The sequence below is a fragment of the Sciurus vulgaris genome, assembly GCF_902686455.1.
Source record: "Sciurus vulgaris genome assembly, chromosome: 10".
Taxonomy (NCBI): domain Eukaryota; kingdom Metazoa; phylum Chordata; class Mammalia; order Rodentia; family Sciuridae; genus Sciurus; species Sciurus vulgaris.
This window is the reverse complement of record NC_136470.1, coordinates 61,988,074-62,110,563: the sequence shown is the minus strand read 5'-3', so window position 1 is coordinate 62,110,563 and position 122,490 is coordinate 61,988,074. Positions and strand designations below refer to the sequence as shown.

General features: G+C 38.4%; 2 protein-coding genes across 2 annotated transcripts; one reads left to right on the top strand and one right to left on the bottom strand.

Moving 5' to 3' along the window:
- Positions 1-11,436: 11,436 nt before the first annotated feature.
- Positions 11,437-101,535, bottom strand: CD96 (CD96 molecule). Its single transcript, XM_079101442.1, is given in 14 exon segments — positions 11,437-13,600; positions 15,486-15,609; positions 17,746-17,835; positions 18,621-18,686; positions 29,734-29,802; positions 46,535-46,627; positions 52,765-52,953; positions 54,939-55,029; positions 66,795-66,850; positions 70,102-70,306; positions 80,230-80,354; positions 98,559-98,625; positions 98,629-98,915; positions 101,144-101,535. Coding segments are annotated over 14 exon segments (1,632 nt in total). The 5' UTR covers positions 101,205-101,535; the 3' UTR covers positions 11,437-13,491.
- On the top strand, positions 60,568-61,742 carry ZBED2 (zinc finger BED-type containing 2; the record flags this gene model as incomplete). Its single annotated transcript, XM_079101444.1, is given in 5 exon segments — positions 60,568-60,627; positions 60,629-60,669; positions 60,671-60,789; positions 60,792-61,135; positions 61,139-61,742. Coding segments are annotated over 5 exon segments (681 nt in total). The 3' UTR covers positions 61,256-61,742.
- Positions 101,536-122,490: the final 20,955 nt, after the last annotated feature.

The following is a 122,490-nucleotide window of genomic DNA, read 5'->3' as shown; positions in this document are numbered from 1 at the left end:
CACTACTTAGCAACAGATCTGTACAATTATTCCCATTTTACAGATGAGGAAATAAATGATATTGCACATTTGAATTGCCCTGTTGTTTGAACCTTCTTTTAAATTATTTGTCCTACTTCCTCTCCACAGTACCCCGGGCGGGAGGATTGATGGTATGCTTCCCTTAACAGATGAAATAGTCTGGGAGATTCTGGGAGCAGGTCATGCGCTAGTACTATTTGCAAATCTCATTTTGGAATGAGGCCTGTAGCCCAGAGGTCTATAGAGACCCAAATGCTTTCCCCTGCTTTCTGCAGTGTTCCCTATTCCTTCAAACTTATTTATGGTGGGAACTTGAGAGTCTCTACGAATATAAGAACTTTGCATACCTAAAATCACAGGGACATCCTCTTAAACAAGCAAATTAAGAAAAGCATCCTGGCCATGATAGTAGGGCTTGAAGGGCCTTTGTCAGGCAGATTCTCTGTGATTCAGGAGGATCTTGAGGGAAGAGAAAACAATGACCTGAACTCATCCAAAGTTAAGACTGGAGGGATCTGTAGAAAAACTTACGTATTATATAACTATTATATATAAGTATATATTTTTATATAGATACAAAATTCCCAAACAAAAGTTTTTGTAAGCCACATAAGGCAAAGAAAATGTGTTCTTTGACCTCAACTATGAAATGATCATCTCAAAGTCTTTTTTTCCCTTGCCTTTTTCAGTTGTTAATGGAGAAGGAGCATATTAAGAAAGTATAAAACTTTAGAGATGTGAAGGCATTACTGAGTGAAAACTAGAAGTGAAGAGAAGTGGAACTACTTCAGAATGAGTTGGTTTGCACCTCTCTGAAATGAGTAGCTAACCTACTTGATCTGACCAAAAAATAGTTCAAAAGGAGGGCAAAACTCTTTCCTGAGTCAGTCTTGCAAGGAATCTTGCAGATGAAAAGAGCATCTAGTATAATACTTGGCACACTGCAGGTGTTCAAAAAATATTTATCAGAAGGAAGGAGATGCTCTTAAATTATGCTCTGCTGGGCTTTAGGTATTACCTAAAAAGCAGTGTTTTGCAAAATTAAAGGTGCAAATCAATCCCATTTTGCTTAAATTGGCCTGAAATGCACTGGATAGTCTGCATTTCTAACAAGATTCCAGCTGGTTGCTGATGTGGCTGGATCAGACTATATTTGGAGAATGAGCTCACATTTGATAGGGCTATACACAGCGTTTTCTTACTTTTTCAAGGTTTAATTATACACACACACACACACATATAAATCATTTGTAATTAAAAAATAAATTGCATTAAAAATCCAGACTAACAATCTCTAAGAGAATAATTTCTGTCATATTATGTAATGAAAACCAATGTATTGATGGCATTTTACCACTGTACCACAGATGTTTAGGGAAAATATTTTAAAATAAAAATTAATATTTAGAATTTGAATAGTTAATATTTTTGTATACTATACCATAAAAGTTATCAATGAGAGGAAATACAGTCATAAGAGGAATGCAGTTTTAAAGCAATTCAGTGTTAATGAATAATGGCAACCAAACGTACAAATTATTCTAGTTGATGCTAAGAATGGAAGGAAAGTTAAATTATCCTCAGATATATAATCCAACAGAAATGAGAGTCAAACATGAATTTCCGATTGCAATGTGTGACAGAATGGACAGCAGAGGCATATGAAGACACAATGCAGAGGTGTACATTCTGATGGGGGAAGAGCCAAGGGATGTGTTGCTAGAGGAGAATGCATTCAAGTTTGGTCTTGAATTCTGAGAAAAGCTTCTGCTCATGGAAAAATGGATGGCGCACTGTGCTGTGGGAAAGGGATGTGCAGCTGAGAAAACTGAGGCAAAGCTATGACAATGAGTGGCAGATGCAAGGAACAGAAAGCATGCTAGCGTGGCACATGGGATAAGTGGGAAACACACACTTCTACTCTCATTTCCCCTTCACAAGAGCCCTGGGAGTTAGTACTGGTGCTATTCCAGGGCTTACAGGCTACATAACCCTGCCCAAGATCCAACAGCTATTTTGTGGCAGAGCTGTGACTCCAAGTGTCTCCACTGCTGTGCCAAGGACTTGCCAGTGTGTGTTACCTGTTATTACTATGAATCAGGCAGAGCGTGTTTATGACCAAACCTATTGAAGAGTTTGGTCTTTTTTTCCTTTTCTATGAACAAGAGGGAACATTGTAGGCTTTCGAAAAGGGGGGGTAGAATGATTCACATTTTACTTTATGTGGATTGTACTATAGAAAGAGAAATAGTCAAGGAAACAAGAATCTTTCAGGTAAACCACTGAAATCAATTATCTATGAAAGAAAACGTGAGAAAGCATGTGAAGGTCAGGAACTAGCTGAGAACTGAGTGGTCTTGCTTCACTCTGGTGCTTCCCTCTCCTGTCACTTCCAAGGACTTAATGATTCTAAGACCTAAGTGCAGCCTGAAATTAGGTTTCATCATTTGAAACCCTCATCAAACAGTTCATGCATGCACTTTTATTATATATGACCAAAACTGTTACTATGAATGTATCCACAAATTTTGTTTTCTGATTCGTTGCCTCTGTTGATTGATGAACTTTATTGTATTTCTGAAGAGCTGATCACAGCATTTACCAACTCCTTAGAGGCTACATTATTCATTGAAGAGTCTATGTTTGAAAACTGGTTCGTTTTGTTTGAATTCATGTCATAAATGGGTAATGAGGGTCCCAGAGCAAGCGCCTGAACAGCTTACCATTCAGGCAAGTCCGGTTGGCAGGATAAACTGGCCTGGATTCTACTTGATTGAAGGTCCCAAAGGTCCTCAAAGGAAATATATTAAGTTAGTGATGTTGAGGTTGGGGCTGTCTTTGGCCCTAGAGCTAAGACCCTATGCAGTCTTATTTCCTGGTCGTGTTCTAGATGGGACAGGAACAGACCCCAAACAGAATCAGGACCCAGGCACATTTGGGCCAGGGACATTGGCTGGAGCTGAGTGAGGCTTTATGATGCTTCCAATTCCACAGTGATGCCTCATCCACACTATTTTACTCCTGACTGTGGGGTGGGGTGAGAATAAGGGATTGAAACGAGGTTCCAGGTTATGAAAGATGAGATGGAATTTTGACTGGATTTGTTTTGTGGCTTCATCTCATCAGAGTCTATTCTTAGCTATCCCGTTTCCTTCCCTTAGTTCAAACTAAAAAACTGATAGAGTAGAATGAAGAAATAGATCCAGCAGGGGTGGTGCTTGGGGACATGACAGCAGCAGCAATTACCTCCAGGAAGAATGACATCATCGCATCATCAGGGACCTTCAGGAACCTCCAAGGAAAAGGAGGTACTAAGGCACACTGTCTTGTGAACGCCCGAAAACCTGCACACATTCCCATCCAGGTGACAGAGTCAGGGCACTGAGATCCAGTTATTTTGTTGCTCAGGGCTAGAGCCAGAGACCATTGTTTTGTCATTGTTATTGTGACACCTTCCCTGATTTTATCCAGGTGGTGTGTCCCTGATAAACTGGATAAGAGAGCAGTAGCAGCTTAGCAGGAAGTAGTGATGTGATATTACCTCTGCTCACCTGGTGTTTATGGCTCACAACTGGGATTGTATAATTAGATAAGAGTGAATGCAGCAGAATCTGGTCAGAAGACTGTTTCTACCATATTTGAAAGCTCAGTGTCAGGAAGACCCTAAAAACCTCTGTGTTTTAAACGAATTGTACATGAAGTTTTTCTGCTATACTTTAAAGAAAATTTCCTTTAGCAACAACACTGCATTGAACTACTTACAAGTGATGATTATAGAGTTTGTTTTAATGTCCATTTATTCCTTCTCCCACAGCACATTGCTGCAGCCCTTCCCACCCTACCTCCCACCCCTAGAAAGATCATTGAGCGGCAAAGTCCGATTTAAGATGTTATGGAGCCACCTGCTGGTACTAAGGGCAAACTTCAGACACTGAAGCTTTCCCTTCAGTTTCAATTACTCTGAAGATGTCAAAATCACCAGTTCCAGCAACAATGGGGAGCTTATGTAAAGTAGGGATTCCAGGGTTCAAGTGCCAACTCCTGAATCAGATCCTCTGAGCTTGACATCCTTTCCCCTGTCTTTAAAATAAGCTCCCCAGGGGATTATTATGTCCCAAATACTTGAGATCAAGGCTTTGACATGTCAAACAATTTCTCCTTAAAAAAAAAAAAAAAAATTAGAAGTTAAAATAGGTAGAATGACAGAGTAAGGGATTCTTATCCGTGTTGTATATGGATGTATGCCCTTTGAGAAGATTTCAAATTTCTCTTGCCATGATAGTCATGGCCATATCTTAGAAGAGAGTAGATGACTGGAGACAATGCACCCAGGGCCTAACTCTGTCCTTGACTTGATCGGGGGGAAGTTCCACCTGTAGGTCTGAGTATGTCCTTTTAGCGCCAAATGTATTGTAGTGAAGTCAGATCAATTTACTCAACTGAGGTAGAAGAATAAAGGTATCTGACCTAGGTATATAATCCCATGGCTCCATGAGATCCATTTTTGCTCTTAGAGTTTTAGGCCATGGTTTCTCACTTGACTAGACTGGTCTTTGTCTACTATTTTCAGTCTTGGCTGACTCCTTGGGTCTAATTTTTTCTCTGTGGATACCTGCCTGATTCTACCAACCTGAGCCAACTGAAACCTCATCTCGTGATTATTTCAAGCTAAGGCATCTACCAAACCATCCAGATTTAGACCTTGATCCCTCCTTGCCTGACTGTTTGGCCGCAATAACAACATTTAGAAGAAGAATATAGATATATAGTGGATGTGTTGGTCTGTGACATGAATGAGTCAAAAAAACCTCAGCCCACCATACTTGAGTGAGAGTGGTCACCCACTTTTAGCTAATTCTGTTTCACAGGCCTTTGGTTTCTCCTGTTTGATCATTCTCTATCATTTGTTATTCATCCACACAGTACTTGGTTAAGCACTATCTTGTGCAAGAATCACCCTCACTCTGGGGATGCTGAGATAGACAAGGCAGCTCCCCACTTTAAAGAACATTTGAGTCCCAGAGGAGTTCACAGCTTCATTTCCTCAACTGGGAGGGACTTTGCAAGTTTTGATTTAAACATTACACCAAAGCAATAGCAGCAAACTAAAAATTGTTCTCTCAGTAGAACATAGAGTATCTGCAAATTATTTGACCAAATAAATATCAGTCTGTGCCCCAAGATTTGGTGTGATACCTGGGAATGGAAAGTGATCACTGAACCTGCTGCCCCAGTTCCTGTTTGGGGACACTGGGCAGGAATGCTGACCTGCAGCCTGTACCCACTGCCGCTGTAAGGCTCTTGCTGTAAGGCTGCTGTGAACTCTGAACTGTTTCTGTAGTTCCTACTAAGAGGGCAACAGAAAACACGGCCCAAGAGTTTGGGGGAGGACTGAAGTCTCTTTCGGGTGAAGTCTGGGCAGACACAGCTTAGACTCCTTTGATACGAAATGTTTTAATGGTGAGAGGATATGTTTGCCCTGGAGTTCTGCGAAAATCAAAGGACTCTATTCATTTCCTTAAGAAAGAAAAATCGATTGAAGTTTTGGTGGATCCCAGCCAGTACCTAGGGCAGAACAAGATCCAAAAATGAAATAAAAACAGTGAACTTGCATGATGAAACCTCATTTATTTTCTTCTGAACTTTCAGACTAAGCAATGGTAAGGAAAAAAAATAAATAAAAGAGAGAGAGAGAGAGAGAGAGAAAGAAAACTTTCCCCAAAATACAGAACTTTGCATTTTGTCATCATCTGAGGGTTGAAAAAATAGTCTGTTTTCGAACCAAATTCAGCATGTTTTGTTAGTTTCTTGTTTAGTTACATTTTATGTAAAGTTTCTACTTGGAAATAACTTCAGACTTAAAAAAAACAGATATAAAAGTAAAAATAATAAACACACCCACCCACAAACACAAACTGCATACATTTTCTTTACTGAGGATCATCTATCTTAATAATTTACCCTCTTTATTTTATCATTTGGTTCCTTTTCTCTCCATATATTTACACATGCCTGTAGATGTTCATGTAAATATATATTACTCAAGTGCACATGCATACACTGGGCAATCACATGGGATGATTAAGTTATGCATCATGGCCTTTCACCACTAAATATATCAGTGTGTATTTCCTAAGAAATATTTTCTTACAAAATTGTATCATAGTTAGCATTACTTTTGTCTAGTCTTCAGCCTGCATTCCAATTTTGTCAGCTGATATACAATGTCCTTATAGCATTTTCCCTCCTTTTAGTACAGGACCCAGTCTAAAATCAGGGATTGCAATTCATTGTCATGTATGTTAACTTCTTTCAGTCTGAACTATTTTTAGAGCCTTTCTTTGTCTTTTAGACATTGACATTTTAAAAAAATACAGTTCCTTTCTCTCTTTAATAGGATATTTCTTATTTAATGTTTATTCTATGCTAATTCATCACTGGGTTTAGTTTATTCATTCTCTGTCCTAATACTGCATATGTGATATGTTTTGTCCAGAGTACTGCATATGTGTATATGTGGGCATGCATGTGTGTGTGTATATGCACATACATACACACTGGTAAGGACTCAAGAATTCCTAGTTTTTCACAATGTTTTTAAATTCAGTATCATATTTATATTGGTGCTCAAATTATCCTAGAGCTATCCAGTGGGAGTTCCTTCAAGCTTTTCCCTGCATCTTTCTGATATAACCCTGGCATTTGGGGACTATGTTCTTAATTTCTGATATTATAAGATAGTCCAAGATCATTTCTATCTACTTTGCCCTTAAAAAGACATTGTTTCTGAGAAATTCTAGGAAATTTCAGCAGGAAATTATAGTAGACAAGATTCTGGATTACAGCTGTGCTCATTTCTCTGCAGCTGTGCTCATTGCTCCTGGAACATCCTTGCTTCTTGATTCTTTAAAAAGACACATTTGGGAGTAATAGGAATATATGCATGCTTACAATATAGCACACATGCACGTGCATGAACACACACAGAATTGTGATCAAAACTGCCAATGAGGGAAAGATGGACATTGTGGACCTCCAAATGTAAAACCTGGGAAGGACACTGTCATTCATGCATACATGCGTGTACACACACACACACACACACACTGAGAAAGTGATGAGGTTATGTGGATACCTCTAATTGGAATCCATCTCTGCACCCAGGGTTCTTTCTTATCTTCCCTTATTCTGTAATCCCTTATTCCATTCTCAATTTATGACAGGGCTACCTGCTGATAAATCTATCATAAGTAGAAAACATTGCAAGTCAAAATGCACTTACAGCATCTAACCTACCCAACATGCAGTTTAGCAACACAGGCCCCTGTAAAGGGTCCACTGTTTACCCTGCAGAGATCACAGTGCTGACTGAGTGCTTTATCTCAGCATTAGGACCAGCATTGGGAGAGAGTATCCTGCTTCAATCCACTAGTTCTGGAAAAGATGAAAATCCAAAATTTAAGGTATGGTTTCTACTGAATACATATTGCTTTCATGTCATCATAAAGCTGAAAAATCATAAGCTAAACTATCATAAGTAGAGAACCATTCGTATGCAAATTTTTGAAAATTTTTTCTTCTTTCTTACACAAAGAGAATACATAAAGTGTTCTTTGCACTTTGCCTTTTTCTCATAATATCTCCTGGAAATCACTCCTTATCAGTTGATAGAGATTTTGTCCTTGATTGTTGTTACAGTTACCATCTGATCTAGCTTGGACCTTGAATGTCCCCAGAGGCCGTGTATTAAAGGCTTGCTCCTCAGGGTGGTACTATTGGGAGGTGGTGGAACCTTCAAGAGGCAGGGCATAGAGGGGGTGTTTGGGTCATTGGAGAGGTGCCTTGACATGGACTGTGCCCCCCGACCCCCCTTCCTCTTTCTGTCTTTTGTTCTCTGGCCATGGGGTGAGCAGTTTTTCTCACCACAAGCTCCCATCATGATGTGCTGTGCCCCAAGAGTAACGGATCTAAGGACTGAAACCTCCAAACCTGTGAGTCAAAAGAAAACTTTTCCATTTGTAAGTTGCTTATCTTAGATATTCTCTATAGTAGCAAGAAACTGAGTAACACACATGACTCAGTTTTATGTATTTACCATGGTTTATTCAACCAATCTCCTAAGCTTGGACATTTAGATAGTTTAAAATATTTGCAGTTAGAAATCACAATGCCAAGAATAAGTTTGTGCATATATAATTGAATAGTATAGGAAATAGAGCTGTAGGATAAATGCTTAAAGAAGAATTATTAGGTCAAAGCATGGGTTAGTGTGTATTTTTTCTAGATATTGTCAAAAACCTTTCTATAGTAGTCACATCATTTTGAATTGCTATGGTTGGATGTGGAGCATACCCCCAAAGGCTCATGTATTAAAGACTTGGTCCCCAATGCAGTTGTGTTCAGAGGTAGGGCCTTCAGAGGTCATTAGATCATGGGACCTAATCTCGTCTGTGGATTTTTCCATTGAGGAGTTCATAAGTGAATGGAATACTGGGAGGTAGTGGAAAATGTAAGAGGTAGAATCTAGTTAGAGGGAGCAAGTCTTTGAGTATATGCCTTGGGCACTCTCTCTTGTCCCCAGTCCCTTCCTCTCTCTGCTTCCTGAGAGCATTAACCCTCTTTATGTGATGAATTATATGAGGGATTCTATAAGTTGTTTTCTATCATCAAATCCTTCTCGCATGACTGGATAAGCCTTAGGTAAGGTTTTGAATTCGTATTACTATTTCAAATAGGGTTCCTACTATAATGTCCTTACCCTATTGGTAGTTTCCTCTCTGGAGACTTATAAATATATTTGTCATATTCTGTCCCTGAAATAATGCCCTCTTCTTTATTTCTATTTCTTGCGTATAATTTTATTTATGTAATATCATACTTTACTGTATATATTGTTTAAATACCTGACTCATATAGTGAGTGCTTACACTTATTGGTGGCAAGATGGACTTCTTAGATATTTTTGTATTAATTCCTTGAATGTGAAATCTATAAAGCCTCAACTGGACATCCAAAAGAGGTATTTAGCAATATCACTTGTCTTATTTTTAGCCACAAAATTAAAATCAATCTTTATCTAGATTCATTTCTGTCATCAAGATTGTCCTATTAAGTCCATGCAACAGCTTTGTGTATATGAAAAATCCAATGCAACCCAATTTCTGTAAAAATGGAATCATGCTTGCCCCCAACTAGATTAGTGATTCAAAAATGGTTCTACTATAGAATTTTCAAATCTCGGTTCATCTTTATATTCATCATTAATGGATGTTTGTGTTTTAAAGAGAGAGAACACAGTTCCCTTGTCCATTCATTGTTTGCTTTATTTGGAGTTTTTTGTTTGTTTGCACCAATCTGAGGCGCAGGTGGCAAAGATTTTCTCCTATTCTCTAGGTTTTTTCTTCACACTCGACTGTTTCCTTTGCTGTGAAGAACTGTTTAAGTTTGATGCCATCCCATTTATTGATTTTTTATTTTATTTCTTGTGCTTTAAGAGTCTTGTAAATTGGTGCAACTCCTCTGGAAAGCAGTGTGGAGAGTCCTCAAAAAACTAGGAATGGAATCATCATTTGACCCAGTTATTCCACTCCTCAGCATATATCCAAAAGATTTAAAATCAGCATACTACAGTGATGCAGCCACATCAATCTTTATAGCAGCATGATTCACATTAGCCAAACTATGGAACCAACCTAGATGCCCTTCAAAAGATGAATGGATAAAGAAATTGTGTTATACATACACAATGGAATATTACTCAGTCATAAATAAGAATGACTTTAGTCAGTAAATGAATGAATCTGGAGATTATCTGTTAAGTGAGAAAAGCCAATCCCCCAAAACAAAAGATTGAATGTTTCTGCTGATATGTGGAAGCTAAACCACAATAAAGCGGGGAAGGGGAAGAAAAGAAGTTCAGTAGATTAGACTAAGGGGAATGAAAGGAAAGGAGGGGGGATAGGAAAAGGAAAGACAGTAGAATAAATCTAACATACTTTTCCTATGTACACATATAAAAATACCTAAGTGAATTCTATCATTGTGTCCACCACAAGAATGGGGTTCTAATTAGAATAAGATATATTCCATGCTTGTACAATTTTATCAAAATGGATTCTACTGTTATGTATATCTAAGAAGAATCAATAAAGAAAGAGAGAGAAAGAGAGAGAGAGAGCAGAGAAGTGAACTCTTGTACATTGTTCTCAGGTGCACCATCAAATTCCTCTTTAGAATCCATGTAACTATTGCTCCATCCCCTTTCACCCTGCCTTCCCATGTTAAGTCTGAGTGGTATTATACCATAGTCAGTTTTATTTGGTGGTATGCCTTCTTTGGACAGTAGTCGGACATAACTCAGTGCAAATGTGTACAGGCTTTTGGCATTTAGTGAGGCTAGCTGGTTATGGTCCCATCCATGTTCTGTTCTTTGTTTTGATATTGGGTTTGTTGCACTTCCTCTTTATTATCCTCAGTGTCCTTCCCCATAATCACAATCTCACAGACCCGTTGAGTAAGCATGAAGAATTTGAGTGAGAACAGATGAAGAATATAATAGATTGAAGGGTTCAGAGATGCCCTCTGGGGGAAAAAATAGATTCTATTGTTCTTTTTCTTAGGTTCATTCGAACCCAATTAATGTCAAGAACAATCAATTTTGCACTAATGGGGTTAAAGATGAATTCCAAAAGAGTTTCCTGATTCCAACCTTGCCCAAAGTCACATTCTTCTGGATTCTGGTCTTTTCTTCCTGGATGCAGTTGGGACCCTTGTTAGTAATTATAGAATCCAAGAGGAAATACTGTTTGAAGGAGCTGGGAAATAAGCCTCACTGCTTCTACCATCTCACCATGTACTTTCGGCTAGAACAATGGCTCCTTTCTGCCAGTTAATGTATTTTTCTCCCATGGTGGTAGATTTCATTGTCTGTGCTAGATTCCAATCCTTAGCTGGTTGGCATAGCCAAGACTGCTATTGCTAAGAACTCAGTAATAATATGCATTTTGGCTCTCATCTCAGAAAGAACAGATTCTCTGTTGAAACTGGTTCTTTACTGGGGTCTTCTGAGAAACATCATTTTCACTATATCTGTTAAGTTCCTTTAGTGAAACAATTCATATATTCCAAACTCTGCAACTTTTTATCCTAATACTTCTACTTGTATTCATTCTACTTGTTTCCTAATGAAACAATAAAATAAAATCACATTAACATTTTACTCAAATTACTGATGACTAAGTTGTACTAAATAAAAATAACTATACAATGAAGCAATGGCTATATTTATGAAGCAAATGTTTGTTACTTGAGAACAAATGAGGAATTAAGGATAACTTAAGCAGTCAAACATCAGTTTGTTTTTCCATTTATTGAGATGTATTGGTTATCCATTGCTAAGTAACAAATTGCATCCAGACTTGGTCATGTTGAACAAGAAGCATTTATTCTCTCATAGTTTCTACGGGTCAGAATTAAAGGAAAAAAAAAAAAAAAACTCAGCTGAGTGGTTCTTGCTCTCATGAGCTCACAGACAAAAGATCATTGAGATTGTAGTTATCTGAAGACATAAGAGGAGGATCAGCTTCTAAGGTGGCTCACTTCATGGCGGACAGGTCCCTGCTTGTTTGTAGAAGGTTCTAGTTTCTCCACAGATGGACCTCCATAGGGCTGCTTGCATGACATTACAGAATGAGAAAGGGCTTCCTCCAGAACCAGTGATCAAAAGCGAGATCAAGGTGGGAACTACTATACACTTTAGGCTCTAACCTTGGAAGTCAACTCTGGCCTTTTCTGCAGTATCTTATTGGTTACACCAGGGCTAGGCTGGGCAATCACTCTCAAGATTGTGCAAGTGCATGACCTTCAGTGTGAATATCTCCTTCAGTTGTGCACCCTTGATGCCCCACTTGCTTTACTTTAATCCTGGTCCTGCTTTACACAAGTCAGTTATACTCAGTGATTGGGGATTGTACAGAGTATGGATAGCAGGAAGCAATAACCACTGGAGGTCATCTTGGAGGCTGGCCAAGTATCTATTATTCTACTCAGTGAGCAGGGATTCCCCAGGCTCAGCAGTCCTCAACTTTGGCTGAACATGTGAATCATCTAAGAGTGTTGTTGCCTGTGCCCTGCTCTTCAGAGACACTAATTTAGTTAATTAGGAGTGGGACAGCGATGGTATTAAAAATACAAACTCTAAAAAAAAAAAAAAAAAAAAGGTCAACCCTCAAGTTATTTTCTTGTGCAGTCATGGATAAGAATACTGCAAATGACCAAGAAAGATTTCTTTGGGGACGAAAGTCCACCTAGAATTTGCCTATCATTATAACTGTCAACAACATCTGTTCTTCCCTCCTGGGACAAGGAGTGGGGGAGGGTTTAGGAGGACAAGGGGATTGACAATTTATTCACTCACAAACTGTTGCTGAACACAGAGCGCATCAGGCTAATTAGATTTCTTCTCCACCACCTCTACATTCTGCTTGAATTATTTTGTAAAAGATTGGTAGAAGTGGGCTTAATTGATCAGTACTAGTCTGACTTGAGGCCATTATCTATTTCAAGACAGATCAAAATAGGCAGGTTGGATGAACAGGAAAGTCCCCAGATGAAAAAGAGAATAATGGGAATAAAATGAGTTAGACTGGGTCTCAATTGCCTGTTTACTTATGCAACAGTTTGGTAGCAGTTTGATACAAACAGACACACAAATTTTGATACACACACACAAAGGCAAACAGAATGAAACCATTCTTAGCTCATAAAATATTAGCAGCCTACTAAATCTTCTATCTAGCAGTCTACCTGGTTGTTACTCAGTGTCTCTTTGATCCCTCATCCTGATCCATGTGGCAGGAGTCTGGGATAAACATGGTGAGAAGAAGGGAGTGAAAGAAGATTGGAAACCTGAATCTTGAGCAGGCTATTTCATTTTCCTTCAGTGAAAATAAACAATGGTATTTCAGCCTGAAGACTAGCTGCACCTCTTCATCCTTTGGGACACTTGCTAGAACTTTCACATTTTCTTCTTGAAATTTTCTTAGGGAATGCAATAAAAGTTAGAGATCATCATGCTTTTGGCAGACAGTTCAGGATGTTGGAAGACATCCAGAAGAAGAGAATCTGGTATGGTCACCGCTTAAAATCACTGTTGTCCTCTTAATCAGAGTTAATAATGAAAATACTATACTTATATTTTAATGAGAGCAGTCTAATGCATATCCCTTACATAAGCAACAAAATCCCTACAACTTGCACTGTGGGTGAGTGTGGCCTTATCCTTTCACTCTTGTCTAAATTTCAGGCATATGCCCAGAGGGTAAGTTGCTGGGAAAACAGATCATTTGCTTCTGACATCCATTTCAGCAGCAGCGAGGCTTGGCTGGAGGGCGATTATATTAAAGAAGAACATTATCTACCTTTTCAATAGGATCTCAGCTGAGTTTTGCTGTAAGGTGAAGTCTCAAAGGATTAGAGTGTCTCCATTTCGTGACAAGGCAGATCACTTCCAATGGGCTCTTGGATGCATGTGTACTTGATAGGAAGTGGTGGTCGCTTGAAAGGTGGGGGTCTTTCCATGCTAGGAACAAAATATTGTTCTTTCAATGCTAAGAATGTGAGGTGGTATTTTTATTTTTTAATTAGAAGATCAATTGATAAAAAGGAGATATCATCTTAGTTCTCTCAGAATTTTTGTTTTCTTAACCCTGTGCTTGTGAGTTCTACCAGGCACTGAAAAACCATGTTCATACCATTAATTAATATTTATATGGTATTTTATAGTTTGCAAAGCATTTTTATCTTAACATCATTTATTTTGCATTAGGAATTAAGCTTTATTGTCATCACTCTACAGATAAAATGGAGGCTTAACAGTTTTAAGAAATTTGCTCAGTTGAGCTCTTGGAACCAGAACCCATTTTCCTCATAAAACTGCCTCAATAAAATTTTCTCTTACATGAGTTAAACATTATTCTAGGAACAAAATCTTCAAACTTAGGAACTTGAGACTGAAGTTGTCAAATAGCCCTTTTGCTGACCCTACCCGGATCCTGTAGACACACTCCTGTGTACTGCTTGGATCCCTTAGAGGTGGGAAGTAAAGCTCTTCTGAATCCCTGAGTTGGTTGGTGTTAGCTGGTTAATGCCTGAGTCCCTTTTGCTTGAATCAGTGAACATGATTAACCTAGCCTTTGTACAAAGCACTATTTCATACTTCAATTCAACTCTGTCTGAAATGCATTAAGCATACAGGTTAGTGTGGGACTTAGTTGTACAAATGCCCCCACTATATTGATGGCAGGAAAAGGAAATACCTGTGTGAGTATTTTATGTTCATGACTCAAACAACTTTCCAACCCTGGAAAACTATATCTTCTTAATTTTGGGAGAGATAGACAAACAGAGACAGAGAGACAGAGAATGAATTTCTTATCTTTGTACCATACCGGCATTTGAAGAGAACAATTAAAAATCAATTTAGATTTCCAGATTCCCATTTGATCATTTTAATATTAAGATCTCCTAATTCTTACTTTCTGGTTTTTGGATGCTTTAATGGAGACTTAAAATATATCAAAAAGTGGATCCAATGCTAAGAAACTTGTACTTTTGCTTTTTTCAGAGGAATGATTGATTTCTTAAGGTCATATAGTTGCCAAGATGTAGTCCTTAGGTAAGAACCTAGAATTGCTAACCACTGGTGCTGTGTTCTATTCACTGTGAAACAGTCATTGCAAGGACACTCTGAGAAAGTAGAAGAGCATATTGCACAACAGTGAATGTTCTGTCACCTCCATGTAGCAAGCATGTGGAAGATCAGCTGTGTATCAGGGGGTCTCCTATAACATGGACTAACCCAGACTTATCCAAAATAGCAAAGTCAGAAAAGTGGCCTTAACCTTCCATACCACTTCTGAGTAAGTTGTGGAGAAGAATTTTGGAAAATGTTTCAATAAGACAAGGAGGGGAAACCCAAATATCTTTCTTTTCTCCTTAGGGAAAAACGAAAAGGGGCAGTAAAAGCCCACTATGATGAAAAGCAGCTGGAAATCTCTTAAAATTACCTTTCTCACTCAATTTCACACTTGAGCATCTGGGCCCAGCTGGGCCCAGGCGATTCAAAGATGCATGAAAATGAAAAAATAATGAAGATTAATAGAAAAATCAGTTTTAGTTTTGAGGTGAGGTGAGGCTCAGTTTTCATTTCATGCCCACTAACTTGCTCCATCTGATGAGTGTGACAGTCTCACCAGGCCAATGCAGAGAGGGATAACCAGTCCAGAGTGTATGCTTGGTCCCTACCATGTGGTGTTGGCAAAGCTATATCGCCTTTCTGAGCTTCTGGGAGCCTATTTGCTCATTAAGATATGAGCAGAATGCTACATACTAACAACATCTGGGGCTGTGTAAATATTTTTCAATAAAAATTTACCAGTTCCCACATATTTTAGCATTGTACTCACATTTCTTTTTGGTATTGACACCATTTTTTCACTCCAAGACCAAACAATGCCATGCAGAAAAAGAGCAAAGCTGTTACAGTCAGGGGCCAGGACATTCTGCCAGCAGGCTTATTAACTACAATGCCTGAAAAGAGTGTTAAGAGAGATGAACTTTAACGCCAAACTTTGGCATTCAGGAAAAAAAGGGATTACACCAGTTTTCCTACCCAGGGCACGTTTTCCTCTAAGGTCCACAGGGCTGTTCAACTGTGATTACACTCTGATGGCATGCCTGTGCCATGTCATGCAGAGATGATGACTGAATAGTTAACTATGAATCCTGCCAGCAATTTTCTCTGACTACATAAGCATATGTGTGTATCATGAACACATATCACTTTATTACAGATGGGGACATACTTACTATACACTATTCTGTCCCTGATCTCTTTTTCTTAAAAAACATTCTTGGGATCCTTTTTAGAGCAATGCACATTTACCTGATTCTATTATATGATAGGTTAATTCCCCAATATATTTAGTTTAATTGTATTATTTACTCATACTTTTATTAATAAATTTAATCAATTCATTGTTAATGTAGTATGATTTAATAGAATTAACAAATATAATGTGAATTTATTTACAAATTTATACATTATCAATTTATTAATTATTTAGGTGTCTTAATTTCAGATGGTCAAATTATTTTCATGATTTTCTATTTCTAACAATAATAAGGTAAAAGGAATGAAATGTCTTATACATTATAGCTAGATCTTTAGATATTTGAATTACATAGATTATTTGGGCAAAAAGTTATCTAAATTAGTTTCTCTTATTGTTTCAGCTAGGTGGTAAACTTATTGCAGATTAGACAAGATTTTAAATTTCTTATATTACCTTGATTTTATTACTGCTTTTCATACAGAAAAGCCTCAGAATAAAAAACAAAAAACAAAAAACAAAACAACAACAACAACAAACAAACAAAAAAAACCAGTCCAAAGACCTGGACTTAAGATGTCAGTTAGCAAGTCCTTCCTCTGTTTTATATAGTTTGAACTGCAGTCATAGGACATTATCATATTAGCATCTGTTTTCTTGTTGGAAGATTTTTTCCTCTTCATATAACACACATGCAGGGATTCAAAGTCCTCCTGATGCTCAGCTCTGTCAAAGGAGGCACTGCACATTCCCTGGAAGCTCATGTAATCCTATCATGTGTAACAGTGTGGCACACTATATAGGTGGCTAGAGAGCTCAGGGTGCAAATTGCTCAAGTAGCATGACCACGAAAGGACAATCACACAGATGGTCAACTCAGGACTGAGTCCAGTTCTAAGTAAGTCCAGTCATACTTCATTAGGTTCTACATTGGCAATATGGTGAGATAAAACATTTTACCTCCAAAGATTTGAAGAAATGAAAGAACAATGATTTAAATAGATCTTATATTAATGCTTAAAAATTATCTTCTAAATACAGAAATAAGGTATTTCCTCAGGAAAATCTTAGTGGAGAAGCAGAGCTCCAATCTTGCCCCATCTCCAATCTAGGCAGTTCTCTAGGGCACCAATATCTTTAGGAAATTGGTAGGACCTTAGTGTGCAGTTCCATTGCCAGGATGTGTGCAGGATGATGTGCCAAAAGTCTGAAGACTGTATGACTTTCCATATGAAATAATCTGAGGATCTAGTGAAGACTTCACCAGACAAAGGAACTCCACTGAAGAGAAAGAGTTGACTGTACCTATGAATTTATAATCACAACTGGCATTGGGAAGCTTCTATATTTATTTGAATCTTTTGCTTTCTTGTGGCATGTGACATAAAATAAGGGATTGCCCTTTGCATTGGTAAATATTATTAGTTGAATTACAGGAATACTCTTTGTTTAAATAATCTCATTCTTCCTTCATACTATGTTTTCACAGGCCTGAAATGTTTCTTGCTACTTTCACCTGTTTAATTCTTTTTCTTTTTTTTTTTCAGATTTTAATTTAAATATCATATACTTAGAGCATTTCCTGCTCTCCAATGAAAATCAGGTCTTTCTGTTAGACTCTGACATACCTTATCATAGCACTTGTCACAAATAAGTTTAATCACGTGACTATTTATTGACTATGTATCATCTCTAATAGATTATAAGCTTTAGAAGGAAAATGTTATCACTATGTATACCCAAAACCTGGCATGGTGCCCAGCAAGCTACTCAACACATATTTGCTGAGTGAACAAAACATAAAATTAAAAAAAAAATATGTATGGCAACTCACTGGTGATATGGATGTGATTATTGTTAGTAGATCTATTGATTGATGAGGGGGCTTTTGAAAATTCTTTGGTTGGGCTGGTAAAGACATCATCTAGGGATGGAAAGAGAATATATGAGTTGATCTTAAGAGTCACTTCAACCTGATCAAGTGATATAAAATCATAATTGAGTTTCATGTATTATTGGGAAAGATCTCAATTTCAGTGGCCTGACTGTCCCTCAAATATTACATGTAAAGTTTTGAAAGGACCAGTTTACAGCAAGGTTGGGATCCTGGGGTTTGTCTAACAGATACCAAATGAGTAAAATTTCCTACCAGTTTAAAGAAGAAGAAGAAGGAGAAGAAGAAATACAGTCTTCCAAATAATAGAACAATATCTGCTAAAGAATCTCAAAAAAAATTAAATGGTATGGCAAAAGAGCATTAAGTGATATCACAGAAAGATGAAGTTCTATCCCAATTCTAGAAGTGTTACTGATTCAGCTGATGAAAATACTGATTCTCCCCACCCCAATGTGTTTGAGAAGGTCAATAAGGATTCCTTTGCAACATTATATTAAATAAATCTGTCGACTAATCATTCCATTGGCCATAAAATATTTTAAAAAATGAGAAGCATTTTTTATGATTATAACTGGTCAAAAATGTTATTGTGTAGATTTCATTTGGAAATAAGACAGAAAAACATCTAAGACTAGGTCCCTTTTATTTCTTTGAGTGCAAAGAGTTTTGGTTCCATTCATTGTCATTTTCATCACCAAGATGCAATTTTAAATACCCACAATTGGCTTTTTACCAGTCCTTATTTCTTCACCTGTGCTCAGGTAGAGCCAACCACTACATTCCATGCTCCTAAATCTTTCCCATGTACTCACCACGAAGAGTTGAGCCTGCCCCTGAAGGGGATGAACTATATGTTTCACTGGGTATCCATGAAACTGCTAAAGGAAGAAGATATTGGAAGTCAATCTACATATAACTGATTAGTCTATTCTCTCTTCTTAACCATTAGTGGAAAATAATAATTATAAAAAAGTATACTAACGCTACTTAAAGCAATATCATTGGACAGTTCTGCAGCATAGTTAATTAACCCAAAATAAAGTGAGTTGAGGGGCTGTTTGTGACTCAGATGTCTCTAACTGGGAAGGTTTTGATCATAGCCATTTCTCTGATTTGAAGTCTCCAAAATCCAGATGTTGGAATGTGACAGCATTAAGAGGTGGGGACTTTAAGAGATGATTAAGCCAGGAGGATGCCTCTCTTCACAGATGGGATTAAGGCCCTCATAAAAAAAGTCTCATGCAGCATTCGGTCTTGCCCTTCCACCTTCTGCCATGTGAGGACACAGCAAGAACTTCCTCACCAGATGGTGGTGCCTTGATCTTGAACTTCCCAGTCTCCAAAACTTTGAGAAAATACATTGGTCTTCCTTACAAATTAGTCTGTGGCATTCTGTCACAGCCACACAAAAGGACCAAAGAAGTCACTTAAAACAGGCAGAATGCAAGGCAAGCACCAGCAGAAGTTTCTCCAGCTGCAGAGGATATATTCTCAGGTTCTCATGCTCACTCCATAGATGAGACAAAAGGAGATGATGAAAGCCAAGAGTATTATGGTGGCCCTTAGTCAAAAAAAAAAAAAAAAAAAAAAAGTGCCAATAGGACTTTGTAGACCTTGGTAGAAAATGCATGAGGGAAGGAAGTAGTTGGTACTTAAGGTTTGGCTAATATGCTTGCTCAACTCTGCCAACTGAATAGTCAGCAGCAAATGATCAGACCCCTATGGTCATAGGCCCTAATTCTTAGCTGTGGGTTAGTACCTTTGAGGCCCTCAGAGGCAAACTTTCCCTTGAGTGGACAGCAGCAAACTCAGCACACAGGGGTTTTGAAATAGATCTATCGACTCATTTTGTTTATTACTCTATCTCTGGAAAGAAAGATCTACTTCTTGGCACACACCTGGATTGGATAACAGGCCTCTGATATAATGTAAAGTAAAATAACTGTAGTGGTATACTGTTGCAATCAGCAGTAACATACTCATTTATTTAAAACACTAACATATATTATGTCCCCAGTCAAGTGTTTTCTTCTGTGTCAAGAACAAAACAAAAATACAACATTTGAAAAACCTTATCCCACCTCCACTTCTTGGTTTCTCTCTTTATGTCAAACAGTAGCTACAGTTTGACCAAAGTATGTGATCAGGTTCTTTGAAGAGATGCAAGTCAATGTTTTCAGGGATTGCTCACAGGACATCTGCCATAAACTGTGTGTTGAGTCTGAGTAAGTCAGGGACATGTTTCTTTCTTCAGTATCATTCTCTGACCTTGCTCCAAGTGCTCTTGACTATTTTGTTGTTCTAGGTAGAGTTCCAAGATCTATAGATGATGGTGAGCATTTTATAATGTTTATTTTTAATAATTAAGCCATTAGCCAGGAAATTGACTGGCAAAGAGCAAGAAGTAATTCAAAAGCAATTCAAAAGAGCAAGAAGTAATTCAAAAGCAACTAGGCCTGGATTTAAGCAAAATAGTGAAGAGGGCAGTTCATTCTGGATAACCTTACAGTTTTTGACTCAACATTATGTCTCCTTTAACTTACTTTCAGAGCTTGAGGTCTTTATTAAATACCCTTCAAAGTATGTCTGCAAGAAAGGATGTGATTAATTTATGCTAGAGTTAAAAAAAATGAAACCAGTGTTATTCCTTTGAGGGAAATAGGCATTTAAAACAACAAAAAAAGAGTTTCCCCTGCATGTTTATTATCAGTGGACCAATATAGAATATTTTGTAATAATTACTAGCATATGGACACCAATAGGTTTTTCACCAAATACAGAGTCAGCCTTTTCTAGTCAATCTTGATTTTCCCTGTATAAAATAATCCAATGTGGTGCAATTTCTGGAGATGATGATATCATCAGCACAAAGCAACCCAATTATAAAGATAGCAATACTTAAAACTGTGCAAAGTATTTGACCATTTCATAAAACTTCTTTTCAGACTTCTGCAATGTTTCTCAACATAAAAGACTCCTCAATCTAATACACAACATTGAATTACAAAATCCCCTTGGAAAAGTAAAAAGCTAGTTTTTTACTTTTGACTTTAAGAGTTGTTATTTTATATCTGATTAAAAAATACTTAGTGGAGACTGGTAGTGGGATGAGAGAGGTAAAGAAAAAAGAGGTTTCATTTGCTGGATTCAATATGTCTGAAAATATTTAAGTCATGTAAAAGTGAAACTTCAACACCAAAAACATATTATAGTTAACAGTCTTCCAGAAGATGAAGAGATGAGAAGTTCTTGCATCGATTGCTCCCACAGGAGAGAGGTCTTCCTGAAGAATGGTTGTTTATAGATCTTCTGTAAGATAGAGTTGGCTACCTTCAATGATTCATCACTCACTAAAACAATAACTTTCTGAAAACTCATTCACACCCATCATTTAGATGCCTAATTCTCAGAATGTATTAAACATTGGTTACTACATCTGCCATTTGTACATCTCAGCAGAATTATCTTTTAGTTTGACAACTGTCTTTTAGTTGATTGAAATATTCTATGTTCCTTGAGGCACCATCATATTTGGCAACTACATGAGTTAATTACCCTGTAAGTTCTTTGAGCATCCATTTTCCTCCAAATCAACGACTGGATATCACTTTGACATTTGGGTGGTAAACGCCAGCTTGATCCATAACCTTCTCTTGTATATCATCAATAGGACCCAAAAATGTGAACACAGTTACTATGTTGTTAAAACTTCTCAAATAAATTCATGTAGCCTTCCTTGAGTGTAACGTTAGAATCTTCAATTTCTTTATATTCAGCACTCGGTAAAGTTTGTTCACCAAGAATGGTGCTTCTTATCTTTGGGAAGAGTAGTATCAACTTCAACCGTATAGTATTTTTCCTTTAGTTGCAATAACTCTTGACTTCCACTTATAACCAGTTCACAGTTGTTAATAACATTATGACATATTAGTAATCTTTCCCCTTTGTAGGAGAATCTACTTAGAGTCTTATCAAGGCCTATTATTGTCTGAAGTTCAGCGGTTCTTTTGACAAAACTACAGATAATTTCTCTTACCCTCATAGGGTTCTTGATGTGAACTGAACATTTGTGGAGTTCTGGCGTTCTTTTTACATACACAGTGGGCTATCGATGAGACATTTCTTGGCTGTCCAATCTTCCTTAAGGCATTCTTTATCTTATGTTATCGACTTTGTTCCACAACAATGTCAAAGGTGGCAAACAACATCCAGTGGTGCAGGACCTGGGTACAGGTGTTTTGTCCCATCTTCCTCTTCCAGGGGCAAATGCACTGAGACAGCAGCACCCCTGCCATCAGGATGCACATGCTGGTGCTCTGTGGGCCTCTGTGCCCACTCTTGTCATGACCACCCAGTTCACAGGCAAAGCCCTCACACTCTTCCCAACCACAAACAGAAGATGATACTCACAGACTTCAAAGGGTGGGGCTAGACCTCACCAATGGAGAAATCTATGAACACCTCCCCCCACCAATGGTATTTTAACAGAGAATAGAATTTTAAATCAGAGGAATCAATTTTTGAGACTGACATAAGAGGAATTAGGTGAAAGAATTGGAGGGAGAATAATGTCTTGGAGATGAGGAACATAGAATGTGAGTCGAGGCACATGAGATTTTAGAATTTGAGAACAAAAGTTTTGAGTTTAAAGAATTAGTATCATAGCCAGTAGGGAACATAAGAACTATAGGAATTATCATGTAGCCTAAAAATAAAAGCCAGGCCCAGCTTTGCTACAAGTCCTGCCAGTGACTCTCAGTCTCTCAACTTCGGTCTTTCAACCTTCTTCTGCCTATGAAAAACACAAGGAGTGCAATGAAATTATGAGGCTTAGCTACCAAGAGCTGAAAATGAACCAGACAGGGCCAGACACAGAATAAGAAATACATTTGTAAGATTTTTTTAAAAGGGTATATAAATTTTGAGACATAAGGAATGCATGGTCAAAGAACAAAGTTCCCTTTTAAAGTTAGTAAAAGGCACTCTTGAAGTCCAAGTGTGTGTGTGTGTGTGTGTGTGTGTGTGTGTGTTGATGGTGAACTTGACCTTATTGATCTTGGGAATGAGATGAGTTGGAGGGTTGGAGGCTTAAGGGCCCATGGAGGCTCACAATCATTTTTTGTTTGTCTAATTTAGATAATCTGACTGGTTTCATTGTAGTTTTGAGCCCCACTGAACCAGATGAGTGGTTAGGAAAAGAAAAAAAGTAATTAGGATTCAATTTTCTATTCCGTGGTCTGATCACCTGAATGTTGGGAGCATATGTGTTCCAAGACGTCTAACTTTGTACATTTCAGGTATTAAGGTGGTCAGACTGAATATTCTCATTTTATAGGTGGTTAAAGTAAAATATCCATTTTTATTTCAGCTTGTTGAACTTGGAAGTTGAACGAGGATTAGATTCCAGTGTTCTTGAATCACAATGTAGCTCTCTTCAGGTTGATAAACAGGATGACAGCAAAAAATACATTACAATGTATTCTTATAAATGTAGATAAATGCAATGTGCTCAGAACAGCATAGTGACATTCAAATATGTATGAACTCCTCAAAATCCATGCAGGATACAAATATCTCAGAGAACATGTTCACAAACAGCAAAGTCCCTAGAAGCACTAACCGTGGGTTTATTTCACCAAAAATCTATCCATTATCATTCTTTTTTGCCTCTAAACATTTCCTAAATCTATCCAAATAAGCATACTGGGAGGGGAAAAAAATCCCATTACCAATGCCTGTCATGAATCTTGCCAAATGCTTCATCCAATATTGGATGTCACGTTACAGTCCAATCTAACGAGTAGAAGCATGTTTCAAAAACAGTCTGGGAGTGAGAAATCAATTTTAACTTGTTGGATCCTAATGTGTTTTTTGAATTATCATAAATAGAGCAACTTACTGTTTTTCTCTAAGTTTATGGATAAAAAATGGTGACTAGTTAAGAAGTGATGATGTGAGTCCACATCACCAGAGACAAATCCTTTGATGGGCTTTAGAGCTCCTTCCTGAATTTCACCATTTCTAAGGTCATTCTAATGATAAGAATGATAAAAAGATGTCAGGATAAATGAAGTTTCCAAATGGGAAAGGGCAGAAAATGTGAAGGAGCATGGTAATTCATTTCATTATGAAATCTATTAAAAAGACTAAGAATATACTGTAAAAATTATAAAATAAGACTTCGAAGCAATATTTTTTTTTCAGTTTCCTAGTTTCTGGGGCAGAAAGTACCTTAAGTGACCTTATGCTTCATAACGATGTAGAGAATGGCAAAGTTCTCTCTCTTCTTCTAGTACACTTATTATAATAGCAATTTAAAGAAAACAAAATGTTCAGAATTTCCAATTAAACAGATCATTTATTTTCACTGTGCACATGTCTATGTTTTTTTCTTTGTCTTTGCCCATCTATATTCATCCTTTCAATCATTCACCAAATGTCTGTTGAGCAATGATGGAATGCCTGTCATTGTGACAGACAGTAGGATACTGCAGTGAGCAGGAGATAAAAAGATTTAGAACTCTGTTCTTGTGTACCCTACATTCTAGCATAATTGCAATAAAAATCACAGGCATAAAATAAAGGAAGACATCAGACATTGATAAATAATATGCTGATAATTAAAATATGGGATAAATTATGCATGATGGTAGTATAAATTTAACTTGGAGTTCATCTTTTTCCTATAACATCGCCTGATAAACTTTTATATCCCCTCTCCATAATTCTACCATATACTCAACAAGTTTTAATTCATTTATTTATTGATCATTTATAGTTAGTGTGGCAGGCATTATTTTAAGGACTGGGTCTATAGATAAACAAAAAAAGACATGGGAATTTCTTATACTATAATCTCAAAAATAAAGGATGACCAACAACTAGTGTAGGTAAACTTGGATTTTCAGTACATAAACACAACTGAAGTTTATGTTACCACCATGCAGTCTATATGCAAATCTCTCAAGTGACCCTAATGTTTTCATTGTCAACTTGTATCTGATTGGTAAATGATTTGTGATGGGATACATTGGCACCCTGAGCACATTATGACTATTGTTTTGTCAGGCTTTATAATATTTCATCAAGTTAAGATTTCAGTCTATTTGATATTTTCCTATTATTGGTCATGTTTTCCTTTAACATCCTGTCACTGCTATTCATACACACAGATTTGGGTCTATTATAAGTAACACCATAAATGTCTTCTCCCTGTCCCATTCCTTAGATCTCCATCAAAACAAAAATGCTGTCCTGAATGTTGTGTTTATTATTTATTTGTATAGTTTAAAATTTTTATCATATATTATGCCTAATATTATGGTCCTTGGTTATACTTATTTTTACATTTTATTTTTTAAAAAAACAAACTATGTATTGTTACCTGGTATTTATTTTTTTGACTTAACAGACTGTTTTTAAGGCTCACTCATACTGGAAAAAGGAAAAGAAACAGGGAAGGGGGCAGGGATCTCATGAAAATCAAAGGAAGCTCAGTAGGGGACAGGGGGTGGGAAATGGGAAGGGAGCAGGGAAGTGCTGGGGAGTGATATTGGCCATATTATATTGTTACATTGTGTGCATGTAGGAATATGTAACAATGAATCCCATCGTAATTGTAGGTAATGTATCTATAAAAAATGTGGAAAGGGGGGAAATAAAAGATTCACTCATGTCATTGTATATGGCTGTCATTCACTCATTTTTATTGCTCTGTAATATTTTGTTATATGAATATATTATAAACTATCTGTTCTACTATGGCTATTTAGATTATTTACAGTTTTTGATATATTAATAGTGTTTTCTCCCAACATTTGTGTTCATATTGCCTATTTGCATGCACTAATCAGGTAGTGTGGTGTATATTTAGAAATAGAATTGTTGAATTGTAGGTAGGGCATGCTCTTAGTCAGCTTTAAAACAGTGTCACAGTGGTGTAAACCAGTGGCACAGATTTGTACTCCCACCAGCAATAGATGAAAATCACGTTGATAAAACAGTGCTTGGCAATCCAGACTCCATTTTTGCCAATGTAAAATGTTTTCTGTTGTTCTATTTTTTATTTATGTTTCTTAATTTCCAGAGAGGTTGAGCATCTAGGTAGATGTTTCTAGCAACTTGTATTTAATGTTTTGTGATAAAACTTTTTGTTCATTTTCTACTGACTTTTGTCTTTTTATTATTCTTTCTACATTCCAAACATTCTTTCTACATTCTTTATTTAAATTTATTTTTATTGTAAACAAATGGGATACATGTTGTTTCTCTGTTTGTACATGGAGTAAAGGCATACCATTTGTGTAATCATACATCTACATATGGTAATGGTGTTTGATTCATTCTGTTATTTTTTCCTCCCCCCACCCCTATTTTCCCTCTATACAGTCCCTCCTTCCTCCATTCTTGTCCCCCCATTATGTGTCATCATCCGCTTAACAGCGAGATCATTCGTCCTTTCGTTTTTTGAGGTTGGCTTATCTCACTTAGCATGATATTCTCCAATTTCATCCATTTGCCTGCAAATGCCATAATTTTATTCTTCTTTATGGCTGAGTAATATTCCATTGTGTATATATATACCACAGTTTCTTTATCCATTCATCTATTGAAGGACATCTAGGTTGGTTTCACAATCTGGCTATTGTGAATTGAGCAGCTATGAACATTGATGTGGCTGCATCTCTGTAGTATGCTGATTTTAAGTCCTTTGGGTATAGGCCAAGGAGTGGGATAGTTGGGTCAAATGGTGGTTCCATTCCAAGCTTTCTGAGGAATCTCCACACCGCTTTCCAGAGTGGCTGCACTAATTTGCAACCCCACCAGCAATGTATGAGTGTACCTTTTTCCCCACATCCTCTCCAACACCTATTGTTGCTTGTATTCTTGATAACCACCATTCTAATTGGGGCAAGATGGAATCTTAGGGTAGTTTTGATTTGCATTTCTCTTATTACTAGGGATGTTGAACATTTTTTCATATATCTGTTGATTGCTTATAGATCTTCTTCTGTGAAGTGTCTGTTCATTTCCTTAACCCATTTGATGATTGGATTATTTGTATTCTTGGTGTAGAGTTTTTTGAGTTCTTTATATATTCTGGAAATTGTGCTCTATCTGAAGTATGAATGGCAAAGATTTTCTTCCACTCTGTAGGCTTTCTCTTCACATTGCTGTTAGTTAGCTGAGAGAAAGCTGCATGGTATTGGTACCAAAATAGAAAGGTAGATCAATGGTACAGAATAGAGGACATGGACACAAACCCAAATAAATACAATTTTCTCATACTAGACAAAGGTGCCAAAAACATGCAATGGAGAACAGATAGCCTCTTCAACAAATGGTGCTGGGAAAACTGGAAATTCATATGCAGCAGAATGAAACTAAACCCTTATCTCTCACCCTGCACAAAACTCAACTCAAAATGGATTAAGGACCTTGGAATCAGACCAGAGACCCTTCATCTTAAAGAAGAAAAAGTAGGTCCAAATCTTCAACATGTCGGCCTAGGATCAGACTTCCTTAACAGGACTTCCATAGCACAAGAAATAAAAGCAAGAATCAATAACTGGGATAAATTAAAACTGTATTCTTGACATAAAGTTTTGTGGCAAATATTTTCTCCCAGATTAGAGCTTGCTGGGTTTTTTGTTTATTTGTTTTTGCTTTTGTTTTTGTGTTGTACCAGGGATTGAACCCAGGGTTGCTTAACCACTGAGCCACATCCCCAGCCTTTTTAAACATTTTATTTATAGACAGGTTCTTGCTGAGTTGCTTAGGGCCTCTCTGAATTGCTGAGACTGGCTTTGAACTCGGAGATCCTCCTGCCTCAGCCTCCTGAGTGGTTGGGCTTATAGGTGTGTACCACCATGTCCAGCTAGAGCTTGCTTTTTAAACTTTAAGATAACTTTTGATGAAGCTGAGCATAATGGTGCACATTTATAATCTTGGCTACTTGGGAGGCAGAGGCAAAAGGATTGCCAAGTTAGAGGCCAGTTTGAGGCCAGCCTAGGAAACAAATAAGATTGTCTTAAAACCAAATTTTAAAAACAAAGGTCTTGATATGTAGTTCAGAACAGTTGCCAGCATGAGCATATATATATATATATTTTTTTTTTTTTTTTGACAAACCTGGATTTCTCAATGCTATTTTGACTCTGCAGTCTTTTATGAGGTTAGTCCTTTGCATCTCTTCATTAAGTCCTTCTGTACTCTAGAGCCAGGAAGAAGTTGGTCTTTATTTTGTTACATGTTTTAATGTTTTTCTTTGGACATAAATTCAATTCCGTGCAGTTTATTTTTATGTAGTGTGCATTTTAATGCTTTTTAGCATCCTTTGGCTGGACAATCCCCTCTTTTCATAGTTAATTTGCCATGCCGTCTTTGACACAACATCTAAATTCTGTTTAAATGTGAATATTCACCCTTATGAATGCTGCCCTCTTGTTCCTTGTAGCTGGGCACCGAGTTCACAGGTATCTGTTATACTATTAACATATTTTTAATGAGAAATATCTTAAATTATAAAGGGTCCTGCATTGCGAATGATTAAAGTGTGTAATGAATAAAAGATTATGATTAACCCAAATCTATGAGCACAGGGTCCATCAAAGCGATAAAATAAATAACTAATGCTACAAAGAGCAATGTTTACATGCTCCTTTGCTCTCCTTATTTCCTAAGGACAAATTCCCAGCAGTGGAATGACTGAGCCAGGAAGTCTGAAAGACTTTTGAAGGTTTCAGATATACAGCTTAAGTGCTCTCCAAGAGGATGGATGCACGCACCTACTCTCTGTGCAAGTCAGTTGGCATTCTGCACCTGAGGCATCTGGTGTCCTATCTCCAGCCACCTTCCCTTCCACTTCCCCACTATATGATCTTTGTCGTACACCACTAAGAGGCAGTATATTTCCTTCTCAGGCTCTGTCAGTACCTGCTAAATTAGCTCCTGCAGACCTGCTGCTAGTTGGCTGCATTAATAGTACCAATGAAACCGCTTCCAGACCTCGGACTGGGCTCCCTCCTTTCGTTCTTACTGCTGATGTGCACACTTTGGCCAGTTTGCTCTTTCCTCACGAACACTCAGAGCTTGCTCTGTCAGCCTCCCTGGTGTCACTGCACTGCTGGGTCTTCTCCATATCCTTTATTACTATTTGTCTCTCCCTTGCAGAAGGTGGAGCTTAGATCTGCTTTGTTCACTGGTATATTCCCAGAATCTACAATAAAGCTTTAAACATGATAGAGACTTTGTAAATATTTGCAAATATGATTATGAACAAAGCCTGTAGTAGTTGTTTAACACATGTGTCGGATGATTGGAAGAGGTCTACAGGGTTCCAAGGGACTCATGGTTATATATGTTTTTTGGTGTCTATCCCACTGGAGGTTGAGAAGTAGTTAAAGTCTTGGAAAGTTACACTGGAATTTCTGGCTGAAAGACAAAGTTATTTTCAGAAATCAACTTTTTAATAAAGCTACACTCTAACTTTGCTTTGATGTGCTGAATTTTTAATCTATGTGACTTTGGGGAAATCCAAAATTGAAAATGTGCCTCTCTATGCAGAAACACTAGCTGTTATTAAGTAGAAGCTCTGTAGTTTATGTTTAATGCCAACTTGTTACTGATTTGCTTTCTTTTTCTGTTCTCGTCACCGACTCAGATCACTGGGAGTATTGTGACGATGACTTTAATATTGCCTTAAAATCCTTGAGGAATAAAAGATTCAACACAATAGCAAATCATCAACACTTATTTTTAACATTTCAGGAATTGTCACATCAATAGTCACTGCAGAGTAACTCAAAGGGAGCCAAAATATCAACATCAAATGAAAACTACAGGCTTTTGTCCAAACTCAGCATTATAGAAGCTGTTGTGAAACATGTGTTGTCTTGGAGGCACACATAGCCTTGCCGTACTCACTTTGAGGGATGGCATGTGGCGTTGATGCACTCACATCCATGGGGGTCACTGAAGGTGCAGCTGGATATCCTATTTTGAAAACAAAATTCCCAAGTTCTTACAGGTATTTGCATCCACATGTTTATGCCGGTAGATTTAACAGGAGCAGAAAGTATCGGAATTGGAAAGAATCTTAGTAAATACATAGTCTAACTGCTTCATTTTATAAATAATGAAACTGAATGCAAAAGAGTGTGTGCTTGTGGTTATAGGATCACTATTCAACATCATTTCTTTGCTATTAACCCAGTTATCCTAAGCACAAATGTATTATGTTTATACTTCCAAAATATATTGCTTCAGTAGCCACTGTGTGCCAGACTACTCAATATGCTGGGGATCTGGCAATAAAAAATGAAACTATGGTTCCTGTCCTCATGAAACTTTCTTTACAGTGAATTTTCATAATAATACATAATATTTTCACATACTAAATATCGTTTCATATTTACTTCCATTTTTGGTTTTCAAATTCACCTCCATCTTTAAAATCCATCATTTTTTATTGTCTTCTTTCTTGTCTTCCCAGAGAAATGAGAATGGTTCCTATTTACTTTAAAATATCTCTAGAGATGAAGAAGCAAGGTAGATTAAAGAGAAAGAAAAATACCCAACCGCTTGCTATTGAACTCATATTTATGTCTGCTTGAAAGACAAATTTTTAAATGTCTTATATATGTGTATTTCTCTTTTGTTCCAAAACATATTTAAGGTGGTTTACTTAAATATGCTTTATAAACAGACAAAAACAATGACTAAAAAGGAAAGACAACAGAACTATCATTAGAAAAATATGTTGAGTCTGCGGAAACCTGAGTGTGGATAGTATCCAAAATGTGATTCTTTATTTTTTGGAGGAGGGAGGGAGATTATGACCAGGGATTGAGTCCAAGGGTGCTCTACCATTGAGCTACATCCCCTGCCCTTTACATTTTTTATTTTGAGATGGGGTCTTGCTAATTTGCCGAGGGTCTCACTAAGTTGTGGAGTTGGACCTCAAACTTGCAATCCTCCCACTTCAGCCTCCTGAGTTGCTGGGATTAGAGGTATGTGCCACCACCCACCTAGCTAAATTGCAATTCTTGATGTCCTTCCTTTTGGTTGATGTAGTCCCACATTTGGTCTGAACTTTCTAGTAGAAAATGCTAAGAATAAAAGTATATGTTATATAATTGATGGACATCATAAAGTAAGTAAATTTTTCAGAAGAAACTACCATTCTATCTATTGTAATTTTAAAATTTTTCTGTGTCCTTATAAAAATGCTACATAATATGTATAATATTCATAACTATCCCTTTATAGTGTTGCATTCCAGCTTCTCAAGTTCCTCAGTTGGGGGTAAGTACATGCTTTATGAGAACATGGGTAATGAAACCTCTGGAAACAATATGTCTATAGTAAATAAATAAATTTACCTTGCAGTATTTGCATCTACAAGTAGTTCATAACCAGAGATGATCATGATAGTTACTTCTGTGATGCAGCCTGCCAATGAACTTCAAAGAGAAACTTACTGCACCATGGCTTCAGGAAGACAGTCAAACATGAGATGTGTTAGGGACTGCCTCAGGAGATGCTGTGTGGGAATGTAAATGGGCAGGCAACATAAGGATCCGGAAAAAAAAAAAAAAAAATTTAAGGCAAGAAATGCATAACTTCATTTATCCAGCAAATACTTGCTGAATGCAGAATTTTGTACCAGCACTGGGGATAAAGTGAAGAGCAAGAGAAACTTCACCCAACCTCATGGAGTTTATAGTTTAGTGAGAATAAAGGTCAAAGTGGCAGACCACTGGCTGAACGCCAAACCTATTCCTCCTCCTGCTGCAGAGAAACTGTTTCCTAGCCTACCAGGCCCTTAAATATTGCCTTGAACTGAGTCCTAATCAATGGAATGTGATGGGGGTGATGCCTATCATTTCAAGACCTGGCCCATGAAATCTGCAAATGATCGCTTTTGTTTTTGTTTGTTTGTTTGCTTGTTTGGTACCAGGGATTGAACTCAGGGGTACTAGACCATATCCCCAGTCCTATTTTGTGTTTTATTTAGAGGCAGGGTCTCACTGAATTGCTAAGCACCTCACTTTTGCCGAGGTTGACTTTGAACTTGCAATCCTCCCGCCTTAGCATTTCGAGCCACTGGGATTACAGGCATGCACCACCATACCTGGCCAAATGATCCTTCTTGATCTTTCCTTGTGTATTATGCAGATTTTATAAAGGTAACTGAGGAGTTACAAGTTAAGGATCACAGAGCTATCAGCAGCCCGGGTTCTTGAATGATTGTGGAACGGAGCACCTAGCCGCTGCTTGGTCCCTCATTGGCTACTGCCCTAAGGATAAATGAACTCATACTAGGGTAAATGAACAAAGCAAACTGGCACTGTAGTTGGTTTCCCTTTTCTTAACTGATGGTGGAAACAACTGCAGTACAAGGCCATAAGTGCTGTGGTACAGAAATTCATTGCATTGTGGGAATACGGAGAAGGGGAACATAACAGGGATGTGGAGCTCAAGGGAGGGCTTTCTGGAGGAGGTGATGTATCACCCAGGCCTGATGGAAGCTGGAAGTGAGGGAAAGGGAGAGCATCAGCAAGGAGAGGACACAAGAAACAAGATTAACAGTGGGAATAAGAGAGGTGAAAAAATACTGAAGTCACGCAAAATGTTGGAGCTACTCTCTATGAAGTAAAGGATGAGTGAGGATGAGAAGGAGGAAGCAGCTCTACTCCTCATTCTGATACAGGACATGGTATTCAGCTGGTCCTCACAAGATGTAATCTGAGGGTGAGTCAAGGTGGCCTGGACCCCATTGAAGGCCATAGGGATGAAGACAGGCCAGGTTTAAGGGGCATTTAAAATGCAGATTTGCTGGGCGCGGTGGTGTACACCTGTAATCCCAGCAGCTTGTGAGGGTAGGCAGCAGGATCCCAAGTTCAAAACCTGCCTTAGCAACTTAGTGAGGCCTAAGCAACTCAGCAAGACCCTGAACTAAAATTAAATAAAGAATTGCAAAGGGTTGGGATGTGGTTCAGTGGGTAAGTGCCCCTGAGTTTGATCCCTGAAACCAAAATATGAATAAATAAATGAATAAATTAATTAATTAATAAATAATAAATAAAACATAGCCTCAACAGGGCTTTCTGAATGATTGGGTAAAGGAAATAGGGTGAGATAAGTGAAAATGAATCTCAGTTTCCTGGCTTGGATAGCATTTCAGATCATGGTTTCATTAGCTGAAAAAAATAAGCAGAGGAGAGACAGCTTTGGAATTTGCCAGAGGGCACACAGGTGAATTCAGTTTTGGATAGATTGATTTTGAGAGCATATGAAACATTCCATTCTAGCAGAAGTTTGACCATGTGAGCTAGAATCGTAGGAGTTAAAAATGCAAATCCAAATTTGTAAAACATCAGCGTGTAGACCATAACTGATGTAGCTGAGCACTAGGGAGGATGGTCTAGAGAGACATGTCTAGAGAGACATATAAGAGATTGTCAGAAGGAAAGGAGTATGTTTGTAGGGGGAGCCAGAGATGCTGGAAGAAAGCTAGAGATAGGTAGTTTACAGAAGCCAAGGTGACTGAGGGTTTCCAAATGCAGAACAAGCCAGTCCAATTTAACAAATATTTTTCAGTGAACTCTGATGCTAGAAGTTGGGTCTGTGGAGTCAAGTACTGCCAAGAAGAGATTTTCAGATAGCTCTTGGCTGCTAGTAATCATTGTATTAGACCCATCAACCTTCACAGAGCCTAAGAGACAGATATGCAAACCACTTGAACATTTGTGTAAGCAGTGTAGCTTAGTCATTCAAAGCATGGATTCCAACCAGACTCCCTGGTTTGAATCCTGGCTTGTGAGTTGAATGTTAATTAGAAGTATGATTGTGGGAAAGTTATTAACCTTTTTCTCTTCCTCAAATTCCTCACTTGTGAAATAGCACTTTACTAGTAGGGTGATGGTGATGATTAAAAGAATCATACTTATAAAGTACTTAGAAGAGCACCTGGAAGGAGACAAATGTGGAAAGGTGTATCTTAGAAGCAGATCATCTGCAGTTTATCTCAGGTGTAGAACCAGCATTAGGATAGCAGTATATCCTAACAACTAAAATCTCCTGAACTTGTTCATCAATTGTCCATTTCCCTCTGTCTTTCCATGAGAAGGTTGTCTTAAGGTACTGAATGCCTCCTTGCTTAGGCTGTCCCACGTCAACAGCTTCATTTCAAAGGCTGTGCCAGAAAAGGGCTAGTTGCTGGGAGTGAAGAGAGTGACAATTTGCTGAGGCATTAGCTTTAGGATGGGGTAGTAGCTTCTTGCTGGCAGAATCAACTACAGTCCTCCTCTTTCACCTCACTGAGCCCCCAGGAGCAGATTCCTCTTCAGTAATTGTAACTTTTAGGTCACAAGCTTCTACCACTCATCAAAAGCTCTATTGCTAGAATACATAAACAAGACTGCCAACCTAAAGGCTATGTAATGTATTTGTAGATGAAGCCCAGTTTGCCTTGAACTGAGCATTGGAAACACCTTTCTAGTCACTACAGAATTGCTTTTACAGCAAAGAGCAGTGACATTTTTTCATGGTCCACACAGAGTAACCTTCAATGGCCCAGATGCTGAGAGAGGTGGGCATTGCTGTGCTCAGCCACACCCTCTAGAGGAAGGTCTAGGTAGTGTCAGACTTAAGAGCAGCTGTGCTTACGGAAGTCTGACTTGCTATAAACTTAGGAAATACAGAATGAATTTGAATTTTATTTCTCTCATTGAGATGGTTTCATATTTGTTCCTTTCTGCAGCAAGTTCTCTAGTTACTTCTTTTTAAAATTTTGTATTGTTATATATATTTAAAGACATCCTACATCCCTTTTGGGATAAGGTTTAAAAATACACGGAAGACAAAGAAGGACTAGCCATAAATAATCTTCACATAGTATGATGTGCTCTTTCTAACTAATAGACAAATATAGTTCTTTCTTCCTCCCTATAGAAAAATATAGTTCTTTTCTCTTGCTGCGCCCCACCCAGTACTGATCTCCAAAAGTCTTTACTGAGAGCCTTAGTGAATGCAAAGGCCTGGTTTTATCAGTGGTGATGCAATCACAATGGTCATAAGGAAGATAAAGAATGAGGAAACAAACAGTAGAGAGTTTTGCAATTGTTTGTGAACTACACTGCCATTCCTAGAAATCACGGTCTAATATGTGACTATAATTTGAGACTGTATCTCTTACCCACTATCAGTGACATTTTCCTGTTGCCCACACTGGGTGCTGGCATTGGCTAGTGCCATGTGATTTACCTCTGGCAGGAATCACTGGAATCCTGAGGACTTTGGACTGGGAACTTCATTTATTCAAAATGACTCAATGTTCTCTTCTGGCGGTCAGAGAACAATGTGACCTAAATCTTCCCTGAGGTTTACTGTGCAGGGTGGGGTGGGTTCAATAGCTTGATTATTTCGTCTAATGGGTTGTTTGGGCACCATGCTGGGGAGGACCATGTGGAGGCCAAAGCTCAGGCACGCGCACCGCCTGTGTTCCTGTGTCAGTACCAGACTTTGACCTCTGTACCCTGACAGGTAAGGATGTGGAAGTTGTTGAGGGCTGAGAACAAAAGGATCAATGATACCTAATCACTATTCCCAAGGAGCATAGTGTAGTTCAGTCTTATTGGTCTTCTGCTGAATGTTTTCTAAGCCTTGGCCTGAGGATCTGTATCAACTTGCAAAGGTTACTAGGAGTCCCCATTCATCATGTAGAAATTCATTGAGGAAAAACTCTCTGGTTTCCTGATAGATTAAGTCCATTCCCCTTCCTGCCACTTTTCCCATCATGGTCCAAGGTTAAGGTCCCTTCACAATCTGTGACCAGACCTCTACTGATTTACACATGGTCATCTCTTGCTACTCCCTGCCTACATTCATCTATTTGTTCAACCAACACTTGGGAGCCAGTATCTTCCAGGCATTAGGCTTGGCACTGTGGATATTGCTCCCCTGTAGTTTAAGTTCATGGAGGAGATGGACATCAATTAGAGAATCAAGTAAACCAATTCTCACATGAGAACAAGTGAGTCCCTGAGGAATGCAGTGGGAGAATGGGGCCAGGCAAGGGGTGGTGGAAGCACTCAGGAAGAGGACATAGTAAGTGTCAAGGCCCTGCAGTTCTCACACACTGTGGGTTAGTATTAGTACTGTCCGGCACCTGTCCCTTCCAGGGATGGACCTCTACAAGCCCCCAGGAGTGTTTTTTTTTTTTTTTTTTTTCTGTGCATTGAACTGAACTGGTTGTGAGACTGTAGGGTGATACCTGTCACTCTGCCCGTCTTCAACATCTACAGCAATAGGAGAGCAAGAGAGCACCATGGCACACTGGTGACAGCAACTATACTTATTTCTTAGGGTTTTCGGTTTGGTTTAGTTTGTTAAAAAAAAAAAAAAAAAAAAAAAAAAAAAAAATTCATAAAACTGTAGCTATAGAAGACTATCTGACCATGTCTTATTATTAAGTGGAGCATTTTAAAATAATTTTATTTGCATTCCTCTTAGCTAAATTTTTGCAAGTTTCATATTGGTCGTATTCCTCAGCATGCGAATGAGACGGCTTGCTTTGTGTTTGTTCTGATTCAAGGCTGAGTTTGTACTTCACAATAAAGGAAAGCCTCTTCAATATTCAGTAGATTCTACATTATGATATACTATGTGGGCAAAAAATACACCAAACCCAGTGACAGCAAGTTGCTTGCTTTATTTTCTGGTTGTTTATTTCTTCTTCATTGTGAATGTTTATTGTAGTTAAATCTAGCAAGTAACCAGACATACACCATAATGACCCTTGTTTCCTGGAAAGAAGGGGTTTAGAAATAAACACTGCTTCATATAAAATGTCTTGTTTATACGAGTTCAGAAACTGCCATGAGGGTATATGAGGTTTGAAACCTTCTTAGTCTGTTTCTATTTTAACCCTTTGAAACACTTCTCACTAAAATTAAAAACCTTTTCTTCACATTGTCACTAGAGATTCAATTAAGTCAGAAGATAGTACCCCTCATTCTGAGTTGAATGGAGAAGACAGGAGCATGTTCTCCAGGAGCCAGTTCTGGATGGTACCCCACCATGTCTCAAGCAGAGTGGAGCTTCTTGACCCATTTCCCTCCCTCCATCTTCCCAGTAATCAACCACTTAATACTGGACTAGGGAAAGTTAAGGCAACTCCCTCCATCTTCCCAGTAATCAACCACCTAATACTAGACTAGGGAAAGTTAAGGAAATGCTGAAGATCTCATGGCTGACTAACTTCTGGGAAGTTCAGAAATGTTTTCCAAGTAACTTTGATTTTAAGGATGATTTAGTGTGAAACTATTTTGTGCCAAATAAGTGATAGGTGAGCAGTTAGTATAAGGGATAAGTGGAGCATAAAGATGAATGTTTAAAACATTTGCTTTGGTCATTGTCCCCCCCAAGGTTTTGATTTGCTTTGAGATTAATTTTGCTTGCCAGATTCTTCTTTAGATAGTGGCATTCCTTCTCAGACTGGACCCAGTGGGTCTGTGACTCGTGGTTGTGCATTCTGCATTTTCATTATGTGAACTAGATAATATCACTTCCATTTTTTAAAATTAAGAAGCAGAAGTAGAGAGGTGAAATGGCCCCAGGGGGCAGAGTTAGTAGGAGGCAGAGATAGCACTGACTCTAAAGACGATATTCATTCCACTGTGGTAACATTAAAACGCAGAGCCGACCTTGCCACAGCAGGCATGGTCGGAACCACAGCCTAGCCCGCGCAGGCCGTTTTCTTAGTGGGGCTTCCTTCCCTTTTCCCATATCCTTCCTTTGTGAACATCTTCCTCCTTATAACTTAAAGAAATCCTTCATTCAAAATACATTTATTGAGTTATCGATATTTATCAATAACCAAGTGTTATCACTGTTCTAGGTCAGTAGTCAAATCAGAGGAACAACAACGACAATATTGCTCTCATTGGATTTACCTTCTTCTCATGGGAGGAACAAAACAAGTAATTATAAAGTTATTTAACAAGTAAATTATAAAGAATGTTAAAAGATGCTATGGAGAAAATTACAGATAGGTACAGGGAAAGGGAGACTAGGGGGTGGATGCAATTTTAAATGAAATGGCCAAGGAGAGCCTCACTAAGAAGGTGACATTTGAACAAAACTTTTGAGGAAGACTTTTCTAGGTTTAGGGACAAGTGAAAAGACCCCACGATGGGAGCAACCTGGCGTGTTGGAGGAATAACAAGAAGGCTGATTAGGCTGCAGCAAAGTAAGCCCAGGGGAAACCACCGCCACACCATGTCTGCTTCCTTTTTACTAAATTTCTTTTAATTGTGCATTTTAAGGGATAATGCTGAACAGAATTTTCAAATGGAATTCCTTGTACCTTCATTTCAGATGTGTTCTCAAGGGTTAAGAACCACAGAACAGGGCAAGCTCAGCTCCACATTGAAAGCAGAGTTCTAGCCACCTACGTGTGAGGCAGGTTGCAGTGCCTTCTCTCAACTCTGGTCCTCTATCAACCTCAAAGCTGCATAAGGTGTGGAAACAGCCTGGGTGAGGATTTTTTTGGAGAGTGTTATCAGGATCCTTTCCATCTGGCTTCCACCATAGAGGAGAAGAAGAATCTGCTCCCTCACTCATGACCAAGTAGAATGCAATTTCAAAAGAATCAGTAGGAGCACTTGGCCTGTGTGTTTCGGATTTTTGAACAATGGGGAATGGTGCCTGACTCAGAAAGCAGAGGTTATGTTATGTTATGGCAGCTCTGAAGGGCAAAGAGAAGGGACAGGGCCACCCTGGTGAAGAGCAGCACTTCTCCCAAAAGGAGGAAAAGATGTATATTTTCCCAGACACTCTAGGATGCCCTGAAAAGAATCTCCTGCAGGAAGAACACCTACAGGAACAAAGAAACTTCCAAGAGGAACTGCAGGGGGCAGTAGGGAGTTCAGAGTTTGCAGGAAAGAGAAGCAGAAGACTGGAAGAAAGGTGCAGCCTGCTCCAAGAAGAAATAGCCATTACAACAGAGACAGGGATTTCTGAGAAATCTGCCAAAGTGTCCGTGACTGTGAAGATGGCCATTTTCATTCAGTCACCTACTTCTGATTATAGCCAGCCTGTCAAGGGGGTCTTTTCTCACTTCTCTGCTCTTCTCCCCATCCCATCTGGTCCCCACCCCCAAAGTGGCCCTAGTCAGTAACCAAGAGTGGAGGAGAGACTGGAGCCAGGCCAGGGAATCACCAAGATGTCTCCTCTCTCCCCATCTTGCACAGACAGAAAACACACAATCTGGTGCATGCCAGTCTTCTGAAGCTGAGGCACACCCACACTTGGGAGTAGGGAGAGGAGAGACGTTCTGGTCTGAATTAACTTTTGCAAGTTTTAACATTGCATTTGATGAGACTTTTTAATTATTGACATAAGTCTGTTCTTGTGACTGAAATGGACCAGACGACATTTATTATACAAAAATCACCAAAAAAGCCAAGTAATATAGGAGATTTCTTTCAGAGCCCCCCCCCCCCCAATTATTTAATAGCACTCATGAGGACAGGGAATGATGGAGAAAAATAAAATTAGTTTTGCTCTCTAGTCCAGCTTATGTAATCAACCAAATACAAAGATAAAAGTGATTTATAAGTACAATTTAAGTGATCTGACTAGTTAGTCCCTATTATCTAAGGCTTTGTCAGATTACTATGAAAAACCAAATCTGGAAATTTAATGTTTTTCAAATAGTGTCTTTACTTGGCCTTCCAATCTATCACTGCAGCATTGATCAGCATCACATAGCCTCAGACCTCCTATCTTGTCTCCATGATACATGTGGTTCCCTTGCTGCCCAAAGGGCCTTTACAAACAGTGATGGAGTTAACTAGAGAATTGCACTTAGAGATATAGTCCAATAACTACATCGAAGCAGATTCAAATCATCCCCATCAATTGTGGTGGTCAGGATGAGTTGGATGCTAGCCACAGACCAGGGTGAAGGAGACATGTGATATGAGTTCTAATCTCAGCACAAGACCATTCACATGAGAAAAGCTGATTGGACAGGATATATCTGACCAAATAGGTAAGAGGAGCATATATTGCTAGATTACTGGCCTAAAAGGGGTTTTAAGACTCCCATGGATGGAAATGACAGTGAGCAAGATGTGTTACATTTGCAGATACTCAGTAATTATTGAATAAATTGAAAAAGTGATCACCTGATAGCTTCTCCCAGAGGTACCTCACTCCCAATGGGGAAATCTTTGGGTAATTTATTTGACCTCATTTGTAAGGTTGGGATAATAGTTGTGTTTTGGGGAGGCTTAAATGAGACAATATATTTATTAGTTTAGAACAATTCCAGGCATAATGGAGCACTTCAGCAAATATTAATGTTATTGCTTAGCAATGTAACATACTCATGGCAGTGGGTAAGATTTTTAAGAAAATTTCTAAGAAAAAACTAGAAGGCAATTGTATGATAGTATTCTAAAACCCTTTTAATTTTTTGCCATATTTAGGCAAACAACCCTGTTCAGTCTTCTGTGGAAGTATTTTCCATTTCTGTATATGCCCATTCTAGCTCAGACTATCATCAATTTAAGTTGATTTTGATAAGGATCATTTGGCCTTCTTGCTCCCTGCTCTTACACTATTATCATAGACACACCTTCTGTTTTCCTTTTACACTCATACTAAAAAGAGTTATGTCATGTTCAGATCACAGCCCAAATCCATAGGCTACTAAGCTCACCTTCACCTGGCTCCACCTCACCTAGTCCACCTTACAGACCTCTGCCCAAGTACCATGAGCATACCTTCTTCTAGTCTTCTCAGGTCTTACATTCCTTTGATTTTGTTTTTGCTTAAGATGATAATTTGCTGTCTTTATTCCATCAGAATCCATATTTTCTTCCAGACCCCCAATGCAGACTTCCCTGATTACCCTCCCCTGCTGTAACTCTGATGCCCCCATAACCCCAACCCTCATTCTGGGGATCAAGGATACTGTGAGGACCAGATAAGTTACTGAATAAAACAGCTTTAGTATCCAAATCAGTATCATTCATTGGGCTATGTACAGACATAAAAATTGTATACAGAGCCAAAGGATCTGTGACTTTCTGGGCAGAGAAATGGAAAGTCAGGCGAGAGTCACGTGGGATTGTAAGCTGTGTGCAATAAGGGACTTGCCTGTCTTGTTTACTGCTATAATCCAGCATCTCAAGAATCCCTGGTGTGTTGTAGGCACTCATATCTATTTATCAGATGAATAAATGTTTTGAACGATTGCCCACATCATAATTGGCATTTGTGTGTCCTGTGGTCTTAGGTAAGATTACTTGTAGCCAATTCATAGCCAGTATATTGAAAGGCACAAGGCTATCTCCTCTGGGCAAGGAAAGCACTATTGCCCCACCCTGCATTTGCCTGGTATTTTAGATTGCTCCGTGTGGGCTTGTCTCACTCACCACTGAGCTTGTCAGTCTCTTATCTTTTCCTAGAACAGAGCTGAGAATGTGGCTGGGATTCAGCAAACACTAATTAGCTCTGGTTGAATTGAGCTAGGTTTCCCCAGGTAATTCTTACAGTTTGTTATGAGTTATAAAAGTTCTCCTCCTATAGTTAAAGAATATTGCTTCCATGACCTTCTATATTTGTTTTAAAAAAATCCATTCACTGAGTGAAAAAGAATAAGAATTATATGCTTGCAGCCAGACACATAGCTTAGTAATTATGACTGAATTGTATAGTTCATTGCATCTCAGAATTTAAAGTGAATCTGTTGCCTTTTGAAGTTGATTTTCCACAACATGCTCCATCTTGCTTCTTTTCTTAAAAGAACATGCAAAGATGACTCCTACCAGCTTCACAGGCAGCGAGTCATCAAGCCATCATGTGATTTTACATTACCCTCCAGGTTGCCAAGATTAAATATGGATTTTTCAAAAGAATTCAGTGATTATTCCAAGAAGATAAGTTTTATTTAGATATAATCAGCGACTAATTTAACATGTTTTCTTGACATGTAAAAATCAGGCAGACTCGTTCCAAACATAATTTGTTGCTACCGCCTTGACAGAGGTTTAGATTTGATCTTATAAAGTCAAAGACAGCTGATTTAATTACACTTGAACCTGGATGTAGAATAGGTTTCTCATCCTTGACATTACTGACATTTTGGACCAGATAACTGTGTTATGAGGGCTGTCCTGTCCTGTGTTGTATGATGTTTAACAAATCCTTGGCCTTTACACAATAGATGCTGGTAACACTTTGCACTCTCCTCATGAGAACAAAAAATGTCTCTTGACACTGCCAAAATTCCTCTGAGGAGGGGCAAAATTGAAAGCTGCTGATCCTAAACACTGTCAGGTCCATTGGGATGGTATCATACTTTCCAAAAGTCTGACTCTTCAGAAACTTCCCAATTGCCTCATATTAGGGTTATAGTAGATTGGGTAGCATTTTTCCTTGTTTTATTTTTTTAACCAATGTATTTATATTTTGTGCTTCCCTTTCTAATACTGGACCTTTATTAAATTGTAAGCTCCTTAAGGAGAACTGTGCTTATTCTTGCTTTGAATTTCTTCCCAGAAGTAAGAATGGTGTTTTGTCTGCTATAAGTACTGAACATATGCTGACAAAACTCATAGAAAATTCAACAGGACGAAATTCACGTCTGCATTCAGCTGGCAGAATGTAAATGCCAGTCTTTTGTGTTTGTGTTTTATTCACTGCTGTATCTCCAGCACCTAGAAAACTACCTGATATATAGGAAGTGCTCAATAAATATTCAGTGAATGAATCAGATCATGTTATGAATCTGGAGTGTCCTACAATTGTTCATGTGTTGAAGGTTTGACTTCCAATGTAGCAATGTTCCTTGGTGGGGTTTTGGAGAAGTGATTGGATCATGAGGGCTCTCACCTCATCAGTGGATTAATCAACTAAATGGACTACTGGGAGAGAGGAGCATGGTTGGAGGAAATAGGTCATGAAGGCATGCCCTGAAAGGGTATTTCTTGTCCCTGGTCCCCTCTTCTCTCTTTCTTTATCTGCTTCCTGGTGTGATAACTAGAAAGTTTGGTGCTCCTTTTTCAGAATACAGTATTTAGCCTTATATGTAAAATTACTGATGATATAAGAAAGTCAACTAAAACTTTCTAATATGAAAATATGATCACCAGCAAATATGATCACCAGCAGTTAACACCTGAGTGTGATGGATTCACAGTCCCATTGAAAAACTGGGAGGAAAGGGAGAAGGGGCTGGCCTAATAACATAAACTTCGTAAGTGCAAAATGCACTCAACCCCAGAAAAGCCTTTCCACCACAAGAGAACAAAGGGAGGCATGGACCTTTAGTTTAGTTAGGCCTATTTCTTTAACTAATCCAACAAGAAATAGCAAAACCTAGACAACTTTTGGGAAGATTGTGCATCCCATACTCAGCCAATGAAGAACTAGGGAAGGGACCTTATGCTCTAGGGAATGAAATACTGATTGTGTGATGGGCTGACAGATCTGGCTCCATGAGAATGTTATAGGCCAGACTCTAAGGGAAATGACTAAACAGACTTCATTTTGCTGAGACTCCATGTTATGTAGGAAACAAGTTTCTCCTGTGGGAACACCCCGCCTCTGTACCCATCATCAGTTACTTAGTGTGACACGTTTAATAATACAAAATGACAATCCTTATGTAATAAAAAATTACTCTCTTTTGATCCCTATTTCTCTAACCAATGTACCATGTAAACGGTAATTGTGTGGTTGTTCGTAACCATTCTTTAGTTTGCACCTAGGTGACCCACTTCCCCCTCTGTTGATGATCTCATGATGTTAGTTTGTAATTTCAAATCATAGCAACAGACACTTATGATCGATGTGATTTTTGGTATAAGAACCCCTACAACCCTGTGGTCAGGGTTGTTCTCCCAATAGCCATTTTTTTGGGGCATTGTGTGAGTCACCGCCTGACTTAATAAAGACTCTCAAATTTAGACTTCTCAGTGGTGATTGGTCTGTTAAGTTGCGCCCCATAACAATTGTAACTACTCTGGATTGTGCCGGCTCCTCCAGACATCCAATCTTGCAATACTGTCATTAAAAGGTTTTGCTTTTTACTGTACCTTGTGTCCCTGAGCCCATTATTTGGCTTTAGGCAGTGAGTGTGTTTCTCACATTGGCTGCCACGGTCTGAGCTGCTTCCCTTGCTGCACCCTTCTGCTGTGATGCTCTGCCTCACCTCACACCCAAAGCGATGCAGGTGCTAATCATGGATGGAAGTCTCTGAAACTGTGAGCCAAGACAAACTTTTCCTTTTTTCAGTTGTTTATGTCAAGCTTTTTGGTCACAGTAATGAAAAAACACATATTGCTTTCTAAAAATAATGTTTAATGAGTTTCCACCCCATTTCCTAAAGGAGAATATTCAGAATCCTTAACTAAGGTTCAAAGTTCTCTTTATTCTGCATTTTCCAATCTTCATCCTTTCTTCCTTGATACACAATCTCACCTCTTTGACCCAAGCTTATCTACTGCTATTTACACAAATGACCATGAATGTTTTTGCCAATGCACAAGTGCTAGCTTCATTTTCTCTGTTTAAATGTTCTTTCAAGCTCTCCATCAAGTCAAGTAAATACAATACACACTTCAAAGGTCAGTTTACTTCATTTCTTTTAGGAAACATTTTCTGACACAAACCCATAAGGACCTTTCCTAATGCAAAATGTGACACTTCATGCACCTCTGCATGGATGTTTTAATTTTATAAGGTATGCCACCTTTCATTGTACTACAAACAAATACACAAAATAAACATAGTCCCTGTCTTTATGAAGTGTTGGGCTGATGGCAGAGAAAAAAAGTGGTATCTAATGTGATAAGGACTATCTTAGAGTCAGAAGACCTTGGTGAATACTAACTCTGTCGAGTAGGTGTTGAACATATAAGCTCCCAGAGTCTTGGTGTTCATAATTGAAAATTGGTAAAGAATGCTTGCTTTCTCCATTGTTGATAACAGTGAAAATCAAACAGCATTGCATTTAATGTGCAAACATTTCAAATGACACAGAATCACCATTTAATTTGTTCTCAAATTCTTTAATACTCCTTTAAGACAGGGAACCCAAATCTCTCCTGAGTATAGGCTGGGCTTTGTGATTTTCTTGTAATGAACAAAATAAGACAAAAGTCATAGAAAGGGACCATAGCTTTTGACTTAGTCACTGGGTTTCTTGAATTACTTGATCTTAGGGAAGCCAGCTGCCATACTGGATGCAGTCCTAGGGAGAGGCCCCTGTGGTGAACACAACATGCAAAAGCAGTGCTTTAGCACCAGCCAGTTCCTAAGATGACTGATGCCCCAGCAAATAGTTTAATGGCATCTCAGGAAGGAACCTGATTTAGTCTCATTTAGCTGAAGCTACTCCTTGGTTCTTTTTTTTTTTTTTTTCTTTTCTGCTATCGGGGATTAAACCCAAATGTGCTTAACCACTGAACCACACTCTCAGTCCTTTTTTATATATTATTTAGAGACAGGGTCTCGCTGAGTTGCTTAGGGCCTAAGTTGCTGAGGCTGGCTTTGAACATGCACTCCTCCTGCCTCAGCCCCCAAGTCGCTGGCATTACAGGTGTTCACGACCACACCTGACGACTTCTGGGTTCTTGACTTCCCAAAACCATGTGTGACAAGTTTTATAATTTACTAAGTGTTGAGGCAATTTTTCATGAATCAATGGATAACTATACAGGATACTGTAGAGATTTCAGGTATGATTAAATATGATAATATGTGCTGAATGAAGACTCTACTACAAGTTATTACTGAATGATGAGCTGAAAGTGGAAAACAGAAGATTCAAAAATTAAAAAGTAGGAGGAGGAGGGAGAAGAGAAAAAAATTAAAATTATGAAACAGTAAGAACAAGAAAAAAATCATCTATACCTAAAGTGGGCATCCCTCGCCTGCTCCCTACTTCATTTTCTGGGCAGCTTCTCCCTGTGACAGTGACTGCAGGCTATATGCAAGGGCTATTGGCTAAAGGAATTGCTCATTCCTACAGTCTGCTTTTATTTTGTCCCATTTTCAGCTAAAATTGATAGTTTTAATTAAATAAGAAATGAAAGCCATATATCCACTCTATATAGAATTCAACTTTGTGTGTGTGTGTTGGAGAAAGTCACCATGGTTCTTTGTTAAGCACAAGACCTCGGACGTGGGAATTTATGATTTGTTTGCATCAATGCCAACCTCTGGGAGTCACTGCCATTCCTTTGCCATAGCAACACTGACCTAGTGGCCTATACTATTAATGACACCACAGATGGGACAGCTGAATCCATGGTCCTCACCAGTCAGCTTGGGAAATTAATTTGAAAGCAAACAAATTTAAATTTAAAATGGCCACCATTTGTGACCGATTTTTTAAAACTCCCCAAGGAGAACACAGTTGTGGAGAAGGACTGACAATTTATTAACCTATTTAGCAATAAACGCAGAATCTAGATTCTCACTGAATATTTATTGGTCCTGGTTTTTCAAAGACTCCGAGTGAAGGACTTTGGAAGCTGTTAACTCTGAAGTCATGAGAACGTACTTAATATGTTTATCTAAAATACCGTAACTGCAAAGGGCATCAATCATGCATGTTTACTGAATTCTTTTTTCTTTAACTATTTTCTTGATTAACTATTTAATAGCTCATGGAAAGAAAAGCAGCAAATGAAGGTGTTCTTACTGGTAGGAGATTCCCTGCTGGCTGGAGAAGGCTGGGGGCTCAGAGGTGCATCAGTGACACTGGCTGGAGTTGCCGCTGGGACATTCACAGAACCTGAAAGGATCAGACATTCAAAATGAACAAAAATTGGAAAAGTTGCTAAGAATATTTTCCTTTATTTGTTCATTATCTGACGAGTCAATCTGGAGAGCCTGCTATGGGCAAGGTAGTGAGCTGTAACAGTGAATGAGAAAGGCACGGGACTGTCCTTAAAGAGAGCACAGTCTAGGAAAGAGGCGGCCAGCTGTCTGTGGAGTGCCATGACGATGACAGGACAGCATTCCACGAGAACACAGTGCAGGGCACCATCAAGAAGGAGGTCTGGGAAAGCTTCCTAGAGAAAGTGACAGTCAACCCAGACATGGGAAAGCAATATTTCAAAATATTTTAAAAGTAACCCCAGAGTTTGCAAAATTTATTTATTTATTTTCGGATGTGAACAGAAATTTTATTTGCTCATTTCTTGCATTTGAAGTACTCTTCGATGACATCCTTGGCCTGAGATTCTTTCCCATAGTCCTTAACCATTACACAATTGCAACCAACAACTTTCTGGGGTTTGTCCTCTCGGTCAATTTTACAAAGGCCTACCCATTCTCCTAGTTTCTTGTTGTCATCGACCTTAATTAGGTTGATTTGGTGCTCAGCACAAAGGGCTTCCACCAACTTAATTCACATAGGCTCATTACAGTTGGATGTAGGTAGACAAAGATGGGCCTGGTGCACAGTTGCTCTCAAAGTTCAGATGCTTCTGCAACAAACATCAGCTTCATGTTTCATTAATTGAACATAATGCTTGATTTACTAACTGCTACAGATGAAATGAGGTTCAGGATCCTCAAGACAAAGAGATTAGAGTCACATCCTACTGGTTAACCAGGAGCACAAATAATGCTATTTAATTGGATTTAATGTCAGTAAATTTAAGATGTGTGGTATTATTTTGCTCTTTCTAAATTGTGAGTTTTGTCATAATATTTTTGGCTACAACTCTTCCATGTGTATGTTTGTGTGTGTGCAAATACAGGCTAGTATATGTTACTTCACTTATATTTCACCTTCATTTCAATTCCTTCAATTTCCATTATACTTTATATTTTTTCTGTATGCTTTTTCTTTTTTATTATTTTTTTTATTTTTACAGACTGCATTTTGATTCACTGCACACAAATGGGGTACAACTTTTCATTTAAATAATAGCCCTACTAGAGTTATGAAACAATTTGCAAATGCCAGGAGGATCTGTTGACTTCAGTAACATGTAACCTAAAAGTAAATTTTTGAGGCTGGAAGATTTTTATTATTTTTCTAGATAAAATGTCATTGGATATAAAGTCACAGCTGATGAGCTATGCCAATTTTCCTGGTATTTAGTTACATATTATACAATTGATTCCAACCTGTAGCTTGCCTTAAGGGTCAAGCATATATTATTTGTTTTGTGATTTAGGTGCATCTACGTTTTGCTCTCATAGTTCTTAGTGTTTTTATTGCTGTAGGCTCTGCGCAGGGTTCACACTTGGCTCTGGTTGGCTGTTATGAGTAAGTTTTATGCTATTAATCTGAGGAGGCAGGGTTACCTGTAGAGTGCATTAGGTTAACAAAATGAGCACGCTCTTTCTCTATGCCATCCAAAATAAGTCAAAACTCTCTAGCATGCCATTATCATGATTTGACCTCTCTGTACACTCCCAACATTATTTCCTGTCATCAATATTTACCTTTTCTCTCTTAAATCGCACATTGTATCCAAGAGGCAAATATTTCAACCCAATTTCTCTCACACAAGACCCTCTCTTTGACTTCCTTGTCTTTTATTCATGCTGTTTCCTGACATTTTTGTATTTCCAAACTTCCCTGAATGTACCTTCTCAAACTTGGGGAAGCCTGGAATCTCTGTGATATGCTTATTTCTCAGTGTTTATCCTAGCAAAGACCTATTCACTCTATTTCACTGGTGTGCCCCTCAAGAGAAGTAATTGTTTTGTTCCTCACTGTATCTATGGATCCTGGCAAATGGAAGTGACAATACAAAAAAAATCATTCGTAACACTGGAAGAGAAAACACCAGTTTTAACTTGTATCTGACTGTGGTAGATCATATGCATCATCTTCTAAAATGTATCTTAATAAGATGGAACTTGGAGCTGGAAAATAAATACCCCAGTGATTTTCACTAGATTAGTTAGAGCAGAGTTTGGTAAACTGTGGCCCTCAGTCAAATACTGCCACTGACTATATTTGTAAATAAAGTTTTATTGAAACACAGTGATGTTCTTTTGTTTACATATTATCTATGTCTGCTTCTGTGCTATTGTGAAAGAGTTCAGTAGTCATGGTAGAGATCACAAACCTAATATATTCACTATTTGACAGAATGTTGGCAACTTCCTGAATGGAAAATATTGCTAGATTATGTTCAATCCCAGATTTCCACAATGGGAAGCATATATATTTCATTGCTGGAAGATTTCTGTTTTAGGATACTATTCTGCTACATTTGATTAATAAGTTTTTGGAAGCTGAGGGGTTCAGGTTCACAGTATATTAGGAAGCTATTACTATGAGATTTGTATTTTGAGAAGAACTCTTGCCCTGGGACAAAGACAATGCATAGCTTTCAATATGAAACCTGAGGCCAAAAAACTTCTGTTTTCAGATTGGACTGTGAAGTAGAAACTCCGCTTTGGTCAAAACAAAACTCACTGGGTGGAAGAGGAGTACTTACATCCTACTAGGGAAAGTGATTTTCCAAAACTCAGGTGCAGAATTAAGTAGAAACACCTCACCCAGTGTTCAGATCATCATATTCTCTACAGTGTGGTAAGGGGATGAGCTGCTGGCTTAAAGCAACCTCCCCTGTTCCTGAGTGGTCCACTCCAGGGAAGGAGAAGGCTGGGTGGGGCTCTCAAAACCGCTTCATGGTTGGTAGCTGGCATGGGTCTGGCTCATAAGGGCAGATGGACTGATTCTGGGGCAATTTTAGGTGGTCTTATCTAGTAAAATTAGAAATGAACCAAACCCCAGGGCTTGCTTGATCCTTTTTCTCAAAATGTGGTCCGTTAGGCTGGTCAAATGGGCTTCCCTTAGGTTCTTCTTGGAAAAGTAGAATTTCATATCCCATTGCAGACTGACTGAATCAAAACCTGAATTTTAACAAGATCCCTGGTGTTTTATATACATACTGAAATTCTCTGTTGATACTCTCAGGACACCAGGATCAGTCATGGGTATAAGACTGGCTGCACATTGGGGAGTCAGGAAACAAGAGTATCTGGCAACTTCTATCTCATTATTCAGTGTTTCTCTTATCCCATTATAGAGATGCCCCTTTTCACTCCTCTCTATACCCCAAAATACATATGTCCATTTATACACACATACTCTCTCTCTCTCTCTCTCTCTCACACACACACAATTGTCCACTCTCAACTCTCTATTTCAGAGGTCTTGATTTTCAATAATCATAGTTGGAAATCATAATAGGCAAATCTTTATCAAGGTTGACCACAGTCAGGCTTTTGACAACCCCAGGGGGAAATTGTGCTTCACTTTGGGATTAAAACAAAACAAAATCTCTCTCCTATACCTTGTTAAACAAACACCCCCCCTCTAAAACAAACAAATGAACAAACAAACAGAAAAACCTCTTTTTTTTTTTTTTTTTTTTTTTTTTTTTGTGGTACTAGGCATTGAAACCAGGATCTTCTGCATGCTAGGCAAGCACTCTACCATTAAGCCATAATCCCAGTCCTTTTATAGTTTGTTTTATTTTGGGAAACTGAATTCTTCTCGCTAATTGCTGGAACTGGTCTCAAACTTGTGATCCTCCTGTTTCAGCTTCCTAAGTACCTGTGTGCCACTGTAACTGTCCCAATTGTATTAATATGAAAAAAAATAAAATAAAATAGACTACAGTGCTACAAATTTAGATATTCTGACACGTGTCAGGGTAGGATGTCTTTGGAAAGGACTTTTTGTTCTGTTCTGATTGCAGCTGCTGTTGAATCATGGGAATTCTGCAGGCCTTGGTGCACAAATAGCTGCCTGAAGAGCCACTGATCACTTCACCTGGACTCTTCCTCTTTTCTGAGTTCTCTAGAATAAGCACTACTGAGCACTTGAACTTCCTGGGATGCTGGGTGTGTGGGGGGAAGGAGCACCTCAGCTTCCAACATTATGACTCCTCTCTGGAATCAAAAGGAAAAAAAAAAAAAAAAAAAAAAAAACAACTCCTCCCCTTCTCTCTCTAAATCTCTTTCCTCCTCTCTAATAGTCTCAGAATTTCTCTTCAGCTCTGGATGATAGATTTTTCTTCTGTGTTTTCATCTCAGTATCTTGTCAACAAACATAGCAATGACTCTTGCGGAAGTTGACTGCAGAGTTCATAAAGCATCCAAAAGCACTACCAAGGCAGACAGCATGTTTCAAACTAAGTGGTTACAAACATGTCATACACAGGGATACGACACAGTCAAGGCATTGCTCTGCAGAGCCTCAAGTGCATTTTCTAACACGTTCACAATGATTTGTGTCACTGTAGGATCAGAATGGGGGCTATAATTTTGGGGAACTGAATTCTTCAAGATTTATTGTCTTTAATATTTGATCATGGAGGCTGAAGATCCATTTGACAATTGAAAATTAACTCCCTGCTCAGAGTCTAGAATTATACTAGATCAAGGGTTCCCCTATAAAGTCAGAATTATGGTATGTTTTGGGTTAGAAGAATTAGTATTCCTCCTTATTACCTTAAAAGTGTTCATAGCTTTTTTGATTTTGAAATCAAGCACGGTTTTTACAAAATATCGATTTTTTTTTTTTTTTCAAGCACAGGTAAAGGTTTCTCTTTAGGAATTCGAGGTTTTAAAGTCTTTTAGCTCATGTTCTTAGATGCTGCCAAAGCTACTGGCAAATGTGAGAAACAGTTAACTTCATACTGTTTCAAAGCCACACCCATGTCCAACTTTGTAGGAAAGAGGTGTCCTTAATCCTGAGGGAGTTAGGAAGAACTGAGTAAGGCTGTGTTTTTGTAAATCCATCACAACTTCTGAATGATTGACTAAAAGTTCATTGACCAATTTGTTCATACATTTGCCTATATACACAGGCAAGGCTCTGGGGATGATGTCACCGTCCCATCATCAGAAGGATGCCTGCTTCTGAGTAGTGAGAATGGATTTTAGTGGTGACATACATTATCCTTCATCCCAAGATCCCAGTAATCAACCACTCATTTGCAAAGTAACTGAGCAGGATCCAAGATACGGAATGTGTCCTTGGGTCAAAGAACAACTCTTTCCCTCATAAATTGTTCTCTGTTTTCATGAATATGTCAGAGACTACAATATTTCCAAAAATAGGAAAATTGTTAAAGAGGTTAATGGTCTTACAGGGTTGTAATAATGATTTGCAAATCTGTTTAGTTTTATAAGATTACTATTAAATATGCATATCTTACAGTTGCCATTATAGCCTTCTATTTTTTATAGGAGTATCTGTTGTTACTGAATTTGTTGAAACATTTGTTCTCATCCTTTATGTAGTGAAATATTCATTATTTGATGTGACTCAGGGTAGTAAATATTCTAGTTAGTCAAGTTTTGTAATAACTAGAGTAATGGTATATATCATTTTCAGGTCATAAAAGTCTTCTACATCCCAGATACTGAGCTTCAAACTAGGGCACTAAAATCATTAGGGTACAGGTCTTATTCTAATGATATTTATATTGCATATATGGTTTACCCATTTCTAAGTATTCAAATTATATATGCTGTAAACAATTGTATATTTTTCATGAGTCAGAAGAAATTTTGGAATCATTTTAATCTCTATTAATCATCGATAGTTATACTAATCTTTGTTATGTGGCAAATAAACAAAAATGCTAATTAAGAGTTATGATTAATAGAATTTGTACAAAAATTACTGTATTCAACAGAAATTCTTTATGGAAACAGGAATCATTCCTTTCCTTTCATTTGAAGAAAGTCTTGTAATATTATTTTTGAATTTTGTTTGTGAAAATGCTTGATAATTTGAAAATAATAGTTTTGCGTTAGGAAGAGGGTTTGCTAAGATCAAAGTATTATGGAAAGAATGAATACTTTATTTGTTCCAATTAGACATGTTCTGAATTTTTGGCAATCTTGGCCACCCTTACTGACCTCATTAAATAGACAACTTACCTAAGAAAAAAGTGATCTTTTCTGAAGAAGTATTCCACATTTTATTTCCAGGGACTGGAGACAGAGCCATACACCAAATGGTCAGGTTATTTGATTGGGTTGGTTCACTACCATGCATCCTTGTTAAAATGGACTTGAGTTCCAAGAATCCATTTTTGCCTTTTCTCTCTTCTTTAGTAATGTATATTCCTACAGAACAGATTAAAACATGGTTATTGCTATCATGTTCTGCATCAGTCATATAATGGTACGAAGACATGGCCTTCCTTATCACTTTGCTACTTTTTGTTTGCTTTGTTTTTTATTTTATTTTTTGAGACGAGGTCTCACTATGTTGCCCAGGTTGATGTTAAACTCTTGGGTTTAAGTAGTTCTCCCACTTTGGCCTCCCAAGTAGCTGGAATTACATGCACATGCCACCAGACCTAACTACTTTATGGTAATGCAGGGTTTAACGTAGTCAAATCACAGCTTCTATGAAGTGATGCTCAATTGAAGCAGGCCTGGAATTAACCTAAGCTGTTTGCTCGAGGTCCTACGTAGTGTTGATCTATGGTCAAGGAATGAAATTCATTGATTAATAGGGTCCCTTTGTTTGTGACTATGGGTCCAGGGTTTAGGGGCAGATTGTCCTAGCTCATCAGCACAGTTTACTGTAATGGTGAGATTGATGATTTTCACCTGGACTGGGTTGGACCCTGGGAGGGCTCTGCTGCCGAGTCTGGTTAGGTAGCAAGAATATACTTAAGTGATGTGTAAAATAAAAAAAATAACCTCAGCCCAGACTCTATTTTGAACTTCTCACTTTGGGACTGTTCTGCACCACACCTTGGTGGTTCCTCATCTAAGAGTACTTCCTGCTGTGGTCCTTTCGGAGAGAGTATATAGTAGCTCACATCTGACTTTCAGGGACTCTTTGCTGTAAGTGTAGCAGATAACACATATTCTAGTTGAGTTTCTATGTGTATACTTTACCTGAAATAAGCTGTAGGTTTATAAGTATTTGCATTTTGCATCTCGTAAGGCTTTAGAAATTGGATGCTGTTTGGCTCTCTCAGTACAACTTCCACAAAGCACATATGGCTACAGAGAATTAATGTAAAATCATCCATCATCAGAGCTCAGATATTTCTGGATTCTCACAGTTTCTTTACATTAAAGTTTCTTAATGCTAGTTTTGCAATTATTTCTTAACAAAATAATAGTTCAATGCCATTGTGTGCTGATAGAATTCTGATTATGCCATCTAGTCTTCTGGTCGAGAATAATGGGCACATCAAATCTGGGTGCTTCACCTATGAAGGGTTTATTTAATAGGACATATTTACAATAATTTTAACAGATATTTTCAAGTGGGTGAACTGCCTAAAACAAACTAATTAATACAAGCAATAATCTATGCATTAAAGGATCAATATAATCATACATCAACAAGAACTTTTAATTTTAAAAGTTAAAAATGATCATACAGCTAGAGTTTTGTAATTCAGTTATTGTTAAAAAAAATGTTAAGCTTAAAGGAAAAATGACCCAGAGGAGGGCCTGTTGTCAGGCAGGGGATGAGTGAAATTGTTTCGACAGAGGCTGTCATGGTTACCACCTATGAAAAATACAACTTTGTGCTGAGCTTGTCTCAATGTGTGCTCCTGCCCCAGGAACTTTTAATTCTCCTGATGAATATGTTCTTTGTCAAGGATCCAACTCCTTTATATATACTTCCTCCAGAGCCACAGCCCCAAATTCTGCCCGAGACCCTCACAAGAAAAGTAGAAACTATGTGGTTGATTTAAAGCAGTAGTGCTAAGTAAATTGAACACATTGTATTGAGAGAAGAAAGAAACGGAGAACAGGTAGCAAGGTTACAAAAGCAGAGAATTTATTAGTAACTATATGAATTGAGTGTTTTTGCCATCATATAAGACATCTGCTTTCACTACTGCTTAAATATAACAGTGCTTTTATGTGGTTTGATGGAGTCAACTGTGTTTCTTTCATTCTGGGGAGGATGAATGAAGGAGTAAGATGAAGCATCAGAAAATGGCATTAGATGGGTAAGGCAATGATTTTCCTTTAGTGAAAATTATTCTTAAATGTGAAGATAACTTGGGCAATGAAAATTTCTAATGTTTTCTTTCTTTCTTTTTAAACCCAGTTCCACTGATTTCTTTCCTTACCTTCTTCTTTACCTTGAAGAAGCCTTCCATCCATAAACCATGTGAGGCTTGCTTTGGGAAACACATTCTTTAATGAGCAGGTAAATATTCTCTAGGATAGACAAAAGAAGATTATTTGCAAGTTCAGAAGAAATTTACACATTCACCAACATTCACATAAGACAAATTGGCAAAACATGATTTTCTCTCTTTTTAACAGGGCAAACTAATTCTGAGATGGGTTGTATTAAAATGTTTACTATACGTTTTGCTGTACTTTATTGCCTACAGAGATGTTGTACATTCATGGCTAGAACCTTAGGTCAATTTAAAAATCTAGGACTGTAGTAATGTTACCTGTCTGGTTTATGGATTTTGGAAAAGGGAAATTATAACTTTGTGTAGGCAGACTAATCTAGTACTAAATGGAGACTACAGAATAGAAGGAAGGAGTTATATTAGGCAGAGGCCAGAAAGGAATATTGTTAGATTAAAAGGGAAGAGAGATGCACATGTTGTTTTCCAAACAATGTAAAAGACTCTTTTTGTAGCAATAACTACAGAAACCATTAATATAATTATACCATTTTTGACTTGTAAAGAGTTTTCCTAATTATTATTAATTTTCGTCTTGATTTTATGTCTTATTATTGCCATTTGACAGATGAAAAAAAATTAAGTCATCAAGAGGCTAAAGGAAGTGGAAAAATTTAATGGCACAATTAGGAACTAATTGTTCACCTCAATACCAGTCCAAGGTGTTTCCTGGTAAAACATATCATATCAAAATAAGAAAAAAAAAAAAAAAAGGAAGAAAAGGTAGCTATCTTACAAAAGCAGGGAACTTAGATGCCAGGTTAGTTGTATTTTATTTTTGACACTATTATATGCCAATAATACTGTTTTCTACTGCCCGTTGAAAATATTCAGTAATAATTATTGAATCCCTTTTATTTTATCTGATCCCTATAAAATTATGATAAAATTGTAATTAACCTTGAAGGTTACGGAAAGCAACAACCCCCAGGGAGAAAAGGAGGACAGTGGGTCCCAGGGAGAGAAGGAAAACAATGGGCTCTGATCTTTCACAATTTCCAGTTCCTGACTGTCCAACCGACGCATTCTGCTATGATTAAGTCTCTAATGATTAAGTCACACTAAACATTCTGCTATGATTAACTCTTACTAAACCCTATGAAAATCAGATCCCTATTGTAACCAGCTGCCATTTTTCTTCCCTGAAAATGTGCCATTCTGCTGCTTAATAAAGAACTTGCTGATCTGTGGAGGTCTGTCCCCATTTCAATTATTTTTGCTTTCAAACCTGTTTTCTAATCAAGAGACATGTTTATTTTCATATGTCTGGCCCTAGTTCTTAGTTTCCAAATATTTTCCATGATTGAAAAATAACAGAGTTAACTAATAAAGAACAATTAACTGTGTGTGATATTTGGTGTGCTACCCTATAAACTGGTTACTCACAAAGAATTTGAACTACAGAGCTGAGAAACCAAACTGAAGGGTGCCAAGTAACATTTTTCTGGTGGGATCCCATTGAGGTGCAGTTTACCATCCCTCAGTACATCACTATTGAAATCCTAAGGAAGCAAGCAGACTTTCAAAGGGGTTTACATATCACACCCATGACAGTGGCTGGCAAATACTGCACTTTTCAGTATTTTCGCTCATTCAACACTTGTATTCTCAAAGCAATGGGAACACATGCATGTGGCAGTGATGTAGAAAATAGGAAATTGTGTCATTTTATCTTCTAAAAAATAAAACGTAAAACCAGATCCCTGAAAATATACTCTTATTAAATAAAGAGAATTCAGTTCATTTCATCCAATAAAATGCCAGAAATGAACTTTTATTTCCTGTTAGTCCATAAAGGAGTAGAGAGGCATAGGAAATGAAATGCAAAACAAAAAATGTTGTAAAGATTTGTATTACATTCAATGTCTTTACCCATTCTCATGATTTATTTCCTCCACTTTCTGTTAACCCACCAAAAAACGATGATACGGTAATATCAGGAACAAGTCGGGGTTTCATTGTTTTACAAAGACAGCTGACTCACTGAACAGATCTCTTCCAAAGACAGTTGAAAAGATTTAACTATTAGAGGTTGCTTATATTCAGATTTCTGAAATATTCTATAGGATCTCCAGACTCTGTGTTCCAAGATTTGGTTTAGGTTCTTGTTCTAAAACTCTTCCTGATCTCTGAAACTGAAAAGTCAAAGACTAAAGTGGTGCAACCAGAGGGCAAATGCCCTAGGATATGTCAAATATATGGGTTTGTAGGGCAAGCAGAACTGTCTTCAGTAGGGAACTTCCACTTGGCTTAAACGAGCAAGAACATGCTAAATCTGAAAATATATGAAGTAAATATGCTTAGGAATATACTTTCACACACATTCTCATATACACGTGTGTTCTATGGTTGAGAAGTAAAAAACCCTTCACAAACTCCTTGTGTGTCAGCTGCTTTGAGAGACAAGTTTTTTCCCCAATGCATTATTCTAACTATATATGGAATAAGTAAGCACTGGAAAATAATTATATAGTAAATTCCAAAAAAGCATTTGGACAGTTGTATAGGAGTAGAGAATAGAGTGAAATCTGAAAATAACTTAGAAAACTGAGTCACATTTTGTGGACAAGGTATGGGTCTGGATTCTATTGGTGGTCTCTGTTGGAAGGTAGTGGGGGATTCCCTCACATCGACTGAGAGCAAGGGTTCCCTGGAAGAGCACCTTGAGGACCATATGTAGCTGGGAATGTTGCCCCAGAGGCTGAGAGGTGCTGGTGTATGGTTAGAGCATGATGAGATTGATATGCCAAAGAAAAGTGAGTCCACATCTGACTGTAAGACTGGTCAATCATTTCCATAGCCATGCTTGTAGTTCAGAGGAAAATTAGCTCTACCTCCTCCTTGTTGTATGTATCCACACCTCCACTAGACTAGAAAACACCTCGCTTCCCTGAGTGTGCAGCCCTTGTTAATTATTTAAGGAATGTTTGTCTAAAACTAATGATAGACGGTTGATTTAACTGAAACTTTCCTGAATTCTCTTTCTTCCTCAAGGCTGATCATGCCAAGACAGGAATAATTCAGATGTCTTTATGATTTGCAGGGTCATCATGAACTTGTGACTACTTGTAAAATCAACAGAGAGTCAACTACCAGATTTTACAGCATCCCTTTCTAGGCTACTAGAAAGAGGTCTAAGCATATATAAATATTAATCGCTTCCTAACTTAAATTCCCCTTCTCCTCCCCTTTGCCTGAAGATGAAAGAAGCCGGAAATGTTTGCTGAGTTAAGATGGTCCTTAGGATGGTGGACACCAGTCCACCATCTTCTTGGATTGGCTGGTTTATGAAATCAGTCTTTTTCCTTGCTCCAACAACTTGTCCTTAATTCACCAAGCCCTTTTCAAGCAGTGAGTAAAGAACTAGGATTTATAACATTTCCTCACTTCTACAGATTAAATACTTTGACTATTTACGTTAACTCCATTCACCTTACCTAAATTTGGACAATACCTTTCCTGAAGATCTTTTCATCAGTTCATTTTGAAAACATTTAGCTATTTAGTGTACAAAGGGATTTTTTTTTCTCTTAAAAATTTCCTATTTGTTTCTTCATTTCAAATTGGAATCTTTCTACCCTTTTTTTCCCCATTGGAAGTATAACTTGTAGTCCTTACATGTTTTCTACTTTTCTTCTGCAATGCAAAAAAAATGTTTTATGGACATCTTCAATATGTTCCTATCTCCTCTTGGTAGGTCTTGCTTCTCATATTTAAATATGTGTTAATGTAAATACACATATTTGCTTCAATGTGTATTTTTGCTTAAGTGTTGACTATTTTTTCATTTCTGAGAGTAGAAGCCAGAAGCATTTTAGTTTTTCCAACTCTAGTTACATAATACAATAAAAAAAAATTCCAAAATCCATTTCCCCATTTCCCATACTTTTTTGAATTTTAGGTGTTTTATTTCACTTAGTCTTCCCTGTTCAGCAAGTTCTTTAACTTTTCTCCTGACTGCATTTATAACAGCCATAGATGTCAAATCCAAAGACAAAACTCATGATCTGACACTTGTAAAACTACTTGAAATCATAGATTCCTTGAAGCATGTGGGTTTTGGTCTAAATTTTACCCCACCCTTTTGCCTTAAATCTCTCTTTGCTTGATTATCTCTTTGATAATCTCATCACGGGGAAACAGAACTAAAACTTGTACATGCTTGACAAACTGTTTTTCTACATGGCATTTGCCAGGTACATCTATTTGGTGGTGGAGGGGTGGAGAAAAAGTTTGCCTTTGTGTCTAGTTGTTTCAGAGGAACCTTATGAGCAAAGACACACCCACTTGGAAACAAGACTCTCCTTTAAGTGGGAGGAATTCGGAAATGGAGGTGCCCTCCTCCTGGAGGTAAGAGCCAGCTAACAAGCATCCAGGTGTGCAGGAGCACCTCCACCCAGCACGAAAGCGATCAGGGGCAATTTCGGAGCCTTCCTGGCCTGTAAGTACCTACTTATGTCTGGGGGGGCGGGTGGATTTCTTAACTCTTTGGGGTTGCCAAGCTTGATGAATAAAACTCTCACTAATTTTAGAAATAACACATGAACGGAGAGATAAATCAAACTGTTTTAAAAATGCAATATAATTGTTTTTAAAATGCAATATAATTTTCCATTTATTTATTTAGTCATCTCTAAAATGTGGTAGATAAGCCAAGCATTTGGTGGAGGGTGCTTCAGGATGGTTTTATTAGCTATTGACTTGGAAGGTGATCATGGTAGGGAAGGGGGAGTACAGTGAGCTGCCTGCTGAGGAAAACCAGGCGACACCAGGTTTGTGAGGATGTGCCCAGCCCCTACTGTGTGTATTCCAGCCCCTCCTGCCAAAAGCAGGGAGGGCTGCTGGTAAGATTTCTTAAAATCCCAACCTCAGAGAAACGTCTCTAGGGACAACTGATCTCATACTGAAAACTTGATTATGCAGATCCTGGCAGGCCTTGCAGCCTCCGGACGACTTACTGAAACAGCTTAGAAAGGGAGTGTCTCTCTTCCAAGAGTATCTCTGTTTGCTTTTCTCTATCAAGGAAGATTCAGGGAGGCCCCAACCCTGTAGGTCCTGAACAGCCTGAACTCTGAGGCTGTTCTTTCCCCCTCCCGAAACATATTTTGTAACTACCAAGGAGCACAGAAACAGTGGAAGCAGCAAGGAGAAGAATAAAGAGAAAACCTAAAATTTTCAATATGTAAAAATGCCTGTTTTAATGGGTAATGTGGTGAACACTGCGTTCCCTTAAAAGCATTGTAAGTTTTGGGCAGTGAACATCTTTGCTACAGGAAATAATATGGTTTTGTCTTCTTGGCCTAGTCAAGAAGGGATCAGCAAGTATTTGGGGCATGGAAGAAATGTACTCATAGGCCATTCTGCCTGAATCTGACTCACCTCAACTTTCCAGTGAGGTAGAAAGGAGGAAACATCACATCCCCCATAGCCTCTGACCATTACTGTGAGTCCCCAAGAGCTACCCAAGTCCCTTCCCAAACACACATTCAACTTGTGACTTGACTAAGGACATTTTGTCCATGTCTAGGCACATCTGAAAACAGTCAAAGGAGACATGATGAGGCCAGAAGAGGAGGAAGATGAGGGAGCCAGGATTCAGGCAAAAGGAGACTTGGGAGATGAAGAAGGAGGAGGAGTTCCGTGAGGCTGGAGAGCTTGGTACCCACCCTGATACCCCACAACAAGGGAACCCGGTTTTCTGAGACATGGGAGTATTTCCACCTGGCCCCTGCTTGTGCTGGTCACCATCCCAACCAGTTTGCCACCTGCTGTCTATGTGTTCAGGGGTCAATATGGGCACCACTGCTCTGTGGAAGCATCTGAAAAGCACGCACAGGGAGGAGCTGGAGAAGAGCGGCCACGGCCAGTCTGGGCAGCGCGAGGACCCACGGCCCCCAGGGCACCAGCTTCCTGTGTGCATTGAGGAAGACTGGGGCAGGCTCCTGGAGCAGGCTGGCACCCTGGCTTTGTGGGCCAACCAGAGGGAAAAGGAGGCGCTTAGGAGGGAAAGGGCAGTGGAATGGCGAGAGAGGGCTGTGGAAAGATGGGAGCAGGCCTTAGAGGAGGTGGAAAAGGCCATCCTGGGAAGGAAGTGGAAGGTGAAGGCTGAGAAGGAGGCCTGCTAGCGTAGTGAGAAGGACCTGCCAGCAGCTGCACATCCTTTCCATTTTGTTTTAATTGTGCTTAGAGGACTATCAATACTGACTTCAGTCATTTTAGTTCCAGCTCAAACATTAGCATGATTTGGTGGCATTTCTATTTTTAAGAGAACGAGTACATAGTGTGATTCATCTCAACAGGTCTGAGTGGACCCAAGGCCTATATACAGGGTCCGAGCATTTGCTGACCCTTGGCAAAAACCTCAGAATGTGTTAACTAAAGATGGAAGTCGTTTGGCCATCATGTACCTGTGAGTTGTTTCAGGGCAGAAGGTAGTAGATGGTCAGTATTGTTTAGTAAAAATAACTGGATTTATGCCTAACACGTGGTTTCAGTGGAGTAAAGATTGAGACAGTTGAGGCTGGGCAGCGAGCTAGAATGTATCCTCCTGGGCAGCTCATCTCAGAGACTCCAGCAGAGCACAACTAGACTCCCTGGGACAGAGATGTTTGCACACATCCTGGTGATGATCTCAGACCTAGCTATAAAACTTATTCTGTGTGATCCCCCATGGAAGGACAAAGGTCCAGCCCAAGTTCTCTGGACACTTGAGGGTATCTCTTTCCCCACCAGTTATGTGTTTTGCCATCTGCTCTGATTAAAGTCATTTCATCTGTATTACCTGGCAGCTTCCTGTGAGTTTTTTTGCAACAATTTGACACTAAAACAAATTACTCTGTAATTAGCACAGAGAAAAACAAACACTTTTCAATTCATTTGATTTAAGCATAATAAAAACTTAAAGTTGACTCCCAAATACTTTAAAAAATTAATCTAATGTCATATTAAGATCTGTTAAGAGAGGAAGAGATCAAAGAAACTCAGAATGAAGATAGATGGAGTAAGTAAGGAGACATAAAGAACAGAGATAGGAGAGTCAAGAAGAAAGCGAAAGAGACCAGGAAGAAATGTGAAGATGGGGAAGACAGACCTCACCATATAAAGAGAAAAGAAATTGCAATTGTCTGGGCCAGTGAAGGACAGAGAGTATTGTCTTAGCTCTTAAGGTCGGTTTTAGTACGTTGCTTTTGTTTTGTGCCAGTCATTCATTCATTCAATAAGTAGGTTTTAGATTTTTCTTATGTCTTTCAAATATAACTGCAGGGCAATCTGTTGTTTTCTGATTTTTAAAATGACTGTCCATCTTTAAATGTTCACAGATACTTTTGAAAAAGGAAGAGAAAAATCTCCTGCATTCTTAAGGATATTAAATGTTAAATGAATAAAATAAAACTGGAGACCACCCTGGGCTTTGTTCTGGGGTTAACTTTTGTGTTGGAAGATTCCTCTAGCACTTCTCCTTTTTCTTTTAAATGTGTGGGAGTGGAGACTGAGAGAGCCAGGGAAGACAAGAAGAGACGAAGACAGTGTCCCATCATCTCACTGATAGGCCAAGTAACTCCTCAAAAACTGATGAGACCTTGGTATAAAACTGGGCTCTTGCCTTCTCTAGTCCTCACGTACATGGCTCATTCTTCCTACTTTCTAGACTCGTTGGGAGGCTAGCAGTGAGACCTGTCTCCCCTGTGATCTGTTTGTGGAACAAATAAAAGTCCAAACACTAGCCTTGAGAAAATTCCAGGCTATGCTGCAGTTCTACAATATCTCTCTCTCTCTCTCTCTCTCTCTCTCTCTCTCTCTCTCTCTCTCTCTCTCTTTCTAGAAAAGGGCTGCTATAAGGACTTCACTTTCCCATGTGGTTTCCTCACAAGGGCACAGTGCCACTTTCTAAGGTCCTCTACTTCTATGCTGAAAGTTCAGGTGCTCATCAAGGCAAATGGTGATGGTTTCTGGGACTCATACACCTAGACATTTGAAGTCAGAGCACTTTTAGTGCCACAAAATATGCCCAACAAAAAGAAGCTGTCATACTTAATACCTCAAGAAAAAACCCCAAATCATACATTGGGGATGAGACTTAAGAAAATCAAGGAATTCACAGGGGTTCAAGCTTTGCAAAACCAAACAAACACAAAAAGCTACCAAAGCTGATCTGTAAATACTTTTTTCTAACTACAGCATGGTTTTTAAGTTATGGTGATGATAGATAACTGACCTGAGGTCAAGGGGATACTATAAACTGGGCCCACTGTGTTGACCCCCATAAACGTAATTTACCTGCAGCCCTGCCTGGCTTAGGTCAATAGGCTATGTTATATTCCTCAGCAAACAACCTGCTATCTTCAGGAGAAATGCAGGCCTAAAATGCTGATAAGAACACAAGTCATCCTGTATGTGTGTGTGTGTTGAGGGAGGGGGAGACCCTTACATAGACCAGATCCCAAACCTCAGGGAGATACAATAATCAGAACTGGTCAGCATGGTGCAAAGTGACCTAGCGTGGCCTTGGACCTTAACAGTGCACAGTGGGGACTTCAAAGTGTGCTGTCATCCTGCTATCAGTCAAAATTCAAGAGGTAATCTGGAAATGATTCTCTGGAAACTTCCCTGGGATCCCAATAAGACTGGAAGGCAGAAGGAATGTGCCACTCTCTCCTTTGAGAGAGACCCCTTTTTCTTTTCTTATCCCTTCTAATAAACTCATGTCTGCTACTCTGAAAGACACATCTGAAATCTTTTTGGCATGATCACAAGAACCAGTGAGAAAGGACCTCCGTGGCTGCCTCAGCTTGGTGGCGGCCCCAGCCCTGTCTGTTTTTCATGGTTCCTGTTATTGTTTCTTTTTCTCTTTAGGCTACATAACTTCAGACGGTTTTTGTTTCCTGTTTCATGTCAGATAGCTTTCTTTAGATGTGTTTCCCTAACTTTTGTCAAACATAATAAAAGTAGGGAGTGACAAGGACAGGACCTACGGAGGTGATTGGATTGGAGCATAAAGCACAAATATAGAGATGCATTTGTGGTTTTGGAAAGCCTGAACTGTTGAATAAACTGGGGTTTTATGTGTCTCTTGTGCCTTCTTGTGCTACATCAGCAGCTGTGGGCTGCAGGGCTCTTTGGCCCAGCATCTTTTGCTCTAATGCAAAAATCTGCTACATGGGGCAGGGGTGGGGATTAGAGACTCCTATCTCATGGCAGTCGCAGGAGCATAGCTGTGTGCTATGTGGGGACACTGGTGAAATACTGGCCTCAGGAATGCACAAGAACATGCTATCCACGGGTGGGACATTTTCCTTGGCTGTCGCCGGTATATCCCAGTCTGAGAGGCATCATGGTGAGACTAATTTTGTGTCTTACCTATTTTAAAGAAAAATTAAATTAGTTATAGACTTTATAAGTTTAACTAAAACCATTGGAACTCAGCTCACAACTGATCAAGTCCCCAGCACGGTCCAAAACTAAATGTTGCAGTGAAGATGTAGGACAGACTACCCATCCAATACATAAGTGTTGATGTGATTAATTTCCAGGGAATGTAAAAGGGTAGATTACCAAAACTGAATACTTGTGCTCTCCAGATGTAGGTGCTTTGCATACATTCTCTCATTGCCCCATTTACTGATGAGGAAGCTAAGGAACTGAGGTCCCAGGGACCCAAATTAATATGTGATAAAGGAGAATTCAGGCTCAGTTCTACCAGATCCCATAATCCATGCTCTGTTTTATTATTATTATCCCACACCATCTCCTACAATCAGTCATATAATGGATTTATGAACCTATTATATATATAAAAATGCGGAGGAAGGAATGGGTGAAAGAGTAGGTGAATGATAATAGGAAAAAACATATTACTGAGACATCTATGTACCATGTACTCTAGACCTGTGCATGAGTTTAATTACACTAAGAACCCTATGAAGTATTTCTTCTTATTCCAGTTTTAGAGATTAGTTAACTGAGGCTTATGGAAGGTAACTAGTAGATGATTGAGTTAGGAGTTGACATTAGTGCTATCTGACCCTGGAGCACTATCTCATCTCATCATTCCATCCTCCCTGGGTGTACACAGCTCCACCCCTTGTTAATGACTTAGTCAAATGTTAGACTTTCCAGGCCCTAATATCTCATCTGTAAAATGACAGATACTCCACCTATTTCAGAGCTATTGAAAGCACCACAAGATAAAAGTATGTGAAAGGGCTTTGAAGAGGTAATAAGTCATTAAGGATACCACAGTGATTGTAAGAATTTTAGAATGAGGAATTACTAATGTTTGGCAAGACCTTAAAAGAGCCACAAACAAGCCATGTCCTGTCGCTGGTTATGTGGAGTTGGAGAGAGATTATTTACTAATTCACCAGGAAAGAAATTTCTCAGGTTTTCCTAGTCAGCGCCTAAGTGAGCAAGGGTACAGAAGAGGAAATTTTATTACATGCAGCCTATAAGGCATAGTCATTTTTTTATAATGGATTCTTAGATCCAATTTATGGTTTTATATCTTGAGCTTACATTACTTGTAAACATTGGCACCAAGACTCTAACAGATCCTTGAAAGAAACACAGATAACTACCAAAATCTGTAATCATTAGATTATTTGCCTTATTTAAACTATTGAAATTAAGTCCATTAATAAACTTGGGAATTAATTGAAGCAGAAAACACACAAACACTTTTTAATATACTCAGAATTACAGAAGAAGTCATTTCAGAGATTAATACATGTAATTGTCAGGAAACATAGATACTTAGGTAATGTATACGTATGGTCATCCAACACATCATGTAGAGTCTGAGTTATGATTTGTCATAGCTGTCAAATTAATTGACTGATATTCAGCAGGACCACAAATCATGTTATTTAATGTTCTTGGGGTGAGAAGAAATTAGAGTGTCAGTATAATTTTCTCTCACACTATGTAATAGCAAATACTTGAGAATTAATGAAAGCACTTATTTTACTTGGGGATTTGTAAAGCTTGGTTGAAATCATAAGGTCACAAGATAGCTACTTAATAGTAGTAATAACAATAAAATCAACAATATTTAATGAACATTTAATACATGACAACAACTTTACTAAGATTTTTTCACATATTAATTTTGTTCTTAGAACAATAATAGTGAGCAGATACCATTATGAGTTACTTCATATGAACAGTGAAACCAACTAAAAGATGTGAATTAATATGCTCAAGTTCACAGCCAACAGGAGAAGGATCTGGGAAGTGGGTCCAGATTCCAATGACTGGAAACTGGGAGCTGCCCAGAAGAGGCTCAAGTCAGAGGACACTGTTCTGCTTTCCTTTATTTCCTGCCCTTTCTCTTACTTCCAAAGAAGTAGGTATGATTTGGAGGAGGTACAGGAGGTACATTTCCTCTTGTGACTGAAATAAAAGCACGGGAAAGGTGGTAGAGGAAATGGATTACAACAAATTAAATGTCAGCTGAGTAAAATTCTCACTCAACCAGGGTTCACACTGCTTTCAGTCCTACTATTCCTTCAATTTTTATTAAGGAGAAGTTTAAGCAATTGGGACCATTTTCTAGGAAATTTAAGGACTAAGGAGAGAGATCATACCTTCAGAGAGCCCTAAGTCAAAGTAAGGATTCCAATTCGGTTTCTAGAATAAGCTCAGCTTCCCTTCATGCCCAGCAGCAGTTAGTTGGCTAAGGGCCCAGGAGTAAGGTCCTCTGAGAAAACCTTCCTGGTAACTATGCAACCCAACACACCTTGGCATGTAAGACTATAGATTTTCAAAGACTTTAATATGACTCACCTCTCCCAGGACATTCATGGTATTGTTTTCCACAATCATGGGGATTTCTGGCTTAACTTAAAAGCAAATAAAACACAGTTAGCGGCACTGAATGCAATCCTACCTGGCCTCCAGCATGTGTGTTTGTGTGTGTGTGTGTGTGTGTGTGTGTGTGTGTGTCTTGTGAGAAAAATGTGTTATCTCTCAATTATTAAACACCTACTGTGTGCCTGGCAAGATACTAGTGTCTAAGAAATAGACCCATCCTATTCATTGCCTTCAGATTATTTACATTTTCATGAAAAATAAAGAAAAATAAACTAGAAATTACAATACACTGAGATAAGCACAATGAGAACATGTAGAATTTGAAGAAAACTTTTAAGAAAAGCTTACAACCCAGACTTTGAGGATAAGAGGTTTTTTGGAAGATGCAATGTTTAACTGATGCTTAGGTGATGATCAGTGTGTTGGATCAAGTGAGATTAGAAATGTGCAGCGGTGGAAGGGTGGACAGTGGAGAGAGAGAAGAGAAGAATTCTATATGTCCAAAGGCCAGAGGTAGAGTATCATTTCCAGGACCAAGAAGGGAGCCAGAAAAGCACTTAATACTTGTTGCTTGGCACTAGAAAATATCTGATGATAGTGATTCTTCTGTCCTGCTAGGTTGTAAGTGCCTCAAAGACAGAGTATTTTATCTGTCTCTTCATCTCTGGTACTTTGTACCCAGCACAAAGCAGTTTAACATCAGGCTACGCTGAAGTGACTTCAAGTAAGTTCTTCAGTCTAGCAGACAGAGCCTTCTAGGAATCTGTAGAAAGATCCCAAGACCCCCTGCCCCAGATGCTGTGGGCTTGGCTCTTACCTGCACACACTTGGCTCTTGCTGGTCACACCTATGACTCTCTGCCTAAGGATTCATTGGCATTGTGAGAGCATACTCAGTACAACAAAAGCAAAAATTGGAAGGAAGGAGTTAATGGTGACAGCAGATGGGGAGCTGGTGAATAGTACCTCAGCTTTCTTGTCCTCATTTGAGATAACCATTGTGTTCATGCTATTGTCCAGAGTTCCCAGTGAGACTGGCCTCTAAGCCCACAGTGGCAACTGGCTCAATCATACACAATTTATTACGTTCCATTCCTTCCTAGACTCACTTCCCTATGCCTCCTATTTCCCAACATGACCTCTCAAATTAATTAATTTAATTCAAATCCTTATCTCCATGTTTTCTTTCATAGGAACCTAAACCAAGACACAACCCAAAAACTCTCTTGGAAGGAAGGATATTTCTGACCTCCGACCAGCAGAGAAAAACCTGTAGAATGAATGACCTGAAAAAGAACAATTACTAAAAGGTGCAGGGGTAATCGAGAGAGACAGATTGTCTCTAAGGCACAGGAAAATCAAGTTTTCAGCTGAGAAGCGGAGAAGAGCCAACTTGTGATTATGGAAATTGACTCCCTGCCCAGGGACATCAAGCACAGGGGGAAGCAAAGGAGTTGGCCAGCCTCTCGTTCCTGGTCTGTTGAGAATGAAAAACTGGGAGTTGAGGCACCACTTGGGAAAAAGAAATGAGTGGATTAGGGCATGGTGAATGGGTGGTGGTACAGTAAGTAATTATTTAAGGTTTCATGTTTTGTGTTCAGCTTATTCACTATGGGGAATCACCAATGGATAAGAAGTAGGTTTTTATAAGATGTGTGATATAACTCTGGGCTTGGGTTACTATAATATATATGCAGGTGATACCCACAAATAGATCAAAGGCTGGCTCAGACTCTGTCCATACACAACCTAGCCAGCCCACTTACTAAATGGAAAGCCATTAAGCAGGGAAGATGCTCAGATTTCTAAGCATCTACTGACAGCACTTTAGAGAAGCAGCAAGAGAAAAGTAGAGACAGAGAAGTGGAACCAGATACGGTAATAGAGTGAGATGTGAAGGAATGAAAAACATTCAAGACCAACATGAAAGCATTTTAATGCAGCAAAGTGATACGGTACACGGTTTAAATGTTGACAAGGTGATTAGATCATGTTACAGCACAAAAAAAATCTTTGCCAAATGGGGACACAGCTTGCCTAACTTAAAACTGGTGATCTTGCCACATCCTGGATGGCTGCTTTCGCTGTCTTGCCCATGGTCAGGCCAGATGAGGCTGTTTTGTGTTTGTGCTAAAGCAGTCACAGCCTGGCATGCGAACAAACGGTGAGAACCGTAGGTAAGAGAAATGAGCAGTCTGTTTCCAACTCTTAGGCTTCTTAAGGAACCAGATCATGAGGTGATGGCTGCCTAGCTCACCTCGAGGAAACCTGAAGGAAACCTGGAGAGCGAGGGGAGGGGCAGGAGGGGAGAGAGGAAAATGCTGCAAGCCTGGAATTTTAATCAAAGTAAATAAATCTTGGCTGCTGCTACTTCCATCTTTGCAAACTGTTTGGTGTTTTCTTCAAAATGTTACATTTCTTTTGATATCTCATAATGTTATGGTAAGATTCTAAATAAAAATAAGTTTATTCAGAGAACTGAGCAATAGTCTAGCAGTCAATGCCCTTAGGTTTTTTAAACTCATTTTCTCTTTGTTTATTTTATGTTTGAAAACAATTAATTGTCCATCCACATCATTGCTTTTCTTGCTGTCTTCCTTTAAGAATGACTTTTTGAAAACACAGGTCTTGGTCACAAAAATGAAAAAAATATGCAAGCCGGGGGCCTCTGTTTTTTTAATATTTCCTTGTACCATAGGACAAAATAGAAAGTTTGTCCTTTCCTTTTAAAACTGCACCCTGCAGAGTCTCTGCATTTTAAGTTAGGCCACAGTAGATTTTACAGCTCAACCCTCTTCTTCTGAGAATGCAGGGTCAGAGGGCCCGTACCCACAGGATCATTTGCTGGAAGGACTGACCCTGGCAGGATGGGGTGGGAATGCTCCTGCAGAGTTTCTCCAGAGCTTTGTTTATCTCCTTCCCCCCGCCTCCCTCATGGTGGCCTTAGTCCACCTTGGTCCAGTAAGCAACTGAAATAATTAGATAACTAAGCAATTAGAGATGTCCAGTATCCTCAGGAAATATTAATATGGTAAATCAGGTAGTGAGATTTAGGAAACTGACCCATATATGGTTTTCTGTGTTTTATTCTATTAATCGAGTAGTTGTTTTTCAGCCTTCTACCCTTGTTCCCATCCCCAGCAAGATTGGTAAAGATCTAGGCAAACAGAGTTCCAGAGGTTACCCCTCAAATGGCTATAATCCAAGCATAAGAGGGAACTCCCTATTTAGGAGAAGAGCAATGTGGGGTGGCAGGGAGCCCAGACAGCAAAAACCCTTACCAAAAACCTTGACTGTGGTGGAACTCCTCAAGATTTTGCCAGACCTGAGTCTAACTTGGCAAGAGAACTGCCGATCATCATCAAGGATTTGGACTGGGGAGAGGCAGAGTCCGTAGTTAGCACAGAGCTTCACTCTGTCTTTAAAAGATGTGGAGCTGCTGATGTGGTGATCTTGGATGAGCATTTCCTGAGCTCCATTATCTTCCTGGTGAGAAAAATAGTTACCAGTTATTTTGCCGGGTTCAAACTAGGGGTTTCACAAGCACTAATTAATTCATTTTCTGTAAACAGACAGGAAAAATGAAGAATTAAAATTGATTTATATTACGTATATTACAGGGGGAAATACGATTACACTTAACTTTCAATAGAAACTACAGTCGCCCTCTCCTAACATGAATCGAGACTCACTGTTTTTCTAATTAGACTTTCCTCTTCACAACCTTCCATAAGCTGCATACCTTGGGTAAGATTTGAGGAGGTGAAAAGGGGGAGCTCACAGCAGATTCTACTTCCTATTTAGGAAGTTTGGAAATGTTAATGCTAAGATGCGCTGAGACGACTGTATCAGTTTTGCTTCTTAAGTCTTTCCATGAACTGGGTGATTACAGCCACCCTCTCTTTCCACAGTTCCTTCAGGAAAGGCATTATTTAACTTCTTAGAATCAGGACTAGGACCAGGTAAAGAGACAAAGAGGGCACAGAATTAAGGAAGCATTCACTTGCAAGACCCTGACCTGAGGTTGGGACCTGTGAGGGGGGACCTCCTAACTCCATTCCCTAGGCACCTCTTCACTCATTTTCCTCATCCTAACCATGATCCTAACCCTGCTACCCTATTTCTCTACTTACACTTGCTTCAAAGAGGACACAGGAAGAATGGCTATATAGATAGGAGAGATCAGAGTTTATTTGGAGTACTTGGTTCCTCTATTCCATACCCTGTCTTGGGTCTATGAAGAAAAGCTCCCATTATCATTTCCCTATCCAGAATATCCCTGGACAAGCTTCTGGAGGTATCACAGCTTTGATCAATGTTGGTAAATGGGCCAAGTAACTGCCCAGGGAGGCAGATAGTCTCTTAAGGGGAACAAGGAGAGAGGGAGGGTTAAGTATTCATACCTTGTTAGTGTAACTCAGCATTCTCAGGCTGCTTTGAAATCTCTGAAGCACAAGTTCCTTCTCTAGGGATTCTAATTCAATCTGTATGGTCTCAGGCTGAGGCATATTTTTAAGATTCTCAGGGGAGTCAGGACTGAGAACCACTGGCTTAACTCAAAAACACATGAATCCTCATGCTCAGAGAAATGGAAGGAGAAAAAATGGAGAAAGGTGAATAGGAATGCATTTGATGGGGAAAAGCTACAAAGTAATGAAAGCAAACATCTCTGACTTGGAATCTCTAGTTTTAAAATGAGATAGAAACCGCACGGTGGTCTGTGCCTATAATCCCAGCTACTTGTGAGGCAGAGGCAGGAGAAGCACCGGAGCCCAGGAGCTCCAGGCCAGCCTGGGCAACAGACACCCTGACTCAGGTTTTTAAAAAAGGAGAGAGTCAATGTAAGCCAGGTGAGTGAGTGAATTAAGGGATGGTCTTAGTTTTGGGTGGGTTCAGAATATACTTAGTAGAATCTCTTATGTAAGACACAATTCTTTAGCTGAATTTGGCTAGGATTTTTATCAAGCTTGCATTGCCTGCAAAGAATCACAGCCTGCTTAAGTCCACCCCCAAAACAATGTGCTTACCTTTGCACCTTCATAAAGAAGGCCCTAGGAGACTATGCTGCTATCTTTCTATTGAAGAAATCCACCAGATCAAAGAGGGCAAGTGTAGTCCTAAGTACTGGGTGGCGCCAACAAAGGAGAGTGAAGGTATTTTCCTCAGCATGACTGACCTGGAGCCAATAGTTAGGGAAGCAGGCTCCCCCTGCAGGCCTTCAGCACCGGACATGTTTTACAGCCTCTCTATGCATGGGACTAGTTTTGTAAGGATTTTGGAGTTTGAAATGTTCTGGGTTATTTAGTATATGACTTGTCATTTGGAACATTTCTGTCTGTCACTCTGTTGTAGGAAGAAGGGCTGTGACAGGCTGAGGGTGGAGACTGGTGAGAGAAACTGCTTTTGCCTTTATTATGTAGCAGGGCATTTATTATGTCTCAGTGGTTTAATATAAAGAAGATAGGAAGAATAATTAAACGTACAAATAAAACGCAACATATCCAGAGGTTTTGTTTCCTATTGTTTTGTTTTTCATGGACAGATGACTGTTGCAAAGGGAGACTTTGTTCCTTCACTGGAAAGATGGAATTCAGTTGCAGAGAGCATTCTGTAACCTACAACATAAGGAGATCCTGGGAGATTCTGGAATCAATAGATATAAAGGGACCATGGCAAGAACCTGCATGTGAGTAGCCACCTCACAGAACAAATAGGAAGAGGAGTGGAAAAAATTGCCTGAGGCAAACAATGAAATGCCTACGGCCAGGAGACAAAGAAATAATACTATTATGCTATGACCACTGCTAAAATTTTATATTCTCATCAGTTAGAGCTCAAATTTATTTGGTGCCTACTATGTTCTAGGTATCATGCAAAGTTTCTCCCGAATCTTATTTGTACTCTTTAAAACAATCTGGAATAAACTAAGGTTACATACTTAATCAAAGAGCACATTGAGAACAAAGATATTTAAGTCATGGCATTTCAAAGCAAGGATGCTTAGAATTAAAGATGGATAAGCTTCAAAGAAACATGTACCAGTAAAATCTAAACCATAAAAATAATTTTAAAAAACCACAACCCTTGCTATCTAGAAGGATAATTTTTTTTTAATTCCTTAAAGCCAGACTCCTTTATATGACTTGTTGACTGCCGGAGTGGGGGTAATTTGCGGATTGAAAGAGGCCTTCTTGTGATACTTTAACCACATTTGGTGTTAGGGGTCAAGAGCATCCCTCTACCTTTGCCTGATAACGTTCTTAGGTTCCCTGGTCTGCAGAAAACAGGCTGGTAGGTGTCCTTGTACAGTGTCTTTATGTCTACCTGCTTATTCTTTTCTTTTTCTGTTCTTAAAGGAAAGAATTGCCCACTTTAAAAATATTAATAAATATTACTAAAAATTTATGGGTTTATCCCTTGGCAGACCTTTACATTTTAGTTGGCAATATAGATTTAACTCATTAATGCACAGAATATATCCATTCTAGTCCTACCACTTAATAGATTGTAAATAAGCTCACTGCTCTTCAGTTCCACCTGTGATCAATTTATTATTTCATGAACATGCAGCCCATGTTTGGCTCTATGAGGGATTTTGGAGAGTCAGTGCTGTGGTTTGAATGCTTTTGTCCCTTCCCAAACTATTTCAAAACTTAATCCCCAGTGGGACAGGGTTAAGGGGTGATTCTTAATGAGAGGCACTAATAAGTTATGAGGTCTCTGTCCTCATGAAAGAGTTAATGTTGCTATAAAAATGACTTATAGTGGGCTGTGGGCATAGCTCAGTTGTAGAGAACTTAACTATCATGCAAAAGGGTTTGGGTTTGATCACCAACACTGCAGAATGGGGAAGAGGAAAAAGAACAGGGCTTGAGGGAGGAGGTTCTTTCTCTTCCACTCTTCTGCCATATGAGGATGCAATGCTCCTCCTTTCAGGAGAATGCAGCCATTCAAGGTGCCACCTTGGAAACAGGGAGACTAGTTCCTAACTTGTGGCACCTTGACTTGGGAATCCCAGTCTTCAGAACTCTGAGAGGATAAATTCCTGTTCTTTATAAACTAACCTATCTCAGATTTTCTGTTATAGCAACAGAAAAAAAGCCTAAGACAATCATAAATTCATGCATTGTTCAATCTGTTAACCCACCACTGTCAACCTATATACATCTGTTGCTGGGGGCCATGATGGCCATGAAGACCCAGAAACCACAGGCAGATGGGAAAATACTATTCCTTGAGCAATGTAAATACAGCAAGATCTCAAAACAAACAAACAACAGTGTAACTTTTAAATTTTTTGAAATTTTATTCAGCATGAATTTTCCCAAATTTTTATTTTTTAAAATATTACATGAAAATATTTATCTATATACACAATGGACTATTATTCAGCCATAAGGAAGAAGAATATTATGGCATTTGCAGAAAAATGGATGGAATTGGAGAATATCATGCTAAGTGAAACAAGTCAATCCCAAAATCCCAAAGGCCAAATGTTTTCCCTGATAAGTGGATGATAATATATAATGGGGGTTGGGGGGTTGGGGGTGAGAGAAGAATGGAGGAACTTTAGATTACACAGAGGGAAATGAGAGGGAGGGGGTTATAAAAATGGTGGAATGAGACAGACATCATTACCCTATGTACATGTATGGTTATAAGAATGGTATGAATCTACATGGTGCACGACCATAGAAATGAAATGATGTACCATGTGTGAACAATGAATCAAAATGCAGTCTGTAAAAGTACAAAATAATTTAAAAAATATTTATCTTGATAACTGGGTTATATTTTTATTTATTTATTTTTAGAATATATTTTTAGTGCTCCCTTAAATTTTGCTATCAAAGTTGAAAGCCTTACTCACCTTACCCTAAATCTAGTCCTAAAGTTACACAGTGAGTAAGTGGTAAGTTAGGGCTTGAAGACAAATATTCCCCTCAAAAGTCATGCTTTTAATGATTTTGATATATAACACTTCACAAAAGTGGCAGAAGGAAATCTTTGTCTTTTTTGCTTGTAATGAGAAGATGAACAAATTCACAAGCAAAAGATAAAAATCATGACCCAGCAAGAGAAATGAATGCGTGTTATGGTTTAGACATTAGAGGTCTCCCAAAAGCTCACACATGAGACAATGTGAAGGTTTAGAGGTGATATGATTGGGTTATGACAACCTTAACCCAATCAGTGCATTGATTTACTGATAGGGATTAACCAGGTGGTGACTATAGGCAGTAGGGTGTGGCTGGAGAGATGGGTCACTGCGGGGCATGATTTTGGGGTATATATTTGTGAGCTGAACTTAGTCTCTCTTTTGGTTCCTGGTGCCATGTCCCCAGCTGCTTTTGTCCTCTACACCCTTCTGCCATGATGTTCTGCCTCACCTCAAGCCCCGAGGAATGAAGCCAACTATCTATGGACTGAGACCTGAAACCATGAGCCCCCAAAACAACTTTTTCTCCTCTAATGGTTCTTGTCAGACTTTGTTTTGGTCACGGCACTGAAAAAACTGACTAAAACAATGCATAACTAAATTATGTGCAGGAATTTGAAAAAATAATTAGCATGACAAGGGTTGATTAGGGTCACATTGAGTCATGGAAAACTGCTGTTACATGTTACTTAAAGGTCTGACAAATCCTAAAATAATTCACTGAAGCTTTTCTATTTTTGTACTAAGATCAGAATATTCAGTCCAGAAGAGGATGTGGGTACTATTTGATTTGGTGATGCTGTCTGTTCTGGGGGCTGGTCTAAGCTGCCTGGAGCCAGCTCCCCGTCGAAGCCAGCTGTGTTGACCACAGCTCACAGCGGGCGCTGGGTGCTCAGAGCTCACGCCACAACTGCTGTTAGGACTCCATTGATTGCTGCTTCTTTATCTCCAATCTCTTTCCTAACTTCACATTTCCTCCATTTATTCCCCATCCTGTCAGTGCTGACAAAGAAATCTGCCTGCACAATCCCCCACGTCCATTTTCTAGAGCACCAGACGATATTTTTTAATCATCTTATTGGTTGTGAATACTTTGTAGCTTGGCTGTCACACCGCATTTTAATTATGGCACAGACAGGGTCAGCTGCCATCAGGTAACAAGTGGCAGTTCTGTTTTCTGAATAGCGAGGCTTCCCATCGCAGGAGACACCATTGTTTATGATTCCATTTTGCTCTTTATTTAATTAAAAATAATACCAATATTAAAGAGGAGCATAATGAAAAGATACATTTGCAGATAAAAATATAAAGATATGTAAGCTTCTAGGATTTAGTTAGGTGCTTTTATTGCTAATATCAAACTTGTTGAATTTCAGACATTCTATCCTTCTTTTAATGATTTTCAAAGAGAAAAACTGTGGATCTCTTTTTATACACTGACTTTGGGAACAAATATGCCCTCAGCACCTTCTCCATGTGCACTACCAATTTGTGCCAACTGCTTCCAGGATTTTGGGTCAGTATCTGCCTATCTTTTGACAGTCAACTGTTTTTTAATTATCCAGCTCAAACATAACCTTTTCTAACAAGCTTTCACAGGTCCATCTAGTCAGAATCAAACTATCTTCCTCTGATTCAGATAGGTTTTACATTTTACTAAAGGTGTGTGTCATGGTACAGAATATGTCCAATATAATTTTGTATCCCTGAAGGAGCTAATAGGTTCACATATGTTTACTGGATTGAAATAAAATTTATACTGTGGGAAATCAGGATGACAGTTTGGAATGAAAATGGAATATTATAGTGTATTAATAAGCTCTGAGAATCAGCCTAAAGAATTTCCCAGATGACTCTATGCTTGTGCCCAGGACAGAAAATGGGAAAGGCATCTACCAACTGCATCTCATCTAAACATACATATTCTATGCTTCCTTATATATCACCCCACCATTCACATGGTGCCCCAATTTCCACTGAAGCCTCACCCTTTTGTGTTTAACTTCAGTTAAATTAGGTAACTGAAGCATCCCATGATAGTTCAGTGTTAAATGCACTGTTTCACCTGATGCCTGTCTGTTTTAGTGTAGTCATGATCCTGAAATGTTAACTTTCCAAAATGCAAAGAAGCTGCTCCACTTAGCACAACCCTGACAGGGGATCAGGTACACATAGCAAATAGGTTTTCTTCATGCTTTTGAGAGAATCTCGATAATTGTCCCATGAAGGGCATAATTGAGTTAATTAGATTTTATTAAAATTTTATGTGCAAGAAGACACGACTCTTATTTTCTAGTGACCTACATAATTTTAGTTTGTAAAATCATTTCCAGGACTTAACCAGGCGTGGGGCGGGGGGGCAGCTTCCCAGAGTTACTGAGTTCAGAGCAGCACCTGCCTTCCTGACCTCGTCTTCACCATTTCTAGTTTTTGACCTTACATTCAAAGCCATGTTATTTTGTTTACAAGGACCATTGGCTTGTCAATATGATTATTATTTTAAGTTTAGCAAGGGATCAAAGATCTAAAATATGGATTTGAGGGAATATTTGTGCTCTCTGAAGACATACAACAGTTATAACTGAAAGAGCTGCAGTTTTTCCCTAATATAAGGACATTGGGTGTTTTCATATCAGATTTGCTAAATCCCACAGCCATCAGCAGTTGGGGCACGGATGTAAATCAGAGGAGCAAATAGATTTTGACATTTAAAAAGGGAATGCACAGTAGGAATTTAATCAGCACATTAGCCAACACAATGTTTTCTTTGAAAAAAAAAAATGTTTTTTTCAAAAAGTCTCTTTGAGTTGTCCAGGCAGTCTTTAAAGTGACAGTAGGTTTAGGACTCACCCTCTCACTGTGTGATCTTCTGTGCACTTCTCTGGCCCTCATTTATTCTGACAGAACTCAAAGATAATGTCTATGTAGCCTTAGTTTCTTTGTAGGAAACTACTAGATAAAGAATGTCTTATCAATTATCTAGTTTTTGATACTGAATGACCTGCCACCAATTGACCAACCCAACAGCTAGAATTTCAGCCATTTAATATGAGGGCAATTAATTGAACTGTGGGGAAAAAGGACACATAGTTATTTCTCATATGTTTGTTCTGGACACTAGATGTCAGGGATTTTTTAAGTGAGCCATGTAGATTTTCACCCTGGAGAAACTGAGTCACAGGAAAGTGACAGGTCAATGGATGTCATTGCATTTACTTAGGAAAACAGGCTACACATTCATGAGATAAGCACAGAATGCTACAGATCGTCTTACTGGCCAGCAAAAATCTCTACGGCAAAACTTTAAACAGACCCCACTGAGAGTGAATTTGTTATAATTAGATGAGGAATGTCTTGCTCTACTGGTGGAAAATATTAATAATGTAGGCAAGGTACAAACAGTGCATTTTCATTACTGTCACGTTTGGTATAGCAGGTTTCTATCCTCATGAGATCACCTCCACTTTTAACCTTTTCCTAACAACTGCATGGTATCATGTTTATTAAGAACAATTCACTTATACTGATGATAAGGCATAAAGCCCAGGAAGCCTCACATTTTGGAAATAAAATCCTGTAAAGTAGAAAACATGTTTTGTGACAGATGAAAAGACATGGTAGATTTTAAAATAGTATGAAAAGACATTGTAGATTTTAGAATAGTATGGGGAAATTGTTTGTGAATGTAATTTTATTGTCATATTACTGATTACCCAAAATATTTGGATAGGGAAAACTATTGGTAGGTTGTACTTTCAGCTCTTTGTGCTGAACCCTGGAGAAATCTTTATACACATAGGATCTTATTTCCAAGAAAGTTCACAAAAATATAGATAACTTGTACTGTGAATAATAAATCATGTAAATCATGGTATTTTTCAAAACTGTGCCAGCTGCTATCTTAATGGAAATAGATGAGTTTTATAGGAATTTTTAAATCCTGTTTTTATCTCGATGGCAATGGGAAAACTTACTGTAAAGTTAGTAAATTTTAATAAAAATTAACATTCTAGATCATCTAAAAGAATACCTCATTATGATTTTTTTTTTTAATACGAGGGTGCTTAACCACTAAGCCACATCCTCATCCTTTTTTTAAATTTTTTATTTTGAGACAGGATCTCACTAGATTACTTACAGCGTCACCAAGTTGCTGTGACTGGCTTTTAACTCAAGATATTCTTGTCTCAGCCTCCTCAGCTGCAGGAATTATAGGCATGTGCTGCTGCATCTGGCATTATATGATTCTTGATATCATGGTTATGGTATCTTTGTAAGTATGTTATTCCTTGTCATTTGATTTAACAGTTGCTTATTGGTTACTAGCTGGCTATTAATCAATTACAGGTTATAATAATTTGGTTAGCTTAAAGTTAAAATGACACAATTATTTCATATTTATTATTATCCTCATGCTGATTTTGTTTACCTGTTATGATACAAAACTCTTATAATTTTCATTTAAAACTAAAATAGAATTTTAGTTTCAAAATTGCATGTAGATTTTTTAAAACAAAATATCACAGTATGGCAGAAAAATAAATAAACTAGTGATAAAATGACAAAAGCAGACAAAATGTATAAATGAAACATTCATGGGAGGGATCAGGACAAATTAAATTATGGATCTTTAAGGATGGAAATCTACATACATAAATTTTGCAATATTTTAAGTACAGAAAAATAGTGGGAGAATTTAGTTATTACACAGGATATTACAGGCACCTTAACAAATACCTAACCATGACCATACCAATGTGATAGCTCAGTGAAATCTTTTAATTGATAATTTAAAAAAATATCAGTTTATGTTTTAGGATGTCCTAGTAAATTGTTTCATCAAAATCACAGACTGGTACTTATTTTTGCTCTAGACACTATGTTTTAAATTGGAAAAGTTCTCATAAAAATACAGATTTTTTTTCTTTTTAATTAGAAGACTTGGTAACTATGGGCCGTCAGCACTCTGTGACATTAATATATGTGGTCTGTTTTTCTCAGGTACGCGTTCCACTTACAGTTTATAAGCATTAGATTTTGTGTTTCCTGATCTGAAGCAATGCTGTATATTTTCCAGGATATAGTATAACAGGTTCTGGGGAAAGGGAGTCTATATCTCTACGTATATTATTTGTAAAGCAAATATTTGTGAGTAGCAGCTCCTGCGGGTTGTGGCTCTTCTCCAGGGCACAGTAACACTCTGTTCTCTCTGTAGTCACGGTTTGGTATGTAGTTTGAAACAGAAATTAACCTTTAGGAGCTAATTTCTAAATCCACTGCCTTCACAGGCTGGAAGCTTGCCTACTTAGAAAAAGTCTGAGCGTCCTTTCCTGCCTTCACCAGCCCTCCCCAGCCGCCGGCATAATGACTGCCTTTCATCCACTATTTCTCCGTTATTACTTGTTATTCATTTTACTTCATTAATATTTAAACATCACTGCAGTTATTCACTGAAAAGGGCAACACTTACCACCAACCACGTAAAGGTGAACTCAGACGAAGTTTCTGAGGAGCTATTTTGAAAGCATGGCATTTCCAGAGTCTGATTTATCTCTATTTCTATTGTGTGAGTGCTTCTCCATTCATCCTGTGCAACTACAACAAAACACAAGGCGGAAAACACATGGATCTTTGGCATATAAAGTGCCTTTTATTGAAGAGACAAAAACAGTCTTTAGTATTGAGATTCATCCACCCTCTGGGTACACCTGTGCAGTGAAGAGGCAGAACCCCACCAGAGCCTTCACTGTGTAAGTGAAAATACTGAGCTCTGAGAAGCAGAGCTGCTTATCACTGAAAGATTACCATGGATTCTGTTAGGGTGGTTTCACTGAGAAACTCCTAATTTGATGTGCTCTTCTGCTTTAGCCCCAGATTGGTGCATTCGTCTTCAGGTTACATTTCCCTAATTAGATAGAATATAAAACTTTATAATCTAGTTTCAAATTGTCCTTTTGAAAATGTTAATAGATATTATTTTTGGAGCAGTTTCAGATTCACAGCAAACTTGAGCACAAAGTAGAGAGAGTTGCCGTGTCCCATGACTTTGCCTCTACACACCTACTGCCTCCCCTCCATCAGCACAGCACCACCGTGGTACATGTGTTGCCAATGAACCTACAAGGACACATGGTTATCACTCCAAGTCCAGAGTTTACATGAGGATTCTCTCTTGGTGTTGTACATTCTATGGATTTTGACAAATGACGTGTGTTAAAATGACGTGTGTTCACCATTGTAGTATCATATAAAATAGTGTCGCTATCCCAAGAATCCTTTGTCCTCTTCCTAGTCATCCCTCTCTGTTCACTAATCCCTGGAAACAACTGGTATTTTTACTATCTTTATATCCAATTATCTTTTTAGAGTCTATAAACATTCCTCCAACAGTGGAATCATACAGAAAAGTATATATGAAAACTCTAAGAGGACTTGTCATGAATTATTTTCATTTTCAAAGGCATTATGAGACACGTTTATTCTGTAGTCTGTCTTTTGGGGAAAGGTAGATACACATGCATGACCTTATGATTAAGATAGAATAACATCAAAGGATAATTTATAAATGAGAACAACTCTATTATCCCAATAACCTAAAAATCTTACACTTTTATATCTATATAAACCTTATTTGCATGCATGTATGCATGTATGCTTTCTCAGACTGCAATCCCACTTACTGACAAATGTTATTTATTCTAATTTTTAAAGCTTTGCATGATGCTTGAACTACTGTGCTTGAAATTTTAAAGGCTTTAAATAATTTGATAATATAGGCCATCACCATTTGTTTTGTCATTTTCAATTATTGAGTCATTATGCTCTTTCAGTTGGGTTTTCATTTTATTTTAAACTATTACATGTTATGTAGCAAGAATTATCCTTATGCTACCAGATTTCTTGTGAGCGTTTAGCTGCCTAAGATAAATTTCAGAAGTATAATTGATAGTAAATGAGTATAAGCATACTCAAGGTCACAAACAGTATATTTTAAAAATATTATATTATTCTGTAATTCTTAGAAGTTCATCTCACTCCAGTCAGAGTGGCAACAATAAGTGTTGGTGAGGATGTGGAGAAAAGGTACACTCATACATTGCTGGTGGGACTGTAAATTGGTGCAACCACTCTGGAAAGTAGTATGGAGATTTTTCAGAAAATGTGGAATGAAACCACCATTTGACCCAGCTATCCCACTCCTCTGTCTATACCCAAAGGACTTAAAATAATCACAATACAGTGATGCAATCACTCAATGTTTATAGCAACTCAATTCACAATAGCTAGATTGTGGAACCAACCTAGATGCCCTTCAACAGATAAATGAATAAAGAAAATCTGGTATGTGCGTGTACACACACACACACACACACACACACACACACACACACACACACAATTACTCAGCCTTAAAGAAGAATGAAATTATGACATTTGCAGGTAAATGAATGGAGCTGGAGAATAGCTTGCTAAAAACAAATAAGCCAATACCAAAGAAACCAAAGGTCAAATGTTCTCTCTGATATGCTGATGCTAATTCACAATAAGTGGGGTGGGGAGACTAGGGAAAAATAGAGGTACTTTGGATTAGGCAGAGGGGAGTGAAGGGAGGGGAAGGGATATGTGGGTAGGAAAGATAGTAGAATGAATCAGACATTATTACCCTATGTATATATATGATTACATAACTGGTGTGATTCTACATCATATACAACTAGAAGAATGAGAAGTTATACTCCATTTATGTATGATGTGTCAAAATGCATTTTACTATCATGTATAACTAATTAGAACAAATAAAAATAAAATATCTGTGTCCTAAAAAAGATTATTATATCTAGCCTTTAGATATTTGCTATATTTCAATCTTTTATCAATATCAGCTATTCTCTTTATTGATTTTTTTTTCTCTGTTAATTGAAACTAGGTCTTTGCAATAGGGCACATCTAACCTGTGGCATTCTCAAACAGTGTTGTTTTTTTTTTTTTAATATATATATTTTTAATTCCTCAAGTTCAGGAGATGGGACCAGTGCTTTCCTGTTCTCCACTTCTAATTCCAAATGTAATAATTCCTTGATCTCCACTGTGGATTGGATTCAGGAGCCCTCAGTGGACACCAAAACATATGGATGCTCAAGTCCCGTATATAAAATGTGTGGCATTTGCAAATAACCTATGTACATGCTACCATGTACTTTAAATCATCTCTTGATTGCTTACAGTGCCTAAAACAATGTAATATGTGAATAGTTGGTTTAGGATATTTTAAAGAGAATAATGACAAGAGGAAAAGTACCTATACCTGATATGGATGTGAATTATTTCTGAATACTTTTGACCAGTGGTTGGTTGAATCTGAAGATGCAAAATCCATGGATTCTAATCCCATAATTTTTAAAAAGAGCACTGTCCCCTGTTAAAAGCATTTAGCTATATAAGTATTAACAGATGGAATTATTTGCATACTATCATCACTATTTTTGACATATTTCATGCCACTGTTATTGCTATTTAATTTTATCCTAGGAATTATTGAATTGTTTTAGCTAAACTAATTTTAAATAGGTACCAATCTAGACACTAGTATCTGTGATGTCCATGAGACACACTTAATATGTTACTTTTAAACACACATTGTTCAAGTACGTAAGTATTAAATTTTTGAAATTTGTATGATTAAGTTAAGGATCTTATGATGGGATTAGCTTCTACTGTCTGATGGCCCAAGTCTCTCAACATGAGCTCTTCAAAGTGGAGACCACCTTCCCAGCTCCAATGGGCCAGAGAGATGCAGTGTTGCTGATTTTGAAGATGGAGGAAGGCACCACTAGCCAAGGGTACAGGCATCCCTAGAAGCTGGAAAAAGGTAAGAAAATGAATTCTCCCCTGGAATCTCCAGAAAGACCAGCCCTGTTGGACTAACTTATAGAACTGTAAGATAATAAACGTGTTGTTTCAAGCCAAAAAAAAAAAATTTTTTTTTTTTGAAATTTGTTATGGATTCTGGAAATTAGGCAGTACAAGCAGCATAATTTTTTAAATATTATTGAAACCTCCTGTAAAAACAAAAAGAAAAATGAAACTAAAACCACACAGAAAGTATCTACAAGAAACTAAAAAACAACATAGCTCTATTAATGGGAAGGGACAAATCACTAGACCCCTATGGTATTGACAACTTTGCAGAAAGAAACAGGACAAGCAACTGTGTCTATGAAGGACTTTGGAACTGGATAACCATGCCCTCAATCTCCAAGTAACAGATAATCACTGGAAAGAGAGTTGGATTAATCTGAAAATAGTAGTAGAAATGGAGAAGGAAATTTGGAGGCTTCAAATCATCAGTGTCTTCAAGAGAAATAGGAAAAGGGTTCTCAGTGCTGGAGCAGATGGGACTTCTCAGGCTGTAACTTGAGCTAAGAAGACATCCTTAGGGGTTGAATCAAAAGCAAATATGTCAGCTCTGACAGAAGAGATCAAAGGGACAATTTAGATTAATGGTGGAGGTTATAAGTAAAGGAAGTATAGTCAGAAAGTCCAGTGGCATAGTGTTTGTCTTGAAAATAGCAGAAGAGGAGGGCTCTAGACACACAGAAGAGCCTAGAAAAGCTAGCTTGGTCTACCCTTCCATTATAAGAGTGAAAATGCATTTAATGTAAACATGAGAAATAGAAAGGAATGAAGTAGAATCATCTATAAAGCTATTGTAAGGTGCCACGAGCAGTGGTTTACTTCTGTAATGCCAGCTACTCGGGAAGCTGAGGCAGGAGGATTGCAAATTTATAGCTGGCTTGGTAATTTACATAGAACTTACCTCAGAATGAAAAGGGTTGATTAAGTAGCTCAGTGATACGGTAACACATTCAATAAATCAATCAATCTGCTATAAGACAAAAAGGGTCTTTTTTTTTTTTTTTTTTTTTTTTTTTTTTTTTAAGTTGTGGTGCTGGGGATTGAACCCAGGGCCTTGTACCTGCGAGGCAAGTACTCTACCAACTGAGCCAGGCAGTATTACCCTATGTATATGTATGATTACATGAATGGTGTGAATCTACATTGTGTACAACTGTAGAAATGAAAAGTTATACCCGATTTGTGTACAATGAATCAAAATGCAGTCAATAAAAATAAAAAGATTTTAATAGAAATTAAAAGATTAGCATCAGGAATAATAAAATAGAACTATTTTAACAAAAAGAAAAAGAAAAGAAAAGAAAAAAAGGGTCTAGAGAGCAAAATAACATTCTTAAAACCATGAGAACATATTAGCAAGAGAAGACCACAAAATAGATAAAAGTTAAACCCTTGTCATTTAAAAATGAACTAAAATAAATTTAAAAAATAATATGTGTTATGCATAATCTTTGGAAAGGTCAGTGAGTGAGTCCAATGGGGGAAAAAATACTTGCAACAAATAGGTGTGTTAGTCAGCTTTCCATTGCTGTGACAAAATACCTGGGAAAAACAACTTAGAGGAGGGAAGATTTATTTTGGATCACTGTTTCAGTCCATAGTCTCTTGACCCCAGCTTTGTGGGCTTATGGTGAGGCAGAACATCATGGCAGGGAAGGTGTGGTGGAGCAAAGTTGCTCATCTCATGGCAGCCAGCACCAGAGAAAATGAGCAAGGAAGAAGTCAGGGAACAGATATATCCTTCCATGGCACATCCCCAATGACTGACTTCTTCCAACGAGGCCCACCTGTATAGTTTCCACAACTTCCTAAAAGTCCATTCAGTTGTGAACCTGCCAATGGATACTTTGATGAGATCTGAGCTCTCATTATCCATCAATTTTTCAAAGTCTCACCTCTGAGTATTGCCCTGGGGAATCAATCTTTCAAAACAAGAGTCCTTGGGGCACATTCCAGATCCAAATCATAACAATAGATGAGAGAAGTCAGGAAAGGGTTGGAAATGATAATTTTAAAAAATCACTCCAGAAAGTAAAATAAAATTAGATCAAAATAAAAACATAAACACAAAAGTTAATGCAGTTGTATAAATGAAAAGATAGAAGGGAATAGGGGAATATCTGAATTAATTAATAATAATTAATTTTAAAATAAAAGAAATAAAAAGAGATTCAAAGAAATTTTATGCAAAGATAAAATATATGTATTATAGAAGGCACTGAAGGAAAAAATTAAAGCACAGAACAACAAATGATTCAAGAAAAAATTTTAAATAAGAAATGCCTAGAAATACATATTAAAATATTTTATTTCAAAAGTAAGAAACATAATAGAAAATATTAACCATATTCTTTTGAAAGTATTGAATGAAGTCAACTATGGGGAAAAACTGAATAGTTGCTAGTTTTTGAATAACAATCCTATGTCAGAAAATAATGGAGTAACATATTTAATATACTCAAGGAAAGAAAATGTGAGTCAAAGATTTTCAATTTAGCAAAATTAAACTCTTAATGGATTGACTACAGAAAAATGTGAGAATCATACAAGACTCAGGGGAACATTGCTTCTGTGGGACTTCCTAAGTATTCTTTAATAGAATACATATACCATTGAAGAGGCTTTACATAAAGGCTAGTGGTAAGTGTTGATTATGTATTTATGTTTAACACTAAGAGAAAATGTTATAAAGAGGGTTGATTTGGCTAGTCTGGGCCTCTTATTTTTCCAAATGAATTTCATGACTGCTTTTTCTATTTCTATGGAGAACATCTTTGGAATTTTAATAGGAATTGTGTTACACCTGTATAGCACTTTTGGTAGTAGGGCCATTTTGACAATATTAATTCTGCCTATCCAAGAACATGGTGATTTTTCCATTTTCTGAGGTCTTCTTCAATTCCTTTCTTTAGTGTTCTGTAGTTTTCATTGTGCAGGTCTTTCCTCTTTTGTTAAGTTGATTACAAAGTATTTTATTTTTTTGAGGCTATCGTGAATGGGAGAGTTTCCTGATTTCTCTTTCAGCTGATAAGTCATTTGTGTATAGGAAGGCAATTGATTGGTGTGCCTTAAATTATGCTACAGAGCACAGTTAAAAAAAAAAAAAAACAGCATGATACTGGCACAAAAACAGTCATGAAGACCAATGGAACAGAATAGAAGACATAGAGACATACCCACATAAAAACAGTTCTATCATACTAGGCAATGGTACCATAAACATACATCAGAGAAAATAGCGTCTTCAACAAATGGTGCCAGGAAAACTGGAAATCCATAGGTAGCAGAATGAAATTGAACACCTATCTCTCACTCTGCACAAAAATCAACTCAAAGTATTAGAACAGAGTTTCTACGCTTACTAGAAGAAAAAGCCATCATGTTGGCTTAGGAGCTGACTTCCTCAATAAGACCCCTAAAGTGAATAAAGTAAACTCAAGGATCAATAAATGGGATGGTATCAAACTAAAAAACTTCTTCACAGCAAAGGAAGCAATCAAGAACATGAACAGAGAGCTCACAGAATGGGAGAAAATCTTTACCACCTGCACCTCAGATAGAGCATTAATATCCAGTATACACAAAGAACTCAAAAAACTCAACACACACACACACACACACATACACAACAGATAATCCAATCAATAAATGGGCAAAGGAACAGAACAGGCACTTTACAGAAGAAAAAATACAAATGGTAAAAAAATACATGAAAAAATGTTCAGCATCTCTAATAATTAGTGAAATGCAAAATCAAACTACACTGAGATTCCATCTCTTTTCAGTCAGAATGGCAATTAGCAAGAATGCAAGCAACAATAAATGTTGGTGAGGATGTGGGAAAAAAGTACACTTATACATTGCCGGTGGGACTGCAAACTGGTGCAACCATTATGGAAAGCAGTATGGAGATTCCTCAGAAAACTTGGAATGGTACCATCATTTGACCCAGCTATCCCACTCCTTGGTCTATACTCAAATGACTTAAAATCAGCATACTACAGTGACACAGTCCAATCAATGTTTATAGCAGCTTAATTCACAATAGCAAAATTAGGGAACTAACCTAAATGTTCTTTAACAGATGAATGGATAAAGAAAAGGTAGCATATATACACAAAGGAGTATTAGTCAGTCATAAAGAAGAATGAAACTGTGGCATTTGCCGGTAAATGGATGGACCTGGAGAGTATCATGCTAAGTGAAATAAGCCAATCTCCAAAAATCAAAGGCCGAATGTTCACTCTGATATGTGGATGTTAACCCACAACAAAGGAGGGCAAGGGAAGAAAAGAAATCCATTAGATTGGACAAAGGAGAATGAAGGGAAGGAAGGGGGAAGGAGAATAGGTAGGAAAGTAGAATCAATTGAACTTAACTTTCCTATCCTTGTATTTAAATACGCAGCCAGGGTAACTCTGCATCATGTACAACCATAAGAATAGGATCCTAATTAGAATAAATTATACTTCATGCTTGTATAATATGCCCAAATACATTCTACTGTCATGTACATCTAAAAAGAACAAATAAAAGTGTTATAAAGAGGGAAACAGTAATTAATGTTTTAAAATAAAAATGTCATATAAGAATCAGAAAATGAAGAGGGTATTTTTGGTAATGGGGGAAGAAAGAGGTCTGTGAGAATAAGAGCAAAACTAGACAAATGAATTAAAACAACCATTTTACAGTTCTGAAATTGACTAAAGGCAACATCAAATTAAGATGCATTTCTTCTTGAAAAATTTCTAGGGATTTAGTAAAAACAGTAGGACTCTTCAGCTTTCTTGTCAATGATGCCTTTATTTGCTTCCCCAGAATGGTCATTGAGAAATACAGTTTTACCAGCATGGGACTGTGTGCAAAACCAGGTCTTCTTCCAAGAGTCAGACTCCTCTCCGGAGGGTACAACAAAAGAGCGCTTGCCAGATGCCAGTGACTTGTTCTGGACTTAACAGCCTCTAGAACTGTGAGAGAATTCATTTCTGTTCCTTATAAACCACCAAGTCTCTGCATAAAATGAACTACACGGTGGCAAACCAGGTAGATATTTAGCAGGGAGATCCTGGAAATTAGACAGTCGTAGAATGGCTGAAATAAGTTCTTCACACATTCTGAATGACTAGAAAAATACATACGTGAGTAGGGAAGACCTGAGGGAGCCTAGTAAAAAGGAAAAGCCAAAGGAGAAGGGATAAATGGGTGAAAGTTTGAAAGTACCCTGCAACCCCACACCCCCATCTATGTGTAGAGGGTAGGAGCCTAATGGTCTTGAAATGTTTGAGAACAAATTTTGCCAAAATCATTAGTGGAGCAACAAAGGTGCTTTGGCAATGAAGGGGCAACTCCACAGAACCCAAAGTAAAAAATAAGAATTAGTATGAAAAGCTAAGTAGAGATATCAGTGGCCACACTCTGAAAAGGAGACAGATGTGCAGTTTAAGTACATGTAAGTTACTAAAATTAAAAGAAGACTAGAATCTCTCTCTCTATATATATAATTTATGATTTATAAATTTATATTTATATAATTTTACATAAAAATAAAATGTTGTATATATGATATAATACTGTAAATATATTGTATGCATATTCTATAAATATAATATATGTATTATATAATATGTAGTACATATATTGTATGTATTGTGCATATATAGTATATATGGTGCATATATAGTATATATGTGTGTTATATATAAATTTATTTATATATGTATGCTATTATATATATATATGCATATATATAATTTCCAGTTTTCAACAAATAATTTATGAGACATGAAATAAATAGAAAAGTGTGACCCATACTCAGGAGAAAAGCAGCTAATTGCAACTTAATCAGTGTTCTCAGACATTGGATTTAACAGACTTCAAAACACTTATTCCAATATGTTCAAAGGATTAAAGAAGGATTAAAAAAATATAATGTCTATGACTCAATAAATAAGTCATCTTAGTGGAGAAACAGAAAGCTATAAAATGAACCAAATATCTATTCTAGAGTTGGAAAAGTCAATTAAAAAAAGATGAAAAATTACCTAGAGGAGCTCAACAGCAAATCTGAAGAAGAATCAATGTTCATGAAAATTGATTGATATCAACAATCTAATATGAAGAACAGGGAGAAGAAATGATTGAAGGAAAATGAATAGAGTTTCAAAAGCAATATAGGACATTCTGTACAACAGGAGTCATAGAAAAAGAGGTGAAAGAGTGAGGGAACAGAACAAATATTTGAGGGAACAATGACCAAAAATTTCACACATTTTGTTACTTATAAACAGTTTCCCCACAGTTAATCTTCACAATCAAAATTTTCTCAAAGCCTGAATAGGATAAACACAAAGAGACACCCACCTATACACAGCATAATTGTACTGCTGAAAGTCAAAGATTAAAAAAAAAATTATGAAAGCAGCAATTTAGTGAGTAATATAAAATAAAACGAAACAAAATAAACAGAAAATAGCAAGTCATCCCATGTGGGAAATTAATAATACAATTAACGTCCCACTTCTAATCAGAAACAGTGGGGATCAGAAGATATACAAAATACTAAAAGAAAAAAACAGTCCACTAAGAAGTCTATGTACAATGAAATTATTCATTAAATTACAAAAAAAAATGAGATAATTCATTGCAATCAGATTTGTTCTCCATGAATACCATGGTTTCAATGTCCCGTCTGAAACTCATGTGGAAACTTAATCCCCAAATTCATATGTTGATGGCATATGGATGTGGGGCCTTTAGAGGCAACTGAAGTTAGATGAGACCATGAGAGTGTGGTCCTAATGATAAGACTTGGTGGTTTTATAAAAAGAGGAAGAGAAACCTGAGCTGACGTATGCTTGCTCTGTCTCACCATGAGTTACCCTTTGCCATGTTATGCAACAAGAAGGCCTTTACCAGATCCCAGAGCCTGCAGCCATGATCTTGGATTTCTCAACCTCCAGAACCATGAGTCAAATACACCTTTTTTCTTTGTAAATTGTCCAGTCTGAGGTATCCAGTTATAGCAACAGATTAAGACAACAAAATACGCAACTAAGTCTTTCAGGCTGAAAGGAAATGACACCAAATAGTGACTCCAGTTTATAAGATGAAATGGAGAGAATAGAAAATGAGATATTTGGGTAAATATAAGAGGCTATTCACAAACATATTTTTTTTCTTAATTTCTTTAAAGTGCATGAAATTCTATTTGTAGCACTATACTATTAGGATTATTATACATACTACAATATGTAAGTGCAGTTTATTATTATATGTTATATGTAACATGCTTTGAAAAAAATCAAATAATTCCTCTTTCTCCCCCAATTTATCCTCTAATCCAGAGGTTGTAAAACTACGTACAGCCATCAAGCTAAATCTGACTTACTGCTTGCTTTTGTAGATAAAGGTTTATTATAACGGTCAGGCCCATTCATTTCCATATTGTCTAGAGACGCTTTCATAAAACAACAGCAGAACTGAGCAATTGTGGCAGAGACTGTGTGGCCTCAAAGCCTAAAACACTTAATATGGGGTTTTCAGAGAAAAAAATGGTTGACTCTATCTCCAAACTCCCAATCATCCTCCATTATTCTTTGAAGATGTTGCCATCTCAACTGCAATACTTTCTCAGCCTAAACCCTGACACAATCCTGGATGATTTCGGTGACAACCAGATGACCTACCAGTACTGACTTCTCCACACGTCCCATCATAATCTCCCTTAATAGTCTCCACCCCATTTCAGTCATCTACTCTTATAATTACATCCTGGATTATGTTACCACACATACTTGCTCTTCCTTCAAACATTCATTTGACCCTACAAACACTTTTCCCCCCCAGTTTTTGCAACTAGGGCTATCTCCACTGTTCTCTGACCTCAGGGGGTCTTTTAATAAGTTGATCTCTTTACTGTTTCCCAGTCATCAACTATATATATATATATATATTTTTTGCTTTCTTCACTGTCCAGTTAAGATTCCAAAGTTCATCACTTCAGCAATATTCTTGTTAATATTCCAAATCCCATGCCTCTTTTTGTCAGCAATCTAAAAAGGCTGACCACAGATAATGCACATTTTTTTTTTGTGCTGGGGATTGAACTCAGGACCTCACACACACTGGGCAAGTGCTGTACCAATGTATCAGTTAGCTATCCCCCATCCCCCATCTATGCATTTGCTTACTGTTGTTGTTGTTACTTGAAATTGAACCCCAGGATATTTAATCACTGAGCCATGTTCCCAGCCCTTTTTATATTTCATTTTGAGACAGGGTCTCGCTAAATTGCTTAGGGCCTCACTAAATTGCTGAGGCTGGCTTTGAATTCATGATCCTCAGCCTCTCACGTTGCTGGGATTACAGGCCTGAGCCCCCATGTCTGGCCAACTATACACTTTTTAATGCCCAGTTCCAAGAAGCCAGGTACTGATGGAGAAAGCCACAATGCAAGTTTCACTACAGTTTCAATACCATACTCCAGCGAGTTTTCAATATTGACCAAAAATGCAAATATAATTACCAGGTGAACTCATTTTCCCTCTATCAATATTAGCTATATCAAACTCTCTCCAATTACTTTTTCTGAAATCTCCTTCCTCTCTCTAGATAGATTCTTTTGCTTCCTACAGTAGAGAAAATAAGAAAACACTTCCCTCCTCATATGCACAAATTTTATTTTCCTTCCCTCCTATTATAATTTTTTGTTTTTTAAATATTTCATATTATTTATTTATTTATTTATTTATTTTTGCCGTGCTAGGGATTGAACCCAGGGCCTTATGCTTGCAAGGCAAGTACTCTACCAACTAAGCTATCTCCCCAGCCCCATGTTATTTATTTTTAACAAAATGGTTTTTTACTTGTATATCATTCATCAGTGGTCCTTAATTTTACTTCTTTGTAATTAGTAATATTTCCAGATTTGCTTCTGACAAAATGTAAATATGTAATCTGTATTTGAATATCTGCTGATTTTGAAGAAAAATTTTTTATTGTTCTTATTTTTAAAATTTTTTTTTCATTTTTATAGACTGCATTTTGATTCATTGTATACAAATGGGGTACTTCATTTCATTTCATTTTTCAACCATTTATGGTTGTAAATTGGTGCAGCCACTGTGGAAAGCAGTATGGAGATTCCTCAGAAAACTTGGAATGGACTCACCTTTTGACCCAGTTATCCCACTCCTCGGTTTATACCCAAAGGACTTAAAATGAGCATACTACAGTGATGCAGCCACATCAATGTTTACAGCAACTCAATTAACAATAGCTAGATTGTGGAACCAACCTAAATGCCCTTCAACAGATGAATGGATAAAGAAACTGTGGTATATATACACAATGGAATATTATTCAGCCATAAAGAATAATAATATGATGGCATTTGCAGATAAATGGATGAAATTGGAGAATATCATGCTAAGTGAAATAAACCAATCCCAAAAGGTCGAATGTTTTCCCTGATAAGGGGATGATGATATATAATGGGGGTGGATGAGAGGGGGGTGAGAGAAGAATGGAGGAACGTTAGATTACATAGAGGGAAATGAGAGGAAGGGGGTATAAAAATGGTGGAATGATGTCATCATTACCCTATGTACATGTATGATTACACGAATGGTATGAATCTACATTGTGCACAACTTATTATAATTTTTAAGAACTATTTTTTTCCCACTTCAGGATAGTCCTACTACCTATGCTATGGGTCTCATTGTCTCCCTCTTCTCAGACACCTCAGTTTTTTTTACTTTACCTTCTCTATGGTGTGAACTTCATTTCAACTGGATCCTGCTCACTGGCTTGGAAGTATACGCAAGGGTCTTGCGTTAATTCAAACCATCACCATCACAACACCAACAAGGACTCTCATTTGAACATACATACTCCTTTCACACTACTGACCAATTTATTCAAAGTTATGGCAATATTTGCCTTTGCGTTTTCTTGCTCCTACTCACTCTTCTCCCTCCTTCTTTCTTCCTCTTCTCCCTCTTTCTTTCCTTCCTCTTCTCCCTCTTTCTTTCCTTCCTCTTCTCCCTCCTTCTTTCTATTTCATAATGCCACCCAAACAGTTCCTATTAGGGATTAATACCTTTCATGATCCTCAATACCATCTAATGTCCATCTATCTTCTCAGAAACACCAGAAATGATAGCTACTGCTTTTTTTCATGCAACTGCCTTCCTAGGTTTCTGTGACCCAATTTTCTGATTTTATTCCTACTTCCTTAGTTACTCTTCTCCAGCATTTGAAGATTCACCTTTTTCCACTCATCACCGTGGACTGTGGAAATGCCACATTGCTTTCTTCACTTGAATTTTCTCTCCCCAGATGATTTGCTTCCCTCTCAGAACTGTAGGTAACACCCCTAACTCACATGACTCACCATTTGTGCCTTCAACCTAAGGCCCTCTGCCAGATCACAAGCTGTATATCCAGCTGCTTACCTGCCATCACCTGTATGTCTCAACTTCACACCTAGTTCAACATGTACAAAATTAAACTCAAAACAATCTTGGCACGATCTGACTATATTAGTGTTCCCTAATGCAAGGAGCAATTGACTCATTGTGAATCCTTGGCTCTGCTTTTTACTCCTTATTCCACCCCCAAATCCTGTAGGCACGATAAATCTTGTAAACAGGTTTCTGATAACATTCCTCTCCATCTATCTCATTGCCACTGTGCTCAGTATCACCAACATGCCTCCGTGAGAGTTCTGCTATAATATCTTCATTTGGTCATAAATACACATTTTTGTGTATTTGAGTACAAATGCATATTGTCAAATTGCAAAAATAAAAAGAAAGAAAGAAAGAAAGAAATTAAACAAAACAGCAGCCTTTCTATTAGTTTCCACTTCTCTTAGAATCAAGACACATCTACTCACCTGGGCTCATCGGCTCTGTGGGTTCACGCTCAGTTGCTTCCCCATCATACTCTTCGCTCCAGCCATGATTCTTTTAAGAATCCCCCACAGCTGACATAACTCCCTACACCACAGTCTTTGCCCAGTCTGTTCTGTTTACTACCATAAAGTCGTGTGTTCTCCATCTTTACCTGGTTAACCTCTGTTCCAGGAGCACTTCCCCAGGAAAGCTTCCCCATCTCCCGTTACACCCTGTCACATGCTGCCTAAGTCCTCACTGCAAGAATACGTCTCACTGCTTCAATCTGATGTTTGTTCACTTATTTGATGGGTGTCTTTCTTTTCCTCTTGGACTTTGTGAATCTTAAGGATTCATTTGCTAATTCTTCCAATGACAGCAATAACCACCCCTGAAGATTTCATTGTAACTAAGTAAATTAAAGTCACTTTTTATTCTTCTAATTCATCCTGATCACTACAAATTTTCAAATATTTCTGCGTTAGTTTTTTGTAACTGACCAAAATACGGACAGGAACAACTTTAAGGGGGAAAGATTTATGTCGACTGCAGTTTCAGCGGATTTAATCCATGGTGGGCTGGCTCTGAGGCAGAACTATCATGGCAGAAGAAGGCTGCTCAACTCACGGCACCCAGGAAGGAGGGAAAGAGAGAGAGAAAGTGGGGGGTGGGGAGATGGAGAGAGAAGGAGAGAGAGAGAGAGAGAGAGAGAGACAGAGAGAGAGAGAGAGACAGAGAGAGAGAGAGAGAGAGAGAGAGAGAGAGAGAGAGAGAGAGAGAGAGAGAGAGGAGAGAGAGAGAAAGTGCTGGGTGAAGAAAAACCCTTCAAAGACTCACCCCCAGTGACCTATGTCCTCCAACTAGATCCAACCTCCTAGTAGAAGCTCCACATCTGGATTTTGCTGCACTGGGGACCATGCTTTCAATACATGACCTTCTGTGGGACAGTCCACATCCAAACCACAACAGCCTCAAAATCTTACATTCTGTAGTATTCTAGGATCCACTAGCATTCAAATTAAGGAAATGGTGATTACAATCACCCAAAGCTTAACTCAAGAGTACTGTTTCTTGGAATAGCTCTAAAACTTCTAACCTAGAAAGAAATCCTGTCAAGTGAAAATGAAAAAGAACCAAAGGCCAAACTATTTATTTTCATTCTCATCTGCAGATTCAGCTAACTGAGACACACAAAGGGACAGAATATTGTGAAAAGAGAACAAGAGAATGGAATCCCTTCTCAGCTAGACCCTCAGGGGACATGAGAACTGGATTTAGGTGCAGACTGCTTTGTAAGCAGATAAGGAAGAATGACTCAGATGACAAGAGAATGGGAAACAGGAAGAGGCAATTAACACAATCACCTCTGGTGCTTCAACATTTTCATATTTAGATTCTTCTACACCACTTCAATTTGCATTTGTTTATGTGCTTTATAAGTGTTTGCACTTCATGTGTGCTTTGCTTACCCAACTACTTATAGACATGCATATCTCAGAGAAGCATAGGAAGGAAATGGTACAAGTGAGAGGAGAAACAAGAGAACATAAAAGAATAATGGGGGCAAGATGGGGCTATTGGGTGGTGACTTAGGGGGGGCTCTCATGTGGCAGCTGCCCCCTCTGAGTTAGTTGCCTTGTAAGGATAGTGCCATACAGGGCTTGTCACTCTGCGGGGAATGTTTTTTCCCCTTTTTAGTTTTGATTTTTTTTTTTTTTTTAATTTTGAACTTTTTGTACTCAAATCCACAATACCAGGACCATTTCTGTAACACTGAGGGCACTGTTTTTCATTTGATCCAGCAGATCAGTGACAATAAGACTGGAAATTTTCTAATCAGAGAGGGTGCAGATACAGCTCTGAGTCTCCAGCTATTTGTAGTCTTTGGTAGCTACAAGTTTAACTCCCTGTGTTGCCCTTTATTTAAAAAAAAATTGCTTTCCTTAAAGGCCACAGCACCCTCCTGTCTAGATACTACCTTTTTTCCATTGCTGTCTTCATCTAGGCCAACACATATCCTATTTTCTATAGAGTATACCTACCCATGTTGCCATTTCTCAGTGGAGATATGCAATAGCATAGTCTACTGGGGCAGGCAAGATGTGCACAATCTAAGTCTGAAGCCAAGGTCAATGTGTCCTCTTGCTAATGTGTGACAAATGTCCTACTGGAATCCAAATAGACCAGTATACAAAGAGGAGAAAGGTTCATTCTTATAAGAATTGAGAAACAAAGTTCACTCAGAATTATTATTTCTCTTAATAAAATCTACCATTTACTAAACTCTTACTTTTAGGCAAGAAATATGGTAAGTGTTTTTCATAGATTATCTTACTTAATCTTAAAATAATGGTATCCACAAATGAGGAACTGTAATTACCTGTATTTGTTATGCAAGAAAATAAAAGCTTAGAGACATGAAGTAACTTGGCAGTGATGATCTGCATAGTGACAGAGCCAATGTTCAAATATATCCTCCTGACTTCAATGTGTGTGTAGATAAATGTTGCTCTGTATGAATCTTCTGTATCTCTTTATTTCAACTCAACTCACCCACCCCCATCCTAACTAAACTGAAATTTTGCTTTGTTTTATCTTTCAAACAGCAGTTCAACAGGGCATTGAAAGGCAGTAGTTGGTGGGATCCTGGCCTACAGGTGGACTCTTTTAATATCATGGTCTTGGAGCAGCTCAGAGACAAAAAGGGAGAAGAAAAGATGGAAATCCTTAACTGTTATGTGTCCTGAAAAGTCCCATACCTCCTTCAGCATGGCCTTCATGAGTTAATTTTGTAGTTTTTTTCTTATATTGCCAGTTTATTTTACCCATTACATTTCCAGTACATTTTCCATTTGTTGGCTTTATTTTCATTCTTTTCCATTAGTAGAAATGGAAATCATTTACTTTAGGACTAGGTAATTTAGAGCAGTTTTTATCATAATTTTCCAAATGGGCCCAGAGAATCTACATGACAGACCCTAAGTCAAATTCATTTCTAGCCAGAAAGGAGATAGAACTTAAACCTAGGATTTCCATTTCCAGAGATAGAACTTAAACCTAGGATTTCCATTTCCAAATGCAGGCCCCTGAAACAAGTATGGTGTGAATGCTTTAGGTCCAGTAGCATCCTTAGCCTTATGCCTGCCCTATACCAAATATACCCAAAGTCATTTTTAAAAATTCACTCCTAAACTCCGTCTCCCTCCTTTGTCTTCTGTCCCAGTGACTGGCCCCACCATGCAGGTGTGCAAGCCACTCCAGTTGCCTTTATCCTTTATCATATCTATTCTGTGCCCAATATATAAAATGTGTAATTTTCTTTCTATATCTACCAAACCACTATTACCCTTCTGAGACTAGGATGATCTTCTAGCTTGTTCCCATTTTTTCCCTTTGGTCCACTTTTGTATCATTCTCATACTGAAACTCGTATCACCTTTTAATAACACAAATACAATCAAGCCATAAATGTCATACCACCCTTTCATTAATACTTCAATGTACTTCCATGGTCAAAACCTTGAACATGAACAACGAAGTCCAACATGATCTGGTCTTTACATTATCTCCAGCCTCATCTCTGCACTGTCGTCTCTCTGGTATTTTACCATGACCTTAAACAATACAAAGCCTTTCACACAGCTGTTTCCTTTCTCAGGATCACTCATAACTGCTGCCCTTCTTAAACTGTTAATACCTACTCCTTCTTTAGACTTTAGCCCAGAGGCAATTTCCCTGACCTCTGTCACATACCCTTCCACAGGACTGTTGCAGCTCTTATTATTAAAACATCACCGTTGCAATTTTACCTTCATTTATGGAACCATTTAATCTATTTCTATCTTTCTTGCCAGACAGGACCTCTTTCTGCTCAACTTTGCACACTCTGCACCATGCCTAGCATGTGGTTGGGTACACATACATGTTTGTTGAACCCAAGCTGAATGAAAGCATGAGCTTCCTTCCCTCTACCAGTTACACTTACCAGGTGTCTGAACGAGAAGTTCATAGGTTTTAGTCCAAATGCCTTCCGGATACAGAGTAAAGCTACACTAATACTTTCCACCGAGTGACAAAGATACATTCCTTAAGAGCAGAATCCATATCATTATGTTCTCTGGAATTTCTCTGAAAGCCACTAGTGATTTGCAGGAATGCCCTTGGGCACAATGGAGGCCATATTGGGGATGATAAAGGGCAATCAGTTCCATCTTATCGGTGATCTTCGACCACTGCATCTGTACCAACAAGCCTGTCAGCTGTGTTTGGCAAGTCATGTTGACATCAGAGCCAGGAACAGCAAAAACGTCTTCTCTTGCATTAAATCCTTCTTCCCATACTCCTGAAAAGAAGACAGCAGCCATCATTTTGCACAATTCATATGGAGTGACTCAATTAAAAACCTTGGCAACTTTAGTGAGGTGAGGGAATAATTGAAGAATTTTCTTTCTGGGTAACTGTGTGTGTTAGTTTTTCATCACTGTGATCAAAATTCCTGACAAGAATAACCTAGAGGTGTTAAAGTTTATTTTGGCTCATGGTTTCAGAGGATCAGTCCATGGTCAACTGACTCCATTGCTGTGGGCCCTAGGTGAAATATAATATCATGGCAGAAGCACATGGTGGAGAAAATTCATGGCAACCAGAAATCAGAGAAGGGGAGAGAGAGAAGTCAGGGACAAAACATAATTCCCAAGGGCACACCCCCAGAGACCTATGTCCTCAAGCCATGCCATATCACCACTCAGTAATAACATTCAAATTATTAATTCATAAATGATTAATCCACAGATTTTCTTACAGTTATCATAATCTAATAATTTCACCTTAGAACATTTCTTCATTGCCACATGAGCTTTTTTAGGGGTCGTCTCATATCCAAGCAAAACACTGTCTTAGAGACAGAAAACAGCTACGGAGAGAGAAGCATGAGACTCAATGCAAATTAGGAGGCATTTACTTGGAAACTATTGCTTTATGAATATTTCTTTGTTGCTTTGTCCAAAAGTGAATTTAAGTTCTCTGATGACTTGTCAACAAAATTAAGCCTGTCTAAAAACTAAAGTGCATCAGCAAATTTAGTATATGTGTATTCTTACATTTAATAAAGTTGACCTTTTGTGGTTATAAATTAATAGCCACATATAACACAAAAGTGATGCTCTACGAAACTGCAAAAATAGCTAATGTGTGTATAGCATTTACAAATATGCATCTACAACAGGCATTTATGGACTATATCTGTTTAATTCTTTCACATTATTAGAGTGATATTACTAACCCTCTTTTTTGAGAAGGAATTAGATTAAGTGGTTTCCTCAAAGCCACACCACTCGAAAAAGAAAATGAGTTCAGCTGGTCTTCCTATAACCTTTAGAACCTCCAAACTGTCTCCCAAATTCAGTCTGACTGGGTAGGGTAAGAAATTTGACATTCCATATATGAGAATGGAAAAGACCTTCATCTTCATGTAGTTGGGTCTCCATGAGAGGTGGGGAGAAGATGCCTCAGATTCCACAGAGCATAACCTCTAATCCATTCCCTGAAATGTTCGTCATGAAAGATTCTCCCTCCCATCAGTATCCTGATCACATGGTGCAGGGTACTTATAATGTGTTGATACTGGGTCTTTTGATATGCCTTCAGAAAGGTTAGCCTCAGTTAGGGGCTACAGGTCCTACTGTAGCTCACAAAGAAAAATGATAAGATGACAAGCAACTGAGAAGAAACAAGACTCTCAAAGATAATCAACAAATAGGAATTACTATACTTCTGTGGATACAAAAAGTTTGGGTAGACAGAAGTCAGTACTCTTCAGGGTGACTTCATTCAATAGGAGTATGCTTCTGATCCAATCTGCAGCATTACATTCCAAAGTTTCCTTTTATTTAGAAATTCTTAAAATCTTCATAGCAATACCTAAAAAGCACAGTTAATTCTTAAGACACTCAGACTAACTATAGTACTCTCATACTGTGGAATACCAGAACTAACCTTCCTTTTCTCCACTTTTGAATTGGCCTGTTAGGTTCTGGTAGCCACTGTCCTGAGTACTCCACTTTGTCTCCCAGGGCCATTTCTACATAGGCCTCAGTAAAATTCAACATGTGTTCATGTCCAACTCCAATGACCTTAGTCTTATAACCAAAAGAAAAGAGGTACTTGAGAGAGTAAAAAGTAATTGAGCAAAGATCTCTGAGCAAGGATCGGTTCGTGATTTTTCTTTTCTTCTTTTTTAGTTTTCTGATGTTGTTCTATCATTTGGAGAGCATTTCCAAGAAGCACAATTTCCCAATTACTCCAGCAATCCTCTTAAGAGGGAAATGGGTGAAATTGCACCACAGCAGTGGCACAAATCACCCAGTCCCTTCCTGTTTTCAGTGTTCACGAGGAATCCTTTCTAGACTCTAGCATCTTCCTGATAACTGCCACTTAAATACATAACTGAAAACTTTTTAGTAACTATTTTCCCTTTGATGATCAATTTCAGCAACAATCACAAGGCATTTTAAATGAATAGAAGCCCCTAAAGCAGCCGATATGACAAGAAAGGACAAGCAGAAGTCTTACCCCTGACAAACTGTATCTGGATGATGGAGTAGACAGCGCAGTATGTCCACTTTCTCTCCATTGTCTTCTGAAGAGCTTACACCAGCATTTCTGTAACGATCACAGAATCAATTGATGTCTTTAACTAAGCAAACTCCAGCCACCCTGTTCGTGCTCACAAACCCCAAATCTACCACAGGCCTGAGTCTGTTTATCACTTGGCAAGCCCCCAGGAAATGAATCGTAGACAGGAAAGTAGTGTGTGGTTTGGGGCTCAGGGCAAAGTATAACCTTCAACAGAAAAATGCTGAAATTGTTCTCTGAAATCACCTTCTTTAGAAGACTTCATATCCAAAGACTGTCTCCTTTAGGATCCCTGTCAGTCAAGTTGCTTCTAAAATCCAAACAAAGAAAACCATGCAGAGCAGTTCCCAATGTGCTTTTTTATACATTTCTTTTCAAGAACATAAAACCATTTAAAAAATGTGCGCTCGGTGTCTTTCATGATAGGTTTTCTGCTTCATCTTAAGGTCTATTTTCTTTCTAGAATTGCTCCAGGGTGAAAGTACAAAGAATTAGTATGTTTAATTTTAATAAAATCTGAAAAGTAACAGGGTTTAGTGCCAGCTATGAAAATTTTATTTAGCCTCCTCTTGCAGGGAAATCCACATTTCTTGGAAGGGGAGAAGTGAGGCCTCCTTTTCCACCCCTTATCTGGGATATGGAGGTCCCTAGGGAAGTCTCCCATGCTACGGCTGAAAACCTTTTTCCCTGATGGCAGAAGAGCTGATCTGTTCCCTAACCCAAGCCATACAGAGCAAGGCTGCAACAATCAGAATCCACAGGCAGAGAATCTATCACTTCAATCAGCTACCAGGCCTGTTCCATCCCCTCAATTACTTCCATTTACAAAGGAGCCCAATGGGGTTGCAGAAGTGACCTCTTGGTAAAATTGTCTGCTTATACATGAATGGACATGAAAGCTACTCCTTGTCAAAAATGTTTTTATTTGTTTAACATCTTAGGATCAAATTAGCTGTCTTCACTCTCCAGCATTATGAAAACATGGAGTGAGCTGATGTGTACAGTGTAAGTTTAATAAACAGAAAAGTATAAATACATTATGCATCTCCATATAGCCATATGATTGGTGAAATACCATATTTGATTGGTGACCCCAATCTCACTACTGGAATATAGGTGCCACCCAGCAAGACCACGCATAAATTAGATGACTTATTATGTTCCTCAAATTCTTTTGAGGTCAAATGGAGATAGTATTGGCCAGGTTGTCACCATGTATATATGATCTCTTCAACACAAGGACTCGTGGGGAATACGGATGATGCTGACATGAGGAATCACCCTGATCGTTTAGACATGAGACTTTAGCAGAAGAGAATTTGCACATCACAAATCAATGGCTACAGTCTTCCTGGATGTCCAGGCTGTCAATGCCATCACTGCCAATACTTGCCACACAGTTGTCCTACCCATTACTACTCAGGTAATGTTATCTGCAAAAGCCAGGAGACAGAATTATTTATGTCCTAGTTATTTTCAGGGTTCCCCTAACCTTTGTTCTCAATAACCTTCCATCTCCCTAGAAGTGGGAGATCACTGGGATGTCAGGTCAGGCGGGGAGCACAGTGATTTTTCCAAGGAAGGGTGGGGAGTTCAAAGTCTCTGAATGAAGACCAAGAAGAAAGAGGGCTCCTCTATTAGATGCTGTCATCTCTTCCTTTTTTCCCCTTGGAAATTCCAGGAAATCAAAGTGAGAAAACATAGCAGCAAACACAGGCCAGGAGGTGCACTACGAAGACCCTAATCTTCAAATAGGCATCCCTATTAGGTTAGAGTATGCACGTTATAGGCCTGGAGAAGGGATTCTGTTACTTCGGTCTATTTGCAATAGTGAGAGGAATTTACCTAACTAGAAACCCAATAAAAATCCAAATTTAATGAATTCTCTCAGGACACCTTCTTTGCAGTATTTAAAGGTTTTCTATCTCCTATTGCATTAAAGTGAAGCACCTCTTCAAAAGAAAGACGACAAGACATTAAAATACTCACAAAAAGGGAAATGGTCATTTATTTTCCATAGCTACAGACTCACTTTTAACAGAATCCTTGCCTTTCATTAGGGTAGAGTGACTGGAAGTACTCTTTCAGAAGCTACTGAGCAGATCTGCCCTCCCTGTTTTTCAGTCTCCCGATTCCGGTTGTTATGCCTAGAAGTTTCTCTAGCCTGAAGACATCAGATGTGGCTAATTTTCCTTTGGGATCCACCTAGCCTCTGAGAGAAGAACGGTTTCAGATGCCCACAGAATATTAATTGACTGTGTTTGGCATTTTTCAGCTGCAAGACCCAAGTGGCAGCCCCTCCATGGCTGTGCGCATGCAGCAGGTGGCAGCAACGCCCTGCAGACCAGCCCCACTACCCCAGGTGAAGGGAAGGGCCCCCACTGCTTCTTAATCCTGGCAATACTTCTTAAGGGCCCTTTCAGCATGGGACAGGCATTCTCTATACTTAAAAATAACTCTTCTGTGGAAGTCATGTCAATCTTTCCTATTATCCTCCCCGCTCACCAAATCCCAATTGCACAGCATTTCTTCTGCCTTATATTATAGTCTGCTGCATATAAAAAGGAAAGAGAGCAGTCAGTTTCACACACAAAAGGAAATCTTGAACTTCTTGAACTTCAGAGGCAAATTCAATTATTTACAAAGGGAAGCAGGAACACACATTATTTCTGCTAGAGGCAAGACGTGATTGTGTGTTTTGGACAAACTTTTTAAACGTTCTATCTAAACACACTCAATGTGAAAAGGACATTTTCAGAAATAAGAAGTTGAATAATAGCTAAATTTATTTTTGTGGTTTCCATAGTGGTTAACTCAGATATTACTGATTTGTCTTGGATTTTATTCTTTCACTGCTTACATAAAAAAAATGAAAATATGGAATGTTATACTTCAGTACATGTTTCCCAGAATGCTTAGGGAGCACAATACTTAAGGTCTTAGGTATTTAAAAATATTTTTGAGTGTCAACTTTTAAGGGATTATTGAAGAGGCAGAGCTCTAGGCGATTCTAACATACAAATGATAAAATGTGGCCCTTGCTTTCAAGGCACTTGCCATTCAGCTGGGGGGAGAGTATCCACGTGCTGAAGTCAAACAGCCCCAAGCACCACCTGAGTGAGTAGGCCGCACAGGGCTTTAGAAGAGATGTCATAAGGATGGTGTGGGCCAAGAGCATATGAAGTGTCAAATCTGAACTTGGCCTTATCATAGAAATCAGTCTGGTAGAAACCACAAGCTAAGTCATTACAGGCAGAGGAAACTAGAAGAGCCAACACTTGGGAGTGTTAAAGTTCAAGGCTGATTTGTTGTGTAGGCTTTCTGGTAGAGTGGAAGCTGTATAGAAAAAGAAATTATCAGAGGTGAGCTGAGATTACGGAGGTTGTTTGTTTCATGTTGGAGTGTTACTATAGAGTTTTCAGCATCAGAGTAACTAATATAACATTTCTTTAGTGCAAAGACACATTTTAAAAGTAGAAATTGGGTGAGCATGTACAGTTAAATGGAAGAAAGGAATAAAGGAATAAAGGAAGGTAGAAGACTTGTTAGGAGTTTTATGTTTCTGTAGGCATTTAGAAAGAGAGCCTGTTGATTGGCAGTAGTTATGGTAAAGTGTCATGTGAGGATGGGAAAGAGGAGGTAAAACATTGTTTTAGTTACCTTCTTCACTGTGATCAAAAGACCTAACGAGGACAAATCCAGAGGAGGAAAATTTATTTGGTGCTGAAAAGTTTCAGAGGTCTCAGGTCATAGACAGCCAGGTCCATTGCTCTATGCCTAAGGTGAAGAAGAACATCATGTTGAAAGGGTATGGAGGAGAAAAGCAGTTCATGACATGAAACCAGGAAGGAGAGAGAGGGAGGGAGGGAAGAGGGAGAGAGAGGGAGAGGGAAAGGAAGAGAGAGAGGGAGGGGGAGAGGGAGAGAGAAAGAGAGAGAGAGAGAGAGAGAGAGAAATTGCATACCAGAGACAAAATATGTACCCTCAAAGTCTTGCTCCCCAATAACCCATCTCATCCAATCATACCCTACCTGCCTACAGTTACCACCAAGTTAATCCTTATCAGGGGATTAATGCACTGATTAGGCTAAGATTCTCATAACCCCATCATTTCATTTGTGTAAATTTTCTTGCATTGTCTCACACATGAGCTTTTGGGGGACACCTCATATGTAAACCATAACAGGTATGGTGCACTCCTGGACATGGAATGGAAATCTGCTTTCTGGTTTCATAACTCATAATTAGAAGAAAGAAAAAACCAATGAGTTGGAGTCCTTCTGGAAGAGCCATCCTTCTTAGGTAGCAATTGTCAAAGGATTGATTGATTTTGGATGGAAGTGAAAGATAATCTATTATAGTCTAGCTAGAGTTTTGATTTTCCTTTTGATGTTCACTCAATTTTCATGAGTTCTATGAATTGCCATGTAATGAAAAAGAAATAATTTCACGAGACTTGGCAGAGCAATCTCTTTTATTACTACTATTTCTGCCAGGCTCAATTCCATCCACAAAAGACTAATTTTAGTTTAATGCATGTTTTCAGTTACATCAATATCTGCTCATTACAAGAAAGCATTTTAAAAGGATAACAAAGGAAATAAAAATCGTCAGAATTCTAACTACTTAAAGACTATCCCAACTTATGTGCCGTATATTTTTTTAGAATTTTATGTCAACATGTATATATGTAAAACACTGTTTTGTACCACATGCACGCTAACCTGGGCTTTGTTCCTTCATAGTATATTATAGACACTTTACATTTTATAAAATGAAGATTTATTTCTTCCTTTAAAAATACTCACATAGTATTCTATTATATGGATATGTAGAAACTAATTTTAAGTAAGACCAATATAAAATTTCCACCCATTTTACTTTGAGAAATAGAACTGTACAATTCAGTTGAACAATTGTAGTAGGTAACCTTTGAATGTTTCGTGAGGGAAAAGTGATATAGATAGAGCTAGAGAGAGCAAGGATGGGGAAGAGGAAGAGATTTTGATTTAGTCAAAGTCCTGGGAATCTAATGTTTATTCAACACTAACTTAATTATGTTGAATTTTTCAGAAATATACTTAAGAATACACTAATATTTCCAGAATTGTTAACATAGACAAAATTAAAAGAAACATTAAAATTTTTGTATTCTACCTGGTTTCCAAGTGTTGAAATTCATTTAGAATGTCTCTTCACATTTGATGGAGAAAGAACACTTTGAAAAACTGAGAGGTATTGCAGTTTATTTAGTGCTTCAGTAGTAGGGAGCAAAATCACATACTGAGGTCCTTTTGTAGATTGCTATAAGAGTGTACTTAACTGAGTTACATATGCACAACCATAATCCACAGGGAGACTACGGTTCTACACGTGGTGAACACCATAGGTGAAGACAACCCAAGGTTGAACCTGCCCTCTGTCAGTAGGCTCCACCCCCTCACACATTTTTCCCCCAATAATTTCCTTTTAAATGGAGTTCTGAATTTGAAAATGAGAGTGAGAGTAACAGAATGTGCAGGAGTGGGCAAATGAGAGAAAGAGAGAGACAATGTGCACTTTGGTATTTGTGGCCTTTCATAATGGGGATGCCCGATACAACCTCAATTAAGTCGTATTATTCAGGATAGGAGTTGTGAGTGCCTGCAGCTAAACCAAATTATTTTCTTGAAAGAAGAGGAGTTATGATGGGGAGGAGAAATGAGTAGGATAGAAAAATTAGTCCTTGACATTGAATATCTTTTGAAATGTATCATTTCACATGTATGACTCGACCAAACCCTATGACGATCATTATTTTATTCATGATTAAGGATTTTGCAGAGATCAGAAAGTGTTCCAAATCTCTCACTAGCATAAAGAATATAGAAGACAGTTATGTATAAAAATACTCTTCTCTTCCAGGAAAGAAATATAACCTTTTAAAGATGAACCTCTTTTGTGAAAGAGAAAAACAGAGGCATGAACATATTTGCAGAGAGTTGTCTATTTCCTGCCATGGCCTGTAACATGCTGAAACCAGAGGAAACTGTCATTGAGAATAGACAGAGCCTGTCATTTTGCAGATGAAGAAACTGAGACCCTGACAGGTAAAAGCATGTTGCTCATGATGACGGGGCTCCTTATGAAGAATTCTGTACTACTGCTGAGTCTCGTCTTCCATGATGAAGCAATTTATTGAACTACATAGCATTCAACAATCAAAACCAACCATTTTCCAAATTAAAATGCAAATTGCCTCCAGCATCTTGACACGAAAGCAATCCAGAAAGCATATGTGCTTTGTATTTCTATGACCTTTGTCTCAACTAACCTGCACCTCTATGTCACTGAGGAAACAATAGTGACTTACACATGCATTCATATATATAAATATAAATATATACACTCTATATATTTATTGTGTGTATAAACGTGTATACAATAAACATGCTATATATGTTTGGGAAGTTTCTGCTTATTTGTCTGATCTCTTTCTTGCTTTTAAATTTAATCACTTGGAGGAATTCTGACCAACTCTTAGTGGAACCAGGCATGCTATTTTTTTAATTAAAAGTATTCAATTAGTCCCATCCCATGTTATATAACTTGGCACTAATGTTATTTTGTGGTCCCTGTTCTTTGTTATGTATTATTTCCTTTGGTTTTTCTCAGAAAAGACACAGGTCTCCAATTTATTTTTCCAAACAATTCTCTCCTTGCCTCTTTTCTATCCCCAGTACCTGCCATGGGTGGCTTATTGGGAAGCTGCTCTACTTAACAGGAACCTCGTTGGGATTTTAGTGCAGCTAGACAATGATGGAGACAAATGAACAACAGGCAACACTGGGGAGAGAGGCCTCTTAAGCAAGCTGAAGACTCTCAAAGGTTTTTTTTTTTTTTTTTCCCCTTTTTTTCTAAATCAAAATCATGCCTTTTACTTCTGAGAGTAGAATCTACTTGGCATTAGGAGTTACCTGTATCAGTTTCATGCTTCAACCAAATTATGGAACCAGGGAACTTTAGGAGAATCAATTCCCTTATTTTATCAATGAGAAATCTATTGCTCAGTGAAGGGAAATGATCCTGAGGTCAGAGTTATTTATAACGGAAAAAAAATAGAACCGAAGTGTCTGGCAGTTAACCCAGCAGAGCCATTCACTGGTACTTACAATTCAAATGTGTAATGTGGTGAAAGAAAATGTCAAGGAACATGTATCAGGACCTTGACAGTTACATGTTGGAGGTGCAAACCTCAAATGTCCACTCTGCAAAATCTTTAAAGCATGTTCAGCCACAGTTGGGGAGGCCCTGCCTGCTTCATGAAGCCTGGCCACCCCTTTTTCCTCCCCCTGGACCTGGATCCTTTTTCCTTTCTGCCTGTCAGTTGTTCCTGTTCATTTAGCCTCAGGACCTTTGCATTTGCTGTACTTAGAATACTCATTCACAGACTTGGCATGTGTTCTGGTGTCTTTCAAATGTCCTCACCTCTCCCAATCCCCAACTGTCTAAAGGAGTCCTGTCATGAGTTGTGGTTAGACCAACAATTCTATTTTCTTCCCAGGGCTTATCACTAAGAGAAGGTAAGTTGCTTATTTTCTTATTGCTGTGGTGTCACTTTCCTTTAGGATGTAAGCTTGTAAAGATCAGAGGCTTTATATAAAAATCACCTCTTCTGCCTTTTCATTCTTACTCTCAACCCATAAAGACAGGGAAAAAAACCCATGTGTTTTATTCTTCCTGCAGTTGCTCAACATTTCACACATTCCCCCCACCACACACACACACACCAAGCCCTTCTTCAGATCCACAGTGGACTGTATTGGCTGCCTTGTAATTTAGTGCAGCTCTGACACTGTTCACCTGGAGATAGCATCAGATCCCACAGGTAAGTTCCCAGCCCCACAATACTGAATCTTCCCTTCAGAAGCCCTTCACAAGCCCCAGGTTGTGACCTGGGCTTATGACCAATTGACTTAAAATTGGAGTTCCCACAAACCCGTCTTCATGCAAGAGTGGCCCATAGAATTCAGGGAAATAGTTGACTTGTGTTACTCATTTATTACAAAGGATAACAATGGATACAGACGAACAGCCAGATAGAAGAGTTGCATAGGGAGACGTATCTAGGAAGGAGCTCAGAGCTTTCATACCCTCTCCAGGAATGTCACCCTCTAGGCACTTAGAGGTTAGCAATCCAGAATCTCCATGAACCTCACCCTTTGGGGTTCTAATAGAGACTTTATTAAGTATGCACAATTGGTTGAATCATTGGCTTCATTTGCTCCTCCAGATATACACACACACTCAAGGGTTAACACCTTGTTGCACAATCTTTGACCAATGGGGAGCAGGAGGAGTTTCTGCTTCTGTGGCCCAGATGGAGTTTCTAGGGTACATTCTACATGGCTCCTTAAGAAAGTACCCAGAGGGATCAAGACATAGTTGACCCTAGCGGAAGCCCCTACACCTGTTTCTAGGGACTAAATCTCAAAGTAACCGTAGGAAAGCCCTGATCTCGGCTGTGCTGTCGCGGGGAATGCAAGCGAAGGCTCTTTTCTTGCTGCTCTATCTCCAATCTCCAAATGGTATTGGGCACATAATAGATACTATGTGAATAATTTTTGGTGAAACTCTAACACTGTTTCCCATTAATTGAATCATACTGATTGTAGAGAGTTTGCAAAATTGAAATAAAAGAGTCTTTAAATTAAGATAAATCATTCATTCCAGTGATCTTATGAACAAATGTAGGTATCTTCCTACATGTCAGTCTCTAGGATTGCCTAGAGGAGACACAAAGATAAAGAACCTCTCTTCTCCTGATATTATTTCACCATTATCAAGGAGATAGCTGCCCATGGTAAATATGAACAGTTCAAGGACCCTTACTGGATCTGCTACCAATTATGACCTTTAGTTCTCTTTTAGATATGAAAGATCAAGAAAACTAACAGCTCATGGAAGAGCAGATAATATGTACCTTGACACAGTGAATATAAATTTTAAGGTATTTTATAGCTGGTTTTCCAAATACTCAAGTCAATGGCAGTTCCATGAGCTATGGAATTCAATACCACTTAAAATAGAAATGAGGACAACAAACCTATTTCTACCAATGACAAGATACTTTTCTCTGAAAACAGAGTTAAAGGGTCTAATGACATACTATAGGAAAATGCACATTGTAAAATCTAGGTTTCTTACATAAAGGCACATGATATCAACATAAGAATAAACACAATAGGACTTTTGTCATCATTAGTGGCTTAGAATTTACTAAAGTTATTGCTTCCTAGAAGCCAAATTATCTCAGGGTTGGCATGCCAATCTAGTCCAAGAAGGAAACAGAAGGCATACTCAAAAGTGATAATTATATTGAATTTAATATAGGGTTTATCGATAAGCATGTTGGGTTTAGGGGAAGCAACGATGATGGCACAGTTCTTAGGGGCTATCCATCCTGAGAAGCTGTCTACTCTCCTAGGACTGCAGGGACCAGGGAAAGAGCCATCAGAGATACCAGCTCTAAGGAGACAGCCCCCTGACAGGAGGTACAGAAGTACCTGCCAAGCCCTGAACACCCCTCAGAGAGGCAGCCAGGGTCATCAATATCTTGATGTCACTGTCCTTCTCACTAAGGTCTTAAAATTCCTTATGTAAAGATTATGGTGTAATTGGTTATATGAGCTTTTCAGGTTTCTGTCATAACTTACCAACAAACTTGGTCATTTTACACAATAGAAATTTACTTTCTCATAATTGTGGACATAAGAAGTCCCAAATCAATGTGTTGGCAGGACTATGCTCTTCTCTCTCTCCCCCCCCTCCCCTCTAGAAGACACTGTTCCGTGGCTCTTTGAGTTTCTGGGTATAGTTAGTATGACCTCTATCTCCACTTCAGTCTTCAATGGCCTTCTTCTCCTCTCCCTGTGTCTTCTCTTCTGTCTCTAATAAGGACATTAGTCAGGATTCAGGGCACTCCCTGTTTTTCTAGGGTGATCTGATCTGGAGATTCTTTACTTACTTATATCTTCAAATATCCTTTTTCCAAATTAGATTTAATTTCCAGGTATTGGGACTTGCATATATCTTGGAAAGACCACCATTCAACCCCCTAAGAATATGAGTAAAGATCATTTTAATAAACCAAGCATGCTATTAGCCTGAGAAATCTCAGACTTATAGAGGATACTGTGGGGTGTGGCCCAGCTGCCTGCATCAGGCCTGAAGTGTTCATTTCTGCGGCTCTTCTGCAGCTGCAGTGGGCGAGGTGCCCATTGATCTCCCATTGCTGAGTCATTCTCCAAGAACTTCCTTCATCTGCAGAGAGCTGCCTCCCAAAATTTGTGATTCCTCCCTGCAAGCACCTGGCAAGTAGTAGGTAAATGAAGAAGGGAGAACACTTTGCCTTCATTTGGGATAATTTTTTAAAATTATTTTTTTATTTTTACAGAGTGCATTTTGATTCATTGTACACAAATGGGGTACATCATTTCGTTTCTGTGGCTGTGCATGATGTAGATTCAGACCACTCATGTAATCATACATGTACATAGGGTAAAGATGTCTGTCTCATTCCACCATTTTTCATACCCCCCCTCCCATTTCCCTCTACATAATCTAAGGTTCCTCCATTCTTTTCTCACCCACACCCCTCCACCCCCATTATATATCATCATCCACTTATCAGGGAAAACATTCATCTTTTGGTTTTTTGGGATCAGCTTATTTCACTTAGCAAGATACTTTCCAATTCCATCCACTTGTCTGCAAATGCCATAATATTCTTCTTTATGACCGAATAATATTCCGTCGTGTATATATGCCACAGTTTCTTTATCCATTCATCTGTGGAAGGGCATCTAGGTTGGTTCCACAATCTAGCTATTGTTAATTAAGCTGCTGTAAACATTGTTGTGACTGCATCACTGTAGTATGCTAATTTTAAGTCCTTTGAATATAAACAGAGGAGTGGGATAACTGGGTCAAAAGGTGGGTCCATCCAAGTTTTCTGAGAATTCTCTACATTGTGAAAAGAGAACGTACAGAGTGGGAGAAAATCTTTTTCACACGCACTTCAGATAGAGCACTAATCTCCAAAATTTATAAAGCACTCACAAAACTTTACACCAAAAATACAAAGAATCCAATCAATAAATGGGCCAAGGAACTGGACAGACACTTTATAGAAGAAGATATATAGGCGAATAATAAATATATGAAAAAGGGTTCAACATCTCCAGTAATTAGAGAAATGCAAATTAAAACAACTCTAGATTTCAGCTTACTCCAATTTGGGATAATTTTGAAGGGTATTCCTAGCTCCGGAGTTACCTTATGGGATGGGACTCGGTCTTTGTTACAACCTTATCATGATTAAATTTTTCCTTCTGTGCATCCTTTTCCCCACACTCCCTTGAAAGAATTATTCCTAAGAACATCCTAGAGTATGCCTCCTGTGCTCTAGTCTCACCAGGGACCCGGATCCATGACACGCTCTGGCCTGAGACAAATGGAGACATTCTGAGTAACTCAAAGGGAGGCTTTTGGAGAAGTGCTTTCCCAATGGACAGGGAGAAAAGTGAAAGAAGCCCTGTCCTTCATTGTCTGGGCCTCTGTCCTATTATTGCCCTTGTCATTAGAAACATGATATAAGAAGTTAAACAGAAAAATGAGAAGGATGAAAAACTTTCCAAAATGGAGTTGATATTTTTCAAAAGTTGAACAGAATTTAAATAGATGATGAGAAGACACTACTAGCCAGAGTTTTAAACCCAAATCTTATATTATAAAACATGCACAAATATTTCTCATTATATTTTTAATTGACATATAGTACCTGTACCTTTTTATGAGGTTCAGTGTGACATATACATCTATGTAAATAATGTAAAATGATCAGGTTAGGGTCATTGGCATAGCTATCACCTTAGACATACATCATTTGTTTGTGTTGGGAACATTCAAAATCTCCTCTGCGAGCATTTTTGAAATATTCAATTAATTGCCATAATCCATAGTTGTCCTATTGTGCTGTTGTCCTATTGTGCAGTTATTTTCCTTAATCCACCTTCACCTCTGTACCTGTTAACCATCACTTCCATGCACTTTGAGAATATATTTTTAAAACAGAAAATGAAAGTGAAAGACCCTGAATATTGAAGGCAGAACATAACAAAAAACAAAACATGAGCAAGCAACACCAACAAAAATAAATGGGGGTAAAGAAAAAGGAGAAAGGGCTAAAAGCAAAAAAGTAATGAGTGCATCACAACCTTGAGATGGACTGCCTTTCCCAGTCCAGCATTGTGACAGAGGAGACCTGTGGGCAGGGTCCTCCTCCTCTGTCTGCACCATCCACAGCTAGCCTTTCACAAGGATTGGCTTCCCAGTGCTGACCACTGAGCAGAGGAGTTCCAGCGGCACCCTGCCTGGTCTCCAGACCTCCTGTCTATCCCAGGGAAACTATTTGGCAGAATTGCATCAGAAACCTTTCAACCATTTTACCATGTTGGACTCCGAAACTTTTTATGAAAACAACACCTACCCCTGTGCACAGATCAAGAAAAAGACTTGTGCTGTATTAATTTGGCTATTAATGTAGAGTGGAACAATGTGGTGTGGTCAGCTCCTGGCTCTGCTGTTTTATAACCCTACCCTTAACCTCTCTGAGCCACTACGCTCTACCATCTGTACATTGAAGCACATGAGAAGTTTGAAGACACAGAAAGTACCAGGTACTAACCTAAGTCAGTTGCAAAAAAATGCAACTACCAATATGAAGATACATGGAACTATCTTTATTGTTTTCCTAATGACAAGAATTTTCTTTTTTGCTTAAGATGTTCATATTTATTGCTTGATTCTTTCTTCAATGAAAGTAAATCAGAATCTATTGTTATCTCCTGTGTCAACTGTATAGATACAAAAAGAAAAGATGGTTGGTGCCATCCATCATTAACTGAAGCTCTCAGTTCTATTTCGGATCCCTAACACGGTGACATATGGAACAAAAAGTGGTCAAAGAGACTGATTTTCAGAAAAGGGGTTGAGTTTTAGAAAATCACCATGTGCCCTAAGAAAGACATTGAGGAAAGGGGAAAAGTGAGAGAGAACATTTCTAAGTTGTCTTTCTAAGCAGTGTTTTGCATAAGGCATGGTGTGGAGTTTTGAGTCTGAAGTGAAACAAGCTAGTTTAAAATCTGATATTCACCCAGCTCTTAGTTGAATGACCTTGGTCAAGTAACTTGTTTGAGCTTTAGTTTTCTTCCATATAAAATGAGGATCATGACAATACTTATCCTTCAAGGTTGCTGAGAATATTCAGTGAGATCACGTGTGGAGAGCATTTAGTGCAGAGCCCTGCCTGTAGGACAGCACACAATGATGCTCATAAACATGAGAAGCAAAGAGGAGGAGCAAAGAGAAGGAAGAGGGCTTCTAGACATACCTCTTCCCCAGATCAGTGGTGTCAGACAGAGAGGTCGTTTAACTTTTCTGGGCTTGCATTTCCTCATTAATAAAATAGTAAACTGCTCAAGATTACACAAATGAAAATAGCTTTCTAGTTCATTGATTCAAGACAGGTTTAATGGTCATCACTAAGTAACTTGGCCTGCCATGAAGATATAAAATACAAGATTTCCATGAAGTATACAGAAGATGATAGGCTATGTAAATCATAGAAAATTACAATAAATTATATGGGTTAGCATCTTAGTTCTGGCAGAAGCAGCCTACAGTCCCTTAATGCTCTTTTCCTCCTGAATGAAGGAGACCTTTTCTCTGATCCTTAAAAATCGATGCTTCAGTACATTAATCATAGCCTGCTGTAGTGATTGGATTAAAGGGAAGATCTTGCTAGGGCTTACATAAAAACCTAAAGTAAACAGTCACCCAATATACAGGGCTACTGGTTTGGGCACAGAGACACTATAAAGATATTTAAAATAGAATTAATAAATCCATCTGCTTTAAATTACCTGTTTTTTTTTTTTTTTCTTAAAGAAACTGAGATGCCAGATTCTCTAGTTTTTGGCCTTCCTAGCAGTTTTGCTCAATCAAATTTGTCTTATCAAAACTGTAGATTCCTTGGAAGTTACAAGCAAATTAGTCAATATACCTGTTCCAATGGCTTCCTGGAATGGGATTGGTTTTAGATTCTCATGTGGATCAGAAGAATGCCTACATTTCCATCAGCTTCACTTTCTTCATTTGTGAAGTTAAACTAGCCCCAGATCATTCAACAATCAAGTCTTTTAGGCTCAACTCAAGAAAGTCTTTTAAGCTTCCACTGTGATAAAAAGGCAGGTATAGATAAGAACTGAGTCTCTACTAATTTGTGTGCTTTAGAATGTTTGGCATAAAGGTTCATGGAATGATGAGTCAATATGTACTCAGAGGTTGCCATAATGTTCTGATTGATCATGTTTCACTTTCCTCACAAAGCAGGTGACAAAATGGGAATAAAGCAAAATGAATCTATTCTTATTAGATTGCGCCCACAATCTCATATTGGGTTTAGATATTGGATTTCCTGCCAGTTTCCTGAATTGTCTGCTTATTGCTTTCAAGGGAGCCAGCAGTGGCCTGGGATAACTTTGTGGCATGAGACATCGTAAATGGATGACACAATTTCCCTGGGCTTTGCTGCCCATGGAGTTCCCTAAGCAAGTTAGTGTTTATGTGTCAGTGATGCTTGGGGGCTTGAGGGAGACCAGACAGGAATGATCCTTACCTAGAATAATGATATCATAAAAGAAAGTGGGAACACAAAGACGAATATTCTTACGGATGATATTTACTCAGGGACAGTATTGTCTTTCTGAGTGAAGAACTGTTTCCTTTTGGCTGAGAAAAGCTTAAGGATTCATTCTGCATGATTTCATCTCTCATTTCCTCTTAGATTGTTACTGAGTACATTTGCTTCTTACATTTCTCTTATTCCCAATTGTGGGATGTTCCTCTTTCCCTCATTAAATGTGGCATATACCATCCCCCCACAAGTCCAAATGTCGTAGAGTGGTCTTTTAATATTTTCTGACATAAACTTGCTCTGTCTGTCTCAGTCTTCAGTGTGAAACACTAAAGTAATTTCTCTAATTTGAATGACTCTTGAGACTTAGTCTGACTTTTCTTCTTATAAATATAAGCTTAATGATAGGTCTTGAAGTTTACTGATGGAGTGAAGACTAAGAACGTTTTCTCTTAATTAAAATAAAAATGTAATATCTGATAGAGGTGCTGAGAGAAGTGTAGAGATTCTTAAATAAGAACAAAAGCCAGGAAATTGGGCAAGATTTTTCAAAACCGAAGTTCCAGGGACTAGAAGGCTGGGTGGAAAAAAGTAATGGAGCAAGACACTCTTAACCATTTGGTGGAGAAGAAGATGAAGCACATGATTCAAGAAAGAAAGAAAAATTCACAGGAAAATTTCTGGAAGATTCAGAGTGCTGAGAGCCAGAGCAGATGGAATGATCAGATAGAAGAGACAAGTGTTCCTCGTTGACAGGGAGGTTATAAGACAAATTATGGTAAAACTGGAATGAGGAGAGTGAGAAATTTTAAAAAAGAAAAATTCTGACATGAGCCTCCAATCTGGTCTGTGAATAGAAAAGAAGGTGGATTATTTATGAACACCAGTGAGGGAGGAGTCCTGAGGAAAGAGTAACTGGGAGCTTTGAACTAGTAACCGACAGGATGCTGACAAGAGTTCAAAATAAATAAATAAGAAGGTTTCCGAGCAACTGTGAGACTGCAGGTGCAGGGGTGGGCTGGCTCAGGAGCCAACAGTTCTTGGTGTCAGGATGCAGGAGAAGAGAATGCTTCCCGGAGGTGGCGAGTGAACCTATAGGTTGAGGGGCCCATGTTCAAAGGTATGAAGGGAAACAGATTTCCTGACTGTGGGGTATCCAGGGAGAGTGAAAACTGAAAAAGTTTCTACAAATTGGGAAGAACAGGAGGACTAGAGTGGACAAGAGAGGTGAGCGAGGAGGTAGGTAGCTCTCCCTTGAGGCTTGTGTGTTGTTCTCCATACACTTACTTAATAATTTCAGCTTCAACTTCACTAGCAGGTTAAAACTATGTGAGTAGCATTCAATTTAAAACTTAGCTACTTACTTGAGCATGTCGTCCCAACTAACACCAACATATATGAGAACTGGACTTATTAAAGGGGAACTATATACACTAGAGTCTCCCTAAATGGAGTGAAGAGGGAAAAATCAGTACTGAAGGTCTAAAACAGTCAACTTAGCACTGCAGGTCTTATACTCAGGGTCTATAGAATGAGAGCTGCCCCTCAGAGGAAGCAGAACACCAAGGAATAACTTGGCTTGTGCCATTTTTGCCATCTTGTGTTTTACCATTATCTGACATTTCAGGTAAAGAAATAATTAGGAAATTCTGTCTAACCCCTGACCCAGGATCATGCCAGAGTTCAGTGAGGGACTAAGAACCTGTGGGAGGGAAATCAACTACTTAGTCTCAAACAGTTCTCCTCACCCAAGTAAAAATGGTGGCAGCCCTCAATCGCCTCTTTGTCTTTGGACAGCTGCCAAGTTTCATCTCAGGAGGTCTTTATTTTCTTTCAAGAGACCAAAAATCAATCACTTAATTCTTGGTGAGGTTAAGGTAGAAGATTAGATTGGATTAGAGTTGATTATAAACACAATTTCTCCTGCCATGCTTCCTGGGGGCCAACAGAGCCCATTAGACCCCTCATTAAAGCAATTACTCTCACAAGCCGGTGATATGATACCTACTCTATTGACCAGACAGGAGTCTACACTGAAACCAAACCAGAGCAATTAAGAGAACAAATGTAGATATTAATATTAGACCCACACATTCTGAACTAGAAGAAATGAAAACAATGATGCTGGTGGACAATGAAAGGGAACCAAAAGTTAAGCAAATGGCCAAGGACAGACCCAAGGCTGGAAAACACTGCTGGTGTCTCCACACCACAAGAAAAGGCTTGGCCTTGGCTTTGGCCTTTCCCTTTGCACACTGCCCACTGCCTCCTCTGCCACAGTAGATTTCATGAGGCATTTCTTCTACCCAAAAAATGGCTAAGTGGTTCACAGATGTGCTGTTTAAGTTTTGGCCAGATGCCAAGTATAAGCTAGACAAACAAAACCTGACAAATTAATGTCCCTACTATGGTGACCTCACTGTCATTTCCAGGTGTTTTTTCATCTTTTATGAATGTTAATTGAGCCACTAAAAACCTTATGTAATTATTTATAACATTTTAGGTCTTTATATATTGATGCTTTATTTTTAAAGAATTTTTTTTTATAAAATAGAAGTGAAATGATTGAAATTCAGGTAGTGTCAAAGTGGTATTTTAATCACACTGAAAAGAAGAAAATGTAAAGTCATGAGTCCCTGTGCTATGACAATCTAATGTCCTAGAAAATATTTAATTTTTTTTTCATTAGCCTGTGTAGTATTAATTCCTTCTCTGCTGGTGCAGTGGGTTCTGCTCTGTTTGCCCTGGGATTTTAAACTTGGGATTTTTCCTGGCATTTACATGATTAAAAGCATGGCATCAATTTTGCCTTAATACTGAGCTGTGCTTTATTTTTATTTTTCCTATTTAAGAAACAGGAGTTAGTGAGATCAGAAAGGGAACAGGGACATTCATTTGGTAACTCACAAGAGACTGAGTTGTTGATGTAAGCCTTACAGTCCCTGAAGGAAAGTACGAAATGAAGAACAAAGAACAAGGGGGAAAAAAAAAAGAACTCTTCTTCTCTGTTTACTACAGTCCTTCTCCACTGAAGTGGACCAACAGACCTGATAATTTTCAGAGAACACCCAGCCTCCCCAGCCACAGGACTGTAACTGAATTTGAGCTGGCAAGAGTACTCGTTTGAGAGTCACAAAATGTGAACTCGAGCCCTAACTCTACCAGGTACTAGTTCTGTGAACATCAGGCAAGTTATTTTATTCTTTGTGTCTACTGTCTTATCAAATTTCCAGGGTCTTTTTAACTGGAACAAGAACTTGCGTAGGTTTCACTTATTTTATTTTTGGTACACAGAGCCCTTAACCATTAAGCCACATCCCCAGTCTTTTTATTTTTTCATTTTGAGACAGGGTCTTGATAAGTTCCAGCCTTGCTAAATTGTTGAGGCGGACTTTGAACTTGCAACCCTCCTTCCTTAGCCGCCTAAACTGCTGGGATTACAGGCAGTGCCACCACACCCAGCTTGCCTGGGTTTTAAAGGGACTAAATTGACTCACAAGGAGACACACTGAACCCAATGCTTGGTGAAGTGGGCATCAAATAAATATTTGACTGTTTTCTTCTTCCCCATTTTAATTCATGAAGGATGACTTGAGAAAGCTTTCTGGAAGTCACATTCCTAGCCACTCATGACATAGGCAGAGACATCTGTGTAAATCATTTTGTAACTATTTCCAAAGGACCATCAATCTTACAGTATCCCAATGAAAACCGATCTGACTTTAAGAATCTTCTTGTTCACTTCCCTCATTTTATAGACAAGGAAATTGAATTACAGAGGTTAAAGGAAACATCAAGTTCACATAGATATGTTGTGGCCCTGTCAGGATTTGAAACTAGGTCTCTTGCCTTGAGTCCACAAATCCCCTCCCTTAACATACTGGTACCATTGCTTCTGTGCCTATTAAATGCTGAGCCTGGTAAGGGCTCCTGGGAAGTCTGAAAGTCTGGGGAAGTTGGTGAGTTTGCAGTCAGCCCATTGGTTTGAGCAAGTGGCTGAACCTGGCATGTACTCAAAATCACAACAAAGAAAAGAACACTCAACGTGAGTGACAGATAAATGCTTCCAGGAATGTATGAAGGAGCAGAAAGCTAAGCTTTATGCTAACCCAGTTCCTGCCTCACACATTTACCCACATGACCCACAGCGGTCTGACTGACTGTGTTCTAAATAGCTCTCCCGGATGGTGGCAAATGAGAGTCTAGACATAATGGATGGGATCAAAATAGACTTGGGGGACTTCCAAGTATCACATACGCCACCTTTTTTTTGCAGGCATTTCTCCTTCAGATTGGGCTCGCAGCCCAGTCTTTAAAATAGATAATGTCATGTGGTGCACTTAGGGAACACTTGCCCAGACCCATTGATGGGCTGTGTGGGATTGTGATTGAGGTCATGTGGAGCAATGGTTTCCAGAGGCCATTCTAAAGGATCTTGCTGTGCTGGCTCACTATCCACCTAGGAAGTTCTCTGTGTTTTAAGAGAGTGCTTTACAGACTCTATGATGGACTCCGGAGATCCTCTTTCATTCAGCCTGTGGTGAGGCTTAAGCATCTCTATATTTCTGAAATGTCTCAAATGTGCTGATTTCCAACCAATATACTGACTCAAGGAGGGAGGATCTGGGGGACAATAGAAGGGACTGGTACAAATGACAGGTGTCAGCCCTCCATATGGTATGGATGTTGTGATGTAGAAGAGGGTGGTTAAGTCTCCTCACCTCTTTCTGCTCTTCCACAAGTTACTCCTCCATCCACAGTCGAACTTAACTGCTCTTCCATCAGAATCCTGGCATGCGCCTTGGGTACCCCCCTCCTTAGCATTTCACTTTGCCTGGTGTGGGTACCCGTCTGTCCCCTGTACTAGGAGCGGGCATTGAGTCAAGAGCAAGAGACTGTGTATATTCTTCAGTGACCCTTGTACCCAGTACTGTGCCTGGCATGAACAGTGAAAATGCAAACCTAGTTTCCTTATTGTCAAAATGACACCATCTTCATTTCGGCTTCAAGAGAAAGGATGTTGACTTGCCTGGGGACAACCTCATGTCACAGAGAACTCAGATTATTATTATTTTTTTTTCAAGAGAACTGCTAGGCTCAATCCTTGAGCTCAATTTCCATGAGATAAAAATCCTGACCCGAAGAGCAATTTAAACACCCACAGTGTCACTTCAGGAGAGGAGCCACGTGGACCTTGGGCCTTCCACACGGCATCGGTGATTCTCAGAGTGATTCAGCCAGTGGCTGTTAAACAAACGCAGATACCAATCTGAGAAGCAAAATGAGGTTGAAAGCTGTGAGCCCGTAAGTCCTCAATAAATCAGCCCCTAAATCGACTGGGATACTTTGGGAAGCATGTAATCTTTTGAAGCAGATTCGTCTTCAACTGCTCTGAATTAATTTTGGGATTTATAAAACTGGAATGCGAGAATGAGGGAACAATGAAAGTGTCAACTTATCCTGGCACCCAAAGAACTCAAATGCACGAGTCGGAGTTGCAGACCATGAGACAGGAGAAAATTCCAGTTTTTATTGAAAACGAGGAATGAGGTGGTCCCCTCGAGGATGCACTCTGTGCCCTTTGTTTGGGGCTCAACGGGACCGCACGACTCTAGCACACCCAGGAGTGGGTCTTCTAGAAGATTACGGTATTAAAAAGTAGTCTTGGGAACAGTTCATCCTGGGGGAGAAGAGACAAAATCAGGCTTGATTTGTAGTGAAGCCTCAGCTTTAGGAAGCCCTGGGGGCTCTGCATACATTTTTTTTTTTAAATTTATTTTTTAAATATTTTACAGACTGCATTTTGATTCATTATACACAAATGGGGTACATCATTTCATTTCTATGGTTGTATACGATGTAGAGTCATATCATTCGGGTAATCATACAAGTACATAGGCTAATGATTCTCTCTCATTCTACTATTTTTCATACCCCCACCTCATTTCCCTCTACATAATCTACAGTTCCTCCATTCTTCTCTCACTCCCACCCCCAACCCCCATTATATATCATCATCCCCTTATCAGGGAAAATATTTGTCCTTTGGATTTTTGGGATTGACTTGTTCACTTAGCATGATATTCTCCAATTCCATCCATTTATTTGAAAATGTCATAATATTCTTCTTCTTTATGGCTGAATAATATCCCATTGTGTATATATACCACAGTTTCTTTATCCACTCATCTGTGGAAGGGCATCTAATTTGGTTCCACAATCTAGCTATTGTGAATTAAGCTGCTATAAACGTTGATGTGGCTACGTTACTGTAGTATGCTAATTTTAAGTCCTTTGGGTGTAAATGGAGGAGTGGGATAAATGGGTCAAAAGGTGGGTCCATTCCAATTTTTCTGAGGATTCTCCATACTGCTTTCCAGAGTGGCTGCACCAATTTGCAACTCCACCAGCAATGTAAAAGTATGCCTTTTTCCCAACATCCACGCCAACATCTATTATTGTGTTCTCTTTTTTTTTTAAATTTTTTGTAGTTGTAGATGGGCAGCATGCCTTTATTTTATTCATTTATTTATATGCAGTGCTGAGA